At 44.1% G+C, this 142,162-nt stretch overlaps 4 protein-coding genes and 1 long non-coding RNA gene across 24 annotated transcripts in view; 3 read left to right on the top strand and 2 right to left on the bottom strand.

The window, feature by feature from the left end:
- RMND5A (required for meiotic nuclear division 5 homolog A) overlaps positions 1 to 18,220 on the bottom strand; it is a 23,171-nt gene extending 4,951 nt beyond the window's left edge. Inside the window, exons 1-6 of one of the 5 annotated variants that reach the window (XM_021394086.1) lie at positions 17,895 to 18,220; positions 13,591 to 13,733; positions 7,130 to 7,264; positions 6,858 to 6,958; positions 2,840 to 3,006; positions 2,369 to 2,534 (exon numbers count right to left, since the gene is read on the bottom strand). In XM_021394086.1, the coding sequence (XP_021249761.1) occupies positions 2,369 to 2,534; positions 2,840 to 3,006; positions 6,858 to 6,958; positions 7,130 to 7,264; positions 13,591 to 13,733; positions 17,895 to 18,036 (854 nt within the window). In that variant the 5' untranslated portion in view covers positions 18,037 to 18,220. Of the gene's footprint in view, positions 1 to 2,368; positions 2,535 to 2,839; positions 3,007 to 6,857; positions 6,959 to 7,129; positions 7,265 to 7,393; positions 11,612 to 13,590; positions 13,734 to 13,988; positions 14,059 to 14,584; positions 14,849 to 17,482; positions 17,508 to 17,894 lie in introns of those variants that run through there. The other 4 variants (XM_021394089.1, XM_021394088.1, XM_021394087.1 and 1 more) reach the window with 4 other exon arrangements.
- LOC110398702 (charged multivesicular body protein 3) lies at positions 23,697 to 47,228 on the top strand. 12 transcript variants are annotated; one of them, XM_021396591.1, is made up of 7 exons: positions 23,732 to 24,078; positions 26,108 to 26,247; positions 43,385 to 43,445; positions 44,961 to 45,140; positions 45,963 to 46,084; positions 46,216 to 46,330; positions 46,680 to 47,228. In XM_021396591.1, the coding sequence occupies exons 1-7, from the start codon at positions 23,853 to 23,855 to the stop codon at positions 46,811 to 46,813; spliced, it is 978 nt and encodes a 325-aa protein (XP_021252266.1). In that variant the 5' UTR covers positions 23,732 to 23,852; the 3' UTR covers positions 46,814 to 47,228. The 12 variants fall into 12 exon arrangements, 10 of the variants coding, with proteins under 10 accessions (XP_021252265.1, XP_021252256.1, XP_021252266.1 ...); XM_021396588.1 differs by lacking the exons at positions 23,732 to 24,078; positions 26,108 to 26,247 and adding an exon at positions 42,917 to 43,074; XM_021396584.1 differs by lacking the exons at positions 43,385 to 43,445; positions 44,961 to 45,140; positions 45,963 to 46,084; positions 46,216 to 46,330; positions 46,680 to 47,228 and adding exons at positions 25,832 to 25,963; positions 36,609 to 36,724; positions 38,730 to 40,853 and having other exon boundaries at positions 23,948 to 24,078.
- KDM3A (lysine demethylase 3A) lies at positions 49,642 to 78,183 on the bottom strand. 2 transcript variants are annotated; one of them, XM_021396575.1, is made up of 26 exons: positions 78,054 to 78,183; positions 77,494 to 77,686; positions 74,911 to 75,066; positions 72,655 to 72,765; positions 70,922 to 71,024; positions 69,884 to 70,008; positions 69,327 to 69,399; positions 69,154 to 69,242; positions 66,766 to 66,917; positions 65,103 to 65,665; positions 63,784 to 63,985; positions 61,767 to 61,981; positions 59,229 to 59,381; positions 59,010 to 59,105; positions 58,553 to 58,680; positions 56,633 to 56,819; positions 56,198 to 56,367; positions 55,146 to 55,382; positions 54,566 to 54,737; positions 53,706 to 53,796; positions 53,435 to 53,565; positions 52,803 to 52,922; positions 52,547 to 52,686; positions 51,189 to 51,365; positions 50,973 to 51,107; positions 49,642 to 50,471 (listed from the first exon to the last, which is right to left on the bottom strand). In XM_021396575.1, the coding sequence occupies exons 2-26, from the start codon at positions 77,662 to 77,664 to the stop codon at positions 50,394 to 50,396; spliced, it is 3,975 nt and encodes a 1,324-aa protein (XP_021252250.1). In that variant the 5' UTR covers positions 77,665 to 77,686; positions 78,054 to 78,183; the 3' UTR covers positions 49,642 to 50,393. The 2 variants fall into 2 exon arrangements, with proteins under 2 accessions (XP_021252250.1, XP_021252251.1); XM_021396576.1 differs by having other exon boundaries at positions 77,494 to 77,682; positions 78,054 to 78,160.
- Positions 78,345 to 84,917, top strand: LOC110398711. The gene is made up of 3 exons (XR_002438568.1): positions 78,345 to 79,884; positions 83,354 to 83,465; positions 84,144 to 84,917. It is a non-coding gene; the product is annotated as an uncharacterized LOC110398711 (long non-coding RNA).
- REEP1 (receptor accessory protein 1) overlaps positions 94,429 to 142,162 on the top strand; it is a 65,082-nt gene continuing 17,348 nt past the window's right edge. For 2 of the 4 annotated variants that reach the window (XM_021396620.1, XM_021396619.1), the window contains exons 1-6: positions 94,432 to 94,615; positions 119,685 to 119,757; positions 122,903 to 122,979; positions 125,347 to 125,467; positions 127,067 to 127,180; positions 137,284 to 137,452. In XM_021396620.1, coding sequence (XP_021252295.1) covers positions 94,584 to 94,615; positions 119,685 to 119,757; positions 122,903 to 122,979; positions 125,347 to 125,467; positions 127,067 to 127,180; positions 137,284 to 137,452 — 586 coding nt within the window. In that variant the 5' untranslated portion in view covers positions 94,432 to 94,583. Of the gene's footprint in view, positions 94,616 to 119,684; positions 119,758 to 122,902; positions 122,980 to 125,346; positions 125,468 to 127,066; positions 127,181 to 137,283; positions 137,453 to 142,162 lie in introns of all 4 variants that reach the window. The other 2 variants (XM_021396622.1, XM_021396621.1) reach the window with 2 other exon arrangements.

Genomic DNA, 142,162 nt, shown 5'->3' with positions numbered 1-142,162 from the left:
ACACTCTGTACTGAGAGCAACAGCAAATACTAGCTTAGATTACAAGATTCAGAGCTATCTGTTTTGGTTTGAGGAGAAAAACGTGATACTAATTTTTAAAGGTAGCTGCTCTATACCACAACTACGGAACACCACACGTGACCTAGGAGGTTCTGCGTAACCCACACGCACAACCCATAATCCTTTAATAACATGTCATCACCACGTAAGGAAACATGCATTTCCATCTTCATCAAGAAAACAAATGTAGGAAAACACTGGAAGGCAAGAGAAGGAAGGAAAGCACAACATGCAGCAATTGGAAGAAGAGCAGCAGTACACAGCTGGACCACGGCAATGCCTCAACATTCAGCCTGCCCCAGGAGTTGCCCATTTCCAGAACTTCCCACATTATTTTAGGGAAATACTTCAAAGCGTAACACTGTTTTTTTTGACAATTTAACAGACATTTTGATGGACAATAGTTTAAGGACAGTGCTACGGGCCTGGAAATCAGCAGCAACAGAAAATTGTGCAAATTTTATTATCTACAGAAGTCACGACCTTCCTCTCCTCTGCTCCTCCAGATACTTATTTGTAAGGTTTCTACAGCAATACTGTGGCTAATTTCCTTGTGGGGGATGTGCCTGAAGCCTACCAGTCTGCTGCCTGCTATCTTAAAGAAGAATGTAACAAAGAACATCTCCAAATGACTGGCCTTTTCATTCCTCACACTTGGCTTTCCGTTGGCATCAGCACGGACTGTAATTAGTGTTAACTCTTTGGGAAGTTTATACAGGTGGTATCATAAAAGCACCACTGCTTTAACTGTTCTATACATGATGAAGATGAGTCCTATGGGCATCCAACAGTTCAAGTAAATAGAAAGTGTGAATAACAATTTAACAACATGCTGTCCTTCAAGACAATGACTTTTTCAGTGTGCTAAGTTTTCCTATCGACTCCACGCAGTAATTCAGACCTTGAGACCTGAATTAGACACACACTGAAGAAACAATCAGCCTTTAAAAGAAAACTACGACAGGTGACCGCTATCAGTGTTCTGCAAAGCAGCATGTTTGATAACAGGGATTTCACTTTAAGCTAGTTTAATTTTTAAAGGATTTGCAGCACCAAAGGTCACCACAGTTTCAAACAGCCTTGTTTATGACAGGCACCTCGACACCACCTGCGCAGCAGACACGTTTCAGCACAATCAGTTTCATACTGGGCCCAAACCAAGTGATCAACGCATCCAAATATAAGAGAGGTTTTTCCGCGTCACTGAAAAATCTCAGACACTTGCAGTGAAAATTGCAGCATCACAGTGTCTGCACAAGCACAAGGAGAGTGCTAAGGGTGGTTATTCATTTCACTGAAACAGGAACAAGACGAGAACTAATAACCAAAGTTATAGATACCCATCACTTAGGTAACTATAAAATCCTCAGACTGAAAGTGGCATTGTTTACTCCAGGAGGACAGCTCATCTGGAAGCACTCCCTTTGCTGTAGTTTATGACAGAGGTGCGAAACAGGAGAAGCAGAAGCTATCACCATTCTAAACAGAGCTCTAAAGGAGAGCAATAAAATGCAAACAGCAGTTAAAAACAAATCCAGGAAGGGGTAAGGAAGCTAAGAAAGCTTCTGCTAAGTACTGAAACTAGCCCAGAAATATGCATATAATTTATTCTCCATTTAATGTTTGAAATAGAAATCAGAACATCAGGCAATCGGCAGCCAAAGGTTAAACAGCAGCTGATCTGTATTATCTCCTGAAAAGCTAGGAGGAGATTAAACTGCTTTTTCTTGGCGTTTCTGACAGCCTACTATCGATTTGCATTTTGTCAGATTAGCTGCTGGGCTTCAAAGTGCCTTCCTTCTTCGCAAATGAGGGCTAACAAATAGTTTGGAAATTCTAGCAGCTAAAATCACAACCTAATTCAAACACTCTTGTAAGGAGAAGACAGGTGAAATAATGTGTGGATTAAAAAGAGATGATCAAGTGCTGACAGAATCATGGCTGGAGCTTTAGTGCTTTGTGGTTACACAGCAGGAACAGCTTTCACACACTTGTTGTGCAAATAAACGGCCGATGGCCATCCTCATCCTTCTGTCTAAGCTACAGAAGCCAAAATCCATCCATGAATGCTTCCTCTTGAGCTGAAACGGTGCTTCCTCTCCAGCTGAGAAAGCCCAGCACACCTGAATCTCTCATTGTTCAAACCTTTGCAAATCTCGTTGGAGCTATGTGTAACCACACTCTTTACTTCACACAAGCTAGATGAGACTACTTGTCAACATGTATTTATTTATTTTGTCCTCAGTTAGAAACAGAAACCAAAACTCTGCGTTCTTGGTCTTGAAAGCAAAAGCAAAAAGCAGCATACCTAACACTGAGCGGTGATTCAACTGAGAGACCCAGAAGAGCACAGGCATCTCTTGTGAAGATGTCACAGATGTCTGCCCACTGATTTGCATCCAGTAGATGAACGTACGGTGAGTTCTCTATGCCTTGCCTCAGATACACCAGGCTGCCCATCAAAACCTGAATATCTGCGAGGGACCAGGAGCAGTTAGTTGGTTTATGCCATAAATAAAAGCCGGCGTCTTCAGTTTTAGATTGTACGATGGGAATGAGCAGAAGTGGAACATACACCAAAATAACAATGCATATCCTCACCCCTACAACCTACAATTCCAGCCACCGCAGAACAGACACTCTCATCTATGAGAGCTCCAATGTGCTATGAAAATAAATGAAAACGATGACCGAAAACACACTTGGAACACGATTTGTGTTTAACTACCACGTGCCACTTGCAAGTGCTTTGGTCACAAGGAGGGGAACAAAGCCTTACCTTTCTGATGGTTTAGGGCAAACGGCTGGAAGTTTTTCGCGTACTGAAGTGCTTCTCTTTGATTTGCTGTTCCACCCATCAATAAACTAATGAAATATAATCTGTGCAGTTTGAACTCCAGTGAACTATTCTGTGCCATGAGCATTTCTCTGTTGGATACCGCCCACCTGGAAGAAACGAGGAGGTACAAAAGGACATGACACAGGAGTAATTAAATGTCAGCCCACACGATATGAAATTATTACAATTATCAAACATCTATTTCAAGAAGGTGACTGTTCCCTGAACTTCTATTAGCCTACATGGAGCACAGAAAAGAGTAAGATCCTTTACAAGTAAGGGAGTCATGCTGCGTGCACAATGTACTTCTAGTGCTGCATAGGTTAGCCTCTGCCTTCTAACACAGCCACTGAAAGGCACTACTGACATAGGCACAATAGAAGGTGGAAACAGCTGAAATTAACTGCTATATTTGGATTAATATCACTCTGACATTGAATCTTAACAGTTACAGTCTTCTGCTGCATGTTATACGGGTTTGACCAACACTTGCAACAACATGTCTTCCAATTTCCTCATTCCTCAAACGTTTTCTGCTAAGCCACTGTGTTTATGTGAATGTTGCCCTGGAGAGGGGAAATTCATCCGTGGAAGCATCGAAGAACAAGTCCATGCACTGCAGGTGCGAGGGGAAGAGAAAGCAATTCGAGTACGGCACTTCGCTCTGCTAAAAATGTGCTGTGTTATTTTCAATTTGGTGTTTGTTTTTTTTATTTGTGTTGTTGTTTAAATGGTTACTGTCTATGGTTGAAACCTGGTTTACTGACAGTGAAGCTCACTCCCAGTTACAACTAGAGCCTGAGCTATAGGTCAATTAGCAGCTGAAAGACAAGAATCTACTATCAATAAGCAATAAAACCAATATATCAGCGTCAGGGTGAAGTTCCACAGTCCATTAATGAGATATTAATCTGTACTCCATCAACAGGGAGGTGTGGAAGAGCCTCCATCCCTTCCCTGCCAATATTCCCAGCCATGTGAGCACACGGCATGGCGCTTCATGTTGCTGCAATAGAGTCTGTCTTTCCAAACTAGCTTTCAGGCAAGCTTTCTGCTTTTCTGTTCTCTGAGTGGCAGCACTGATTTGGATGAGAAGAAAGCAAACACAGAAGCGAGGCCTGAGGTGTTTGGACTAGTATGTTCCACTCCTATTCAAAGGATTTGTAATAGAAAGAGAAAAAGCAGCAAGTGATGGCTAAAGCATTCAACTCACATACTCCGCATCACAGTTCAAAATCATCAGTAATCACAACATCTGTCTTCCGAACGCCGCTCAAAATGATACCTGCAGAGCATTTTCAATTCTGTGACTCCAATCTACCCCATATTTTTGAAGTATACTATGCAAACCACAGCTCTCCTCTAGCTCCTATGTGGAATTCGGTTAAGTTTAGTTAGGATGAATCTCACAAAGACTGACAAAGATTAAAGCAAGCTTAAACCACGTCCCGGAGGCCACAACGAATACCAAGACCTTACAGCTTTACAGACATACAGGGTGACAATGGCTATTCCCTGGGAGACTACAGGCAGTATTTCTGGCCCTGCCACTTATTCCCACCAAAGCTACACACAGAGACCCACCTGGACTCAGAAAATCCAGAATCCACACACAATCTACGTGGATTTCCCTCCCCCGCTACCAAATTCCAAAGAGAAAGGTCACTGGAAATAAACGAGAGGCACAGAAGTTTCACAGATTTCCCTGCAAGCTCAAGGTTGAGCATCTACAAAAATCAATCTGAAGATCACACAAAAAAGAAAAATGTGATGGCCAGTTGTGCTGTGTTTAATTCTAAGGTATAGTAGTATTAAATTGTTGGAATTTGTACCAGGAAGAAAATCTGGGAAAAATTAACCCTACAAATAGGAGAGTATTCTTTGTTTCTTAGAAAGTGATGAATCTGACAGTTAGATGGCAGTGAGCAAAAGCAGCAAGTTTCTGTTCAACTTCCAGTGCTGAGTTAACCTAGCATCAACTGCAGAGAACTGGCACAGCCAGAGAGACTGGTTTCACCTCAGCCTTCTGCAATTTTGCATGGACAAACCCTGCTCCACTCCCTCTTCCAGGTTCATGATATTGTAATTAATAATCCCCGTAAAACGCCTGCTTTCAGCCTCAACACCACAGCCTAGCCCTATAGCAGCTCCACACGCCATCCTTCCAAGCTACTCTCACACAGGGGCTCTCCCCTTGGAGCTGACCATGTGGTTTCTGTCACTCCTTTGACCAGTTGATCTTAGAGAACTTTTCTCATCTTCGTGGATTCTATCGTTCCTCCTGAACGCTGCTGAGAAATACGGGAACCTAGTTCATCAGCACCAGCAGTCCTGAGGAATAACTGTGCATTTTCAGACAGCGCTCAGTTCTTGAGCTGGATAGAGTTCTGTCACATTTTGATTGCCCTCACTAACAGCCAGGTGTTTTGTTTTTGTTTTTTTTTTTACATAATCATTTGTGCCCAGCACTAGGCAAACACAGAGGCAGACAGTTTTTGCCCTGACAAGTCACACTATAAGCAGAAATGAGGCAGGGTGGGGGAGGGAAACCAGCACACAAACTGTGCTAACAATACACCCCATTCTCTGCCTAATTCAGCTGTCTAGGGAATAAGGCTGCCTTTGAAGAAGGACCATGCTTTCTCCTTTGTTTGAAAAATATTTAACACGTTGCAGGAATGACAAGATGTGGCTAAGTTGCCATGAGTAAGATGCAAGGCCTGGGTAATCTGAGCTAAAACAAACTTAGTGACTTGAGGTAGATGGACATACCAGCAGTCATTTACTGCTCCTCGGGGGAGAGCATCCTTTACAAGAGCTATGTCACTACTTGAAATACAGGAAGTATGAGGTGTAGTGACATTAATTTCTGCTTCAGTTGTATCACAAAGCATTGCAGTGCTGCTTCCCCTCATTTACCTAATGCAATGGCAATAAACCAGCTGAGCTTTCCACCTGTGTAACTATATTCAAAGATTATTTGGGTCAACCTTTGCCTGACTCAGAGCTGTACTCCAGGGTTTGAGTTTAGGTTTGAATATCAGAGCACGCTGCATTTAGTTTAGATGCCAGTGACCCCTGAATCGACATACACCTGAGCTGGATCATGTTGAAAGTGGAAAAATGTACTTGAATACATTTTAGTCAAGCATTCAGTTAAACAATTAATGCAAAAAAGTTATCTTTAAGTGTACAAATTATCTAGAGTGAAATACATTTTCATGTTCTGTTCCATTGTTTCTACTTTTAAAAGGTTGCTAAAAAGCTATTTTATTTTTTTCTTGCTTTTGAGCAAGCTTACCAAAGCCATATTAACAGGCTGAGGGTTGGGTTGGTATTTTGCTGCTTTTAAAATAAAAGCTGTTCTGATACACACAGCACAGATACATATCCACTACTGGAAACTACAAAACAGCAGCCCATAACATATTCCATCACCTTTCCCTTACAGCACCATCCTACACGTCTAGTGGTTGTAAAGTCTATTAAGGTGATGAGAATATCTTAGTCTAAGGCTGACTGATAACATCTCAGATTCTCTCAGACTAAGTTCTGCTCACCACCAGGGCTCGGTGAAGCCAAGAAGACTTGGTGATACCCAACACCTTTGTTAAGTCCTGGTACCCTCAACAGCCAGATCTTGGTGCATAATATTCACCATTGCTTCACTGTAACTACAGTAAAGTACCATCATGGCAGATAACTGGTTCTCTAAGTTAATTCCTCCCAAAACCCTTAAGTTAACCCTTAATCTAAGAAGGAGACCCTTAGTTAAGCATTGGTCACTAGGAGGGACAACAAGGGAACAACTGGAAAAGGCAAAGGTTTGCTCAGTAGTTAGAGGTCACAAAACAAATGAGGACACATCAAAACAAAGACAGTATTTAAAGTGAAAAACTATGGATTTATTAAGAGAATTTTTGAAAATGGAGGGAAAAAAAAAAACGAGCAGACTCACTCTAATGCAGGTCTCAGAACTCTAACTTTTAATGCTTCCAGTATTCGATTTAACTCCACAAATGGTTCTTTCTGACTTTGATCTATTGATAGACCAGATTCCTGAAAAACAAAGTCACGCTTCAGGTTAAAGCCTTAAAAAAGACACAGTTAAAGTGCTGTTCTTCTGACAGTTTAAATATTCACCGGGAAAATTAGCATTCAGATAAGGATGCTATCACAAAGCACAACGTTCCACGTTCCATCCCGTTCAACATCCACACTTATCATTACCTGACACAGTTCCTCGGCTACATCCAACATCCCCTGCCGGAAGAAGTGCTCTACCATCACCTCGTTGAGGATCCGCTGGCTGTCAGCCTGCCAGCACCCATCTATCCCCACGCTGCTGATGTCAGAGTCAAAATTCTGCAACGTACAAATTAACATTTAATAGGTTGGAACAAAGAACCCCAGGTAATTTTCCTCGAATTACGCAGGACACCTATGTCTCCACTCCAGCGCTTTCTGCCTATTACTCAGTTTGCCCTTAATTACCTCCTGTTCCAAGTGAAATGTATCTGTCAGCTGCTTCATTATCTCCTGTGTACAGAAGACATCCTTTGGCTTGCTCATCTCACGTCTGAATGTCATCCACTATAAGGAACTACACTGACAAATTGCAAGTCGGCTAGCAAATCAGAAGTAGAGTTAACTAATAAAGAGACTTGCAGACCACAGTATGTATCCGAAGAAAGTATCTGCAGAAAAGAGTTTTTCCATACATGAAAAATGAAAAGCATAAAGAAGACAAAAAATCGCCCACGTTAAAATCAAAATAGCATTATCAATGCATCACTGTCACTACAGGGCACCAAATTAAGTTTTAACTCAAGAATTTTTGACATAACTTGGGGGGGCAGACAGTGCTGAAAAAGGAAAATGTCACTTCTCCCCAGCCTCCCGATGACAAGGAAATCCAAATCTCTGAAGATCTCAATATACCAGCAACTGAGCTTTGAAGATCCGAGAGTGTTTTTGCAGATCTAACCCTGATGATCCCACTGCAGCGTATTTTTAGGTCAGTGGCCTACGGACATGTTCCAGGAATAAGTAAAAACATTGTCACCGTGATCCTTTAGTAACACTTGGCACTGTGCCTCTTGGCAACGGGAGAGCAACGCTTACTCTAACCCAGGATATAAACCAGGATTTTAACTGCTAACACGTTTAACGCTCTGGGCAAGCAAGATAATTTGAATAAAAATCCACACCCACTGCCCAAAATAAACTTTCTGCAAAAGAACTAGAGCCTAGCAGGCAGCACATCGCCTGACTGCCCGGTAACTACAGCTGCCTTCTAGGAATTAACTTCAGAAACCAGAAGTTTGGTGCAATGTGGAGTGCTGCAGCTTTGGCTCTGTGATGATAACAGCTCTGCACCATACGGGAACACCTCCACAGCACAAACATTTGCCTCTGTCACAGCAGCCAGAGCAAACTCCACTGAGCTTGTATGAGCTATGTGCCAGCCAGACACCAGCGGTTCTCTGTCAGCCAGCTAACACTGGAGCAGCAGGTTAGCCCAAACCCGACCTGAGGTAAGGGCTGCTGGTACAGAGCTGGATAATCAGCTTCAGAACAAACCCGAGTCGGCAACGTGGGTTTGCATTAGATCAGCACTTTGTATTCCAGTGCTGCAACACCTCTGACCTTCAGAAAGAGCCCAACAAGTCAGATGATGTTTTGTGACAACACACACCAGGCAACAGACGTTTGCAGAGTAACGCTGTCAAAAGCACTCAGGAACTTCCTACTAACCTGTTCTAGAAGTGAGATCAAGTTTGAAGGAGATTCTTAAAAAAAAACAAAACACAACAGAGCACATCCTTGCAGCTTTCCCCTCACGAATCCCAGGTTTACTTGAGCTGAAACAACAAGTCCAAGTCCCTCTAAGGTCCACGCAAAGAAACGTGCAGAGGGAAGCAGTGCAGATCAGCATGCTGCTGAGCCCTCCCCACCATCAGGGAATGTGGCCGGGTGACAGCACCCACAGGGTTCTGCATCTGAGCTCCCCCAGGTCTAACCCACCCACCGACCTCCAGACCCAAGGGCTCTCTTTTCCATCACACATCTCCCTCACAATACCCACATGGCTACTCCTCACTGCTTTTTCTTTAACGGGTAGCAAATACCTACCCACCCTTCAGCTGCCAGCCTCCAGGGCTGAAACTGCTTTGATGCCGCTCTGCATCATCGTGAGAAAGGAGCAGCCCCACACAGGCAGCCTCAAAGCCACCACTCCCTTCAATCTCTTTGTAAACCCTCAGTAAAACACACACCTTAGGCTAGCAAATTCTCTTCCATCTTTTGGAGATGGTGGGGCAAGACAAGCATCTAAATCGCTGTCACTGAGACAAGTCTCAGAGCTAACATTTCCACATGGGTGTCTCGACTTCTAAGTTCCTTGCCACACTGCTTATCTTTAAAATTTGTATTGAAAAACGTAAGAATTTTGAAGATTAAATAACAGCGTTCTCATCTGTGCGCACCCTTTGAAGCTTTCACAGTTCGATACCGATGCTGATTCTGGTATTGCTTTCCAAACACCCCTAGCAGGTAACAAATCCATAGAAAAGGCATGATACAAATAACAGAGGCAGCACCAAGAACATATAAGCTCTTTTTTCATTGCTTTGGTTTCTGGGGTGGGGAAAAAAAAAAAAGATTCATTATCAATTAAGTTATTCTCTGTTCATTTTCAACTTTTGTCACACTTACAATATACACGTACACATTTTGTTCTGAAATAAACCTAGGAGCCTTGAAAAACTTCTCAAAACCCCACTGCAAATGAGATTTTTTTTTAATCCTATAAAAGATGGTAACAGTGACTCACACCAACCTAGAAGTGCTGTAGCTTCAAGTCACATCATGCAATCCAGGGACCTCAAGAAATAATTTTTTTCCTCCCCCTCATCTGTTCTCTGATGAACCAATGTTTCATCAATGTTTCATCTCTCATTTCAATTACTTTTTAACGAATGATTTCTGGGGTTTTTATTGTATGTGGGATTCTACAGCTCTGCCTCCAGTGGGTCCTAAGTAGTTTCAAGAGCTCACTATGCAGAATACACCAAGTGACTGTCACATGTCAGAACAAATGACTGCTTGCCTTTCGCTTACTTATTTCATAATTGTCACGCAAGCATTACATGCTCGTGACTGCACATCTCCTAGTTTTGTTTGCTAAATGCTAACAGTGTGCCAACTGATGGCGTGTGGAATTTCACAGCATTTCAGAGGTTTAAATTAATTCCTTACGTTACAGACTCCAAAATGTTTATTTTACACTTTTGATTTTAAGCTTAGAGGTGTGTCACTTCTTATTCCAGAGCAGCAACCACTCTTTAAGGAGCCTAACTAACAAGCCTAAGGCGAAAGTGTAGAGTATTATGAGCTAAGTTTACCAATATTACAAAGAAAAATACACTGCTGATAATTGTTGAAATATGAGGACTCAAGACACTCACATGATGAACCATTTCAGCCAGCACACAACCTTCCCTATTAATAACGTGATATGAAGAAGGATGATGACTAAGGGCAGCTTTATTGGTCAGTTTTCCAGCTTTGGTTACTTGGGGCATTCCTTCCTTCTTCTGAATTCTGGCCCAAACACAACACACTTGTTCCAAGTTCTCTATTCAGTTTGCTGGTTCACGAGATAATGCTCAACTTGCAACGACTACTAAAGCTGACCATTTAGCTTTCCTAAATGAAGGCATTCAACTACTACTCACATGGTTGCTAGCAGGAAACATTTACGTGGGCCATTTAGTTGTTCCATCCATGCTTGGGGATGAACTCATTGCAGACAAATGATTTACATGGAGACTGATGAGTAAGCTACCTGCTATCACCATGCTGAACAACAAGGAGGTAAGGAATTGTGGAAGTGGAGAAGGTGCTGGTACAATACAGATGCAACTGGATGCAAACATTCATTTTCAAAGAAGAAAATGCTCTCCAGAAGAAAGGGGCACATAAGCACGTAATCCATTAGGTCCTATCCAAGTTAGTAAGTAAAGACTAAACCAACTCAAATGCAGATCAGCCTAAAACTGACATACAGATGTACCCCTTCCTCAGCACTGAGAAAAAGACTTAACCCATTTGCCACTAGAAGAAAATACAGCAAATTCTTTCAGAATCCAAGCTTTACAGGGTTGTTGATTCCATGTGTAACAGCTGTCATTTGGATGTGGCACATTAAATTGGTACCAGCATTAGCGTTTCCCAACCTCAAAGCAGGCAATAAAATCCTGAGTTATATTTATCTGTGCCTGAGCAAACACAGCTACAACAACCATAACTGGCGTTCAGAGATGTTAATCCAGCCATAAAATAAAGGAGAAAGGGCTGGATGAGGACTTAAGATACAGCAAACAGAAGTCAAATCTCATGAATTAAAGCAAGAGCTGCTTCTTTAAATTCAGACAAGCATTTTATTTCGGAAGCAGCAATATTTTGTCTAGAATGTGTCAAGAATCAATTTGCGACATCAATTACAGTTAATTACTTCTACTGGTTTCAGCTTAAGTATATTACAGGGAAGCAATGGGGAGAAGGCAATTTCAATAGGTTTTGAGCATGTTTTCCAGCAGCATGGAGAAAATGCACTAAACACCTATGGAAGATTCCCTTCAGGTGCTGCTGCCCAGGGTTTAAACATCACACATTCATTTGACAAACGTGCTGAGACTTCAGGATACACTGTCAAGTAGTGAAGATATTACAACTAGGGAAAAGGGATAAAACCAAACTACTTGCATGCTGAACAGTTCCTGTCTAAGGAGATCATCCTCTCTGGTGCTCTGCACTTCACAGGAACGTGTCCTTCACTCCCAGCAGGACTGGGGACTGGTGCAGTTTCCACTGGAAGCCTTTTGTTGAAAACATTACAGGCACGTAGCAACAGAGGGAAGCCAGGGGAACAAGCAGGCCACACGGTGCAAGTTGAGCTCATTTTGGAACACCCCTCTGAAGCAGCTTTTCTGACACTGTACAGGCACAGAGTAGATCACTGTATCCCTTCCTGCTGTTTTAGAAAACCAAGCATTTGAAATTAAAGAAAAGCTTTCGTTTACGGCTTTTTTTTTTTTAATTAAACCAGTAGATAGAATGCTAAGGCAGCAACAACACTGTAAGAACTATGCAGATGACAAAGAAGCAGTAATGTGAATATCAGACTCGAGTCTCAACTTTATTAAGCTTGTATGCATTGTCTCCTTCAGCCTCTAAGAAATACTGCCACCAATTTCCATGGCAGATTCACACCCTTTATACAGGACCTAGGGCTGCTCTATCTCAGACTATTTAAATGAAAAGGTATACCCAAATCTGAAAGCTTTTTCATACAAAGTCCACTTGGTAAGGCAGAATAGGAAAGTTTCAAAGGCAGGACTAGATTACATAGATTTATTTCAGGCTTCACACCAGTAATAAGGATGGAATTTTACTCTAGTTAATAGGTTTAGAAACAGCAGCAAGGATTAGAGGCAGATGCATCCTTAAGCTTTGGATAACAGTGACACTTGGATTAAAGCTATTAGTACAGAGTTTGAGCTCTCCATGATGGTCAGTCATAAGCAAAACAATCCTAACAGCTGCACAGACATCCTGCCCCCCAATGCAGCATCATGCAACTTCATCAGTTTGCTGTGTTACTGTGAAATTATGCTTTAATAGCTTACCACTGCTAACAAAGTTGAAATGAGATATTCAAATGATGAATCAGTGTTCTGTAATGATACAGGTGTTTTTATCCAGCTGAAAAGATTCATTTACTAAACATCTTCCTCTGTAAGATTATAAACTGCAACCCAAACTGAATGTTCAGGCTCTATCAATATAAGCATGTGCTGATATGAAAGCATCACACAAAAATGTCTAAAAAACAGCAAGCAAAAGAACTCCTGCATACAGAACTCCTCCATAAGAGCAGACAGACAGAAAAACATGACCTCGAAGCATACGCAGAGCATTACTTACCTAAAAAAAAAAAGAAAAAACAACAACCAAAAGAAGACTAGTACCATTTCACTTAATTGTTAAAAGATACACGAGGATTTCAGTTATTCTGGAACCTGAAATTCACGTAAGAATGCCTCATATGGAAAGTTTCAAAGCTGCACTACATTAAATACTTGCTATGGCACAGGAGTAGATATGATGAAAAGTTGTTTTTAATGAAAGCAGAGTAAATTCCATCTAAACCTTGTGAAATGACACTCTAAAAACCAACAACGCACCTGGTATACATAGAATGCCTGTCTCAAATTCTCTCATCTTCTAAGCTGCCTTCTAGAACAGAACGCCACTTCCTGGTCAATTGCTACCAACAATTAACCAGAAATGAAACACACGCCTATAAATAATACTCCTTAATGAGACTGATACTGAAGCAAGCATTTTGCTATGCAGATATAGTACATTCTGTTACCAGCTCTAGTAGTACCTCTATGGCACGTTCTCTTGGAAACTCCAGATTTGAGCTGCCCCAAAAAGGAGCACTCTGTATAGGAGTTCTGCAGTGGTGCTGTACACCACATGGTCTTACGTCCACCCCCAACTCCACATAGCTGCAGTTAACAGGAAGACTTAAGATGAATTGTAGCACAAATCCCAATTTTGTGAAAGAGTACACATGACAGAATACATGCAATAACACAATCAAAGCACGATACACGTACCTTATCAATGGCTTTTCCAACTCGGGATACACTGCTGTGAATGTCTTTGTGATCGGAGGCCAGTTTTTGAACTGTGTCCTTTATTCTTTTACAACACTGCGTCATAACAAGTGAAATTGTCCCTGACAAGTCTCCATCTTGATCTAAACAAAAAAAACGAGAGGAAAATGACCAGCTCTGTTACATGGAAATGAGAACTTAAATCCCTCAATGTGCAACTCCATATGACAACAAGTGGTATTAAGTAAGAAATACAATTAGAAAGTGTTGGTAAAGCAAGTGCAGCTTAAATTAAGTAAAACACACAGGACATGGCTCACCCCATCAGGAAATCACTCTGGTACAAAAATAACATTGAATAAGTGCAGCACTTTGAAAAAGTAATTTAAGTATCTCACGCTTTCTCCTTGAGTTCAGCAGATTGACCAACAGGTCTCCAAGAAACACCCCCATCCACACATCTCCCAGAATGTAACAGGAATCAGTCTCTAACCTATGATAGGACCAGTTTTCTTCTAGACAGCTCCCTGAAGACACATCAGAGCACGATGTTTAAATTCAACAATGTGATAGCAAAGCTTGGATTAATGAGGTCCCAGTTCACTCTCACCCCCAAGCTACCTCCTTACACCACGGGCTGTAAGCTTGCGTTTAAGCTGTGTGAAACTTTTGTTTCCTGAGCAGTGGGAATAGCCCCAAACGGCGCCATCAGTCTCAACCTCTCCTTGAGGGATGAGAAATAGCCCATAAAGGCCCTGACTGTGAACACCAGGGTTACAATAGGAAACAGTGGATGGTCAGGTGAGATTTATTCTCTAGAAGCACGACACTGTTAAGCTATTGCTCAACCAACGAGTGCAGTGCTGTATGACCCACGCTGGGGGTAATACAAATATGCGATGTTTACAAACCCCTCACCACCTCCTCTCTCCTAATTCACACCCTTTCTCCGTTTTTGTCTTCTAAATAGGAGGAGACTATTTGCCAGCCTTACCTCTGCAGGTCTCTCCTTCCTCAAAGTTCATTCTACACGAAGACTGATGCACAGACTGCACACACCAACCAGACTGAAGGCTAATTTAAGCAGTAGACCAGCCCAGAAATGCTTTCCTAACATTCCAGACCAAAACGATTCATGTGAAAAATAAAAACCCGAAACATTTCTCTAAAAGAAAGATTTTAAAAGCAATCACTTTTTCATAAAGTCTGTTCCTTTCTCTTTCTGTACTTTAGCACGCTTCTGCTTTGCGCAGCACGTTAAGAGTTCAGTTCCAATGCTGGCAAGCTGAGAACAATAGAAACAAACAGTAACAATTACAGTGCACACTTAACAATGTGCCTTGGAGAGGCAAGGAAACCCAGCCTCACAAAGAGCAAGGCTGCAGTCGGAAGGGGTAGGGAACCATTCACCAGCCGCTTATTCTTCATTTCTTCCCTTACGCACCCCAACTTTCAACTCCGCTGTTGACGCCAACAGCAAAAACAAGCTTATGTGGTTACACACTACAGCTAGCTCATCCCTGGGAAAGCAAATAGCTGCTGCTCATCTCCACAAGCCCTCGCTATGGAAGATTTGATTGCATCTCTGCAGTAGACATAGCTTTTGAGGAGGGGGAAAAAAAAAAGCGTCAAGTTTCTTCCTCTGGTTCCATGCGGATAATATTAAGCTCCAATGCAAAAGGCTGACAGAGCTCTGTATTTTTTCCTCCTCAGGATGGAAACAGTCTCGTCAGTGGACAGTCACCAATTTGACTCTACACATCCTAAATTAGAAGAAATCTCACGCAACTGCCACCTGACGCCGGCCTCCTGCCATTATTTCAACATGCATGATTGTTTCTGTTACTGTTCACTTCTTGCAATAGACATTTAAAACTTACATAAAGAATTAAGTAGCTTTCTGGTGACTTCTCCCAAGGCAAAATGCTCGGTTAGGTCATACCACAACCGAAACAGAAGCGCTCGTTCCCCATATCTGCACTGCCCAATAAACAGGGAAGATAAAATACATTCATAGCCATCTTTTCCTAGAAAAGCCCTTAAGCTAAAACCCAAACAACTTATACACACACTGGTATTTCTACCCCGAGCAAATAAGTGGATTATTGTCCCCTAACACATACTACAGCAGAGATCAGCCACAGCAGAAAAGCCATCAAATTTATAAGAGAAAAGATTTCTCCCCCTACGCGCATCTCTTTCTGCTTTAATTAAACTCGTGATTACTGGCAATAAATCAGCAGAAGCAAGCCTGTAGACAGACCCCTCTCAGCATTCAGTGCTCACAGAACACCGCGGACTGACAGCTTCACCACACTGGGTATACAGAGCTGCAATTTAAAAGGAAATACTTCAGCAATCAGACACCAGGCACTGAGCAGAGCTCAAAGCCAAGTTCAGTCAGCCAGACACTGACCAGACATTGCTTCCACCATCCGAGAAGAATAAGCAGTCCTGCCTTGGCTGCCCTAGGAGATGAGATGTATTAAAGGAAAAGAAAAGCAAACGTGGTTTTCCAACCCACAGGGCTCAACACGGGGCTGCTTGGTGCTTTGGCTTCAACATGAAAAACAGCTCAAGAAATGTTAAGAGTAGGGAAAAGAGCACAAGATAGAAGCTGCTTCAGCCTCTAAACAGTTTTTTTTCCTCCACCCATTTCCTTTTGATAGCCACTGCCTATTTAAGGCCTTTTCATACATCTTTGCTTTCAAACTTTGTCCTACAACGTGAATTTCTTTTTATTACTTTTGGATCTGTTTTGTGTTTGTTTCTACTTCTTTTCCCTTTTAAATCGCATACAGAGGGATATTTCTGCAGCTCACACCCCTGGATTGCAGAGCTGCTCCACACTAGGATGTCTGGCCGCTTCCATGTCCATCAACTCTCAAAAAAACAAATTCAGGTCACAGCACATAAAAGCTGCAAGTACCTGGTCTTACTAGACAAGTAGATGAAACCTATGAAAGCTGCCTACCCACAGACATCAAAATTTAATAGAGCTGTGAGATATCTGAGTATGCACTGGCAACACATTAGCTTCATTCTAGAGCGCTGACTAAAAGAAAACTCAGTGTGGAATGCACTCTGCTGGGACAGCATTACAGCTGGTTGGTAAGTGCTGAGAACACATCTGGGGTTTTATAACACCATCCCAAAACACTTGCAAGTGGAGCCTGGAGGGAGCACCCTGGGTTTTCATTTTATTACAACGAAAGTAAGAGCTCTGGATGTGGAATAGGATCCTGACAAACCTTTACAGCCCCGCGGGGTCCTACAAGTACCAATGCAAGCCTAAGGGCCGTGCCACAGAGCTTTCCAAGCAAGGTCAGCATCTGCTTGTGAGGACGTGCATTAAAGACAGTCGATAAAATGCACAAGCTCAAACTCTCCTGAAAGCCACTGAGCGCATTTACTGAGACGCGCTTCCAAAACAATACCAAAAAGACAGAACATTATTTCCTCCCAAACAATTGCCTCAGAACCAGATTTCCATTTTTGCTCTCTATGCAAACTGCTCCATTTGCGCAGCAGCTCTAACACACTTCTGTTTGAGTTCCTGGAACTAAACGCACTCCTAAGCGAGATTTGCATCTGTAACAAACCCACAGCAAACGCATTTTACCCTGAACCAAACCAAAGCAAACCCCGGAAAGAAGCGAGATAGCACTCAGCTGTCAAGTTCGGGCAGAGGAGCTGGGAAGGTCCCACTCCTAATCCCTGAGCCACCACTCACTTCCTGCAGGGCGCTGGGTGAAGCCGCTTCAACCGCCTCAGCAGCCCTCCCACACCAGCCATAAACACGGCGATTTTGCAAGCTGAGTGTCCCATGTTTACACTGCGCTTTGGAGACTCAGCCTGCCCACACCAGCTGCAAAACAGAAACTCAACTCACGAGGCCGCATTGGCTTCCAGCTGAAGAGCGGCTTTGCCCTCCACACTGCCACGGCGAAGGTAAACAAGTGACAAAATCATCAAGAAAAAGAGAAAGCAAAGAAGAAGACGAAACAAACAGCGGGCTTGCTGCTTTACTGCAAGCCTGCTCTTTATCTCCTGGCCCTCCCCTGCCCACACAGCGCAGGGACGAGCGGCCGGAGCGGGGTCACACCGTGCTGAGGCGCACAGCCCCGGGCAGGCCGGGGGCAGCCTGCAGGCCTCGCGTTCCACACGGACGGATTTTAAGACCTTTTGAAGCGTTCTGCCCTGACTAATTGGGGGAAGGAGGGTGGCGGGCTGGGAAGGGTCGGGGATAGGGACAGGGAAGCAAAGTAGGGTGTGGGGGAGGGGGAGAGGGGTTCCTCACGTACTCTCCGTCTGGAGGATCTCCCGCCGCAGCCCTCCCGCGTACTGGATGAGCTCCTCCAGGCTCCGCTCGCAGAGCTGCCCGTAGCCCGAGAACTTCTGCAGCACCTTCTCCAGCTCCCGCTCCACCGTCACGCACTGGTCCATAGCGGCCGGCACGGGGCCGCCCTCTTCTTCTTCTTCTCCCCCCACCCCCGGGCTCCGCGGCCTGTCCCGGCCGCCCTCCGCCAGCCCCGGCCCGGCGCCCAACTTCCCGGTCTCCCCCAGCTGTGCGCAGGCAGCGCCGCGGGCAGGCGGGGACCTCGGCGGCGGGGAAGCAGGCAGCGCTGCGGGCAGCCGGGGACCTTCCAGGAGAGAGGGAGGGGCAGCGATTATTGCTCAGGCAGCGCGGCGGGCAGCCCTGCCCCCAGCAGCCTGAGGGAGCAGGCAGCGAGGCGGGCAGCTAAGTGCGGGGTCCTGAGGCTGCGCTGTTGCCATGGGATGGGCGGGTGGGGGTGGAGAGCGGAGGGGAAAGGAGGTGGTGCTGCGTGGTTGGTCCCAGTCTAGACCATAGAACCGTACAGTCAAAATCACAGAATGTCCCGAGTTGGAAGGAGCTCACAAGGACCAGCCTGTTCCAGTGCTCTGACACCCTTACCATAAAGAAGTTCTTCTGCACATTAGTACAGAACTTCTGTGTTCAAGTTTTAGGCCACTACTCTTTGTCCTGTCAGTGTGCACCACTGAGATACCATTGGGCTTCTTGGCCACCAGGACACACTGCTGGCTTATGGCCAAGCTGTTGTCCACCAGGACCCTCAGGTCCTTCTCCACAGAGCTCCTCTCCAGCAGCTCACTCATCCCCTGACCTGTACTGATGCATGCGGTTATTCCTCCTGTAGGAACTCCCAAAACTCAAACCAAGTATCTGAGAACGTGTAATTTCTGGAGCAGTGTTGCTTCATCTGTGCCCATACTGCTGAAATAAGACACGAAAGCAAAGAAAATTGTTTTCATGTGACTTGTGTAGGTGCTTACAAGTCACGGTCGTTCTGTTAGATTCAGGCCCAAGCTGCTGCCTTTGTATTCCTACTCTTTATGTATTCATATATATGATGTTGAAAGACATGGAAACATCTTGGGCTTATGACATCAGTATCTTGGTTTAATTTTTTAGGTTCTTTACCACTATGGTCACCTTTGCCATGTGTTAGCACATGCAAGCAAAATCTCCTAATTTAGACATGCATACATAAATATATATATAGTCAAATATATATGTATGTAGTCAAATATATATGTAGTCAAGTACATATGCAAGAAAGACATTGAAGCCCTGGAGCGTGTTCAGAGGAGGGTGACAAAGCTGGTGAGGGGTCTGGAGCACAGGCCTTATGAGGAGCGGCTGAGGGAGCTGGGATTGTTCAGTCTGGAGAAGAGGAGGCTCAGGGGAGACCTTCTCGCTCTCTCTAACTACCTGAAGGGAGGCTGTAGTGAGCTGGGGGTCGGCCTCTTCCCTCTTGTAACTGGTGACAGGACGAGGGGGAATGGCCTCAAGTTGTGCCAGGGGAGATTTAGACATTAGGAAACACTACTTTTCTGAAAGAGTGGTGAGGCGCTGGAATGGGTTGCCCAGGGAGGTGGTTGAGTCACCGTCCCTGGAGGTGTTCAAGAAACATTTAGATATAGCGTTGAGAGACATGGTTTAGTGGTGTTATTGGTGGTAGGTGGATGGTTGGCCTGGATGATCTTGTAGGTCTTTTCCCACCTGGCTAATTCTATGATTCTATGATTCTGTGATATGTATACACACATATAGTCAGACATATGTATAGTAATTAAACAGAATCTGTGTTCTCCAGGGGCAGTAAAAGATTTCCTACTGTTACAATAAAGAAAATACCAACTTATACCTAGGAAATACCAACTAATACTTAGGAAAAAAAAAAAAAGGCAATCCTTTAATTCAAGATTTAATTAATGTATTCTGCTCTTGTATGCTGCTTTGGCCTTGATTCATGTACTTTTCTGTGCTGTTAACTGCTGTGTGCTTGTAAGCAATTGCCACAGGAGAGGAAAGACTGTCTATCAGATCAAAGAGTAAAACTGCAGCCTGCATAAAGCCTGGAGCAACCTGCAATGTGGCCTGATGTCCCAGCTGTCCCTGCCTCCAGCAGGAGATTGGACTTTGTGACCTCTGGAGATCTGGTCCCACCAGAACTGCCGTGTGATTCACTGCTGGATCACGTCAGGCTTGCCTCACCTCAATAACCAGTGCTTTGACTGAGGTGTCAAATATTGGCCAATGTATTGCAAAATAACACCTGTATATTAAATCTACTTCCTTTTGGCCACTTACAGGAAACATTTTTGAATTTAAAATTCCTCTTGATAAAATAGTGCTGTCTGGCTGCTGCCATTTTGTTTTGACACTCTCATAGAGGCTAGCTGGTTTATTTAATTAACATCAGTTAAGTAATATTTCATAGCACGCATAAAAATTTGTTGAGATGCACCCATGTTGTTTAAAATGTAATTCAAGAAAACAACATGCTACTGAACTCCTGCCAATTATATTTACAGAGTAGGCTGACTTGTGGTAAAACTGGGTTTCTGGTAGCTTAGATGTTAGTTGACTGATCTTGGTATGTGGCAATATTAAGACCATCCAAAAAGAAGGGGGTGATAATATTTTAGCATGGTAAGGACTGGAATTAAGATTTTCAGTCTTCAGATGTATTGACTTCAAAAATGACAATACTTGTCTTAATGTTCCCAGTAGATGGCTGAGTCTAGAAAGTGGATTATTGTCTGTATTCCCAGGGTGCACAGTCAGCAGCTGGTCATAGGAAAGGATGGAGGAGGAGAGGGAATCCTTGCCATTTATCAGTGGGCAGCAGAGTCTTCAGATTTGGCTGCCTGACAAAAAAAGATGTCTGTCCCAGTTCTCAGGATTTGGTCTCATTCTCTCAGAAATCCAAGTAAAATATTCTTGCAGCCAGGATGGTGTAGAAGCAGATCCCTGCTTTGGGTTTTTATTTAAAGGTGGAATTTATATACTTAATTCTCATTACATCTGTAATATTTGCTCAGTGAGCACAGAACTGTCTGTCTGATGACTGTTTAATATTGTTAATTACGTAGAGTTAACCCAGAGGTCTTTAAAATGTCAGCGCGTGTCTTGTTTGTCTTCACCCCAAATGAATTTTTAATTCACTGCTATGGTATTCAAATTTGCCAGCTAATTATAACTCTCTGAAAAGTTGTTTGCAGGTGACATGTCAAAGACATTCTGAGTTACAGCTAGAAATCAACAAATGTCAGCTGTATCTAGAAAATATCACATCAGGTTTGTAAACTAAAGATGTAAAGACAGTATTCGTTTAGGAAGTCTTTCTCAGCATACTGAAACATGAGTCAGAGGGAGAAGAAACAAAATTCTGTGAGTATGTGAATGCTCCTCAGGTTTGTACAAGTGCAGCCCTTAGCATGGCTCAGAATAAACCTTTGCAGAACCAGTACTTGAGCACAGAGGCCCCAAGCCCGCTGCTCGGCTTCCTAGCGTTATCCCTTCTGCCCCCCAGGCCTTTGGCTAACCCATCACCTGTGGTTCTTGGTCATACCCAGCCCTGCCCTGCTCTTCACTTGCATTTTTCCCCCTCCCTCTCATTTCTGTTGTCTTTGTACTGCTGTGCTCACAGTTGCTTTGCTTTGGATTGTTTTGGGTGTGTATGTGTTGGATAGTGGTTTGAAACAATAGTTCTACTTTCTTGAAATTACTCCAGGGTTTTGAGTTTTGGCAGATGATTAGCTTAGTATCTGCAGGGGACTCATCATCAGTTACCACTGGGGAATGTTAAGAATTGATTTAACTCAGCCCATGAGCAGTAGGAAATAACATACTGGTGACAGCCTCCCCAGCAGTTGGTGTTGCAAATAGTTGAGCTGTGAGCGAAGCCTTAATTAATGCTAGGTGCTTTCCAGCTGGAGGAAGCAGGGCATCCCTCAGCTCAGCACGCAGCCAAAAGATATGGGGAGGAAACACGGGGAGAGCAGGGAAACGGGGCAGCTTCTTGTATGTGTGACAAAAGTAAAGGGTCTTTGTGAAACTTCTGAAAAAAGAAATGTGGTCTTGCAGTGTGTTCCCAGTGCTCCAGGAGAGCCTGCCTCTGCTCCTACTGACAGGTGACATTAAATGTGCTTTTCATTGAAAATCCCTCGGCTCTGCCAACTGCAATAACAAAGCCACTCTCCGTTTTGTTTTTGCCAAGGGGGAAAGGATTAATGTTATTGATGCTGTGCCACAGACACTTTCTCATCAGGGAGATGGGCCCTTCAAGAGGGATTTTAAAAAACTGCAGTGACTGTGAAGGAGAGGGCTACAGCCTGTCCTCCCACAAGCTCTGTCACTTGTTCCTCCGGTACCTTCAGTGCAAGCTCACTCCAAATCAGACTGAGCTGCTGAAACCCCTTTATATTCATTCAGTGGAGCAGCAGTAGCAGCGCTGGTGCAGTCCACCCTCCCCTCCTCTAATCTTTACTGTACCACATTAAAATTATGAAGAATAAAGGGTTGTACGGCTCCCGGTACAACACAGAACACTGAGAAGCCCAGAAGGACTCAGTTTGTGAGCAGCTAGTTCTGCAATCTCTCTTCCCCTTTCCAGAAACAAAGTGAGCCCAGTGAGAAAGAAAACAGTCACGACCATTCTCAAAGAGGCCATCATGGCTGTGCACTAAGCTGCAAAACTAAGCAGGACAAAACGGGCTGAACCTGCATCCAGGATGCCCCAGCTGGATAGGACAAGGCAGGGAAAGGTGGAGCAGAAGAGCAGCATTTGTATTTCTTTTCTACAATGCTTGGCATGGTTGGAATGGTTGGTGCTTTCTTTCCCCTTCACATCCTCATGTAGAGAACCCTCTAACTGTTTTTTAACAGCTCTGAAGAGCGGGGCCATTTGGATGCTTTCTACGGGTCAATATTTATGTTAAAATTCAATTTTATGCCTTAGTACAGATTACTTAAGCATGTGCACTCTGAGGGGCTGTCAGTGTTCTTTAAATGAAGCTGTGCTATTTCTGTGTTTGTGTATGAGTTGGCAATTTTAATGCAAATTGTGGTTTCTTAAAATAACTAAACCTACAGAGGCGATGCTGAGTTTCCTTCAGAGGAGAGCCTTCATCGCAAAGACCAAGTGTGATTTCAGTGCGTGTTTTGAAGCAGGCTAAATCGCCTCATTACAGCCTTTCTCACACGTCTTGGATGGAACCCCAGTGAAGCGCTCCCATTAAGTTGCTGTCAAAATACTGTTCGTGGAGGTGTTTGGGAACCTGGAGATGCGGCGCTGAGGGCCATGGTTGGTGGGCATGGGTTGGTGGCTGGACTCGGTGATCTCAGAGGTCTTCTCCAACCTTCATGATTCTACGATTCTGTGAACTGTCCAAGCACTTCAGCTCTGGCTGCGTAAATATCCTTCTCCTAATGAAAAACGTCCATCTGGGTTTTACTTTGCGCATTCTAGGCGTTTTGTTTTTTTTTTTTAATTTATTTTATAGCGACCACAGCAATCGGGTCCAAAGCTGATGCCCTAGGGCAAGCACAACCTCTTTCTTTATGGCGCAGCCCATTTGGTCGGCAGGCCGGAGCCGCTGGGCGCGCAGCCCGCCTTCCCTCACCGCCTCCGGCGCCTTGCTGCAAAAAGGACCGGCGCAGCCCGGGGCCGGAGCTGCAACCAGCGGGCGGAGGGGAGGCCGAGCGCGGCCCCCATCGCTCGCTCCGCCGGTCCCCGCCCGCCCGCTCACGTCACTTGTTATGTCTCCGCCGGCGGCCGCGGCTCCGCCGGGGCGGGGACAGCGGCGGGAGGGAGGCGGGGGGCGCGCAGCCCCGCCGCGCTGACAGCCCCGCGCCGCCTCAGCGCCGCCACCCGCGGGGCAGCGCCGGCCCCCCCGGCTTCTTCAGGCCGTCCGTCAGCCCGCCGGGAAAGATGTGGCTGAAGCTGTGCTTCTTGCTGCTTTATTTCCTGGTGCTCTTCGTCCTGGCCAGGGTGTTCGAGGCCGTGGTGTGGTACGAGACCGGCTTCTTCGCCACGCAGCTGGTGGACCCGGTGGCGCTGAGCTTCAGGAAGCTGCGGACCATCCTGGAGTGCCGCGGGCTGGGGCACTCGGGGCTGCCCGAGAAGAAGGATGTCCGGGAGCTGGTGGAGAAGTCAGGTAGGGCCGCTTCCCTCCTCCCTTCCCTCCCTCCCCTCGGGCCTAAGGCGGCGGCTCCGGCCAAGGGCATCGCGGTGCTGCGGCGGGAGCCCCGGGCAGCGCACGGACGGCGGCGTTAGCGGCGCTCCCCGCTGCGTCAGCGTGCCCGGCACAGGCCCGGCGTGACCCCGCTCGCCCCGAGCTCCCGCAGCCCGAGCTCGGCGCCCGGCCGCTCTTGGGGCGCGGAGAAGGAGCTGTTAGGGAGGCTATGGAGGCAGGCACGGGCCAGCGCCGGGGGGTGACGTTCAACGGAAGGCCTCGGCGAGGCGGCCGAGAAACGGCTTCCCTTCGGGAAAAGGGTTATTTCTATCGGAGTGCCGGGGGTGGTGCGGAGCGCGGCGCTGGGTTCCCTTCGCTCCGCTGAAAGCGAATGTCATCCGCCGTGAAAAACGAGGAGGAAAGAATCCAAATATCCGCAGGCTGGCGGGTTGCTATTTACAGTTGGGGCCGGCTTATTGCCCGCGTCCCTTTCCCTACGGTTGGCTTGTTTGCTGAGAGGCGTCGTCAGGACGGGGACGAGGGAGGCAGCGGCGCTGGAGGTGAGCGGAGCAGTAGGTGCTGTGCGTGGAAAAGGGCAGGGAAGCGGGGCAGGAGTTGGTACGGACAGGTGAAATTGGGGGGCCGGGGGGCTCTGGGCAGCGCTGCGTCACTGAGGGTGGGCAGAGCTGCAGCAGGAGTGCGTGGAAAGTACGGGTGGTGGCCCAAAGGGAAGCGGCCCAAAGGGCTCGAGATGGGGCTGATGTAATCAGCGTGGTGCCAGCCAAGCAGGACGTTGTTGCTTGTAAATCGCTGGGCAAAGGGCTGCTGTTAGAGAGAGAAAAATCCCCGGGCTCAGTATGGGCACTCAGGAGTCCAGACAGAAAAAAAAAGGGGCTTGGATGAATGCAGTGAGGATCGCAGCCATAAAATGCTAACTCGCTTTAATAATTGATGTTAAAGCTGGACATCTAAATCTAATATGCTTGTATTGTTCGTTGTTTATTTATGTTGTTTATTCACTTTGCTGCTTCACCAGTTGACACCAGGAGGCAATTTCAGTTTTGTTTCCAATCACTTTCGCTCCTTGGCTGTCACGTACTTTCATGATGTCATTATGTTTGGGCTGCAAATGCTGCAGGGAAGTGTTTAACGCCAAACAAACTGTATTAACTGACTTCGTCAAATGTCATGGAAACCACTCCAGTGCCAACAGGCTTTGCAGAATTTTTCTCTAATTTTGAAGTTCGAATTCCATGAATACTTTTTGAAAACTCTCAAGTGTTTCCGCTGTAACACGGCACTTCTTTTCCCCCCTCGCTTTGTAGGAAACAGCCTCTTTGGGCAAGACTTCATTTCTTCAAGTTTAATGTATTAGTTGCAAAAATACTGGTCGTCATTAAGAGTGTTTGTAATGACAGTGAAACAAAGCATGGGAAGGAAATGAGATTATGGAGGAAGCATCAGACGATTTCACCACGAGCCCCTTATGTTGTTAGGATGGAGTTGATGGGAACTTAACTTGCAACTTTGCAAAGAGAACCCAACAGCTGAATTGTTCTGTGCTGGATTTTTGCTTCTAGTGGGGACAGTTTGGGGTACAAAATCACTGATTGAAACGCTGTTTGAATTATCAGTGCTAAGAATTTATTTGCTGCAAAATTACCATCGTGTGAAATGCAAGCCAAGATACATGAATTAAAATCGCTCCCCGCCACTGAAATGCTGTTATTTTCAGACAGGGAGGCTTAGGAGATGTTCATTTACTTCGTGTGTGGTACGTCTGTGTGATCAGAAGTGTTGTCACATTGATCAGTCAAGTCACTAGAGATGGAACTAAAATAACTTCAGTTCAGTTGCCTTCCTACTGGTAAGGGTTTTGAGCACCCATTTAAATGTATCTAGTGAAACTGCTACTTTCTGAAATAGAATCACCGTTACTATTAGAATTTGCTGCTCTGAAGTCATCTGTCATGGCATTGTAACTGAATGTCTCTAATTGTCTCTTTTTCAGGTGACCTTATGGAAGGAGAACTTTATTCTGCTCTCAAGGAGGAAGAGGCCTCTGAATCAGTTTCAAGTACGAACTTTAGTGGTGAAATGCATTTCTATGAGCTTGTAGAAGACACAAAAGATGGGATCTGGCTGGTACAGGTATGGATTTTTTATCATGCATTTTTATATATTTATCACATTTTGTGTTAAGTGTTGAAGGAGGAACTTCTGAGGGTGGTTAACTAGTAGGAAAAGTGTGCAACAGGGAGATGGTGGCAGAGGTAAACCACATCAGGGAGATCACAAGGAGCAAATCTGTTCTAAAAACCAAGCAAGAGTGGAAGTGGCGGAGTTCCAGTACAGAGAAGAAGAAAATCTGTTACTGAGTGGATTGCTTTTTGAAAACCAGATACTTTACAGTCAGCAGACAAGCAAAGCAGCACACACTTTAGCACACAGACTGTGCAAGTACTTGGCCCTGATGCTGTGCAAGTTTGTGTATTGTGTGAAGTAGGTGCATTAGGTACATATGCTCCCAGCTGGCACAGGAGCAGTGCCTCTGGTCTTGCTCTTCTTCTATTACATGCTCAGACCTGATTGGTTTAAGTGTCTCTTTATCTAAGGGGCTTAGGGCACTTTAACAGTCTCTCTTACTTCCTCACAAATGGGAGAGGTGCTGCTTCCCAGGCCAGCAGCCTGTTTCCACAATATATGCTGGTAGCTTAAAGTTTGCCTCTCCCCAAACCTTGAGGGCCTCCTGATTTACAGCGTGCTTCCCCAGGGCTGCGTGAGAACGAGAAAACATTCAGGCTTCTGCAAATGAGGCTCTGGAACAATTTATCATCACTCTTGAGAACGTGTGAGAACGTAAGATAAGTAATCTAGATTAAAAATGTGAAAAAATACTTTTCTTCATCAACTTCTCTGTTGACAAGAGACCTTTTTAGGCAAAAGTTCCCTGCTACAAGCCACATCGGGCAGTCAGACTTTTCCACCAGGTAATTCATTGTTTAGCTGACTGCTCTCCTTCCCGCATTAAATGGTTTGTCTGGTCTCCCTTCATGTTTGCTGTTTAACTGGATTATCAGGGCTTAATGACTTTCTGTTACTAGAGCTACACTGTCACCACCTCTAAAACAGGCAGTGAGATGATGGATTGATTACCTTTGTAGTCAAAAGGGCGTTGGTATTTTGGAAATGATCATTGAGTCCAAATTTCAGGCGTAAGTCATACAGAAGGGGATCCTTCAAGCAGGGAGAGGGCTGCTGAGTGAAACTGTGCCTACCATCTCCCAGCTAGCTGACAAATTCATGTATGAAAATGATGTGAAAAATGCCTCTCCATACAGTTTAAGAGAGTAAAATATGGCAGTTCTCTGCTGTCAGTTGGTGGCTGAATTTTAATCGTAATATATTTTCAGCTTGCTTCATAATAGCCAATCAATCAGGCTGCGTTTTGATACCTCAAATGTGATGAATGTTGTCATCGTCTTGGAAATATTTGAACAGCTATTCAGTTGGTCACAATAGCTGTGGAAAGAAACATTATTGGAATTTACTGAATAATTTACTTGCTGAATGCTGCTGGTCTCTTTCTCCGCAATGAAAACCACTCGAGATATCAGATTCCTTTTTTTTCATTTTTGCCTTCCCTCAAGTTTTCATCGCTGCGTTTTCCTTTCTTCCCCTCTCCACAATCACTTCACTCCTGCACTGGATTCTTTGTGTCCTTTCACAGGTTTTGCCATGCTCTTTTCGTGTGCCTCTTCCCTGCGAATCCTTTTGTCATCACCTTCCGGTTCTAACTCCTGATTGCTCTCCGTTACCCATTCTCCTTTACCATTAGGCACACATTAGGACACTTCGTGTAGAGACCACAGAGGAGGAGGGAGCATTCCCTGCTCTGTTGCTGCTGCTGGCTGCGAAGCAGAAAGGGGCTCCAGTTTCTTTCCTGACCCTGAATCTGTTCCACGCAGGCTGGGAAAGCAGCAGAGAGAGGAACGGTTGTGGCTGGGCTAGCGCAGTGCTTGTTGGTTGACTTGGTTTGGAGACTTCGTGGTGATGTGTCAGAAGATGAAGACTTGGATGATGATTTCAATTTTCCAGTGCATGTAAATTGAGATTTCTGGGGTGGCACAAGCTGGTAATGGGATAGCATACAGTGTCTGCAGAGAATGAAAGTAAAAGGAGGAAACTACGATTATTTCTTGACGTGTCTGATAAATTCAGAGGTGAGTTTATCATTTAGAGCCAGCGAGATGAATCTCTTGAAAAAAGTAAGAAGGCCATATGCAAGGAAACCGAGTGTTTTGTGGCTGTGTTTCGTCTTCTGGAAATCTGCATGCAGAGAATTGAGGTGCAGTGGTACAGCAGTGGTTCATGTACCCATGTAGCTGTTAGCAAGTGTCCCATGTTCCTGTATGGAGCTTACATAGAGCCTCAGACAGCAGCGTGTTCTCTCTCTTATTAGCTCATGATCTCATCACCTTTCCTTTTATGCTTTTCTTCTTGCTTGCCAGCTGCCGTTACACACTTCTCTGGCTTGTAGGAAGGATGAGCAGTAGTTTCTGGAGCAGAGTCTGGTGCTGCTTGGCTTGTTGGCAGAGGAGTAAAGCAACGTTCTTGCTTTTCCAGGCTCTGCTATGGCTTAACACTCTCTGGTTGGCCTCTGGAAGCCTATCACAGCCAACAGTGTCATAGCCATTAAGGCTTCTTAAAAACATACAGTAAAGGATCAACAGATTAAAAAAAAATCTCTTTGAAAGAAGTTATAATCTAAATTTATGTGGGGTTTTTTTGTTGTTTAGAAAAGGACTTTTTGTAACATGGTGTTAGAAGGAAGCAAAGGGAACTTTATTCTTGGCTTTGAGGCAGCAGGACGGCCATGTCACCAGCCAGCACATCTGGGAGAGATGCAAAACATGTGACTGTGGGTGCAAAATAATAGCACCATCTCAGCTGGAAAAGATGTTCTACATCACCGAGTCCAGCCCACAACCTGTCCTACCACGTGGCGGCACTAAGCCGTGTCCCTTAGGGCCATGTCCACGTGCCACTTACATACCAGCCTGTTCTGCATCCAGGCTTCGTGTTCAAGTGGTGTAATCACAGAGCGAGGGATGTTAGTGGGTTCTGGTGATCTGTTATTTCTTCTGTTTTGATTTGCTTTTGCTTTCACGCAGAGTAATTTTCGTATTTGCCTTTTCAAATTTGCCGGGTGACTGCTCGTTCTCATCACAAGGAAGTTAGGTGTAAGCACCTCGCTCATTTAAAATACGTTGCTCAGTGTTTGTGCCATTTTTTGCAGTAGCCCTTCAGGATCCTTTACCACAGGATACCCCATTTTAGCTTTCAGTGTCCTTCTGGAGAGTCTTCTTATCCAGCTGAGGGTGTAGAATACCATCGGCTAAAATGGAACCGTTCTTATATTGCCTGCATATCTTTGTTGAATCATTATAGCAGCTCACTCATTTTCAGCTTCTGCGTGTGGAGAGGACTCAGCCGAGCTGTTCAGATTGGCAGATAGAACAGCTTGCCTTCCTCGAAAAACTACGTGTAATTTCCAGGTAGTTAATTGTTGTGTGCTATGATGGATGCAGTCTTCTGTCTTTGCCTATTTTAACCAAATTTCTCATTGTTTCTTTCTCGGAAAAGACAAGTTAAAAAAAAAAAATCAGACATCTTTAATCCATAGGGATGGAACCTGAACTAGTTGTGAGTCCTTGGGACAGAGTGACTACGTGGAAATTCAGTTTCACCAGCACAATGCAGAATAATAAGCTGTGTGAGGTGTTTCAGAACGAATAAAGGTGCAGACATTCTTGTAGAAACAAGTGATGTTATCTTGAGCAGCATAAATGGGCATTTTCCCATGCTTCTAGTAGACAGCACGCCAGATCAGTTGTGAATTGTCCCAGTATCTCTACTGTTTTGTCTATGGAAGGATAGTAGCATAACTGTTAATTACAAAAAAAAAAATTATGTAAAACGCATAGGAAGCTTAATTAATAGGCTGGTGTTTGTCAGCTTTTATATCTTTGTGGGTAAAAAGTCTTCCATGGAGTGCGTGGACTCAGTGCAGTGCTCCGAGGCTGCCTTTGCTCCTTTACCCACTGCAGGCGCCCTGACAGAGTTCCTGGCCCTCCGTGAACCTGGGTATCTCAGGCTGGGAACTGCTGAACCACGCTGACAGCTCTCACACGCGTGTGACCTTACCGGTTCCTTGAATAAGTTAGAAATGGGTTTTGCTTTTGGCAAAATCGTGCAGGTCTTTCCAGCTCGGCTGTCCGTGTTCCTTCGTGCAGAGATTGCCTCGCCGAGCCCGGGTGAGGGCTGCCTGCTCCTGGGAGGATTGCCTGCGTGTGTTTGTGTGCAGCGGGTAATGAGGGCTCTTCAACTCCCAGGTTTTATTCTTCCTTATGATTTAATCTTTGTTACAGCTCCCCAGTGCCCAGTCTTGATGGGTACTTGGAGCTGTCTTTGTGGCCGAGCTGTAAAACCGAGTTTTGACTATTTGCATGCATTCAGAATGTTGTGTGCTTGGTATGAGCAGGTGTGCCTGACACCTGGTACCTTGGCTAAATTCCAGCTTGGGTAATGTTGGAGCTTCCCTTGGTGCTTTCATTTGGATAGTTTTCTCTTCCTTTAATGGCACACGCTCATATCCCATAATGGCTTGGAGATGCTGCCAACGTGAATATTTTTCCATCACAAAAAAAATTAATATAGCAAACACATGTGCATCGCTTAGCTCCGAGCTTCTGTTGTATCATGACAATCTCAATTCTGCCTTTCTATTTTGTTCCCTTTTTTTTTTTTTTTTTCCTTTTAGTGTTCCCATCTCTGGTGCAATGTAACAAATACAAATAGAGTGGCTCTTAATCAAACCAGCAAAGCACACGGGTTGTTGAGTAGCAAAGCAAATAATCCGTCAGGGTGTTTTTCCTCTGTCGTGCTGCTGAGGTTACTTTAGGTTTCTGAGGCCATTAGAATGGGCAATAGCTAGTTTTGAGGAGTGATTTTAAAATGTCCTCTTTACAGAGCTGCCTGCTGAAGGTCTTCAGGTTCTGTATCCTTGCACATACTGTGGTTTGCTACATGTAAGCTCTTTCCTCCATCTTGCAATAGTTCTTTCACATCACATGGTTAGTACATTTCTTTGCTCTGTATGCCTTAACTATGAGAGGAGGAAGAGAAAATAACTAAAAGAGCTAGAAATGGTTGAAGTAATGAGAGCTGAAGCCCCACAAAGCGTTGTTTGTTCTTCATTTTTCAGTGTCTGACTTTCTTTCTCATGCCTTGTGATGCTTGAATAGTCTCCATGGTGGGTGAGCTTCAAAACTTACTGAGACCAGTTCTTGTTAGAATGGCCTGTTTTGAAACCTCTGCATACCGGTGTAAAAGAGATTGAGCAATATCTGATTTGAATGAGCAGAAAATAGGGGAGTGCTCAAATGAAGCTTCTGTCATGTTGTGCTCAAACGCTGCTGGGCTACCAGAACAGGAATCTCTTTGCTTATTGTTAGAGCAAATGTTTCCTTGAGTCTCTTCGGTAGCCATTACAACTTTTACTGGTACTTATCTTAAAGTTTTGTAGAATCATTTGGAAAAATCCTTAATGATAGCTGGGAAATGACAGCGAAGCTGCATCAGTGAGAGCTATGAAGTGGTCGCTGTGGTGTCTGTGCGTCTGCCTGGGGGACTTTCCTTTAGCATTAAGCAAATGTCTCGCTGACATTGTCTTGTTTTTTATTTATGTTTCTTTCTCTGGGGTATTTGTTCTTAAAGTCTGTTTGCTTCTTTAATGTCATAGCTGTATCAAGATGATTCTATTAATTAGGTTCTTGATTGGCCTCGCCTGTTTATGTCCCATGGGACTGTTCTGTCTAATTCACAGTCAGGAGAACTCTTCCAATGCAACAGCTGCCCACACAACTGCCTGCCTGCTGAAGTCATCAGGATTTTAGTACTTCCAAAATGATGTGTCCCTGTCTCCCTAGATTAATATTTTCTATTGGCCTCAAGTTGTGCCAGGGGAGATTCAGGTTGGATGTTAGGAAAAACTGCTTCTCTGAAAGAGTGGTCAGGCACTAGAACAGGCTGCCCAGGGACGTGGAGTCACCGACCAGAGGTGTTCAAGAAACGTTTAGGTGTCGTACTGAGGGACATGGTTTGGTGGGTTAGGGTTACGGTTGGGGTTTTGCATGATGTTCCACTCATGCAAATTGACATCCATATGAAGAAGAAAAACAGTAATTCAGACCATGGGTTAGGTGTTCATTAGGTAGCAGATCTATTGCATGCTGTAGAATTGTCAAATGGCAGGGTAACCTTGATCCTGTTGGGTTCTCTTAGCCCATTAAGATGATTAATGGATTAATTGGATTATCTTCTTTGTATTATTTGTCACTCTGACAGATGATATTTTGCAGAACGTGAACGCAGCTAATAACAAGAAAAGCTTGAAGGGCTTGTATTCCTGTAAATGTCATAGATGTTTCCCAGCAGTGCTAGTTGGTCTCATAAAAGAAACCTGTTTTTTCCCTATGAGCTTTGTCTTGATTTCTCCAGTTTGAGATGGAACATATGGCCAAAAGGGACCTGCTTGATTAGCGAGTTCACCTCTGCTAGGTTGTGGAATATGTGTTTATAAAATACCTTGCTCTCTCTTCAAAATAGGTTGTCTGCGTGTAATACTCCTGTTGACTGTTCCATTCATCATGGAAATGTGTCTTGACTTGAGGCCTAAGGGTATTCATGGCTAATTTGTTCTTATTGTGCTTGAATTGACAATTGCCCTTCAATTCCAGTGACTCCAAATGCCTACCTTGCTACTCCCAGCGCGTGGAATCAATCAAGCAGTTTGTTTTTGCCAGGTGTAATATTTCCTAGCACTTGCTTATCTCACAGCCAGTTGATGCTGATGCCATACGGCCCTGCTGGATCACCCCACAGACCCGTGCTTCGCCTCCCGTTGTGCTTGCTACCTGATGAACTCCCGGTGTCCTGTTTGCTATTGATTTCAATTTCATGGCTGACACTGCTTTATGAGGTTTGTGCAGCTCGTCCTGTATGGCATTACAATCCTCTTCTGTCCGTAGACGTGCTCCCCAGTGGTGTGTCAGCTGTGAATGGCTTCGGGAGACTTCAGCTTTCTGCAGGAAGGACATTAACAGGAACACAACCAACTGATCTCTGAGAGAAATCCATTAAGAACTCTGTTAATACCTTTCTGGCGTTTTGATATTTCCTTGCCTCAGCCAATTTCTGATTTACTTCCTCATTTTTTTTTTAACTCGCTACAGAAATCGATCTCCCTTTCACCTGCAAGTTTCCCGTGCAGAGCAGTACTAATGCTCTGCCAAAGTATGAAAAGATGAATGCTTTTCCTTTGTCTTGAAACCCAGTTAGTTTTCTCCAGGAGAGGGCTGATATTTTAACTCTCAGCTTAAGCAGGAATGATACAACTTCAGTAACTCCAGCCTGAGCAATTCTATGATTCTGTGATTCCATGCTGAAGGGGATGGAAAATTCAATCGTCTCTGTGCCTTTAAAATTTGCTCTGCCATTTGTTGAGATCAAAGTAGTGGGATAATTTTTTCATCTGCTCTTAGAAAGAGTTACTAACTCTCCTGTCAGAGTGCAGATCACCGTGACGGCGGTTTTATAAGAAATGTTTGCAGGTGGATCTGGAATTTTGTGTGCTCGTTGTATTACAGCTCTGAGATGGAGGTTACCTGCTTAGTCTGATATGAAATGCATTATGTTATTTGAGTTTTGTTTCCATCTCCAGGTGCCATAAACGTGCTAGCCCGTCCCCAGCCAGCCATCTCCACTTCATCTGACAACAGGGGCAGAGCACTAAGTTCATTTTTTTTTAGACAACTTTTCCCCTTTGCTAAAAGTACAAAGTTTGGGTAGCTTTGATGCCTTGGAGAACTTGGAGGCCTCTTGTGCATTCATGTTCCTGCTCTCCTCAGCCACAGTTTTATCAGCTAGCTGTCTTAGCTTAGGCAAATTCACACTTCTTAAATAAAATCTGTTGAAAGTGTTTGTAAGTTATCTTTAATTTAGTCTGGATTACATTGTGGTTGCTTACCCTACAGTTGACACCCTCTTCCACAGAGATGATGGAGTACTGTGTTCAGTGTTGGGCCCCTCTCTGCAAGGAAGGCAGGGAGGCCCTGGAGTGTGTCCAGAGCAGGGCAGTGGAGCTGTGAGGGGTCTGGAGCACAAGTCTGATGGGGAGTGGCTGAGGGAGCTGGGGTGGTTCAGTCTGCAGAAGAGGAGGCCCAGGGGAGACCTTATTGCTCTTTGCAACTCCCTGAAAGGAGGTTGTGGCGAGATGGGGGTCGGCTTCTGCTCCCAGGTAACAGTGATAGGATGAGAGGGAACGGCCTCAAGTTGTGCCAGGGGAGGTTCAAGTTGGATATTAGGAAACATTTATTCTCAGAAAGAGTGGTGATGAATTGGCACAGGCTGCCCAGGGAGGTGGCGGAGTCCCTGTCCCTGGAGGCATTCAAGAAATATGCAGATGTGGCACTGAGGTACATGGGTTAGTGGGGATGGGTTGGACTCAATGATCTTAGAGGTTTTTTTCGAAACTTTATGATTCTTTCCAAAGTGCCTCTCCATGGTGAACTCCCAGTGCTGTCAGTGGGTGTTGTCTACAAGGAACAGCTGCAACAGTCATCTTTGGTTGTGTTGTTTTTTAGGTAACGATGACATAAAAAAGCATGAGCCCAAAGCATTTTGCAAAGTGTGCAAAACCATAGTAAAGTTCTCTCGATCAGGTTATAAAACAAAACCTGCCAATTCTATCCTCGTCTTCCAAAGTAACTTTCTCCAGGAGCACAGACTTTTTGCTAGGACGGGAATTAGAATCACACAGTCACAGAATCCTTAAGAGTTGGAAGGGACCTCTGAAGGCCACCTAGTCCAACTCCCCTGCAATGAATGGGGGATTACTATTAATCCAGTATAACAATCAGCCAACAAGCTGCCAGTAAGACAAACACAGTAAGGCATACTGGTGACCATGCCTGCAACACCTTGCCTTCTCTGGACACTGTAAGTGTCAGACAGAAGGATCTCTGAGTAGTTGGCCCAAAGAGAATGCACTTTCCAACTTTTTATTTCAATGCTTATTAATAAAATGTAATGACTCCTTACTACGCCAGGTGCTTTTATTGTGCTGTAGTAGCTTTGGGGATATGTTGATATAAATGTCTTAAGTTGTGTTTAGGAATGTGGTCTCTTTGGCTTGAAGTATACAGAAGGAAGAAATTGAAACTATCCAGTGGGCGATGTGAAGAAGCCTCAATAACACAGCAGTTTCCCCAGCTGGTTGTCTGGGTGCCTGAAGGTTGCACTTAGCTACCCCATGGGGAGGCAGACTACGTGATGCGTGTGTTCTGAGAGCAGCTGGAAGGATTCCCATCTCAACGTTCAACTGTGATTTTATTTAAATGCACTGGGCAGCATGATCTGTAACTTCAGTTTAACTTTATTTCTCTATATAGGACACCCTGCTCAGTGAATCCATTTATTTTCAGTTTCTGAGTGGATGCTACTTAGCACAAAGCAGATACAGTTCTGAGTGTCAAAGGCCAGGCGTGCTTTCCAGCTCAGCGTCTCAGCTTGTATGCAGGGAGCTCTTCGTCATGCTGACAGCCTAACGTAGGGAGGAGAGCTGACATTTCAGGTTACAAAGCCTAGAAATGATGGGGAGAGGTTTAATGGTGGGTAAACAAATACCTAACAAACAGAAGTTTCAAAACTGGATTTAAAAACGTGTTTCAAGTGGTTGCCAGTCAGCTTGTGTAAGCATGCGAGGCATTTCTAAAATAGAAACTGTGACGGCTCATGGAAGAACGCATGATGGGGCATGTCATCCAGCATTACCTGCCAGCAGCAGGCAGCTTCTCCTTTTTTTTTCCCCTTCCCTGTACAGTTGTAACTCAGTCCTTATTCTTCATCAGTCGCATCTGTAGAAGCTTACGTGTAGGTAACCTGAAGTACTTCTTTAATGCAGTAGATTGTGGCAAGTGAGACCTTGGGATCTATCACAGTGAGTTACCATCTTGAAACTGCAGACGGGACATGGGAGTTGGAGGAGCAGTCACGTAACCCCACGGAGTGAGTCACTGGCAGAAGATTTTGGGGCATTATCTGGGAGTTTAATCATTAGTTTCCACTGCTCAGATGGCGGACTAAAGTGATACCAGGTACAGATGCTATACCTGTATGGGTTTTACCTGCTCTGAGACAGTGTTTCTTTGGTGTGCTGTAACTTAACATGACAGTGTGCTTTTTTGCCATTCTGCAGGACTATTTCTGTCTTAGAGTGTCACTCACCAAAGACACTTATATGATTATCTGTTCTGTGTTCCTGTTGTATAGTCTAAAAGAAGGGGAAGACGATATCGAGAGTGACCAGATCTCTATTTTCATGAAATTTGCTCTTTATTTTGGAAAGCAAACTTACTGTGATACTGAATTATTATCTTTTTTGGCAATAGGTCATAGCAAACGACAGAAGTCCACTGGTGGGTAAAGTCCACTGGGAGAAAATGGTGAAGAAAGTATCGAGATTCGGCATACGTACCGGCACTTTTAACTGTTCCAGTGACCCCAGGTATATTCCTACAGGATTATCTAAATCCCCAGAATATCTTAAGGCTGAGCTGTATTCCAGCAGCAGGGCTTCCTGCGTTGTAAAAGCAGCTGTGATAGAAGTGCTTTTATTGGTGTTTCTATCTCTGCTAAAGTCTCTTCAGAATTCTCCGCTGCATTATTTATCAGCATCGTAAACACAGGTCTGCAGCTTCCTAAAGCATTGTGGGGGAAATACATGATGAGACTGTGTAAAGCATCATACAGCAGTGGCAGAGAATGAACAGAAGGGTCTGGCCTTAAGGCATTCGGGGACAGGAACTGTGCTTGCTTAGAATGAAGCAATATAGCCCACAGAAGAGAGCTGCGGGTTGTAGAGTTGCTCTGTTGCCATCTGGAAAGGAAAAACGGGTGAGCACGAACCTTCAAAGCGGTGCCTGCTTCTCAGGGTTACTGCCATCTTGTTCCCTGACAAACGTGTGTATGCTTCCATGTAAACATGAACACACCCTTTGACAGCATCCAGTGTGCTGTGCAGGATTCACTGTTGCTTACATATGATTTCAAATGAGGAAGAAAGGCAGAGTCAGAGAAGCTATTAATAATCCTGTGCTGCTGCAGAAGCAGTCGTTTCATAGCGTTTTGGTGGAAGCACTTGCTTCACATGACAGGAAACCTTGTCTAGAATTTTCATCTGTGGAGTATGCATGCATCTTACGTATCTCAAATCCTAAATGTTTACAGAAATTGCAAAATTAGTTGTGGTGGAAAATTCTTAGATTTTGCAGTGTTTAGAGAAATAATCTTATGTATTAAAAGCATTGGTCTCTGAGCATCTTAACACTTTGGCAAGGTTTCTCTTTGCAAGCTCCTATCTAGTCTCAGTTTGATCGTAGAATCATCGAATCCTTAGAATTGGAAGGGATCTTTAAAGGTCGCCTAGTCCGGCTCCCCTACAGTGAACAGGGACACCACAGCTAGATCAGGCTGCCCAGATCCTGATCCAGCCTGGCCTTGGAAGTCAGAGATGGCATCCACCACATCGCTGGGCAACCTGTGCCTCACCACCTCCACTGTAAAAGACTTATATCCAACATAAATCTACCTTCTTTAAGCTTGAAACCAATAGTTTTCATTAGGTTGCAGCTGGAATTCCAAAGAACTCTATGCACGAAAGTAGTCAGGGTGATTTTATACCACGATATCTTTTGGCTCTTTCTAAAAAATGCCACATTCAGACTTCTGAAATGAGAAGTGGCGTTTGTCTGAAGAGATGCTGACAGACCAAAACCAGAAGGGTAGTAGGCAGGGTGGCTAATGAGTGAGGCCAATGGCTCATTCATTCATGAGTCCATCCCATCTCAGCCTCCGCTGGTTTTATGGTGAGCTCTCACCACACCTGTTGGCCTGCCTGCATCCTACCAAAATGGCCCCGGTAGGAAGGGCACGCCCTTCTCACTTCATTAAAGCAGCTGTGAACGTGCCAGTGTCTTGTTAACTGCACCCCGCTGCTGACTGGCAAAATTAGGTTGGAAGGAAGCACTGGAAAAAGTTAACCTGAAAGCTGCGGGACACTGATTTGTATGGTAATGGTTATTTTCTTGGCCAGAATGCCTATGAAAAATAGCTTCTAATTCCAAAGCTCTATGTTGAAGAGAAAAACATCTACTTGCTTATTTCTCAACGCCAGTTACAAGGCAAGATGACTCTAATGTATGGCCTTGTTTATAATAAACAATGAAAATGGACACTATTCCTCTTTCAACACTTTACAAATACATATCTCCTTACAGCTTTCTTGTAAGATAGATAACAAAGAGACAAAAGATAGAGACAAAAGATAACAGGTGTGTTGTAAGAGTACGTGCTCTCTGGCAGAGATTATTGGACGCCTGTATTTCCTACTGTTATCGGTAAGAACTCCCAGGTGCTCCCCACGTCTAATTTTTGGGCTCATTAAGGAGATGTAAGGACTGCAGCTGCAGGAGCATACAGCTCTGTAATCTAACTTGCCATTTTCTTTGCAGATACTGCAGGAGGAGGGGCTGGCTGAAATCCACCCTCATTATGTCAGTTCCGCAAACCAGCACCTCCAAGGGAAAAGTAATGCTTAAAGAATACAGCGGGCGCAAAATTGAAGTGGAGCACATTTTCAAATGGATCACGGCCCACGCTGCTTCTCGCATCAAAACCATCTACAACTCCCAACATTTAAGAGAAGAGTGGAACAAAAGTGACCAGTACCGTGTGAAAATCTATCTATTTGCCAGCCTCGACCAGCCTCCAGCCTTCTTCTCTGCACTAAGTGTAAAGTTTACCGGGAGAGTAGAGTTTATTTTTGTGAACGTGGAAAACTGGGACAATAAAAGTTACATGGCAGAAATTGGTATCTACAAGACACCATCCTACATACTTAGGACTCCTGAAGGGATTTACAGATATGGAAGTAACGCTGGTGAATTTATATCGCTGCGTGCCATGGATTCCTTTTTGCGCTCGTTACAACCAGAAGTTAATGATTTATTTGTTTTAAGCTTAGTTTTGGTTAATCTGATGGCTTGGATGGACCTGTTCATTACGCAAGGCGCTACTATAAAGCGTTTTGTGGTTCTTATAAGCACTTTAGGGACGTATAATTCACTCCTAATTATTTCCTGGCTACCTGTGTTGGGTTTTTTGCAACTACCTTACTTAGACAGCTTTTACGAGTACAGTTTAAAACTCTTCAGGTACTCTAACACAACTACATTGGCTTCTTGGGTAAGAGCCGACTGGATGTTCTACTCTTCACACCCAGCGCTCTTCCTCAGCACGTACCTTGGTCATGGTTTGCTGATTGATTACTTTGAGAAAAAGAGAAGGCGCAACAACAACAACGATGAAGTAAATGCTAATAACCTGGAGTGGCTCTCAAGCCTGTGGGACTGGTACACCAGCTACTTGTTTCATCCTATTGCTTCCTTTCAACACTTTCCTTTCGACTCGGATTGGGACGAAGACCCAGATCTGTTCTTGGAGCGCCTGGCCTTCCCCGATCTCTGGCTTCACCCTCTGATACCAACGGATTATATCAAAAACTTACCAATGTGGAGGTTTAAATGCCTCGGCGTCCATTCGGATGAGGAAACGCTGGAAACCCTTCAAGACAGCGAAAGTGACTCTGACAGTGAGAGCAAAGAGGTCTTCAGCAGTGAAAAAGACATCTCGGAGGACGATGAGCCAAATACATTTCATAGGCCCAGGGAAGGAGAGCCTCGCTGCCGCGCCGAGACCTGTTCATGTGCCAGTAAATGTTGTCACAAGGAGCCGTGTGAACGGAAAGTGAGGTCGTACGGGTCGTACAGCACCACGGACGAGCCAGATTGGTCAGCTTGGCCCCCTGAGATGTTGCATTGTACGGAATGCGTAGTGTGTCTAGAAAATTTCACAAGGGGCTGCCTGCTCATGGGCTTGCCGTGCGGCCACGTGTTCCACCAGAATTGCATTGTGATGTGGCTGGCTGGCGGGCGGCACTGCTGCCCCGTCTGCAGGTGGGCTTCCTACAAAAAAAAGCAGCCATACACGCATCCACAGCCTTTGTCCGGTGATGCCCCGTCTTAGCCGTGCGTCGGTGTCCTTCGTCAGCTTTCAGGATATTACTGCTTGCCTTTTAAATGTTAGTCACTTAAAAGATTACGTGGTTTGAAGTTTTAGTTTAAATGTTAGTGCAGTGAACTAAAATATACACGATGCTAACGTTAACGACAGAGTTATTTGGTTGCCTTGTATGTTGAACTGAATGCATACTTACCGTACAATAACTTTTATTTTCAACATCCCGAAACTTCAATGCTGTTTTTGTAAGCACAAAATCAAGCCTCCAACAGAAGTGTATTCCAGCAAACGTTTACAAGTTAGGATGCGGGGGAAATCTAAATTCGAATCGGAGATGATTGCTTAATTTAAGTGTTTCTTATTTTAGAGTCTGTTCAGCACATCTTTGTTGAATAACGTACGTTGTAAGACAGTACCATTAAAAAAGAGATACGTGAAATAAATTATTTTAAAAGGAGATTTGTAATGTTAATTGTTTTGATAAATATTTTGTGTGTGTAGTTACAGATGTCTTGCTGGTCTGATTTATCTGTGAAGACAATAAAAAGATAACACAACTTTGGTGACTAATAAATCATCTCCCGGGGATGCCGGCATTCATTTCTCCAGTGCGAGCCACCGGCCGAGCAGAAGGCAGTGGTGCCTCGCTGAGGTTCTCTGCTTGATCATGGGTTTCCTAAGATCACACATTGCTTTATCACACCCTGTCTCTCTGGTGCCTCAGCTGCAGACATCTAGGAAGACTCAGGGTCTGCAGCCTCAAAGCGAACCATCGTGAAGCAGCAGAATGCCGTCCAGTGACACGAGCACCTTGTTAAGGTGAAAGGTTCCAGATTCCAGGTGTTGGTGTTCTGTCGTGATTCCTGAGTTCCTGGAGAAGAGGGACAGCTGCTTGATGCCATGAAAAATAGAGTCTCGTTTCTTCGTATTTTGGTAAGAAACTGTGCCTTTGGTTGCGCCTTTCAGAAATCATCTGACTGCAAATTCAGTGAGGAAATTTTGCTTTATCTCCTCCTTAGCTCTTGTCAATGAGGATAATTAAAGAAGACAGTGGAACGCGTAAATGCAGGTCCCTGCTGCAGTTCTGATCCATCTCTTTACTGTGCCTTTAGAGACATTTGGGATGTCAGTGCTCATGAAGCCATTTGGCATTGTTTTATCCATGCAGGGGACCTGGACGCAGTTCTTGTGTTAACAAATGTTTCGCACCTCCCATCACCAGGTGTCATCGCAGGAGGATACTCCTAAGAATCAGAAGAGCTGTTTCGAGTGGTGAGTGCTGCTTTTCTCATACGCTATTGCAGCGCTGAGATAGGGAGGTAGAAGGGGCATACTATTGCCAGCCCTGTTGTGCTGCAGGAGGTATTTTTATTCCAGTGGAGGGCTGTGAGTGCACGTCCTTCATCCCTCACTACTGAGGCAGGCTGGTGGAAAGCACAATGAGAGCAGAGAGCGTGTCAGCTTCCAGCATGCGAGGCGGCATCGCACTGAGCCGCGTGCTTACCATAAGCAGCCAGGCTCGCAGCATGCCTTAGCTGTGCTTCTGCCTGGCACTTGGGTGGTTTGCTGAGCACTGTGAGGGCAGGTTGGTACGGTGCCGTGTCCTCAGGGCACCCGGTGCTGCTGGAAAGCCAACCCCATCGCACAAAGCCCGTGCCAGGCAGCTCTTGTGTGCTCCGCTTCAGCTGTATTTGCAAACTGTTGTGCGCACCTGTTTCAGCTGAAGACTTTTAATGACCTCAGTTGCTCTCCTGATCCAATTCTTCTGATAATGACACGAAGAGCTGCTTAATTAGCGGAAGAGGCACAGAGGGCACTTCCATGTGCCCAGATAATTATGGCCAGTGGATGGGAATGACTGAAGGTTCTGTCCCCTTGGGCCTGTGAGCCTGCGTTACATCAACTGCTGCCCTCCAGATCCTGCTGGATGCATCTCCAAAACCCACAGCAGCTACCATAGCATACCACTGGTTCCTACAGGAAAGAGGGGGCGGTGTTGTGTATTTATATAAGGAAACACTCGTGCCGTGCCTACAGAGGCATCCAAGTGGGAGTTCTCAGCACAGGACCTCAGCCCCCCCCAAACACTTGACAGTTTTAGAACCAGGGAGCAGAGAGCAGGCTGTGCCTACGGCAAGGCTTGGCCGTGCGCTGTGAGTTTGCATGGCCTTGCAGGTCTGGCTTCAGCTGGGGCTTGTACCGTGTCCTCGGTCACGGAGACGCTGATCACGCCCTCGGCGATGGCTGCTTTCTTACGCTGCTTTTCCTGCTGCCCCACCCCAGAGGAGAGCTCTCTGGATCCAAAGCGTGCTCAGATCTGCTTTCATTCTGCACTGGGCGTTGGAGAAAAGGCAAAGGTGAACTGTACGTTTCTGTAACTGTTATTAAAATGGCTTCCTCTGGGAACTGAAAAACAAGGGTAAGTATAATTGTAGGCCATCACAGCGAGATTAAGTTAATAGTACTTCTATCTTCCTAAGCTTTAAATATCGGCGATTCCTCTGGTGCCATAGGAGAGGCACGTAGAGGGCTGGGGGCGGTGCGGGCTCCATGTGGGGCGTGGCCAACTGGGTTTCTCCCGCCCACACGGCCACGCTCAGGGCGGAGGCGCGCGCATGCGCAACGAGGCCGGGCGGCGGCCGTCGGCGCATGCGCAGAGGGCGCCGCGCCGCTCCGCAAGGCCCCGTCATTGGGCGGGGAGGGGAAGGCGGCGCCGGGCGGGCGGGTTCCGCCATGGGCCTCTTCGGCAAGACCCCCGAGAAGCCGCCCAAGGAGCTGGTGAGGGCCCGGCGGGGTCGCTTGGGACGGCGGGAAGCGGGGTGTGAGGCGGCGGGAGGCGCGGGCCGCGAGTCGTTGCCATGGCAGCGGGGGGTCCGGCGCTGAGCCCCGGGCTGCACCTCGGCTCCTCGGGCCGTGCGCGATCCGAGGCTGCCGCTCTGCACGAGTGAGGAGGGCTGTGGTCACCGGTGATGTCCGTGATGCGGTGCTTTGGTTTGGTGCTGGATGGTCGTGTTGCGTGGAAGCACGGCTGGACGGCGTTCCTTCTACGGCTGAATTCCAGCTGACTCTCGCGCTCTCTCTTTCTGAGGTCAACGAGTGGTCCCTGAAGATAAGGAAGGAAATGAGAGTCATTGACAGACAGATCAGAGGTTTGTGCTTCTCTCTTCTTTTGTGTTCCTCCGTCTTCCTTATGGCGGGGGGGAGGGACTGTGAAATCGAATAACCCAGGGTATGTTATTGCATCTGGAACGAGGGGAGGACGTGGTCCTGGCGCCGGAGTCGGTCTGTCGTACAAAAATGACGTCGCAGTGAAGTTCTCCAAGTGAAACTTCCTAAGTAACCTGAAATTGTTTGCTGCCAGTAAGGCATGATGTACTTGTGTCCCGTTTAGTAGGATGAATTTCACTTGCTCTCCAGAACTCCCCCCGGCCTGAGTTACTGAGTGGTGTTGGTGCAGCGCGGCACTTCGGGTGTAGAAGTTGTGGGGTGGGCGCTGTCCTGAAGAGCACCTACTAAAGTGACTTTGTGTCAGGTTGGAAGAAGGACAAACAGGAGAAAGAAACTCAAGTGTCTTCCCTTTCTCAATTGGTGTTTTGCTCTTATGTTCATGACGCTTTTGGAGATGCCTTGACCAGCAGAGGAGCTGCGTGTTGTTACGCTGCCGCTGCCTTTTTGTTGTTTTGCTCTTTTCAGTTTTCCTTCCCAGAACCCAAACATAGTTCAGGGCCCGGATTCCATTTTCCCCTTTTTGTCTTTCACCCTGCCTTCAGGATTACTCGTAAATATTTTGTCAGCACCTGGTTATGAGGCACGTGGAGCAAATGGGCAGGCTCTGTGTTTTCTCCCACTGGTAGATTTGCATGAGTTGCTGGAGGGAGGTGCTTGTGCAGTCCCACACCAGTCTTTGTTCCCATCCATAAGATGAGGACAGGATTTATGCCTCTTCCAGGAAAACTGACGTACGGGGACGCTCATCCCGCTTGTGAATTGTTCTGCTTTCCCTAGGGCACACTGTGTGGCTGTGTTGGGCACAGACCAGCTGAAACATGTGGCTCATCTTGCAGGCAAAGTATGTTTTGGAGATGACGTGTTCCATTGGAACCAACTGCCCGTGTGTTCACTGTTGGTGGTTTCATGAAATGCTGGTTTTCTCTTAGCTTCACGCATCCAATGTTCAGATGTCTTCAAGGTTGTGATATTTCTGCAGATAACAGTGGGGAAGCAACAAGGAGTGTATTTTTCTGATTGTAGTTCTACAGAGAAACAATCACAGAGGTTTCTGCCAGTCCCGTCGGGTAAAGGCGACATTGAATGATCTTGAGAGAATGACTCCTCTCGAGTACGGGGTTCCTTAACTCCCACGTCGAAGTCTCCAAGTCAGAAAAGTGCCCCAAACTGTGTTTTGATGCTTTTGATCTTTATACTGTTTTTCATTTCTTAGAGACCATCCTTTGATTCTTCCCCATGCATCATTTCTGCAGAAATGAACATGGACGAGGTAATCTTGCAAGCAGCGTAGCAGTACAGTAGCCTAAGAAGTCTTTCAGTAACAGATTGGAACAATTCTTTGCTTTGAAAATACACTCCAGTGAACGACTTTTTTTTTTCTTCCAGATCCATAGCAGCCTGTAACTATTGGCTGTGCTTTTTTTCCTGTACTCCAGATATTCAGAGAGAAGAGGAAAAGGTGAAACGGTCGATAAAGGATGCTGCCAAAAAGGGGCAGAAAGATGTGTGTGTGATCCTGGCCAAGGAACTGATCCGCTCTAGGAAGGCTGTAAGCAAACTCTATGCATCCAAAGCTCACATGAACTCTGTTCTCATGGGGATGAAGAACCAGCTCGGTAAGAACTACTTCTGAGCCCCAGTGCAATGACTTCCCCCAGCTCCAGAGGCGAGGGCTGAGTTTCCATTTTTGGAAGGTCATCTATAGGATGAGTTGAGAGAGGTGGAATTTGGAAGCAGACTCCTCTTGTTAAAGGGAGCTGCTTCTGGGGGGTTTCAGGACCCAGGGAAATTCCTCCTGAGCCTGGCCCAGAAGAATATGGCTGCTGCAGTTCTGAGTCCCCACATCCAGCCTAGCTGGGCACTGACTCCCTGTAGGCTCACTCACAGCAGTGCATTTACCAGCACACCGTAAACACAGCTTTGAACCAACGTCAGCAGCACTGACAGCTCAGTCCTGATTGATCCTCCTCTCTGGTTGATGAGGACTGAGATCCACGAGTAGATTGCATGTATGTGATCTGACATTGCCAGCACTTAGAATGAACTGGCAACAGGGAGGCAAACGCCCAAACTCCAGGTTAATAAGCTACTGAAGGTTCACGTTTCGAAGGTCAAATGTGGCTCCCCCCCCATACCTCATTGAGCAGAGGGGCTGGGGCCATTCTTGCAGATTGAGATTTCCTATAAAAGGAAAAATGCAAAGCAGCCTCTCTGTTCCCTGCTGCCTCCATCTTCGTGGTACTGCGGATGTTTGATGTGCTGAGCATGCAATGAGAAGGAATCTAGAAATTCAGTCTGGAGTTTGTACTGCAAGCTGTACGTGTCTTTTAACATTAAATTGCCTAAATGCAGGTTTTTATCCACGCAGGGAGGATATAATTTCCTTCCTTTGGGTGACACAGGAATTATTCACATTATTCTATGCCTCTCCTTCACAGCCGTCCTCAGAGTAGCAGGTTCGTTGCAGAAGAGCACAGAAGTCATGAAAGCTATGCAGAGCTTAGTGAAAATCCCTGAAATCCAGGCGACCATGAGAGAATTGTCCAAAGAGATGATGAAGGTAAGATCTGCAACACAAATCGGGCGGGGGTGGACAGGAGGTGCTTGTCCAGGGAGCTGAAGCACCGTGCAACTTCTGAACAATTTTACCATTAAACACCAGAACGCTTTGGCCTTCTTGTCTCCTGTTAGGCTGGCATCATAGAGGAGATGCTAGAGGACACCTTCGAAAGCATGGAGGACGAGGAGGAAATGGAGGAGGAAGCAGAGATGGAAATTGACAAAATTCTGTTTGAAATTACAGCTGGTGAGTCTTTGTGGGTTTGCAGAGCGTGGAGCCTTGTTCCTGCTGTGTTAATTAACGAGGTTCTCCAATTTAAACCTTCATCCGTTCTGACTTTAACAACTGCAGTCCCACAGGGGTGTGTTTGCCTTGGCTCAGGCAGTGCCCTGACAAGCAGTGGGCTCGGGGCTGGGAACAGCAGCCACCAGGAGCCTGACGAGTCCGGCTGTCACGAGGGCCTGTAAAGTCAGACAGCTGTTGTTTGTTAACTGACAGCAGCTGGCAGAATTATTGAAGCACCGGTACCTAATAGCTGCTGATTATTAAATTAAGACTTAGTGCTCACTAAGGGCTCTTCTTATGTTGTTCACAGGGGCCTTGGGTAAAGCACCCAGTAAAGTCACAGATGCTCTTCCGGAGCCAGAACCCATGGGAGCGGCTGCTGCTGTTGATGAGGAGGAAGACATTGAAGCAATGCAGTCACGGCTGGCGACCCTGCGGAGCTAAGGAGGAAATGAACGTGTACAGTTTGCCTTTTTTTCCACACTGGGATGTTCTGTCTTCAAAATGCAAAACTTAATATGCGCAAATATTTTATGTAATATATATATATTTTTTTTCTGCCTGAGCCCTGTATTCTCCAAGAAACTACTGTAATATACACTACTTCTTGGGGACTGCAGGTCGTGTTCCCATTTTCATTCAGCCTCTCTCACCTGGGAGATTATGGTGAAAGGGCAAAGGTCGTGTAACGTTATGTATTTTTAGATACCGGGTCTTCAAAGTATATTCTTAGGGAAGGATGCTCCTTGAAGCTAAACAGCACTTTGGCTTAATCAGCTACCAAAAACAGCCCTGGTGTAAGGTCTTTGTTTTTCTGACTCACTCCAGATTTTATTAAAGCTGCTCTTAACCCCCTGTATGGACACAACTGCTCATTTGCACCTCTTCGCCCTTTTCGCAAGCGCTCTTCACCTTTAACAGCTCCCTTTTGGGTGTACAAAGGGAAAGAAAAGCTTTCACTCGAGCAGCTGTTATATAAAAATGATGCCTGGATAGAGCCAGAAGAGAACGTGGGCAGAGGAAGAAGCAACAGCTTGAACAAGTAAGTTTAAACAGCAGGAAAGTGCTGAGAAATGAGGTGGCAAAGGTAACAGGCGAGCCCTGGTGCTCTTAGCGTAGTTGCAGCTCTGCCTGGGGCTGGGTGCAGTTGATCAGAGCAGATCTTATCCAAATACTGAAAAATGTAATTAAAGACCTCTAAAATGGTACCCACACAGCTTGAGAACAGTTGTGACCCATCACTGCTCAGCAGCAGCATCTCTTCCCCGCCCTGCTCATCTGCAAACCCAGTAATGAAATATGGCGGCGCTCCAGGCCAGCAGCCGTGAGACAGATCTTCATCTGCCACTGCCTCACAGTCACTGAAGCTGGAATACAAGCAAGGATGGCTGATTGAATTCCTCTCAGTGTTGTGATGGGGAGTAGATCCATGGTCCCTTAGACCAGCTTGAAAATTCTGCATGGAAGGTGGCTGCGCTGCTGTAACAGTTCTTGCTGCAGGACGCCTGCTCACACAGGACAGTTTTATCCAAACCTATTTTTGCCATTTGTGCCCAGGCTGCCTCGCTTCACTGCTCTCGAGTTTGAAAAAAAGTCACGTTCCATTAAAGCCTGCTCACAGCTCAAGACAAAACCCCTCCATCTTCACTTTATTTCATTGTAAAGAATAGTGCTGATGCGCTCAGAACTCCATTCTGTCCTTGGTATCTTAACCCTGAAAGGTGAGGTCTCTGCAGCTGTCTGAACATCATCTTAATCATACCCGATCCTACTGTGTCACCATTCCAACCGACAGCTGTTGGTGAAAAGTCAGCTGCTGCTTAAGTGGCACATTGCTGGGGTTTGAGTCCACAGCACAAGGAGACGCATCTCCTCCCAAAGGAAAACTCCAGGCAAAACTCGTGTCGATGCAGTAGAGGCAGCGCACACAGCACCGTGCTCCTCTCTTCCCCAACAGGTCAGCACCACGGGAGCCTCACAGGCAAAGTAAAGAGCCTCTAATTTTAAGACAGACTTACTGAAGAAGGTTAAGACTGTAACTGTATTCAGATAAGGCACACAGAGACCTGGGTGCTGTCCAACAGCTTCCAGTCTCAGCTGTCAAAGCAGGGAGGAGCCAAGCACCGTTCACTTTTGTGCTGGAGAGAGGCAAACAGAAGCACAGCCCCCAGCAGCCCTAACATTTCTGGGTTGGGCCCAGCTTTGGAGCAACAAAACTCAAGTGCTCCCTTGCTCTTGCAAAGGTAATGAGCTGACCAACGGGGCAATCTGTTTCTTATCATCTTCGCAACTCAGGAAGGACAGGAAAAAAACACGTGGAAAGTCAATGAGTTGCAGGAGTTGAAAGCTGGGGTAAAACCAGGTCGTGTAATAGCACTGGTAAGGAAGTTCAAAATCCACCTTCAGCAAATGGGTCTCCTCAGATGTACGTGCACGTGTCTGTGTGTAAAATCAGAGTGACTCATTGCACTCCCTGGGTGCTAAGATACTGGGTGCCAGCTCCCCACACATCTCCAACCAGATCCAAGAAAAGCAAGGAAGCTGCTTTATTTCCATTTACTTGAAACTTGCTGTTGCAAGAACGAACATTCAGCTGAAACGCGGCCTTGTCTTGAAGGGTTTCTTCACTGGTTCAGACACAAAGTGCCCAGTGAACATTTTGTTTTTCCTTGCAGAAGCCAGACAGACCGGTTCTTAGGTGGCTGATTGTTTTCTGCCAGCTCAAGACCTCGGCAAGGAAAGGAGGAGCGAAGTTCTTCGCTGAACAGACGCAGTTGTTCAGCAGACTTCAAGCTAGCAGCAGGAGCTAAGCGCACGGGAACATCTCTGTGCACACTGAGCAAACATCACAGCTGCCTCAAGTCCTCACCCAGGGAGGAGTGAACATGAAGTTCAGGAAAACAGTTTCTGGCTCACAGAGCTCCCGTCCTGCCTGGCTCAGCCCAACAGCTGCCCTGCGCCTTTCAGTGCTGAAAGGGCACCGAGGAAGAGAAAAGCTGATTTTATTGGAGCTTGTCTTGTTAGATGACAGATGCATTTCTCCTCTGCTTGTTTTTACAATTCGTGATGTTTTCGGTCTCCCAGCGATTTTAGAGCAGTGTGCTTTTTAAGAGGGAAGCTGCAGAACTCATCCAATATAGACCACAGCAGGAGCTGAGAAGCAATAACCAAGCTAAGCCACGCTGCGGTAACCAAAAAAGGCCATAAGCAGAGCACTGAATTGAACACACTGAGCTTTCAGATACTTGAAAAAAAAACTATGAACAATATGATACACAATTTGCTTTTGCATTTCAAAGCACTGCACCAAATTAATTGCTTTCTTAAAGAGTCAACTGAAGAAGCTGGGCAAGGAACAGTATCTGAAATAGAAGAATTTTATGTAGACCATTCAGTGTTAAAAACCAGAGAATCAAACGTAAGTTCAAATTAAAGATCAGTTTCAAACAGAAGACATTTGATTAAAAGTTTCTTTTAACATTTAGAAATTTAAATACATTTACCTAAAGATGGTTCATCTCCATCTCTATGTTACTATACAATAGCTTAAAGCTACTTTTAAATGCTAGTTCTATGTTAATGTGAAGTTACAGAACCGCATTCTTAGTTTACGTAAGTTGGTTATTAGTTGGGTGACTCCGTACTTCCTCCCACCCTGAAATTAAGTTTTAAAAATTGGAGCTTTACAATGTCTCAGGTAATATTTTTCAAATGAGTAGTTTGGAATAGCTTCCGACAGTTCTAGAGGAGGTATTTTGTACAGGTTGGAGAGCAACTCCATATAAAGTTCTATTGCAACTGAGCATTCACAGTATGCCACAGTCCATACATATTACTACATATACATATCAGGTTTGTAAACATTGGAAGAATACACAGAACATAGTACCACGATCCTCTGGTACTGCTGAAAGGAACATGAGGTAACATTCATATAATCTCAAAGTCCACAGAGGTCCTGACTGAGTAGTTAAAACAGCTGCCAGCGCTTCTGTTTCATAGTGTGTGGTTAAGGCTTTCTACTTTATGATCTAAGGCTGGATTCGTTAGCTCTCAATATCCCAACTGCATCTTTAACAGCGTGGTATATGACATTCTTCACCTAGGAAGGAAAGAAAAGGCGTTCAGTTTTACAGCTAAACAGCATGAGCAGGGCAGCTCGGGAGCCCCTGGCATACAGGAAGCAGCTGCCCAGCTTCCCACCTTCTCTGCACCCCTTCAGCGTAAACACGCTTCTCTGTGTGAGCATCACTTCCATCACTAAGCTGTGAAAACGAGGTGCAGTGCTACCAGGGTATTAGCTCAAGTGTAGCAGCCTGAGATTACTGTGGGTTCAAGCAGAGGGAAAACAGCAGAAATAGGAGGTAACGCTCCAGTGCAATATCACAAGGCCTCCTGGAAAGCACTCAGTGCGTGTAACAGTTAAACAACACACGCAGGATTTCTTTTTCAAGGTCTAAGGCAACCCGATCCAAACGTGAAAGGCTGTATGGATGGCTAAGTCTTGCTGTATGGATGGCTAAGTCTTCAGGGGTTTGGTGAGGGTTTTGGTTTTTTAAAGGGAGAAAGGGGACAGGGCTCTCCTTGAGCACTGGAAACGTACCTGCAGTTTATCTTCGTGGTTTGTATGCGTATGTGACAGATATCTGAATTCCTGAGTGAGCCAGAAGCAATGCTTGACGTGCTCTGGGGATACAAAGTCTTCTGCAACTTTAATACAACTGTACAAATTGTGAACCTGGAGAGAACAAACAAGCATTAGCCACGCGTGCAGAGCCTGCCCAAGCGTCAGGCTGCAAACAGTGTCACTGCTCCTTGCCTGGTGTGGAGCTCCCGCTGGAATGAAAACTACATCTCCTAGAAACTGTACAATAGCCCAGCCTTGAACTCCATACTCCTGGTGAAGGCGTTTTCTTAGAGATCGGTCCAAGTACCAGCTCTGATCATGAATAGGATCGTGATCTACAGGATTTTCTTGGCCTTGTTCTTCAGCAACCTGAAAAGTCAGGGAAAGAGACTTGTTACAACATACCAGTCCTACAGGACAATCAAGATGTGCATGTGGTGTTGCAGATGCACACGTGCCATATGGATCAGCTTGCGCCACGTGATCAGATATAAGAGTTATACACAAGAAAAGGTTTGGATTCTTTGTCCAGTTCTTGCTTGTCAAGGCTGCATCGTTTCTCATTTCCACTTCACAAACATGCTGCAAAGGTGGATATGATACACTGAAATAATTCCAATTTACAGAGGGAAGAAGAAACGGGGTCAAGTGACTCATGTTCACAAAAGGAACCTCTCTTGTATGTGAGATCAGTGCTCTCACACTACTCTAGCATGTAACTGGAGGAAACATAGTGAGTGCCACATGCAGCAGGTGCCTGCCCTGAGGCCTGCACTAGTCAGGGTGCTTGCTGACCTAACGCAGCTCCAGAAGTTACCAGGCAGGGAGGCACGAGGACTTTGTAAGGGAAATCTGAGGGGCAGGAGAATGTGAGGACCAGTTCATTTGGAAGGAGACGAATGTCTTGGTTCTACTCTATAGAGAAGCTGCCGAAGGCAAGTATGCCACAAAAGACTGAGAATCAAATCACCACTGCTTAAAAAATTCACTATCAAGTTTTATCAGATAAAATATTGCCAAAGAACAAATCTTAACCAAATTGGCTGCAGCTTCTCCAAGCTGTTGTCTAAGACAGCAGTCAGGCTGACAAGGCCAACAGTTGTTCATCAGACCATCCCATTTATCCTGTTAAACACTGAAATTTTCACTTTAAGTGCAAAGAAGTTCCAGAATTGAGACTACCAGGAATTCTTGACCACCTGTGGTAAACAGAGAAAGAAGCCCTTTTTGATGCAGCATCACCTCTTTCCTCCATCAGACCTTTTCCCTCCCATGAAAGCCACCTGAAAACCTTCACTTCTTCCCTCAATCCAAACCTGAAAGCTATGGAAAGAAAAACACGGTGTAGGAACATGAAAGAAGGGAGACTTCATAAACCACATGTGCCTGACATTTCCAAAGACCATCTCATGCACGTTTTTAAGGATTCAGTTTGAGATTAAACTGCGTTTTTGTAGAAAATGAGACAGGAAGAAAGTAAAACAAAGCCCAAGGATTTGTATTTAGAAGTCTACACAGACAGGAAGGGTTTTGAAGATGGAATGGCCTACCTTCTTAAGGAACTCCCGGATCTTCTCTGTATCCTTAGCAGCGTAGATGTGCCACAGAGCTCCAGGTTTTTCTCGACTTTCAGTGAAACGCTTAATTGTCAGTTCATCAGAATCACCATCTTGTATGGTTTTAAGTACTTCTGTTAAGAGTAAACACAAGCAGTTACTCTACAAAGACTTTTCCTCCAACCACATTTGGACTGCAGTTTTTTTTTTGGAGGGAACTAGTTCCTCCAGAACAAGAGAAAAACTTCACCTTCTTCTTGATCAGCCTGACCTTTGGGGATCCCCACATACACCATGACATTAGCTGCATCAGACACATCTAAGTGGAGATTTGTTGTGCCGTATTTTCTATCTTCTGGTGTTATTAAGCCTGAAAGAGAAAAAAAAAAAGCACCCACTACATTAGTGAGATAAGTGAGATAAAGACAAATCTGCTACTCTAAGCAGAGCTGTCTGAAAAGCCCAGAGAGCTTTTACTTTCATCAGCAAATTCCTCCAGGCAGCAATTTCCTTCCTTCCTAGGACCCTGCAGCATCTCCTTTCTATCTTCCCAACTGTTAAGTTTACAAGCCAACAAACACAACAGTCTGCACCTACACCCAGCCTGCATGATTCACAAACACCACGTTACTGTTACCAGAGGGTTTCTGCAGCAGTTTTGAATAAAGAATTCTCAGCAACAGTTTCTCCTTCACTCCACAGGAGCTGCTACAGTATTTACAAGTCAGGATCTCTCTACTGGTCATGATCAGGCTTAAAGCTTGAAGTGTCTTTTGAGTGACAACTGATCACAGTAAGAACAGGGAGGATGTATTTTATATTAGAGGAAGCTTTGATTCAAGTGTGTGGGCAGAAAGATCCGTAGTGTGCCTAATTCCTTACCGTAGGCATTGTACATCTTAGGGCCCAAATCTGGTCGCACAAAATAGTTGGGAAGTCGAGAGGCGAGGTTGAGCTTTCCACCTCTCCTGGTGTATTCTGGCAGTGGAATATTCTTCATCAAATCATCAAACCTAAAGAAATACAGCACAATTTAGTGTCAGGTCACGCGAGCAACAGCTTTTGATGGAGCGGGTGTCAGAACGTAACAGTATTTCTACATTTTATTATTTTGTGAGCATAGCACATGAATGGTTTCTTTGTAAATTCATACCGAGAAGGCATCATATCTCTGAAATCTTCTCCTGGAGGCCAATCTTTAAGCTTCAACACCATTGGCTCTCCTTCTTCTGTCCTCAGGCGACCTATTGTCAAATGTTAACAAGTCTTAGTTTGTAAGAGCTTGGACAACTCATAATGCAAATAATCATGAAATCCTGATCTTATTTTATAGCCACGTTATCTCCTGCAACTATTCATGTAGAACCAAAGACAAGCAGTTCAGTTGACACCACAGTCAGGTATTACTGCTGTGGTAAGCGTGCTGTGACAGCATAGAGGTTTTTAGATGAGGTATAGCGTGGACTTCAGTGGCTCCCCTCCCCAAGCACATCCCACAGCTTAACTCGGACAACTGTTCTGCATTTGAGGCCAGCTGATGGTAAAACCAAGTTATTCAAAGCTCAAGTAACACAAATGAGAGGCGTGAGCGAGCCTTCCAGCTCCCACCCTTCTTGCCTCAAGCACCAAACCCCCAAAGTTTGCATCATACAAACAGATGAGGCACTTTCAAACATCAACCCCACACAAGCTCTTTTGTTCCACTTGGCTGGGGTTAAAGCTGACAGGTGAACCTACTCACTAGGAAGATCCCCAGCTTTTTCAGAATGCTTTCCCAAAAGACAAAAAGCAGCCAAACATGCTCCTCAGGGAGAGTCCTCAACACAGCTGACAACATTTCCACTAACTCCACCATCCCTCGAGCACTCATGGTAAGAAGACACTGCCCATAAAGACAAGACCTGCAGCATCTTTTATTCTGCCACAGGCTGCTCAAGGATGTAAAGTTCATGCTAGAGTAAGATTATTGTCGCTTAATATTTTACCCAGTCTAAACTAATTCACACTACTTACTTGAAATATCTTCAAACCCATCCCAGAAATCCCCCACAGTTGCGCCAGTGATGATTTCATTGGTCCTGCAGTTCACCAGGTCTACTTCCTGTTGGCCAAACTCTTTCCTGAAGGACTCTGGTCTCCAGAGGTCTGCATTTAATTTGTGATGTACTCCTGACACCATTACAGGCTGTAAGGAAGAAGATACCCCAAAGAATTATTAAGCATCAAAAATTCTAGTTCCAACCACCCCCAAAACTCAGCATTTAAACACAGGCACTTTGCAAACATCCCATTTTGTAAGATGAATGCTTTGCCTGCCAGACAGGAATTACACCATGCATTTAATTATTCTTTATTTCAAGCTACATAGCAGCCTTTTTTTTTTTTTTAAATAGAGAGCCATAAGCTCAGCACTGTGTTTAGAAACTGATTTTAATAAAACATATATATCCTTTTATCTAAGGATTTCAGTGTTCAGGTGTTATAGTTAATGAAGTCTTAGTGTTGCTTATCGTTGCAGTAAGTATGCACCTGCCTTTCAAAGTAAGAGAGCAAAGCACATGACTTGAAAATGGCAAAAGGAGATGTTCACTACCTGCCCCTGCTTCCAGCACTCTCTGAAGACGTTCCAATTACTTTCATTGTTGGGATCTTGAAGACACAGCAAGCGGTTATCACATAACCAGTAATGAGGCGTATCAAAGCCCATTATTGTAGGCTTTATGGTCAGTCCTTGGGGCTTCTTAGGCATGTCTGTAACAGTTCTATTTTGCACCAGGGAAGCAAAAATGTCATCAAGGATTTTGGGGGTACTCTTGAGTCCATTGTCTGTCTGGTTTATTTAATAAAAAAAAAAAAAGAGAAGAGAAAAAGAGAAAGAACAAAACAGTTGGTGTGTTTTTTTGTCACTGTCCTCTGCAATTCAAAGATGACATATTTAATATTGATGGATTTATATATTTGCCACTTCCAAAATTTTCACTTTCAGCACACAATCATGCAGAGAACCAGAACTCTGAAGAACTGCTGCTGCCTAGAAATTCGTCACCATTAAATGCCAGTGTCATTTCTGATAAAGTCTATAGCGTTCTGGCAGCACAGAGCTCCACTCTGAATTCAGGAATACTGCAGAAAGCCACAAGGTGCTGCATGGAGGACTTCCTTTATATCAAAGAACAGGAAGGGATTTTCATCGAGGAACCCTTAAGGACAATCTTTTACCCCACCAATTCGGGGTTGCATCTTTAAAAGCAAATTAGAGCCTGGGAACATCTGAAATGAACAGGTGTGCAAGCCAGGTCCAAGTCAGTCACCCAGCACTGAAGGAGGTCTCAGATCCACCTCTAAGTTCCTTGATGGTTTGTTTAGAGGTTGCTTAAAGGAGATGCCAGTCCATGCATCTGCCAGACATTACACGGAGCAGGCTGGTCAGCTTCATCACCTGGCTCCCAGCCCCTCATTCAAGCAAGACTCACTGAAAGCACCATTAAGTGACTGTTCTGAAAAGCACTGCAATAGACACTGAATTAAACCCCTTCTCCCCTTTTTGGCTGTTGTGACAAATGCCTGTGGTAGTCAATCACAGCTAGAGAACAGCAGTCCAAGCCTGCTATCAACTCAAGCCAGTGAAACAAGAATGTCACATACCTTTCCTCCAGAAGAATTCAGGAGATTCCTCAAGAAACCTGTGTTGTTGTTGCTCACAGGTGTTAGTATTGCACTGTTGAATGTCTGCAGGGCTGCAGCAGGCTTTGCTAAGCTAGGGAGTGTCTGAAGAGGTTTGCTCTCATTCTTTGAAATGGGTACGAGCAGTTTCTCTGCAGGGAAGAAAAACGTTTGAAGAAACAAAGTGAGGATTAATCTGAACCACAACACACACCCTTAAAATAAAATCCAAAGCATATGAGATACTCATATATATGTACACACATGCAATATGCATATGCTCTGCAATACAGTCACTGAACTCCATTCCAGTAGGCAGACTGTGTCATTCTCAAAGCAAGATATTGCTGGGTCACGGACATGTTTTCCTGACAAACAGCCACAAAAGGGTTTGCTTTTCACCAGTTCTACACATACCTTTGTTTTCTTTATTCACATTTCCACTTGTTAGATTTGACAGCCAACTTAACGAAGGAGGAGTATTTATGGAAGCAGTTTGTTTACTTCCAGCTGTTGGTTTTACAGGAGGATCATGTGTAGGGACTGGTGGGCTCAGGACTAAGTTGTTTTGCTGAAGGCTGGTCCTCTCTCCAGGTACCAAATTCTGGAAAACACAAAGTGAGAACCTGATTAAATATAAACACACTACTCAAGAAGGGGAAACAAGCATGAACAAGCAATGTTTTAGTGGGGCCCTCCTTTAAGTAACCTAATCTCCACAAGAGGTCAGCACTGCATCTCAGTACTGGAGAGAGAGCCAGGAGAAACCAGGATTTCCCAACTTCAAGAGCTTACAGAGTCCATCCATCTTCATGATAACCAAAGAAAGCTGTTTCCCACATGCACTTTCTGGGATTGCTTTGGGAACCAGCTACAATTTTAACAGCTGCTCTCTTGCTATTCTAGTAATAGCTTACATTCAGGACTAAGCTGGAGGTCTAGCTTGCTAGCTTAAAACACGTAGGAAGAGCACCTCAATTTTCATCTCCAAGTTGCAAAAATCTACTAGCTCTAAAATACAACTGCATGTGAATGCAGCTCCAGCCTGGGCAGCAGAACCCAAGCACAGAACCCCGGTACATCTCCTAGACAGCTGAGTTACCTATTTATTCGGAGCTGCTGTTAGCAGGCTAACCAGAACTACTGCTTTGGCCTGGAATTTCTGCACGGCTGGCTATATTACTCCTTCCTGCTCAAAGATTATCCAAACAAGAAGTTACTGTATGTATTTATTATTGCCACATTCTTTATACCACATCTTAATGACTGCTGATGCTTGGTGAGAATTCCGAACATGACATAGTATAAAATGCCTCAAACTTTATTAAAAGTTATCCCCACTGTGCCACAATACAGAACAAAAGTTTCTTATTTTACAGAAATAGAGGAATTTCAATGCAGCTGTTTGTCCAGAGCCACATGGGACATTCTGAGAAACAGAAGACCCAAGCGAGGTCAGTCACATGCTGACTTTTTCACTACATAGCCATCTTCCTTGCTCTTAATACTTGACAATATTCCACACCTCTTCTGTGGACTACCAGGCAAAAATGAAGTTCAGCCTGCTTCTTGGACACAAGATGTATTTATTCTCAAAATAAGTTTATGAATAAGCATATATAAAATACACTGCTTCCTTCTAATGCTGCAAAACTAGGCCATTAACGTGCACGTATTTTGGAAAGTTAGAAAATACTACAACTGTTTACAAATCACCATCCACTACATGAAAGCCTTCTCACTCTTTCCACAGCAATTAAGATTAGTTACTGAGGTAAATCACTAAGCCAACCCAAACTCTATGGTGTTTTTCTGCTTGTTTGTTAATAAAACAAGCAACAAAGTTCCCACCAGGATCCTAGAGAAAGCAGTGCTCCTCCACACTGCTCTAGTCCTTGCAACTTTATCCATATTCAGCTCTTCTATGCATTCAGTACTTTCCTACCCTACTACTTCTTTCAGGTGCTGCACATACTACATCTCCAGGACACAAGGGCTAGCCTGCACCCCCAGACATTACCCCCATCTTTGTCGTTAAGACTCCTTAAAGTCCTCCTAGTTTAATCCCATGTTTTTACTGAGGAAATGGGGAAACAGCCAGAATACTCAGAACCAAACTCACAAACACTTTTCAAGAGTAGGTCACTCATCACGTTACCAGTTGGCAAAAGGGCCAAATAAGACTTCCCCCAAAAGTGAACACCAAACAAAAATCCAGCAGTGGTCAGGACTGGCATGCCTGTGTCAGTTGCCACTGGCTTCAAACACGGGTAGGCTGAGGCAAACCTATGAGTATTTCAGCAGCACAGACAGCAGGGAGAGACAACACAGCAATACCTGTTTTGAATCCTCCTTTAGAGTTGGCTTTGACAGCGCCTTGAACTGTTTATTTGCACAGGGGCAGTTTGCCTTTATTCCCCATTTTGTCCTTACAGAGTGAACAATATCACCAACATCATAGAGTGCTGAAGGAAAAAAAGAGTAATTCTTAATGAGCTTACTTAATTAGGACATTCAGCAAGTTTTAAAGAAGTTGTGTATACTACTCAGTTGAACAATTGTAAAGTTCATCTCTAAACACTGCATTTCACTACTTGTTTGTAAAGGTCAAGATAATGAAACAGTAGCAAACACACAAGCTGTTCCAGTTCATGCATTCAAACCTGTTGACAATAAAATTAAGCTTTGACTAACATTAAAATTAAAAAAAGCTACTTAGCACAATACCAACAGCATAGAAAAGACAGCAAAAGGCTACAACTTTTCTTCCTTCGCCAGTCAATTATTTAAGTACCTCTTCCAGGAATTATTTGTGTAGGCATCAGATTCTCTGGTTCATGCTCCTGCCCCTTCACGCATTTAAACCAGGAGAAAGTATCCGAGTCATCGTCTGTAAAACACAATCGTCGCCTTGTTTTTAATAAGTTGTTCTTACAAGTTGTAAGCTGCATTGTACATTCAAAGCACAGGTTCTTCCCACTCCCCCTTTGTTTGAAGCAATACGCACTCCCACCTTCGTGGATGCCTTTCTTCCTCATCCTGTAGCAATCGACACACACGCCAAAGCCGCACTTGGAGCAGACCCAGTGGAGGTTGAAGATTGTGGTGTCACACACGTCGCACATCTCTCGCACTCCACGAACTGCACGCTTCCAGGCTACCTGTCCTGTGGGAATTGACAGAATAGGCCCAGGGAGGCGGTTGAGTCACCGTCCCTGGAGGTGTTCAAGAAACATTTAGCTATAGTGTTGAGAGACATGGGTTAGTGGGGTTATTGGTGGTAGGTGGATGGTTGGACTGGATGATCTTGTAGGTCTTTTCCCACCTAGCTAATTGTATGATTCTATGAAGTGTTAGTTTAAATTAAGAAACTAAATGCTGAATGCTTTGATACAAGAAAGGCTCGGTCTTGTTCTCTACTGGAACTCCAAACCAAGCCTTTGCAGACAGATTCAGAAGAAGCACATCTAAAATGGTCTGAACTATCAAGATCATTTTGCTTTCTCTTGTGCAGCTCTGACTACACCTATTACTCCTGATACGCATTTGACCACGTTAACATGCACACTGTTGACACTCCCTTAAGTGGAAATTGTACAGCTGCCCTAAAGAATCCTTAAGTTGCTATTAGCAAGCTAGGCTTAATGCTTAACATGCTACAGTCAGCTTGGATTTGTCCCCTACTCTTCTTTTTTAGGAAGTTTTCTACGTTACAGGTGTGCATCAGAAGAGTTCTGATTTGTGCAACTGACCATCGCTGGTTAGGTTCTCACGTACCCATAATATTTCACCTTCTCACTCTCCAAGTCACTCCCTCAAATCATTTTCCCCCTTCCAATTGTCTGTCCTCAGGCTCTACCTAACACAGACTTGCCCAAAGCACTTCCCTGGCACTAGCTCCTCTATTGCTGAGCACCAGCAAACTCTTTCTTCACAGTCACTCTTCCTGCCTCACACCTGGGGGTCCAGAAAGAAGGGGCTCACCAAGATACACTACGGAGTGCAAAAGCATTCAGACGCCGTTCCTCAGTGAGTGCTATCAAACAAACTTACATTTTGGCAGAGATCAGTTTGTCAGAGCCAGAGTTTTTAGGAAAAGGTATAATTTGAACTGAACCCTGCCAAGGAAAGTTTACCACAACTTCAACTCTAGGTGGTAGCTTTTTCCTATGCCAACTAAGTGAGCACTCTTTCACTGAGCTGTTTAAAGGAAAGAGAGTATCTAGACTCTAAAATATTGCCTTCCTACCCAGGGCTTTAAAAACATTTCCATTTTCATGAAATTGAGTTCCCTTACTTTTAACAGCCAGGGTTATAAACAAGCAAAGAGAGAATTCAATAGCTCCTTTGAAACCAACTCCAGAACAGACATGCTGACATGTGGGCTTTATAGGTATGCTACTAGATGCTTTCTCTGCTATTAAAAAAAAAAACAACAAAAAACCACACATTCTTAGTTTCATGAATCCCCCCCCCCCCCTCCGAAATTTCAACCTTCTGAAGTTGTTTTGATATTCTAGCCTGTATCCTTCTCTAGCTCTCAATACTTTGGCTTCACAGGCCGGGATGTGTTCTAGTTGAAATGAAATACAGAGCTTGCAGATTCCAAGTACTTCAGGGCAGGACCTCACAGCAAGCATTTCTGAAATATTTAACAAGTCTTCCTTCCTGCTTCTGAAAGGTGGTCAGTCCAATTAAGCTTTTCTCCTTCTATTCAATACCTTGCAATGACTGGTAAACCAACATGATCCCTATATAAAGTCAATACTACTCAGAATGAACAAGACATCGGGTAGACACTTTTCTAAGCTGTACTGCTTCTGTCATGTAGTTATAATCCAAAACGAAACCATCATTATTTTAAGAGCCATTCTATTTCGAGAAGCAATTACACAAGTTCACAACGCCTCCCATTTAGTTGTTCATGTTCAGTTGTGGCCAAAAACCTACGTCCTATGATGCAAGCTTTGCCTTGTTGGCACTGATGGAGCTCTGCAGCCAGTTACCCCACCAGTAACACCTCTGGGCAAACCCCAGTAGGGCTGTGTGCAGAGCTTCCTGAAGCAGGCCTACTGGAAACTGATCCATTTTGGATGGAGGGAAAAGAAACATTTATTTACTGACTTTACAGGTAGCATTCGGTCTAGTGCACAAATAAAATAACAGCAAAACAATCTACCAGAATCAACAGGAAAGAATAATTTTACTTACATATTAAAAACAGATCGCTGTCAGCTGCCTGTTGTTTTAGCCTTTTCTTAAAGACACTTCATTTCATAACAGAACTACACTTTCCCTTCAACAGGAAATAGAACTCTATAAATTGAGAATTACTCTGACAAACATGAAAGAATTATGTTCCCCTCCATAACCAAAAAGCTGTTAAAACTAGTTCATGCTGGATCTTAATCTTCCTCTGAGCACAGAGGGCAACACTGAAGACTGCGACGACATTTCCAAACGCTTACAACGTATTTTCACACAGGTCAAAAGCTTCAAGTTTCACAAGGAGTTATTAAGGTAGGGGTGATTTAATACAAAGTGATCTTACTGTGTGGTTCAATTGTGGACATAACTTCCTTTTCAGATATTACCAGCTGACAAAAGTGGTCTCCAATGTTGGCTAGGATATACTTCGCTGTGTCGAGATCCAGGCCTACAACGTTTTTTGATAAAGGCAGCCACAGGCTAATAGCCTCAGGGTCATACTTATTGGGAGTTAAGAAGCCTTCCTCACGCAGTATCCCATGCTTATTGAACTGCAACCTATGAAGAGAGCAGGGAAGAAAGAGAAAGACATCACCTCAAATGTTTCATGAGCTCACATTCCCGCCAATGAGTCAATGCCTGTATTGCACACATGTGCACCACACGTCAATAGTTTGACACAGCAGTTGCAAAGGACACTGCTAAATGTACTTGTCCTAAGTGCTAGACATGCTTAATATACTGCTTGTTTAAAAAAAACTTAAAGAAATTGGTGTTTTGGGTCTAGGCAGTAAGGTAGATTTCCTAAAGATCTTTTTATTCATGCAAAAACTATCAGGTTAACATCATTTGAAAACCGTGTATCTACTAAGGATCATATGCAGAGGAAGCGACAATACAAGCTTCACCTAGAACAAACTACAGCTCACAGAAGAAATCAGAACATAAACATTATTTAAACCAATTAATTAATTAATTAAAACCAATCCATTTTCTACAGCAAAGTTTGAATAAGAGATGCTCGGGAGCAATTCCAATAGTCAGGAGGAGATCTGTATTGTTAGTAGCTTCTTAAAGAAAAAAAAATCAGGAGTTACATCCACGTTTTCAGGAACCTTTTTACTAAGCACTCTAGAGAGAAGTTGACATCTGATGACAACGCGTGCTCACGACACCGCTATGAGCGGCAAGAAAACGTTGGCAACCGATGTCACAAAGAGAACAGCAATTTTCAGGCTCTGACAATTTCACATTCAAGAAACGTGGATAGTTCCACTGGCTTTGACTTCTAAACTGAAGGACTCAGGCATTCTGATGCTTCTTTGAACTGATATGAACTGGGTCATACCTACCCCAAGACGCAACAACATCTGAACTCAAGATCAAACAGTTCATGGATGAAGTTAATGCTACTCCAACACAAAAGAAAGGACACATTAAAAGCCATCAAACACCGTGGTTTGACAACATCCACCCTGGGCTTACAGATATGCTTCAAGTAGCATTTCAAAGCCTTTTCTGAAATGGTTATTTATTTGTCTTAAGAAATAAAGAGAAAACATCCAAGAGACCTCGGCTGTTCAGCTAGAGAAGCAGGCTCATAGGGACACAGGGGATCTGAAGGTGCAGATCAGGTTTGGAACGTGGCAGCAGCGCTCAGCAGTCACTGGGTTTTCCCCAAAGTCACCCTGCCCGCCCTCCTTGAAATCCAGTAAGCACACCGACTAAAGAAGTGGTGCAATACTCAAGTGGAAGGCAGAACGAAAAGATGAAGCAATGCAACAAACTGTTTTGCCCCTTGCTGTTTTAGTTCTCTGGACTGAAAGCCTCCGGTCACTTGTTGCAACTCTTCCGTAACTGCAGAATATGTCTAACATTTCACACTTCCAACTGCTAAATGCTGAGAGACATGGAGTCTAACCTCCCAGTACTATCAAGCTGAAGCATTCAAACTACACTCAAGTTATCCCGCTGGCACTCAGCCCAGAATAGCAAAATAAACAGCTCAAAGTCCTGCCAAAATATTTTCTACTCAAATGAAGCAGTTATAAAAATTTTTTAAGTGCTAGAAAAATGCAGGGAACTTCTCATTGGATAGGAATACCAGGCTTATAGCTTGATAGCTACACACTGACATCCAGCAGTTTTAAACCAGAGATCTACACAAAACCGTGCTGAGGAAAAAGCTGGTTTTCATCTGGCCTGGGAAAAGATGATCCATGTTATAGCTAACAGTGAGAATCCAATAGCGCTCCTTCCACAAAAGTAAGAAAAGAGGTCGGACATGAAATTCCAACAAGCGACTTGTTATTCACACTGAAAGAATACCAAGATCTACAGACACTCAGTACTGATCTTACCTTCTAAAGTGAAAGAATCGACAAAAGACAGTGGAATCTTTCTGGTCTTTGTTCTTTCGATAACTGTCCAGGCGGCATTCCCTGCATTTATGCAAGTGCGGTGCGATATTGTTGCAGGACCCATCCTGCACAAAAGCTTCTCCACTCTGCTGCAGCTTCTTCACTTTAGCAGCATCTGCTAAAATTGACTTGCGAACTATTACTGTAGGGAAGAGTAGCGAGGGTTACACAAGCTGTACTAATCAGTTCGTTATAGGAACGTGCAAGCCAATGTCTTCAAGTGACAAACAACCCGTCAACTTTTCTTACACGTTCCACATTACATTAAAAGAAAGTAATTGTAAAATATTTGCAGTCAGCAGGAACTTTCTCAGTGGAGGTATAGTCTGAGGACCCAAATTTAACACCCTTCCACAGCAAACTTTTGAAGGAGTGCCTGCATTCACTGAAAGCACTTCAACTATCAGGGCTTGAGAACCTGCCTGTGGAGTGGACCAGGGCACGAATCAGAAGTCATGAAGACGGAAGTACAACCAGGCTCTTTCTTAGCCTGTTTCTCCCAAAGTGGGATGGATTTCAGCACCTTACTATAACAGATAGCAAGCATCTCTCTTTCTCCCACATCGCACGTGAAAGCTAGCAGGGCTCAGTGACTGCTTGGCTGGCTGCTCATCCATGCTAGCTGCAGAACAGCACATGGTAGTCCAAGACCAAGCAACGTGAGTTTGGAAAGAAAGAGATGGGTGCATAGGGAGAGTGCTAGAACCCAGCTACAGTGTTTGATGCAGTGCACAAGACACACCATCAGCAATCCAGTTCTTTAAATAACCACTGCCTTTCCCATTCTGCCTCATGTAGAAAACTCAAAGCGCTCAGCAAGTGGAACTGGGCCACAGATAACACAGACACAAGGCAGCTTTTTAGTTTTGTTTGAGAACAGTTATTGAATGGAAGCCCTTCTCGATTAAAGCTCCGCTGAGAACAACGCCCATCTCTCATAATGCTTTTTTAGCAGCAGTCCTCAATTTCATAAAGCAGTCTCTTTAGATCATCAGCATCTGCCTTCCAGACAGAACCTTGCTCATGTAACCTGCTTTGTCATGCTGATCTTGCACGCTCTGTAATAATTTTGCTTGTTCTTTCCATCTAGCAGGAAAAATATCTTTCTCAATTTAACCCATAAATGACTTAAATTCCAGATCACTAACTAACAAAATTCAAATTACCATTTTCGTCTATGTTTCAAAGAATATACTTGCATGAAATTATACAGAAACAAAGATACCTTCAAATGACAGGAGGTTTGAAGAAATACTCACCATTATCCTGGATCTTGGTACTCCCACTCCAAAAGCTTTCATTTTCATTTCTCTCATAAAAAGCCTCATTTGAATTTCTCCTAACAAAAAACTCCATGTCTACATGTTCATCCACCTTGTTTCCTTTTTGGCTGTTACAACCACCATGTGATTTAACTCCACACTCAGTAAAAGGGAGAAGGTGAGCATCTGACGTCGAGGGCCTACAATCTAAAGTCCTCTGCAGTTCAACAGTGCTATTGACTCTTGGTATTGCTAGGGAAGAGTTAAGATGTTGCAAGGGTTTTGCAGAAATGCACTCTTTTGGAAAGTTTGTTGTGGGCTTCAGAATAGGTTCATTTACATTTTTCAGGCTGGTTTCTTTTCCATTAGTCGAATCAGTCAAGGATGAGGATCTTGAAGTTGTCAGGGAGGTATATTTACCATTTTGATCGTTAATATTTTGCGTTTGTTCTTTAGCTATATATGTCACTTTAGGAAAGACTGTCAGATTTTCCTTCAATGGTTTTATTCCAGCATTAAGACAAGAGGGATGGACTTCTGGTAAGCTTCGTCTACACGTGCTGAAAGATAACATGAAATAGTCAGACACAGGTGTCAAACAAACCGAGGCATCAGTTTCTCAATACTAGTCGCATTTCAATCTTGGAAGAAATTTAATCATGTATTTCTGATATTCAAAAAGGTAAAATTTTGTGCAAAGTTCAATAGGTTTGTGATTGACTTTTTCCTTTTATTATTATAAGTGCTGTAACCAAATACTCAAGCTCTACATACATGTGGATCCACCCCAGTTTAGCTACACAGTAGCTACTCCACTACCTTTTCCCACAACAAAGTTACTTTCTCATTATCACCATGGAACAGCTCTATAACCAACTGCATTCACTTGCATGTCTGCCTTAGATGACTCTAAGGCTCCAAGAACTTCAGCATGGACAGTGGTTCTGCTTGGCACTACATCTAAAGATGTAGTGAGTACCGAGACAGTAAAACTGTTCCCACACAAAAAGATCAGAAGAAATGTCATGCTTGCTGCAAACCAATATTGCTTCTTGCAAAGCTAATACACAACACTTATTTTTCCTACCACACCGTTTCTACTATATATGTTAATCTTTGTGATAGAACTGTAGGCACAGATACACAATTCTAACCTTTAAAGATTGCTAGATGAGAAAGAACTGTGGTTTACCCTCAGCAAAAACAGTTACACTTTTCACACTTGCTCTAGTTGGAAAATTGAATAAAGCAATTTGTATCTGAGACTTTCCTCTGACTGAAAAATGCCTTGACTATACGATTCCTAGAGCTAGTTTTATCATGGAAACACAGGATCAACTCAAACTTGTTCAAGGAAAGTTTGGAGTGGTAACCTGAGTACTGGAAGATTTTAAGCCCAGAGGGACATCTTCCAGGCTTCTACAAGTAATAAGCAAGTTTAAGACCAACATAAATTGGTGTTGAACAGAAATATAACGGAAGACCCACACTTAATTTGCAAGCAGCTAGCCTACAGGACACCTGTCTGAAGCTGTTCCAGTGCTGCAGAAGATGTGAGTTACTGCACTTCCTTAAAAAACAAACAATGTTCAACCTGCTACAAACTTGAGTTACTTTTGAAGGAAAAAAAAGTCCATGCAAGCGTGAACTGATTTCTTACCCCTGAGGAGTTTCCGCGCCAAGATTGGGAGGAGAGTTAGCTGGCAGGGGCAAGCCTTGATGCCTTTGGTCTTTATTAGCAGGAGTACAACCCAGCAATGCTTCACCAAACACTGTTGGTACTGAGTGCACATGTCCCTGACTCTGAGAAACCTGCAAGGGAGATTTTAATGGTGATGTTCTAAGTGTTCATGACCACCAAAATAAATACCACATTACAAGGTTAAGCTTAAAAAGAGAAGCACATTACTGTTCTCCTCAGCACGCTTAAAAGCTTGAAGGCCATTTCTCATTCAGTCTAAGTTATTTCTACCTAATAGAGCGTCCTTTTAAATCTCAGAGGTTCAGTGAAACATTGCTCCTGCTAATTCATTCCACCACCCTCATCCTTTCGACTACCAACACAGACTTTGAGGGTAGGGAGTGGGTGTAACATTAAGGCAAGAGGATAGAAAGCTCTGCTTTTCTTCGTAACCATCACTGTAATGATCTTCCAAAGTTAGCAGCAGTAACCAGAATTCAGAAATAGCTTTCAGAGCTCACCTGTAAACCTCAGGGAAAATGAAAACTGTGAAGTTAGTCTGATAACATTACCAAAAATCTGTATGTGAACTTCTTTGCAGTGGAAAGAAAATATTTGAAACGGGATTCCAGAAAGCGTTAAGTGAAATAATCCTGTGCAGATTAAGTAACCAGCTTTAGAAATCTACAATTCTTTTAGAAATACGTCAAGCATACCAAATTAACAAGTCTTTAAAAACAGTTGTTTTCCATGGGGCTCCCTCCTCAGCTCTGACATCCATATTCCACTCCCACATACTCGACTTACTGCTGCAAATTGCACTACAGACTCATTACCATCAACTCTAAAGTAGTTCCTTTCTGCTTTGGTATAACACAGCTGTCAGACACATAAACAAGTTCTCAGAAAACCCCCAGAATTTATTAACTCTACATTAGAAATCATATAATAAGTTGTTTGGGTTTTTTTAATAGAAAAAAAGCTATAGATTCAGCTTAACAACCCCATACGATCACACTCCCTCCACTGAAGACCAAGAAACAGTTTTTTTTTCCCCTTATTAGAGAGCACACTCACTTGTCACCATTTTGAGAAAATAGCTGCCAGACATTTCCTAAAGAGTACAAAGGTCATAAAGGATCCACTCCTTGGAAGGAAGACTACAAAACCAGAACTAAATAAATAACTGCACTGCTTTAAGAAAAAAAAAAAACAAGCCATGAATTCAGATCACAGCAACTCTTCTGCAGTACATTTGGAATATGAAATAAAGACTGGCTTTGTGTGTGCCAAGCAAGCTGTTCAGTGGCTGGATATGCAGAAAGCCAAAGAATGGCAAATTGAGAGCCTGAAAACACTAAAGGTACTCAGCCATGAGCTGTGCAGTGGAGTAAGACTGCAGCACGTGAGTTACTTCATGCTGCTTTGCTGCACACTTTCCTCATCAGTAAATACAGGATGGATCACTTGTCATTGAGGAATCCTATCTCGTACTTGTTACCTCCTGCTGCTTCCTTGTGAAGCTGTTGAAGATTTCTATTAGTGATATCCAGGCATCAGCCAAACCCAGATAGTTGGCTCAGCACAGGACCGAGTGCGCAGAAGCTAAGATTCAAAATTTACAAGAATCCAAAAAAAAAAGCCACCCCCTACCATCACCACTTAAGAGATTCCATAAGCTCTTCCATAGCCCTGTCTAAAATATAATTTTGGTCTGAAGCACTCCGACAAAATTACAAGTTAAGTTAGAAGCTCTGTGGCCAAGCCATTATTTTTCATTTACATTTCCATACTTAAGTTACCCAGATCTTCTTTTGGCCTGGAGGAATTTTATTTTATTATTTTTTTCAACTCCCAGCTCACTCACAAAAGAAGTAAATGCAGACATGCAAGTACTAGAAGAGTAGCCACATTCCCCCTTGGTACCAAAGCAACATTCTTCCAGAGTGCTGCTTGTGTACCTTGAATCCTCAGAGCATGCAAACACAGCCACAGGTTTTGGGTTCAAGAATAACATAGTTAAAGAATGAACATGAAAAACAAAACTTATGCACTTGAGAACCACCCTGTGTTTAATCACACTACAGAATACATGACTAGGCAGGCTAACACTAAAGCACAAGGAAGGGGCAAAAAAACAGTTTAAGAAAAAGGAAAACCTGAACTTCAAGGCTTAGTAACTTCTCTGATTACCACAAGGCAAGATATTTCACCCGTGCCTAGACAAGTTTCAATAAACTCAACACATCCTCCAAGGGATTATGTTTATTATTTAACTTTTCTACTTAATCCTTACTTAAGACTGTTCTGAGAAATTACGTGACTGTGTTATGTAACACAGCTGTACATAATGCAGTAAGGCATTACCTCAGGAGAAGACTTTGTGTGTTTGGCATCAACACTTGCACTATTCTCTGATGATTTCCTTTTCACACCCCCAATTCTTTTAGGTTTATCTGGAATAGAAGGTGATCAACATTAGGCTGTTCTAGCACAAGCGTGCTATTTGTCTCTGCAGTACAAACAATAACAGCTCTTACCACATTTTCCATTATTGTCATATATTATTTCCACGTGAATTAACTCTGGATCGAGAGTTTTTAAAGCTGGAATCTTGAAGAGGAACAAAAGATACACAGCCAGTTAGAGATGAAAGTTGTAGTTGGAACGTGTCTATTTTAGATGTTGTGGAAAAAAAGAAGCTTAAATACTTGACTTCTGGATTCTAGGAATGTCAAGCTAAATTTAACAACGTATGATGATGACAGTGCTTCTGCTTGAAAACATGCATGTAAACTGGTGCTTCAGAGCACTGTCTACAAAGTAAGGAAAAAAGGATCAGATGTTTGTAATGCTCTTCATAAAGAATTTGCAGGTCTCCTTTCTATCGTGCAGATAGCCACTTATTTGACAGTCGTGCCAGCAGCATCAAGTAACACAGAAACACTTTGGAGTAATAAAAACCACTGCCCTACAGTGACCTCCACTTTATTTTAGCTAAATGTATTAAGGGCAGAATTTGAAATGGTGTTGATGGCTGTATAAACACACTGCACCCTTTACCCATCTCTGTAAACCCACATCAACTGGTTCTTACCTCCTGACAGTTGACTTCTAGAGTTCTTGTAGCAGGATTACCATTGACAACAACTGCTGTGAACCACTGGGTAGATGGATCCAGGCTATAAATTCTAATTTTTGAACCAATGATATTTTTTCCACCTTAGAAATCAGAGGAAAAAAAAAAAAACAATAAACAAATGAAAACATATGATACACCTAAGAATGAAGGTGCATGAAGACCATCCCATTATACAGGTTCCAACATGAACTAACCAACAGTGCTGTATGCTACATGTAAGTAAAACAAACCAACAACTTAGAGACAACTTCCACATAACTGAGGGGACAAAAAAACAACATGATAAAATTATGTTCCAAATATCTGCTGCCTTTGAATAGGTCAATTAAGCTTTGTGAATCTTCAGACATGCAAATGGAGCTAGGTCTGACCTCCAAATTTCAGATAGTGAGGCAAAGCAGAAGATAAGGAAATTAAAATTCATTTACTGGATGTGGAATTTTCTCCTCTTTACAGCATTGCAAGCGAGGACTCTAAACTGTAATACTTTCCTTGCCGTGGAAGCACATGCAAGAAATGCCTTGCAAGTAGATGACTAAAAAGACACTTGCATGAACCAGTAAGTAAGAATGAGGCCAGCAAAACTAAAACCAACAGTTTAAACTTGACTAGAAGAGTAGTCTCTGTGTAAAGCTTTTGAAATTTAAATGAAAAATAATAAAATCAAGCCACCTAAAAACAACAAGCAATGCCCAGTAATTCATTTCAGCAGGAAATTGCTGTACATTTGATATCTCTTTCACAAGAGTCAGCTCATCTATCCATGCCTAAATCCTACACTTGCTCTTACAATGGAAATACCCAATAGTGAAATTTCCATAATGCTTCATGTTTTACATTCATTGCTCCAATACAAAGTGTAAGCTTTTCAATTTTTTTTAAAAGCTTTCATCCTTGAAACAGATTACTATGGTTTACACCATCAGCACAAAGATTTCCCTTTTGTCTTCAGTATTTATTGAATAATCTTCCTGCTACAGAGCACGCTCGTACCTTGCACCAAGCGTGTTTCATCTAGGTGTTTCTTCACTAAAGCTTGAATTTCTTCATTGACAGTTTGGTCATCCTTAAGAGGAAGCCTGGAACTCTCCACATCCTATTCAGAAGCAAAACATTTCAGTTAGTACTGAGGATAATACTTTTGATTACCAAGAAGTCATGAGTATATAGATGCAATGCACCACTCGTTCATCCAGACCCAACCAGTTTCTCATTATGATATGTTCCTTCAGCTCCCAGCACATCATGCTCCTAGAAGCAGACATCACTTCCTCACCTCTAACCTGGAACCACCATCAGCAAGCCAGTCTAGAGGGAGTTCTCCAGATCCACTTTAACATTGCTCTAAAAACGATCTGGTTTTGTTTTACTGCCTTGCTAATAAGCACTAAGTTTAACTAAACCATTTTTGAAGTTCAGGATTAAGTTCTTTGAAGCAGCAAATACATATTTTCTAAGTAGTCCTGAACAAATGTAAAGGCAAATATTTCAAGTTTTATGTTTCAGTTTGTGTTATGATAATGCCAGGATCCACTGCATCTCAAGACATCATTGTAAAATTTCATCAGAATGAAAATAGAGACAGCTATGCCTGAACTGTTCATAGCTATTTAGCACTACGTATTTATCCTTTTTATGTTGTTTTTTTTTTACTTTTTTTTTTTCCTCCAATCTAAAATAAGCTCTTTGACAACATGATTCTGTGACTTAGAATTGACTCCAAAAACAGAATTGGAAAGCAAGTTTTTAGCCATGGCTCAGAGTGCCAATACAAAAGGATTATATATATATATATTTTTTTTTTGCCCAAAGCACTGTTCTCATGCTTGTAAGAAGCAGAAGTCTCAGGAGCTAGCAGTCAAAGAACTGTTGTTTAAGAGGCCAGAAAAGCAGCTTGTTCCACTGCAGTATTGAGATGAGGCTTCCATGTAAAGAAGTCTTTATTTGCTCTTTGAGCCAACATGGGCAAGATGACAATCTACAAGCTACACTCAGCTTTAAGGGATTCCTATGCTAGCTTCTCAGGATACAGCCTTCTTGCTGACCTTCAGCAGGTCCAAGTAGTTGAACATTAACAACAGCGCTATTAGCAGTCTCAACATGGGACATCTATCACTCATTTCATTCATGCTGTTTACAGGTCTTAAGAGCAGTTTTCTAAAACAGGTTAAATCCTTTATCAGCAGCAGATAGTATTCCTCAAAATGCCTTACCAGCCATTCACGTGGGGCAATTGTTTCAACCTGTGTCTGCCTAATTTCCACTAACAAGTTCTCCTCTGGGTGCTCAATAAAGGTATTATAACACAACCATCCCATTTACATCCTGCCTGCCTCCACAGTTGTTTAGGATTACAAGTCATGTGTTTCCATTAAGCAGGAAGATTTATTCCAGACATGTCTGCAATTCCTTTCACAGCCATAGCACTCGTGTTCACAAGACAAAAGGAAATATTCCACATTAACCCTCTATCATCAACATGATGCAAGCGCTGTCACCTGAGCTGAATGACTGCCCTAATACACTCCCTCACACAGCTGCCTTAAATGCCTGTGTCCTGGACATGCACATTACATTCAGAACTGGTATTTAAGAGTTATGGCAATAGATACCTACCCCAAGTTCTCACCTGTCTAAAGTCTGCATCTAGGATATATTAACTTCAGATATCTTAAATACCAAAAAAAAGATTTATATTCTACTTCTATAATGCCACACAAAGTTACCTGAATGGGCGTCAGAAGGTCTTTAGAAAGAAAAACACATTTCTCTTCACCAAGATAGCGTATTGAAACCATTGGTCCCAGACCAGCTTTGTCCACTAAGGATTTGTAAGTCTAGAAAAGTGACAAGCATTTTCTTAGAAGCACAGAAAGGTCTCATTTCGCATATTCATTTTTACAGAAATAAATTCAGTTTTGCATCCATTCCCCTGTTAAGGTCTCGCATCGACATGCAACTGTCGAAACAAAGCAAGCTCCTAATAATATTTCTCATATCAATCTAATAAAGAAGTGACCAGATTATACTTGAAATTCATTGCATTTATTAGAAAGAGTAAAGGATTCAGTCCAGGTAGCTGCCACTGGTCATCATTAACCACTCATCTTAGCATGAAGATTTTACTAGTACGAAGAGTTCCAACAGGGGACATGCTGATGTAAACCCTCCAGAGTGCATGTGGTAGAGTGGGGAAAAAACTAGCAAATCACTGACAGCTTGCTGCAGAGCTCACATTTAAGTTCTCAAAACTCACACAACATTGACAGTATGCTGAAGCCTTAATTGAGGCGTGTGTGACAGCTTAGATAGCCTCATAGTTATCATACTGCTCCTGTCCAATGATGTCCTCAGGTACACCAAGGGCTTTGAAAGCAGCCATGAAACAAAAATCTCCTTGAAAAGCTTCTGAAATGTCTTAACATGTGCAAGGTTAAACTCTGTCTAACCTCCAGTTAACAGCTCTGAGTGGGTACACATCAGGAACGCCACAGGCAGTAAGAGCAACTCCTCCCTGTGTGGAAGGTACATGTATGCATCATTTACAAGGGAAAAAAAAGGAAAATAGTTCTGATAAAGTACATGTGGGGTTTCTAAACTGATCAAGCAAAGATTTTCTTTGCTGGTGTTGCTTTCAATTCAGTTAAGACAGCACTGCCAAAGGGGCAATATCATCATAAGTGGAAGAGGAGCTGTTCCAAGAGCAATGGACAGTACAACAGTTCTACCCTACACTTGATTCAATTGTTGTAATCAAGATTTGTTTAATTAAATTCCCTTTTTATGACTTGCACTTCTTGTGACTCTTCCTTTCCTTCCTTGTTTAGTGAGAAATGGAGGAAAAATCTTCTTTGCCAAGGTAAGCTCCAATATTGTGCTTTACTTTAAGCTACATGGCTCCTACAATGAGCTTCTAACACGTACATGGCGTGAACTGACCCTTTATACACATCAGTGAAGGAAATCTCACACATAAAACAAAGGTGAGTATCCATTCAGAACAGTTTAGACACACAGAAACAAGCAGGTCTTCAGAACGTCGCATCAGCAAATCTATTAGTAGAAATACTAATGCTGCAAAGCTAAGAAAAGAATATCAAGGAGTCATTTCTCCACTTCCTCTCCCACTCTGTTTAGCTCTACTTCCAACTAATGTCTGCTCAGATTAGTTCTGCTTAAGACAAACCTCAGCTAAAACAGCAACACAAATTATGCTACATACCTCACGCCTAGCAAACTTAAGAGCATTAAATATGAACTACAACTTCAGCATAACTGAAGTTGAGCAGATCTCCATCTTTGTTTAGTTCACAACTGCTTTTATGAGCAGCAATATCCAAAGTAGTCCAGTAAAACTATACTGATGGAATACATTAACCAAGAAAAATTCTTCTCACCTCTACTGGCTGATCTGCACAACCAGCCATGCATGGCAGTTGCTGGAAGCTTAGATTTCTGGCTTGGACAGTGTTGCTCTAGTTTTCATGCATATAAAAACCTGACCTCAGAAGTGATCCGTGGCAGTCAGCCAATATTTAAGAGTTATTCAAATTACTTTTGTCTCAGATCAGAAATCACTGAAGAATTAACAGTACTTGATGCAAAGTAAAGCAATGGTTTAAGGTAAAAATATAGGCTTCTGTAGAAATCTGTTCTGTGTCCTTTTTCTCTCTGTTCTTAACCACAATTTCATGAAACGTGAAGCTAGAGGGAGAAGGAATTCACTCTCTACAGAACAGTAGTCTGGGAGAGAAGCAAAATCTTGAAAATTTGTCCCTATATCCCCAGACAAAACAAAACAACTTAAAAATGCTTACGAGCTCTGCCTCACTCTGTACAAAGAGCTACAGATTCCCTGCATTTTATACATAAGGCTACACAAGTGACACCGTACTTGAGAAATTCACACTTGTAACAAGCAAAACTATCCTTAGAAGACAGAAGAGCAGAACCAAAGTGAGTAAGGCCAGCTGTATACTTGCCATTGCAGGCCACTGGACAGGCGACATAGAACCGCCGTGAGATCTTCTTTCTGCTAACACCAGCTTTTGCTCCACGAGGAATACCTTCATTTTTGGGCTGTAAACTTCTATCCATCTTCTTTTTTCCCATGACTCATCATCAAATTCTACACAAATCTACAGAAAGGGAGTAAAGCGAAAGAGTGAGTAACCTCCTTAATATTCAAGCACGTGCAAGATAGAAATGATAAAGAATTTCTTCTGAAAAATCATTTAAATGAAAGCATGAATGTTGCCTTTCTGTCATACAATTAAGCAATCACTAAAGCATCCTACACTGACTTAGTATTTTATAAGTGTAGTTAACGTTAACTGGTTTGTCATCATTACTGTCACATAAAGCATTAATATTCCCATTAACCTCCCCATCTCAAACAATCCTCTGCTGATCAAGGACAGTTAACTGTGTTAGCTCTAAAACCTGCGTTTACAGACAGGGGAAAAGAAGCAAACAAACAAACAAGGACCATATCCTACAGCAGCACATGCCTCTTCCACAAACTTTAATTCAGAGCACTTGCAGACAACCTGTTTTTCCAGAAATGTTTTACGAGCAAGTCCCAAAGAATAACTTCAGCGATTTTATTGAAAGCACAAGTACCAGCATGCCAGTGAAGGACATCAAATAATACAGTGTGAAGAAGGTCATTTCCTGCCTGCTTTCAACTGGTGTTTACCCTTGCAAATCTCTGAAGCATACATACCAACTGCTGAAGAGGAAAGCAGCTGTCACTACATGGCAAAAACATGGTGAGTTCGACCAATTTCAAGAGTGGCATTACTATCCTCCCATAACAACATGCCAAGATGATCCAAAGATTGAGGGGGAAAAGCCCACACAGATAAACCCTTGCCTGACTAAAGGAATTTAGAGAACAATACCTTCAGAAGTATGCCTCCCTGTTTCCATCAACTATCCCTATCTTAAATATAGCATTTAACTGGTTCACTCTTAAAGAGTAACCGAGCAACTCCTGGAGACTTCCCCTTTGCCTCTTCCCTTGCAGGGAAGCTAAACAAGTAGAAGCACGCACACAAAATGGCATTATCACACCCAGGAGTTGTAGGACTAATGGGCACAGAAATGAATTTACTCATTTTCGAGTTCATAGAAACAGTGAAAGAGATAAGCAAACAACACAACTCCCAGAACCAGAAGGACTTGTTTTGTGTGCAGAATGAATGCTGCACAAACAGGAAAATACAGTTGAGAAAATGTTTTCAGAAGTAATTAACCACCCTCCATTTCTGTAGCTAGCGCTTCCTAATGCTATACGAAAAGCAAGATTTGAAATATTATCTTCTACTGCTCCTTTTGATACTTTTCTTCAATCCATCACTACTTCGAGTCTTCCCATACAGTCCTCTAACACAGAGCTGCAATACAAGAAAGGAGGTAGCACGTGTTTTTGGTGCCAAAAGTTCTTCGTGGCTCCACCAGCTACTTCACAACTTCTTTAACACTTTTACCAGAGAACGCACAAAGTTAATCACTGCTTGCAGAACCACCACCAACTCCACAGCACACAGGAAAGCATTAAAGTCCCCAGCAGCATCTGCCCCTCCTCCAAGTCTCAGAGAGGGTCCTTAAGAGCTTTCTGCAGCAAATCCTCCTCACCCCAATAAGGGGAAGGCCATCTATAGGGAAAGCCCCACTGCAGCCACAAGAAGGAAGCTCAACTACCAACAACGCGGAGATCTCCACAGCACATCCCAAAGTTTGGGCGCTCAAGAGCAAGAAACACAACGGTTGTTCCCTTGAGCAGGTGTTTCCTGACTAAGTCCCTTATAGAAACAAATTAACAGAAGATTCTCTTGCTGTAATGGAGTATTGTCCCTAGCAAACAGTTTGTATCCCACAGCAATTGTTCAGATGCGGGTTGGATAGTTTTCCTGGCTACAGTTGACAAAGAGCCCCTTGAGAGCTTCAAGTTGTCAGAGCCTCCCGGTTCCCACCCTGACCATACAGTTAATGAGTTACGCCAAGCCTGCAATAATTGATGGCGCATACCAAAATCCCATCAGCAACGATTAATAAGAAGCAGCCACCATGAAAGAAGAGCGTGGGGAGCCTCCAAGGCCACGCATGGATTTCATATGTCTACAGCGCTGCTTGGAGAAAAGTGGCCCATCAAAAAAAAAAAAAAAAAAAAAAGAAGAAGTGTTCGGGTTCCATAAGTAACTCCAGCCTCGAGGGAAACAAAATCGTTTACAGCTGACGAGGTCTTAAATCACGGATGGGAAACGGACAGAAATAAAGGCCGAGCAAACCAGGCGCACTCAAGAAGTTGTCACCACGCCGGTGGAAGGCGACTACCACGAGTTGCGGGCAACTTCCGGCAACAGCGCGAGCACGGCGGGGCCCTCGGCCAGCAGGACACACGTTTCCAAGCAGGTCAGGTAGGGAAGCTCATCGGGAAGAGCTCACCAAAGCGCGCGGTTTATATATATATATATATATATGTATATATATACACACGGGGTACGGAGCGCATGCACGCACCGACACTTGAAGTCCCCAGGCCCCTCGGAGAGCCCCGTTACCTTCAGGTCCGGTTTGGAGATGTCAGTGTGAGAGACCGCCCGGATCCTGCCCGCCTGCCAGGGCCATTCCGCCACGCGCTCCGTGTCCCAGGGCCCGTCGTCGTCCCCGGCCAGACTGAGGAAACGCTTCCCGACCAGCAGCGACCAGCTCCCCTCGAGCCTCAGCACCATTTTACCTCATCGGGAGGCCTCCCTCGGGGCGGGAGGGAGAAGAAGGCGGCCGTAAGGCCCTGCGCGGGGCTCGCCGCCCGCCCGCCCGCCTTCTCCTCAAGGAGCCCTCGGCGCCCCCCGGAACGCCGCTCTGCCCACGGGGCCGTTAATTATTGCCCCAGCGGGAGGAGGGAGGGAATCCCAGCGGCCAGCCCCGCCGCGGCCTGCCCCGCCGCCCCTTTGTTCCCGGCAGCCGGAGCGGGGGGCGGCAGCTGAAGGAGGCGGCCGGGCCGAGCGCCTTCCGGGTGCCTCTCCCCTACACCCCCCCCCCCCTCCTCCCCCCACAACGCGCACACAAACAACACCGACCTCCTCCTTCCCCTCCTCCAGCTTTACCCTCCCCCTCTCACCTGCTGCCCCCCGCCCTCAGCCCGGCCCCCCACCGCCTCCACACGGCGCCCGGGTCCCGAGAACGCGCCGCTTCCCCTCCGCCCCCGGCAACAGCCGCTGCGCCCAGCGCCGCTCCACCGCCCCGCGCTGCCGCACACACCCCTCAGCCAGCCCCCGCCGCTCCCTCGCTCGCTCCCATTGGGTCTTCCTCCGCGGGGGGGCGGAGCTAACGGCAAGCCTCCCGCTGTGATTGGCCCGAAGAGGCGGTATCCGCGCTGTTGGCCCCGCCTCGAAATGTTACTTCAGCTTACCGCGGTTAAATAAAGAAATATCCTTCCGCCAAGCTTCGACTGAAAGAGTCCTTCGGGCCACCCACGTTCACTAATAGCCTGAAGATGAGGCTAAACGGGAAAACAAACATTATAGAGGTCGTGACGAGCCATGACGTTTCTACTGCTGCCTCAGGTGGGCTGAGCCATAAGCACTAAGTGCCGTCTGCGGTATCGGCGGAAGGATCCGCGGGAGTCTGAAGGAGTGAAGCGACCGCTTATACGTGCAATCCGCAGCGTACTCAGATATAGCACGGGGAGGGGGCACCTGTAGGGGGCTTCTGCGCGTGCGCGCAGCGACAAGGTGCACCTGCGGGGGCGCTGCAGACTGCCTTCTGCGCAGGCGCAGTCGGCACGGCATCTGCCACCTGCTCGGGGGCCGCCTCTGCGCCTGCGCACGGAGGTCGGCCATGCTGAGGAGAGCAGGAGGCTGCCATGGCCACCATCTTGTTTGTCAGCTTGGGGGCTGGGGGAGCGAGAAAGAGCTGGCTCCTGTGCGACAAGGACACGCACGTTTGGGGACATAAAGTGGTATAGAGGTTCGTTGAAGGTTTGGAAAGATTTTGAGGTTTTCTAGTTGTAGTTGAGGTGGTTCATGTATGTATATCCAGAGGCAAATGGTTTCTGTCTCCTCAGATCCCTCATTCCTGTCATGGCAGACCGGCATGCTCTTGTGAAAGGCTGTGGCCAAGGTCATAAAACCTAGTAGTTTAACTGAAAAGATGGTGAAGAGCAAGCAGGCTATCTCATGCCATGATCCAGGAAGACACACCGCTCATCTTTCACCGCAGGACCTTCCTACTCAATGATATGGGAGGAAATGGCCAAAAATGATGGAAGACCCAAGGAAAAGGAACTACTGACTCATCAAGTTTACTGGAAATGGAGATCGTTGGGCTTATCTCTTCTCCTGGTTCCTCCCATCACAAGAGACTCCTCAGGCCCCAAGTCCTCACCCAACAGCAGTTCTGCCACTGTCACATCTATTCCACCATTTTCTGAAGATGGTGCTGCTTGTGCTGAGTCGTGTTGTTGTTTGTTTTCTAAAAGGTTTTCCCACCAGTTTGCTGTGGGACTCTTCACTAACTTATTCTCTGCTGCTACATTCAAACACATTCATCTGCAAAACCTGAAGGGATAAGAACTCCTTGCTCACCATGATGAGGGAGTTCCCATCCTTGACACAGCAGAAATCAGGCAGCACAAATACATGAGTAGCTTTAAGACCTCTTCAGTGGCTCCTAGCAAGGAATGATTGAATTGTTAAGGTTGGAAAAGACCACAACGATCACCTAGTTCAACCATCACGGAGATGAACCTAGTGTTATGTAGCATTTCCAGCAGGGAAAACAAAAGTGGATAATATAAATTGAGTCTAACTGATAAACAACTACATGCAGCCTGGAGGAATGCTCATTAGCAGTCACTGAAATGAAGAACAAGCAAGTTTGCTTTTCAGATTTAAAAGCAGCTTTAGATATTTGCATGTGGACCAGCCCTACAAAATACAACTTGTGATACGGTATGAAGCAAGCTATATTTTAATCTACCAAGTTACTTGTTTTTTTATTGTAACACTGGCTGTGCAATGCATTATATGTCATACCATCTGTGTTTTGTACTCTCCCTATTTAAAACCATTAGTTTTTATGCATGGAAAACACTTTGCCTCAGGGGTTGACTGATTAATACGTACAGGAAGAGCAGTGGTAGGCAGTAAAGATACAATAATATTGGTACAATAGATCTAACTGTTGGTAGCATATCAGATGACCAGTTGTAAAATTTTATGCGGACACCATAACAACAAGAAACTTTAAGGAGGGATTTGAAAGACAGCGGTGTGGGTTTTGTGAATGGCCAACTTCCACATGCAAAGAGTTATGTGGATGTTTCTCAAAGGTAGTTGTTCAAACAAGGAAACGTAATTGCTTTAGTAGGATACCAGCCTAGGGGACCAAGGGCAAAAGAACTGGGTATCAACTATGGTGAGTTAGTCCGTGAAAGACCTTTGAAGTGACAGATGAGCCAATAGCAGGATGCTGCAAGAAGAATCATGTGATCAAAATGCAGCATTCTGAAACACGTATGAAGTGAAACAAATCAGCAAGGACCAGCAGAGAAGATGGTAAAAGCAGACAGAGTGCAAATATGTAAATAAAAATCAAATATTCAGGATGCAAACAATAATAGTGATATTTGAAAAACAGGCTAGAAGCTAAACTCAGTTAAACTAAATATATATGTATATAAGAGTTAAGTAAATCATTAGCTACATACATCACTTACCTAGGATTCTTTATCCCTTGTAGAAGTTAGATCAGGGCAAAATGGATTTTTAAAGTTAACCAGCTCCTTTATCCCAAATTCACAGCTTCTAATCTGTGAAATCCTACATCAAGAATCCAAAGATGTAGAATGTTAAGTTGTGGCTACAAACATCTACGAATTTGTTGCATAGTTCTAGAATATACTTCTTAATCTACGTGGCCAGAATTTTAACTATACAATACAGAAAAATAAATACTGCAGTTTTTTAACCTCATTTTATCACCACAATATTCTCCACAGAAACTTAACGTTTACTGGAAAAGTTTTGTTTCTATACATACCCTCACTCACACATTATTCCAATAGAAATATCAGAATATCCAGACATCATTTATACAAACTATCACTGTGATGATGGCACGGATGCGGTTATCTCACTAGATTACGTGCATCTCAAGAACAAAATGCTATTTGAAGTAGCTGCAAAGCAAACTATTGCTGTAAATATACAGAACTGATTAAACTGCAAAGCAGCAAATTTAAACCTGTTCTGCTGTCTGCAAGGAGCACTGAACATATTTTTTCTTTTACAGCCAGCTCTACCTACAGCGTTGAGATGCTAATAAGTAAGCCTTTAGCTCCTATTTGAGGAAGGAACAATCTGTGCAAACAGGTGCTCTTTAAACAGTAACTGCAGAGCACACTTGAATAAATTCTTCCCTTCAGCTGCCATTTAGTAACCAACAGCAGGTTTCTCTTGTACCCAGTTTCACTAGAAAAAAAGTAAGAGGCTTCAGGTGAAGAGAAATTCCTCGATTTTGTAATTATCAATGCAAAAAAAAAAAAATCCACATTCGGGAATTTAAGCTTACTTCTCCACATATGAAATCTGGATGTGCTATTCAAATATTTGTCCTTGAAAATCAGGCTCCCACCATCTAAAAGCATTTGATGTCATTAATCACAGATACTTTGCAAGAATTTTTTTATTCAGAGTAGAGCGGGTAGCTAATATTAACTACCAAGGCACATTTGTGCGATCTGTGATAAATGGGGACAGGTGGTTTTTCAGGGCAGTCCTCCTGCATTTCCAAGATAAGCCTACTAGTTTTAATGCAGTTAATGGCTGCTGCAAAGTTTTATGGGTATTGTTTTTTCTTAAACCTCTACAAGATCAACATTTGGAGGTCCAAGTTCTCAACCAAATGCCCTTTTGATAAGGGAAGGTACAAGCACAGAAGAATAGAAGTACTTCACCTTCTCACGTAGATAATGTTGAAGGAGTAATGGCATGCAATAAAATATGAAAGCACATACGGTCAGAATACAACAGTTCCAGCTGGGCCAACTAGAAACATGGATTTGGGAGATGCTTGACAGTTTCCTCAGTATGTCTTGAGATAGAGTGCTGCTGAATGAGTAACAGTGAACTTCTGGAAGCTTTGGTTTATATTAGCACCCAAACTGATGTAGTTTCATTACTCCTCAAAACACTAAGGTAGATTGGTTATTACTCCTGTTCAATCTAGCTCTAACTGAAGCATGAAAAGATAAAAGCCTGTGTGACCTCATTCCTTAGGTACAGTCATTACCTCAGTACACCTCACATGGTTTAGCTTTGCAGACTAGAAGAACTTGTTTCTTCTTTCTTTTCCCCCTTTCCTTTTTCTTTACTGTAAGTTAAATAATATAAGCCTTACATTAGTTAATATCCTCTCCCCATTTAAGGAAGCATATTCTGTAACAAAGTATCTTTTAGTGCTCTGCAAATAAGTTTACTTGCTGATTGAAAAATCCCATAAAGAATGATGACTTTAGTATTTACCATTACTGTGCGTACTCTGCAATAGAGGTTAATTTGCTTTTCTTTTGTAAATAATGAGTTAGTAGGATTTAGATTTGCTGTCACAACTGTAGAAGCAGGATATTGTGAGAGGGTTTTGAGGATAATAAATCAGAACCAGCTATTGAGTTTTGGTTGACCATTAATTTAACACTTAGTTATTTAATTATTAAATTGGATGTTAAATATTTGGGACGGGATGATATTTTTTTTCAGATTAATTCTAAAGGTAAACGGGTACTTATGGTTGGAGTGATGCAATAGTGACCTTTATTAAATAGCCATGAAGAAACATTGGACATTCAAAGTGTGGTTAGTAATTACATATCAATTTTATTTTTCTTCAGCTGTTGCTAATAGAGAAGACCTGTTTGGGGGGCAAAAAAAAAAAAGCTCATTTCTCACAGATGTTACCGCCTTGCCAGTCAGTAGAAAGGGTTCTAGAGATCAGTCTTTAATTAAAGAATAGAAATCTCTATTAGATTGACACTTATAGTCAGATCAGGTCTTCGAGACCACCAGCGCAGCAGGAATGTCTTGGTGATGTCGTTAACCACGAACAGAAAGAACCGCTGAAAGCTGAGTTGAATTATGCACTGAACTAGGAGCAACGCTATTAGCTGAGGAAAACTGTGCTTTGTTAGTTAGCTTCGCTCCACAAAAGCCTCACAACGAACTGAAAGCGTGTCACATAGGTCATATTCTCCTACTTAATAATTTGGGCAAGAGTTTTATTTGGATTTGAATGTATATTCTCTAAAAAGAGACTGATCTTTTAGACTCGGACGTGAAGAAGGCACTTGGGAGTCATTGTCATGAGTAGGTTGTTTATGTTTGAATCTTTCCCGATGTACTTTAATTCCTTCTGTTCCCACAGAGCATTCTGGTTTCCTTGACTGCTTCTTTCATCCTGCCACTTACCAGCAGTCACTTAAACAGGAGCCATGAGTATTTAGAAGAGAGAATTGGCTGTTTTATGGACTGATGTAGTAAGTCTCACTCCAATAGGAAAATACGGGATCTTTTAATGCCAGGGGTTAGTTGAGAAATACATTTTGGGGGAATTTCTCCATGTGGTACTGATATAATGTTACCAAATATAAGGTTATTAGCTATTAGCTTCAGTATTGATTTAAAAAAAAAAATCTCATATATTGGTGAGTATAGAAAAACAGGGAATATTTTAAAATTGCATGTTTCTGTGACCTAGTTGGTATAACACAGATCTGACATCTAACACTAAGTGTGTCATTAGTCAGATAATGTAATTCACCTCATTTCTCTGTAAGATGGGGATAACAATAATCATTCTTGAATATGATTCTTATGAATTGCTTTGCGTTGTGCACCTGAAAGATGATGGGCTGCTAATTAAACATTATTTTAATCCTCAAATTTCCTTTTAAACTTTTATAAGTCTTTGCACTCCCTAATGCCAGGGAGAAAAAAAAAAAAAAAAAGCATAAATGTGAAGCAGCTGCTAAGAATTTTTCCGAGAAGATGATTAATATTAAATTGGGATTGAGTCATCTGCTTCAGATAAAGGGACAATGCAAGAGAGAGTACATAAGCAAGAGTAGGGATTTTGAGTCAAATACATTCAAGGCAATGAAGTAGCTGACACTCGTGTCGCTTTGATCTCTCTTGCACTTTTGCTGTTCTCTCAGTCCAGGCATGGAAACAGGCACTGCAGTTGCTCAGAAGCTGAGGTGCAGCTGCGGGCTTGGAAGTGATGCTCTTCCAGGCTCACCTCTCCTCCTACATGTGCTGCGGCCACTTTCTCAACAGCAGCCATCTGGGCCAACAGGAGCACTGGCCACTTCTGAGGGACACCAACTGGATTCCAGTCTGAAGCCTGTCGCTGATACTGGGGCTCCTAATTCTGATATACTTTGTGGTATTTATCACCGTAAAACACTCAGCAATTTCCTACTCCTCGCTGTAAAACTCCCTACATCAATTACATGTCAGTAAAATAAATGATCTTTTCCCTAACCATCACTTTTCACAGTTGCAGAAGACTAATGCCTATTCTCCTAACACAAGATTTTGGAAGTAGAAATTCATGCCTAAAGTTACAACAATAGATTTAAGCCAAAATCTTGTCTCTAGTGAAATCAGACGTTTCATCCTTTAATTTTTTAGGAAACTGCATGTCAATCCTGTCTTCTCCTTAAAGGAAGACTGTAAGCTGTCTTGTGTCTTACCTCTTCTCAACAGTATAGAAAGTCAAAACTGAACTTCTCTTGCTTCTGAACATGTAATGCCCTTTACAGCACAACTACCAAACTGCAGTTCTTAATGAAAAGAAAAAAAGAGGAAGCTACATTTCCCCATTTCCTTTACAGAAGAACTTGTGTTGTAGCATAGGCTTCTGGTGCTGCTTCCAACTCTTATTTCTTACACATAAATCATCACAGAACCGAATTTACAATTTTAGTTTTGTGATGAGCATACAAGCATACTCCAGGCTCCTGTCCAGCAAACTTGGACACCTAAACCTTAGGTGTGGCATAAAACCTATATTTCTACCTTGCGACGGCTGGAGATGGATTTGTCTCAGAAACGATTAGGAAAATATTTTAAGTGATTGGGGATATTTGATAAAGCTGAAAGAGATTTTATAAATGCAATGTTGGAAAAATTAAATTCACGTTTGTGGGAGGACTTCGGATTTTAGAGGGCTGCATGTCAGGTGTTAGTTTCTCTGCCTCGCACCAGAGGTACAATTAGCAGTTATGCCTCTGGTTGCAGCAGACATAGGCTGTGTCTCGCTTTGTGCCGCATATAGGTCACAAGCTGCCAATACAGAAGAAGAAAATGCATTTAACAAACTTCATCTGCTTGCAGGCATCTAGTTGTCTAGGCTTACTCTGCAGGGAGCGAAAAGAAGCATCTCCAGAAGGAGATTCATGCTGAAATAGGTGTCTAGGATAACTGGGACAAAATACTCCCTAGAGATGTCTTGACTTCCTCATCTTCTCTAGGGGCCTCTCATTATTGACTCCCCTCTTTCATTTAGAGTAAATGTTGAACTACATACTAACATTGGGTGGGATGAAGTCTGTGCTACTCTTTGCTTTGGAGGTTGTTAGGTAGGCACTGAATTAGTTTTCTTCTTTATTGAAAGTTACTGTGAGTTAGTGTTGTTATGAGACACTCAGGAGATAGGAGGCAATACAGTGTATTTTCAGGGTTCCAGTAGTACTAATGACCTTACTGATATTAGAAGAATAATATCTAAAGCTGGGAGTCACAGGAATTGGCTGTGGCCCTAAAAGATCTTGGAAAGGAGAAAGAGAAAGAATTGTATTCATTCAATTATTTTATCAGAATATTTTAAACGTATGTATTGTTTTTACACAAAGAACGTAAAATAGTCATTTATGACCATAGGCTCTAAAAGACAATAACTATTATAAATCAGAATCTTTACATGTGACTGTTCTCTAACACAGTGTGTTAGACATGCTACAGTCTGAAGGAAACCGATCCCTTCTCGGGATTACCATCTTAACCCAGAGTTTTGCACTCTAGGTATATTTTGTGTAGACTTTCAAAGTTAACAAAAAGGTAGTCATGAAAATGGAAGCTTAACTAGCAATAGAAATATTGCTTTATAAGCACACTGTTGGCGTAAGAAACCAAGGACACTGTAATTTTTAGGACTTTGTGAGCAGATCGTATGGTTTTAACATGTAACTAGGGATATTGTTATTAGTTCACTGTGCGTAGCTGGCTTTATTATTGGACTTCTCTGTGCTTTTTTTTCCCCTTTCTGGGATTAAGAGATATTTACTCACCTTTAAAAAGTACCTTCTGTTCTTTAAAGAAGTACTAAATAAAACCAGCATAGTATTATCAGCAGCAGCAGGTAATCCTATTAATCTAACATACACCCTACGGGTATATGGAATATGTTTGGTATTACTTGATCATTGTAGTTAGATTAAAGAAGTCTATTACAGTGATTAATTCTTAAGTAATGTCTGCAGCTGCCCACTGTGCATGTTTACTATGGCCCAAACCCAAGGGTTGAAATCCTCTTCCTTGTAGTTCGTAGAAGGAATGCACTTGGCTTCTGCAGAACCAGTTTTCCTTTCAAAAGACCAGTGTCTTGGCCAGGAAGAGTTTTGTCACACACACTGATGTAGAGTGCTCTGATATGCTGCTGGAAGACAACTTGAGTGCTAAGGCAGCTTCTGGTATCTGCCTGTCAACCCAGTTCTGCAGAGCTGTAAGGTTAAAGTTCTCTCATATTCCACTATACTGCGATAGCTGCAGCTCACAAAGTCATGTCTAGACTACTCTATAAAATAGTATCTGGAGACAAGCTCTCCCCAGTGTGGTGTAACCTCAGAGCTGGCCCTGCTTTCAGCTAGAGGCTGGAGCAGATGACCTCCAGAGGCAGCTTTCAGCCTAAATTATTCAGTTATTCTGCAAAGTCAGATGTAGCCTCAGCAGCATGGAGCTCAGCATGAATTGAAATCACCCCCTGGATGCTGAGGATATGCTCATGTAGCTGTCTCATGGAAAGCTCTGTGTTGCTACAGCAACACTTTTATCAGCGCCCTAACTGGTTTCAGGGTAATTCTGGGAAGACTGTGTGATCTATTGTCACGTTTCTTATGGAATTTAGATATACTTTTGCAATCCTGCTGTTGGTAGTGAGATTCAGTGGCTTTGTTTTGTCCATTTCATTCCAGTGGTACCTGGGAGAACCTCTGGGCTGTCATAGATGATGGAAATATTTTCAACACAGGATGGCTGAAACGGGGTCTGAGGGAAAAGAGAGTGGAGAAAACACTCTATCACCTGCATACATTGCAATTTAGAGTCTCTTGCTGGAGCTGGGAGGGACAGTACCTGCTTTCAGATGCTTCTCGTAGAAGCTCAGGATGTTAGATCTTCCTGATTTCCAGCTGGAGCATGGCTGGAAACTGATATGAAAACTGGTCTCATTAATAGTGGCACTAAAGTGAGTTGCTGCAAGTCGTGAAAAGGGAGGTGGGGTCCTCTATAAATACTCTATAGGAGACAAATTAGACACTCTTATCACAGTAGAGGTAATTTTCCTTTGTTTTCGGAAGCCTTTAAGTTGTTTGTTTGGATCCTATTTTTGTTCCATTTCACTTTTGGCGCTCAGCCTTTTTAATCCCTGGGAAGGCTGTTAATTCTTGTTTGTACTGCCACGTAATGTGCAAGAGAAGCAGGATGATACTGCAAGTTTTTCTTATACCCTGACTGCGGAGAAAAAATAGTTATATAATATGCCCATATAAAGAAACTTATTTTCCCTGTCATCTTTTTTTCCTTTTTTCTAGAATTAAATAGAACAAGAGCTAGCTGCTTTTTGTGTGTTGGAATTGCCTGACCATATTTATGAGACAAGAGTCAACGTATTTCATTTGCCCTGTGCTTTGACACTCAACATTCCTCTTTGCTTTTATAATTGAGGAGAAAGCAGGTAGAAAGCAGGGGGTCATTTGCACACCTTGAGAGGAACGGAATGGGACGCGCATGGAAGAGGCAGTGGCATACAGGAAAAGAAGGCAAACTGAAGTGGAAGTGTGGGAAAATCCCTGGAGAAATTAGTGCTCTCACTGTGAGGTTGCTGCTCACCTGCAAGTACTTCTGAGGGGCTCCTATGGGAAGGCATCTTTGCCAGGTGTGCCAGTGCAGCTCTCTTCCTTCTGCCTCTCTCGGGACTCTTTACACTAAATTGAAATCTGTAGTTGCCATGACCTGGTTTGTGGTGGGATTTAAACTCTTCCTGAGGATTAACAGCAGCTCTTTATTAAAACCTACAGTGAGGTGGCATTGATAAGGTTATGAACGTTTGATTTTACAGAACACCAGTAGTCTCGAAATGGCTAAGCAATTTCACCTATACACAAGATACAGCTAAGCAGAGCAGTGCCTGCAGTACTCCATTGGTTGGTTAAAGGCCATTCAGCAAAGGATGGACTCCACATTGCTTTCTGCTCCTATAGCCTTCAATATTTTTAATGCATCAATCTGTGAAGACAGCCTGTCTCTAGAAACTGTGAAGACCAGCCTGCAGCAGTGCTTTAGCTTCCCCCTAGGATAACCAGGGCTGTCCATAGCCTGCCTCACATTCCTCTCTGTCTCCTCGAAGGAAACCTTGTCTCTTCTACCCATGAGAGGGGCCCCTTTCCCTCATTATTTACAGCTTTTGGTTATCTTCAACATTCCCATCTGCATGGCGCCTCAGTGAAAACTCAAGGCCATGCACTGACCATATTTCTCTCAGAATTCCCCTTTAACAAGTGTCATGTGCACACTAGTACTTACTTTCCTTCTTCCTATCTCTCTGTGTCTGCTTCCCAGGCAGGAACATGGTCACATCAACCTAAAGTATATTCACTCTTCTATTTAGTCATTGTTAAACAGTATATAGTGTCCAAACTCACAAAAGCCCATCCTTCCTGTGCAAGAATGTAAGAACAGATATACTAGATCAGTCTAAAGCTCTGAATGTCTTTATATCTTCTCTCTAGCAGTAGCTTGTAATTCACGCTCAGGAAGGCACACACCAGCAGATTTAAAGAGTAATCTTCCCTGGGTCTTAATTCAGTGTCCATCAGTCATAACAATTTGTACAGGAGGTGATCCTTTCCCTTTCTGTATCAGAATGATCAAATGTTCTTTTTTAAAACCAAAAAGGCTTGGTCTTATTTCTGGTTTCCAGTCCAGTATGTCTTATTGTTATAAGTTGTTCTTGCAGTTCTCCTTTTAGAATTTTCCTAGCAGGGGGAACATCTCCATCACACATCTCGCTCCAGCAAACACGCAGAAATTTTGTGTTTGTGGAGTATAAAAGTCTCAGTAGGAAGATGGTGAAGTCTGAACCTCCAAGCATCTATCTGAGGTATCTGAGCAGCATGTCTTCCTCTGTTTTTGTCTTTGTCAAATATATAAGTATGTCCTCTTCTAGTAGGGACATGGCATTTTTTCATAACAAAAAGGGAGTTGTATGTGCCAAAGAGGACACTTTGATCCAGATCTCCCTTCCAATGATCAGTTTTCAGATCATTTTCTTTGCTCATGCATCATACATAATATTTTGTCAATCTGTTACCTTTCTTTTTACATTTCTGTTGTAAGCTGTCCACAGCAGTGCATTAAGGATTGTCAGGAAGATGATTCAGATATATGGAGTAGACCTGATGGTTGCACATGACTGGGTTGAGGTGGGAAGATGGCAGTAGGTAGCAATGGACAAATAGGCTAATTTGATTGTCAGAAATACCGTAATAATAGCGGTAACGTAATAATGTCCTTCTTGGAATTCAAGGCGGAAAGAGTGAGTTCCAATTTAAGGTACAGTCCTTTTCCATCTATTTATAAAATGCTGTAATCCAAGCATTTTCTTCATCCTGAATTGGTAGAATGGAAAACATGCTAAATGGGATTGTTTCCCATGGAGCTGCTGGGCCTGCCGATGCTTCAGTCACTGGTGAATGAATCCAAGACACGTGGATACATTGCAAGGGAGAGAAAACTTGTAGCACGTAAGTTACCAGAGATGATGGGGAGAAACAAAGAACAGACTTTTCAGCAGACTCTTTTGATGCCTGACTTGTGGCATTCAGAGCTTAGGGTTTGGAGATACTGAGTATCACTCACTGATCTTTGTGCTGTAGAGTTTCATACTGGAGTATATGTGGCCGATTTTGGTTACCCGAAGCTGAATGATACATTCAAATGTGCTGGTCTCCTTATTTTTCCCAAGCTCTCCTAGCGAGTCATTGAGAATGAAGAATGGTTCCTAGCAGCCGCAGATCCCAGCTCAAATGCCAGACCACATAACTTTTCAGTCACATAGGCATTTCTTAATCTCTCTTTGCTAATGGCTGTAGCTCTAAAGCAAGTAATTCAATCATGAGGCTGGAAATGGCAGCCAGGAAATGCTGACTGTCTCTTCATGTTTGAACAATACTCTCCATAGAGTATTATTAACCTTTTCATTCCTAGTCTATATCTGTTAGTGTGAAGTGGTTTTAGAAATGGGCGTTTTTCACTGTATGGAGGAGCTGCATTCCTCTTGGAATTTTGCTCTACGTGTCCATATTGTCTTGTAAATCTACGAGAACACGGAGGAGAAAATATCTCTTGTCCAAAAGGCTAGGCGCATGCATCTATAGGTGTATATATGCACATGATCCTTGATGTCTTGCAGAACATCTATTTTCTGATCAAGCTGTTTTTCCTCTCCTGAGACTCCCTGGGTACTGTAGTCCAACTATACAGTATACATATGCTAGTGGATGTTCCACTAGTGGAACATTTATATTTATATATTTTAAATTTATGTTTGTGTTTATATTTATATTCATTTTGTTTATTATTTTTTTCACATGCACTTCAGAACCTAAAGATCACCACAGGTTTTGTTTCTGATATTTTTCTCCATACCTGGGGATACTTCCTACCTTAGATTGTCTGTTCTTCTCAAGCTGTTCTGAAATATCTCCAGGATTGTCTAATCTTGTGTAGGTTCAACCTGTTGGAGTGTTCATAGAATCATAGAATGGTTTGGGTTGGAAGGGACCTTAAAGATCAGCTATTTCCAACCCCCCTGCTGTAGACAGGGATACCTCCCTCTAGACCAGGTTGCTCAAAGCTCCATCCAGCCTGGCAGTTGTAGTTCAGCTCTGAGGCTGCCATCCCCTCTCCCTGGGGCCAGAGGAATGAGTCTGATTCTGATTTTTCTATTGGGGGGGATCTGACTTTTCCATGACAGTGGACTCCTTGGGACAAGTAGTTGCTAGGAGAATGCAGCATAGTGTTTAGGGCAGGGATGGTGGCTCTCCCCAAACAAAGCTGTTTTACTTTGTTATTTTATTTGGCTAACAGAGATGAAACCATCCAATGTGCAATCTGCCTAGGAGTTTTTACTGCTTGTCCTTCTACTGCTAAAGCTGTTCCAAAGTGTTCCATTAGCATCAAGTGGCATCTCTGCTCAGCTGGCTGAGTAAATTAATTCATATCTGCCCCTACAGCTTTAAGTCTTTTTGTGTTCTTTATAGACTATGTCAGGCTGTTTAATAGCGGAGGAAAGTCTTTCATTAAGCAAATGCAAGTTGCTTGGGATATACACAGCTTACAGCCGTGGGGTGATGGCTGATATCCTGACAGAGCCCATAAAGAGAAGATAGGGGGCATTGTCACCCTTCTACTGATGACTCAGTAGAGTTGAGTTGCTCCCCTTCACCCTCTGTTTACCAATAACTATTTAAACAAAGTTCCCTGCATTCCCACAGGCAGACAGGCTCATTAGTTTCTCCATCACCAAACATTTTTTACCCATCTCTGTGCATTTGTTTGAAGCCTGTTGTCAGTCAACAGCCATCAGGTACTGATTGTGTCAGTTGTGTCCATATGGGCAGCACAAGAGGAGTCTGTGCCCTGTTTACCGCTACCAGAGAAAGCTGCTGAATGGAGGAAAATATCTTCAAGCCTTTCTGTCCATTGCTGGCCACAAAAGAGAATGGAAGGTCAGCAGTGATGGTGATGAGCAGGATTTATAGGGAATGTGGCGAGCTGGAAGAGGTTGGAAGGACCCAAGAGAACATGAGGTTGAGAGTTATGTTCTGGGCACTAAAACATTTGACTGCAGCTTGTGTTGTCCTCTGTGTTCTCTCTCTTTATGATCCTGTATGATCTCATTGGTTTATTTTTCTATGCTTGAAATATATGGCAGGCACTGAGTGACAAGTTCTCTGCACTGTGATGACTCCACAAATATTTGTGCACAGAGATCTGTGCCATAGACTTGATATTATCACAACATTATTACAGATAACGTTGCAGAGTGTCTGCCAACATCCAGTCTAAAATCTCATGCTAAATAATCCTAATACTTAAAAAATCTCAGGGTTCTGAGAATCCGCTTGGCTAAAATATGCAAGCAACACAGCTACAGAATGATTCACTGCCTTAGAGTTTGGGCTTGATGGCCTAATGGCTTCTTCTGGAGAGAAGGGATTTCTTCCAGAGAGCAATCTTATTTGGAGAAGATGAGTAATTTACACTCACTTATAGCAGCAGCCCATCCAGTCCTGTCTTTGTGATGCCTGAACAGCAGTAAAAATGCTGTCTGGAGCAATACTACTGCTGTATGCCATTGCAGTCCCAGAGGCAAGAGTGTTTGTTGTTGGTCCCGAACCCCCAGCTGTGGTTCACAGCTTGTGTGTAACCAGTGTTGTACTGGAAATGATGCCCTTACCCAGTGATGAGGACAAGGAGGTACCAGCCTGGGCCAGGTCCCAGAGTGAGGTGGAAGTTCCCTCTGGTGGAGGAACAGACCCACTACAGAGAGAAGAGCCACACAGGAGGTGGGTGCTGGACACACTTTGAAGCTCCACCTAGAAGATCATTTTTGGAGATGCTGAACGTTATGTGTGTCTATAGCTGCAGCTTTACCTTTTAAAGGTGTTCTAGATCTTCTGAGAATCAGGTTGAGAGAGCCTACGTGATACAAGGTGAGACACCTGTTTTGGATGGCCCTGAGCTGAGCAGAGAGAATATGTTAGGTAAGGGCTGAAAGTTGCGTGATGAATTTCCCCCTGTGGAGGTGGACAGAGGTGTGAAGGTGTCTGTGGCACCTGGGACTGATGAAGTCTCTGATCAGCTCCCAGCTCTGCGACCTCCAGTTTGAAACATTCAGTCTCTCCCTAGACAGTTCCTTGCAGTTTACTCATGATGCACTAGGGAGTTTCAGTCACTTCCAGCTATGCTGTCTCAGAATGATGGGGAGTTGATTGCTGCAGGTGCACTGTCCTAGGAAAGAGCAACGTGTTGGGCTTGGAGGCAGGAATCCTGCAGTGCAGCTGTGGGAGCTGGATCCCCAGCCCAAATGCCCAACCCCAGGCCAACTGCTCCATGGAGCATCCTCCAGAGGAAGCTTGGGGCTGGTCTCATGGTGTCAAGATCTAAGGATTGCCACGAGGCTGTAAAATGCACCAGGAATTCCTGTGGGGATGTGTCCTTCTGAGAGAAGAAAAAAAATCAAAGCAGTGGAAGGTGCTTTCTGACAAACCAGTTGTAATTGAAACGGAATGTGCCAGCGTAGCAAAGGAAAAGCAGAACCAGAAGGAAACAGTTCAGCACAACTGCTCAGGTCAAGCTAACATCTTTTGATCTGTGTGTGGGCAGACATTCCTGGTGGAAATCAGACTTCACAGCTGTGTGAGATGCCCCAATAAAAAGTAACGTACAGGCAAGATTGCTGACTGTCACCTGGCAGTTATGGGTAGTCAGCTGGGCTAATGCCCCCCAGCTGTGCCTGTTAACTTTGAGGTGTGGAGGGAGATCTGTCTCTTGCTGTCTATCCAAGGAGCCCATCAGCACCGTGCTTTAGCTGGATAGAAGCGTTCAATGGGGTTTTCTTTGCGCTGTGTACTTTGTCTAGTTCTGCGTCCCCGGTACAAGGGAGACCTGAACATCCTGAAGAGTGGAGGCCACTGAGATGGCCAAGCACCTGGAGTAGCTCTGCTGTAAGGAAAGGCTGAGAGAACTGGGGCTGCTCAGCCTGAAGCAGAGGGGACTTAGGGGGGATCTCACCCACGGCCATAAACTGCTGCAGGAAGGTGCAAGTGGATGGGGTCAGGCTCAGACTCAGAGGCGCGGGCACAATCCGGAGCCCCCCCGTCCATCACGCCGCACCGCTGTGCCGGCACAGGAACCGGAGAGGCTGGGGTGGGGTCTCCTCCTCGGGGACGTCCAAAAGCCGCCCGGGCACCCCGCCCTGCCTGTCCCCTCGCCGCCCTCACACCGGGGCTCCCCGTCTCCGGCAGCGCGGCGGGGGCAGCCCGGCGGGACGGACGCGGCGGGGGCTCGGGCTCCTCCTCCTCCCGCAGCCCCGAGTCCCGCGGGGGGCGGCGGCGGCGGGGCCCCGGGCCCTGCCCAATCTCCGCGGCCGGGGCCGGCTGCGCGTTGGCTGCCGGCGGTGCCGCCAGTGAGGCTGCGCTGAGGCTGCGGGGCCGGATGGCCGAGCCGCCCGCCCCGCTCACTCGGGCGGCGGCCGGCGGCGGGCGAGGAGACGGGGGCGAGCCCTCCGTGCCGGGAGAGCCAGCGGAGCCATGGTGTCATGGATCATCTCCAGGCTAGTGGTGTGAGTTAGCCGCCGGCGATTCGCAGCGCGGGTGTATTACGGGTGGGTCGGAAAACGCTGCCGCGCTGTCACGGCGCAAGGTGACGGGGGTGAGCAGCTCGGAGCGGCTGCAGAAGAGCGGGCGGCACGGCCCCGCCGGTCGCCGCTTCGCCGAGGGAACCGGGGCTTTGTTAGCGGGGTCGGGCGGCCGGGTCGGGCACCCCCAAGGGCCCCCCAGCCCGGGAAGGAGAAGCGTGTGGCTCTGTGCGCCTGTCCTCCGGCTCGTCCGTGTCTAGGTGCGAGCAGAAATTCCTCGGAAACGCTGCTCGGGCAACGGGGAGACGTCTTCCCCCACCTGCCGAGATCTCTCGCCCCAGCTGCCCCGCCTGGCAAGGGATTCGGGAGGAAAAGGCGTTTTGGATGCCGCTCGGAAAATGCGTGAGAAGGGAGGTGATGCCGAAGGTGGGGCAGCGGGATGGCCGCTGTGGCACACGCTCCCGTCTGGGAAATGTGGCTGCTGGAGGCTGTAATACCGAACCACACGAATTGTTTGGGGTTTTCTCTGTCCAGTACGTAGAGCTAGGAGCTCAGGAGAGCATCTCCCATGCTCTGAAGGCGTTGAGGAGGATCTGTGAGGGCCTGTCACTTTCTTTGTCTGCGAGAAACGTGCCATGAGGTTGCACCATCAGCGTGATTCCATTAAGGCGTTTTCAGGGTCTCATTTTTTTTTTGCATTTTGGGATGAGACAAAAAGAAAAACTCGACTGGATCTTAGCTATCTCTGTATATCACAAAGGTGTTGGGGGGCTGTTGAATATACAGGATTTTGAGGGTTCTAAGTTGAATTTAGCCCCCAGAGGCTTATGAGCTGGATTCAGCTGCAGCTGTTGCTAGCGTTGTTGGGCTCACACTTCATTCAGAGAAAGCACATTAGTATTGAAATGATTTAATTTGAATGGTATAACTGCAGATATCTCTGAGAGCAGTGCAAGCTGTACCATGTATTGTCCAAGGCTGCTTTTCTTTCCTCCCTTCTGGACTAATTTCTGCTTTAAAAACGATAATCATCTTGTAATCTAAGTAATCCTCAAGAACAAGGAATGTCAAACAAGAGATGGTAATTCTGCTTGCATTAGCACACACGCAGGTATGTGATTTCACCTAAGGCACGTGGACTGGGGTAGGAAAGGAGCAGCACACAGTGCAGTTGACATTGCATTCAGGTAATTAGCTGAGCGTACAGACCTTCCTGTTCCCTTAGCTTTGTCTGAGCAGCATGTCAGAATGGAGTTATGTGTAGTGGGTGGTACCAATTATTCCTTACACTAGAATGTCAATGGCAAACGATAATTTGAACGTGCTATTTAAATATTAGTCATAGTAATAATAATAAAAAAAATAACATAAGGAAATCTTGTACCTGCCAGCCTTGATCACCACTATCTTTGCACCACCACTTCATATATATCCATCCTTTAAGAATGTTCTGCACCAGGAAGGTGTGGGTTTGTTATGATCCCAGCAAGATCCATGCCAGAGTATTGCTTAAAATGCAGTTTACTGGGGTTAGCACTGTAAAGAAAGAGAGGAGAACAGAAGTAATCTTATGTCCCTGCAGATGCTGGGCGCGGTGTGATGTGGACCAGCCCTTCTGGCTTGGTGCAGCGCACCATGCAGAGCTGTCAGGGAGAGGCTACCTGATGTTTTGGTCTTCTGAGCACTTACAGTAATTGATTTAAAAAAAAAAAAAAAGGGAATTCTTTTGTGATTTCTACTGACAAACAAAAGGGATGTTCGCAGGAGAACTTGTTGCTGTACTTCTTATGACAACAAGGACAGGCAGGTGGTGTAACTACTGCTGACCATTGTGAGCTTCCTCCAGGCTTCTGTATTACAGCTAGCCAGCAAAGTTCATCCTGCAGCCAGAGGATTAGTGCAGCACAACGTGGGCCAGAAGGCCAAGCTATACCTGCAGCATAGCACAGCACACCCTGTACCTGCTCAGCTTAACTGGTGTGTGGCCGCTGACTCCTCGACGTACAGCGGTCTTCACATTAGCATCATGACAAAGATCTAATCTGTGTAATCTGATTTCCTCACCTGATTATGAATTGCCAACTCATCCATCAGTACAGATAGCTGTGCTCTAAGTACGATGGCCACCTGGTTTAGGCTTTCTTTTTTTTCATGCCCATGCCTTTTCAGCTTCCCCCCCCCTCAAATCTTGTTAGCTGATAAGGATTATGAGGGAGTGTGTCATGGTGTGATTTAATCATTCTGAGAATCTTGCTTTCTACTCTTAGGACTTCTGCTGGTCTATGTGGGATTTACTGATATGACTCAGCTAATACAGAGGGCTCTAAAACCAAAAGCAAACCTTTGAGTGCTTTGTCACTTGCATTACCCCTGTTGTTTATCTGTGCTCTATCTAATTTAATTAGTGGCTATGTGTTTCAGCGCATTTTTACATTTGGGGCTTGGACGTGGATTCCCTCAGCAAACTGCTGTGGCAATTTCAAACATCAGCGTCGCCTGTGATTTGATTGTTACTGTTTCATTCCTGGCAATTTCCATTTCCAAAATGATGCTGAAGGAGAGGAGCGATCAACCTCAGCCCTTCCACATGAAGTCAGGCAGCTGACTGCAAACCATCCCCTCGGTCATTCCAACTTCAGTGCTTGGCCTTTGCTAATGCTGGTTGGGCGTGCTTGCTTGTTCTGTTCTGCATGCATGGCTGTGCTCTGTGGGCTCCAGCAGAGAAATGACAGTCATGGTACAGTAACGTCTTACGCTGCCATAACTGCGTGCTATAGTTGAAGACTTCATTATTGCCAGGATCTGCAGTGAGTACTGTACAAACACAAAACAAAAAGATAATCCTCTGCCTGGATAACTTTTTCCTTTAAGACCTCCATTCTCAGACTAGCTGTTGCCGGATGTTATCTTTTTTCTCTACTCATTTCAATGCCTATACAATCAGAACGTTCTTTTTCTTCTCTCAGGAGATTTTAGGTGACTTTTTCACAAAGAGATGTCTGGAATCACTGTAATTGTGACTGTTGTATCTTGGAGTCTTTGTTGCTTTGTCTCTGACAGTAACTGGAATGGGACAGCATCATTGTCCTGGGTTAATTACCAACCCTTGTTTGTTCATCATCTGTGAGTACATCGCGAAGGACATCCTGGCACATCTGTATTTCAGTTTCCTCATCTGTGAAATGTAGTGAATTGTGCTGAATTTGTCTTCCTTGAGACAGACCACAGGGAGCAGTGGCATGTCCTCCCACCTCCAGCTTACTGCTATTAGTTGCAAAGGAGAGTCTTCTTTGCTTCAGGTGGTAGAGAACAGTCTAGCAGAAGGACTTGGGATCTGTTTTCATTATTTCAGTCCAATCTGGCTACAGCAATCCGAGGTGGTTAGGGACCTCCTTTACTTTTGGCTGTTGTCTAAAAGTATTTTAAAATTAGAAGTGGAATATATAGATTAAGCACATTGTATTAATGTGGAAATGTTTTTCTTTTCCAATAAAGACGGGGAATGATACAGAAGTGCAGGTTTCTGGAAGTTTAGCATGTCCCATTGCCTGTTGAAAGCCTTTCAGTGTGGAACACATGGCAGAAGAAGGAGATGTCAGTAGAAATGAGGTTGGATCAGACAGGTCATCAATAGCGGAGATGATAGCGTGTGGCTTACGGATTTGAACTCCTGCCATTAAGAGCGTCTTGCAAATGCTTATGAAATTGTTTGAATAGACCATTTTATATGGATAGTAGATAAACACAGCCTTAATTATAGTTTTCCTGCATTTGATTTCTTTTAAATCAAAAGTATTAGCGATGGCCTTTCTTGTCTCTTATGGTTTGGTGCAAAACAGGATGGCAGCCTCAGATGTGTTCCCTGGGAATTCCCAGCTCTATGAGGAAGTAACAGGGATTTGGGAATCCATGAGAAACATCCTTTCATCTGGCTGCTGGCTGGAGGTAGGTAGGTCTGAACAAAGCAGCATACAGCAGTAGGCCTGGTGTGCTCCCAGCTGAGGCTGTGGGATGAGCCTGTCGTTGTCTCCTTTATGTATTGGGAAGTGGGAAGGGTGGACAACCTGCAATGCAAGTGGAATTTGCTAAGGATGGTTGCCCATACCATAAGGTGGTGTGATCCCTTGGAAACACGTCTTGCAGCCTTGCACTGCTGCTCTCTCGCACAAAGAGCTCCCAGCCTGATGTGCCACTGTGGCTTTGCTGAGGGGATAGAACTTGTTGGTGACAGTAAGTGACAGAGAAGCATCCAGCGCAGGTGCGACATTTGCTTTGCCCTTCATGTGAAATGTGAGCGCAAGGATCACCCTGCAGGGGATAACGCTGCCTGCTGCTTTGTCAACTGTGACCCAGATATTCCTGCACGAGCACAGATGTGCTGGAAATGCTCTTAGCCCCAGTGGAGAAGGCTTTCTTGAATGCACATGCATACAACGCAGATGTTACCAGTCCTGGTTTGGTAAGGGAGGGTGTTTAACCAGACTAGAAGTTGTGGAAAATGACCGAGGGGCTTGACCTTTGCAGCTGCCTTAATGCAGCACTTTGCTTTTATGGTATCCATTCATTGTCACTGTATTAATGTACTTCCAAACATTAATTTACTCTTGTGTCATCTGATTGGTTTTTGCTATTGTTTTATTTGTATGGGCACTGAGGTACAGAGAGATCAAGAGATGTGCCCAGTATTCCACAAAAATCTGTAGTAACAGGTCACATCTTTTCTCCAGGCTCCTTGAGCAATATATTATTGAAAGAGAGTTGGCCATTGGGTATGTGCTATGTATTAAGAGTTCATGATGGATGTGGGATGATAGAACAAAAACACAGACTTAGATGCTACCTGAAGCAGTTAAACAACCAAGAGCTTAAATATTCTGAATAATGGTGCCTTCCAGATCCTCAGTGCTGCTATCAGCAGAATGCAACAGCCAAGCTCAGATCCCAGTTACTCAGTCTGTGGTCTACAGGTGGATATCAGTCCATAAAAAGACTGCAGCTCTACCACAGAACCCCTCCTGCAGACAGTTATCAGTTACATGTATTTAATGTTTTTAATTTTAATAATTTAATCAGATGATAGATTTTTTTGTGCTATATTTCTTAATTATAAGTTTTGTAATAATTACCACTGACTTACAGTTTTGTAAAATATTTGTATTTGAACATTTAACCAATTCCATGCGTTGTCTATCCTTAAGCAGCAGTGGGATATAAAATGAGCGGAATGTTTCTTTCGAAGGATCAGCTGGTCCAGTGATTAGATAAGGTTGAAGAAGAGCTCCTCCATGCTCTTACTGCAGTTAATGGAGGGAGACAGCCATCTCATAGAAGCTTCCATTAAAGATAATGTGTTGAATAAAGAGCTGTTAGGTCAAGAGGAAACGCTCAGTATGGAGAAGACAAAGAAGAGTGTGTAATCACACCTCCTACTTCTAAGTAGTAAGAGTGCATTTGCCTTTCTGCTTCCATGCTTTCAGCAGGCAGAGGTGGAATTTTGGGAACTTTCAGGCTGATCATAAAGTTAGGTGAAGAGTTGAGAGCAATGCACAAGGATTAGCCAGTTTGGATTGCTGTAGACCCATCATATGTCACAATTTCTTCCATGTCCTCACTGGATAACTGGGGTCTGAGTCTGCACTTGACTGTAACAAAAAGTGACGGCTACTCAGCAGGTTTCAGGTAGTCCTTGTTGAGATGGACTGGCTCAGTGGAGGGAAGGGTCTGAGTAAACGAACCCTTCACAAGCAAAACACATAACTGGCAAAATGTCACTTAATTCACATCCTTTTCCTGTCACTCGTGCTATTTAGATTGTAAACTCTTTGGGATAGGAACTTTAATTTAGTATTTTTGATTGTACAGCACCCTGTGCAAGGAGATTTAGTCTCTACCTGATTCTCTTAAGTTCTGTAGCATTGTAAAGATAAATAACATATGAATAAATGCAACTCTGCCTTCCTGATGAATCATTTAAGATCCTTTGCTCCTCTTTGTGACACTGGTATAGTGTTCGTGGTCTATTTTTGCATTTCACAGACAAGATTTTTGCTCCGTGGAGCTCTTAATGTAAATCAGTGAAATACAGGCAAAGCAGATGGCGAGATAAAGTGAATTAGAAGAAGCAACAAAATGAGAGCTGTGTCTTTTCTGTCCGTGGTTTGTGTGCTCCCTAGGAAAAGGACTGAGATAAGAGGATGCTCTGCTTATTCTGCAGGCAGGTCCTAGGGAGGCACTCAACCTGGAGCAGCATGCCAGATCCAGAGAAATTAGTGGTACTTTCCCAAGCTTTGCACACAAAAGAACTCTGTCATACTGATAGGTGTCACAGAACAGGCATTTCTCTTTAGCGGTTTGCTTCTTGTAAACACATTTTGTAGCATATAGCAGCGAGAGACAAAGGATTTAAATTTGATATAGGTGATAAAGCGGGGATCTGTAGACTGGCAAAAGCTGATATATAGCCAGAAGAAAGGCAGTGATGGTAATGAAGGAAAGATGGTAGAGTAAAAAGAAGAGCAAGGATTACTTTTCAGAAGAGACACATTTATACGGAGGCAGAAGGTTTGATGTCAAGTTGGAGACTGACTTTTAGGAGTGACAGAAAGACAGCTGACAACACTGGCCTCATCATGCTTCTCCAATGTTTCTCCAGTTGCTGCCTACTTGCTTGCTGCAGCCCTTCCTGTTAATGTGCTAATTGCTAATAAACAGCCAATTCCAAAGAAGGAATCAATCAACCAGTCAATAAGGCTGCATTCTGCCTTTCCTCCTTCTCTCCAATGGAGCCAGTGGTAAACTTTCACTTTGCAAAGCAGCAGATTCTGTGGGACAACAAAACCAGCATTGAAGAACCTATTTGAGCTAGGAAGAATGCTCCTCATGTCTGGAATTTTGTGCTTTTTGGACTGGTCCCAGGGATGCCAAGGCAACGTGTGTAGCCTGCCTTCAAATCTACCAAGCAATTCAATGCTATCAGCGTCAACAAACAGTTGCAGCTCCTGCCCAAGAAGCACTTCTATTCTGTTGAGTTCATTCTGTTGCTTCCTTTCACGGAGCTCAGTTGAGCTCATTCACAGTATTCCTTGTTTCCAGGCTCTAAATAAGTATCTTTAGAGACAGCCAGAAAATGAAAGAAACTTCTTGCCTCGTGTTCCAAAGGGAAGTTATTGTGAGCGATGTAAATATGAATTTTGAGTGAAACTTTTCCAAGTCAAATAATGAGAAGTTCAGAGGTGCTCTGGGATGTTTTGTGTAGACTGGCCTATCGTGTAGCAAATCTCAAGCTATGACAGAGGAGAAGAGCCCAGAGGGTAACAAGGGAAACCCAAGAGCTGGACTGTGTCTGTGCATATCTAAACTTAGACTTGTGAGCCAGCACCTATTATGTGACCCACAAGAATCAGTTTGTCTGATCCTCAGTGTTAGGTCATCATGAATAACACCATCTGGCTCCTAAAATCTATCTGCAGAATTCATGGTGACACTTGCAGGAGGAAGATGGATGCTGGAGCTGCACTGAGGCTGAAAGGCTTTGAATTTGGTGATACGTTCTGTGGGAAAAGATTGAATGGGTTTACTGGGCATGCATGGCTGGAGAACAAGCACGAGAGGTGGCTGTATGGAAATGAATTGATGGTCAGCTGTTAGATACCTCTGAACACATGCTTTTGCAAAAACAAACAAAATCCACTATCCCAGCTGGTATTTTTAATGCAAAAAGAGGAGGGAAAAAAAAAAAAGAGGGGCCGGGGACATAATAGACACAGACACTGAAATGAGTCTTTCTCCCTTCGAGTGATCCATTTAGTTCTGAGCTGAAGCACATTGGCAGGGCAGGCTGGGGGCTGTTTGCATCTTCCCTGGCTTAACTGTACCTGTTTTGCAGCTGAACAAAGGATTCCACTTTCCAGATTTATTGTTTTCAGTCTGCTTGTAAAGAAAGATTTTGGTCAAAACAGAAAGATGTTGCTTTTTAGAAAGAACATTAATAATTAAATTGAGGTACTCAGGAGGATATATCCCATAAGGCTGGATTTGTTGAATTTAAGTAGATCATAATAATTTCCATGGTAACACACTCTACTGTCCTATATACGGAAAGAGTCTTTCTTGTAGGATCAAACACAGAGAGGAAGCTGTTATTTAAACCAGATACCTTAAAAACACAGACAATGAAATAAGAGTAAATAATTTGTTGCATAAACATTGTTGAATTTTTCTCGTGTTTGTAATATTATGGTAACCTCTTTTTATAGCAGTCAAACCAATCCCCTGCTGACTCTAACGGCTTAGGGAGAAACCATGATCTGATGATGCTCTCTTAATATATCATCCCTTTCTCTCTCCATACCTGTAGATGTATACAGCTGTAACTGTTCTGTATCTGTAACAATGACTACCACGGTGTAATCTTGAACAGGTCTACTAGAATCTCAATGCCTTACTGGCTATAATTGTCTATGCTAGTAATCTCCCATCTCACAGCATTAGATAAAGCTTCTTGCATCAGTATTTGGGTAGAATTTTTATATGGTATGCTGTATTTTGGATGACTATTAGATGGTAATTTGTAATAAGTCTAGTACCTGAAGACCTAGAAGTTGCATGTTCATGTGGGAGATTTGCATAGAATTTGATAGAAAAGTTCTTGAAACAAAAATAACTCAGTAAACGAGGGGCAAAATCAGTTCATATCTGAAATAATTGCATTTTGTCTGTTTTGTCAGTGGAATTAGACTAAGTGGTGCATTGCCAAATCTTAACAAGAACTGCCACAAAAATTTCCAATCTTAGCTTGTGGTAAACCTGAAGGATCGAGGTGGATGTTCTGCAGATAGAAGGAATAAATAGTTGGAAAATGCTCATTCGATGCAAACCTCAGTCACTTTCTTATTCCTAAGGCAACAGGAGGGCTTCAGTGTGCAAAAACAGGTGCAACTCCGCTGAAGTCTAGGAAACACTACTTTTCTGACAGAGTGGTCAGGCACTGGAATGGGCTGCCCAGGGAGGTGGTTGAGTCACCATCCCTGGAGGTGTTCAAGAAACGTTTAGATATAGCGTTGAGAGACTTGGTTTAGTGGGGTTATTGGTGGTAGGTGGATGGTTGGACTGGATGATCTTGTAGGTCTTTTCCAACCTAGCTAACTGTATGATTCTATGAAGTCAGTGAGCAATGTAAATCTGCCCTGATGAGAATCCCAAGGTTGTATCTGTAGCCTAAAATGGGGAGAGCCTTGGAGAGGGTGCCAGCTAGATCCTAAGAAATTGCACTTTATGTGATGGAAATTGGCCAGTTCAAGACAGCAAAAGGCTTTTGTTTCTCATGAGTCCCAAGTTGAATTTTGTCTTTGTGGGCTGGTAGAGGGTTCCCAAAGACATATTTCTGCCAGGACAGCTATCCTATCTTTTCTTTCATTTTAGTGTTGGGGATTTTATCACTAAATTGTCATATGCAGTTGCCTGTGCTTCAGCAACAGAAGCCCAGCAGATGGGCCAACCAAAATCCTGTCATCAGGTTATCTGTGACCTCAGTGCTCTGTGGAACTTCACGACTGAGCTCTCTAATAAGCATTAGTACCCACGGAAAGCTGAGGATGAGGAGTGTGACCACCTTCTCTTCAAATTGCTTGGAAGAATCTTAATGCCTTGTTGTAGGCTGCCCAAGCATATACAAACTACTTTGTGCCCGACAGGAAGAAACTCTGTCATCTCTTGTACTTCATCCCTACAGCATTATGTGAAGACCTTCAGAGGTGTTTCAGAGGGTCCCTCACGTGGTTAGCTCTTAGCCTGTGTGATTTAAGATCCCGGCTGCCTCAGATCTGTTTCAGCGCTGTTTTGCAGAACCGGGAATCGCGAGGGTCTGCTGTCAGCCATTGCCAAGGGCCCAAGAGGAGGTGACGTGTGACTGATGATACAGATCCCATGCATATTTCTGCAGATTATTCCTGGATCGGTTCAGAATGAGCAGAGCTGGCTAACAGACTACACACAACCAGACTGAAAGATCTTTGCTGCTGTCCATGAGGCAGGGCCTGCATTCTAAGTGCATAAATACTATGCCAGATTTTGCATGGTACTGAAATCTGAACCAGTTGTCTTTTTCCTGTGGTTTGTGTACAATTCATAGTTAATCCCATGTAAATGTACTTTGTACAGCATCTCTCTTTCTTCTTTTTTTTCCCCTCTAGTATTTACTTATAGATTAGATAGTTTAACTCTCTTTGCTGTAGCGTGCCCTGAGGTTTTTGTACTCAGATGTGCTCTACAGCCACAGGAATGGCTCTGTATTCTTTCTCAATTATTATTCTGCTGAGGTTTGCAGATACTTGGCTGTAACAAATCAGATCCCTATTCAAAACACTATTGTGCTTTAGATATATCCTTGAAATCAAGAAACCTCAGTGCGGGCAGTCAGTCCATAAATGGCTGCAGTTTGTAAAGAGGCAGTTCTCGGGGCACATTCAGCTTCATGGTGTGGTTGAAACAATTAACTGTTTCACTTCAAATAGCAATGCTTTGTTTCTGGAGAATGGCACTTGCAATGCTGTCATCCTGTGTGAATCTTCTTGTCTGGGCAGGAGAACAAACATTGGACTGTGGCATTTAAACCAGCATATGACAATGAATAAGAAGTGATGGAAAAACATACAGAAGATAGCAGGCGGTGTGGGTGTTCCCACAAAAAGTACAAGCTGCCTTCTCAAGCAGCTGCCTGCTTAGAAATCTCTGTAATGGACGTAGAGGCATTGGCTGCCTTTCCCTTTGCTTTCCTCTGAAGTTATTTCTGTGAAGTCTCCATCTGGATCCTGAGCCTCAGTTTATATTTCATGTTATATTTTGAGTAGCTGCCAGCTGCAAGTTATGTATGTGTAAGAGAAGGTGAGAAGGGAAAGAAGGTGAAGTCACTAAGCCAAAAGAAAGAAAATTCAAAACCTTTACCATTCTGAAATGTGCAATACGCTGTTTTTGTTAATTCAAGCCCTCAACAAAGAGATACTCCACACAGTGTAAGAATATGTTTGTGTCACAGGCCTTGAACTGAGTGCGTTTGTGTTTGGGGGAAATGCAGCACGGAACAGTGGCATGGCTCATAGCTCTTATGTCTAGTGGTCTCAGCCAAAGTCTAGGATTCAGAGAGATACAAGAAGCCTGGGAGAGATCAAAACTGAATGCAAATGGGAACGTCTTCTTTCAGAACAAAGATTGAATAGCTGGGTAGCAATCCTGCTGCCTGCAGCATTTAAAAAAAGCTTTATTTAAAACCCTTCACCAAATCATGAGATTGTATTTAAAGTCATGACTTTATAATACATACTTTATATGTATCTGTGCACCAGATCCTCTGATTTGTCCTCCATCCCTGCAAGACTGTTTGCCTGCTCTTTTCTGAGAAACCATTAAGTCTGAGAATTTATTTGGAACAGAGATGTTCCTGTAATCGCTTCCAAGAAATCACCTGATGAGATTAAATGAAGAAATGTTAAGTGTTGGTGGTTCTGAAGTACTGAGCACTGCTCACAGGGTGAGGTTATCCAAGTGTGATGATGGAGGTGATAAAAGCTAGCACAGAAATGTAGCCTGGAAACTGCGACTTCTGTTTCCAGGTTTGACTCTGTGACCAAGTTGCTAATTTCCAGTGGAGAAAAGCATTTAATTTCCAGCAAGATCAATGCAACCTGTAGATATTCATCATCCCTGAAAGCCGCTTGTTGTCTCAGGCTGCTCTAAAGATTTTTACCCTGAGAATCTCTCTGTCCAAAATCTATGAATTCCATTTGATGTAGTGAAGTTCTCAGTATGAAGCGCTGTACCCTGGGATGCTTCAGTAGACACCGGTCCTCGCTCAGAAGTCTTTCCTGCACTCTATGTAATAAGTTGTTGTTAAATTTATAAATCATAATGCAGATAAATAGTAGGAGTGCTAGGAATATGAGTGGAAGCTGAAAGAATCTCCTTCCTCTGTCTTACTGTGAGAAACCTGAAGCTGACTTATTGAACAGCTTATTGGCTCTGGGCAGCCTGGTCTGGTGGTTGGGGACCTTGCATACAGCAGGGGGGTTGCAACTCGATGATCTTTGAGGTCCTTTTCAATGGAGGCCATTCTATGATTCTATGAACACTACAGAAATTGAAATCTAGAGTCCTTGGTGTAATAGAAGAGTGTTTGAACTGTTTAAATTTTAGGGAGAAGCTATGGTAAGATAGGTAAATACTAGGAATTAAAGAAAGAAATTAGATGTTTACCAAGACGTACCAAATCTGGAGATATTTAATGAGATAAAATGATTTGGGAGAAACTGATACCTTTGTCTTTTTGTAGCAGAAAAATTAAGTTGTGGGATGAATGATGTGGATGATGTAGGAAAGTTAATTAGAAGCGATTAGCAATTCCAAAGTTCAGAAGAGAAGCCTCACATCTTGTGAAACATCCCAGAGTGCTGAATCAGCGTGTCTAAATTCTAATATTTCTTACACATTTGTACCCTTTGAACAAAGAACAAAGGTATTTTAGATTCCTATGCAAACTGCATGAGTTATATCTGTCACATGCACCTGCAAAGGGAATTGTAAATCAGGAATTTTTAACCTTTGCTGTGATTCTGGGCAACATGCAAGCGTTACTAAGGAATCAATGTGAATTTTAAAGGCTATGCAATTGTATCTCTTCCTAAGAGGGGTATGAAGGCACGAGATGTTCACCCATGCAGTGTGCTGTATGTTCCAAGCTTGAACGAGTGACTGTGTCCTGCTCAATGGCAGATGGAAGTTCTGCATGTCAGGACTGCATGATCAATGTCCTACTAGGGGAATACTCAGCTGAACCTCTGAGAAACCAGTCTGTAAAATGGGCAACAGGAACTTCCCTATTTCTTAAAGGCTTTGTGAGAATTACTTGAGGATGCTAAGACTTTTAAATACATTGATATTTCTGTGTGTAGGGTCCTGCTATGCACCCAGCTGTGGTGCTGTAAAAGCCTCTTTCCATTAATAGGGAAAATCAAAGCTTCTTGAATCCCAGGGTGTGTATTCTCCTACAAACATAGGTGAACCCTTTGAAAATGCTGAGTATGTCTTAGTCTCAGTTTCATTAAACTTTTCTGCATTTAACCTGGAAAATACAATTCTCCAACTTTTAAAGTTAGAATTTAGACATTGCATTGGAGATTGTAATTTCAGGAAACCCTTTACTCAGACAAGGCTTTGTTGGACATGGCAGTCTCCGATCCTTTTAAAAATGACCGTAGCATGGCCATTAGGCATGTGTATGGATAATTTACTTTCTCCATGAGGTTCCCAGCTCCAGCAAAAGAAAGGAAGTGTCGTTTTATCTCCAAATACATGCCGTGGGCTACAGAGTTTGACATAGAAGTAAATAAGCTGATAATGACTTCCCTTCTAGTGGCTTTATGCAAGAGTAGATCATGCATTACCATAAAGCCATTATGTTTTTGTTGTGATGCTGCACAGTAAATGACACGAGGGCTTACACTGTAAATATGTGGCTGTAGAGATAAGGGGAAATCTAGCTGTTCTTCTTCTAGCTCGCAAAAGGTGGTTAAGCAAGAGAAAGTAGGAAGTGATCATAAATATTCATTGTAACTCCCTCACAACCTTTTTTAATGTTGGTGACTGGCCCATGTTAAATCCCAATTTAAGACAATGTGGTACTATTCCTTACATATCTTCATTGGCAGTCAGGTTTTGTTTTACAGGTAGCTAAGAAAGGAGCATTTTGAGAGTCCTGCTGTAGTGAGACATGTAGTAATGCCATAGCAGGACTCCTGGCTAGCTCCTTGGGGAGAGCTCTGCTTGCAAAGTAAAGGATGTGGTGAGACTGAGCAAAACAGTTCTCCAAACAGCAAGGAAAAATCTGTCATTGAGAGAGAGAGCTCTTCTGCATCTCTGATGGAGGGAAGGGTATTGTGCAGTTCAATCTGGATATGTGGTTGGTTTAGTGAGAGGGTTAGCCTGCAGGTTCAGTGATTTTCCCCTCTATTTGGCAATTGAGAGGCAGTGTCTGGCTGGAGTATGTGTCCAGTTTAGGTGTTCCTAATACAAGGACACAAATAACACACTAACTGACATCTATTTTAAGGATTTTGCTTGTCTCAGACAGGAGAGTGTGGGGAAGGAAAGCGTTTACAATGATTTGGTGTTGATGTCTTTAATATCTAAGCTGCTGTTTGTTGATGCTGAAGAAAATAGACTGAATATATACACCTGGCAGAGGGTCTCTGCTGCTTCTTAGGTGCTGGATGAGCCTGGTTCCTCTGGAGTCAGCCCTGGAGGACATTCTCCCACTCTCCTGTGAGGCCTAACAATGAAGCTCCTTGGTTGCAAGTGTTGGCTGTTCCCTATATTCAGGAGGAATTTGACTCTGTGGATGGGTGTCAGTCCTGGGGCTGGGTCGGGGTGCCTCCATGCTCCTTTGTGTGTGCAGAGTCCAGCTTTTTATCATTTATCCTAACACTGTGATTTAGGATTATCCATTCAAAGGTCATTTTTCTTCTGATTTGTTTTAATTAGAGACAAATAATTTTGCTGGTAGTTGAAGCTGAATTCAGAGGTGTAGCCAGGAGCTCTGCCTGATTGTTTGTTAATGACCCATGGCTTCAGTACAGAGGCTTGTTTGCCTCTGATTTCCTTTCCTTTGTGCCTAGGCTAGACTGGAGGCTGCTCTGTATCAGTGTAGCTCCAGCTGGGGATCCCTCCCTCCTTGTTTATCTCAGTTGCACCATGCATTTCATTAAGATATTGTTATTATCCATATAAAATGGAAGGATTAAGAAGGATGAATGAAATGAGAAATGACCCTAGAGGAAGAAACTCTATTAAATCCACACTAGAAATTCTTGTAAAATGCATATGAGAAAAGGCTGGGAGCCTGCCTTTTTTAAGCCGTGCGGCAGTGTCTCATTTTCCTTTCTTTATTGTTGTTTTAAATTGTGCAGGTTCTGGTAAAACTGCAGGTGCCCAACCTCTCCCTAGAATGTTGCTATAGTGGCCAGTAGAAATCGCAGTCTGTGTCTGTGGGCCATAAAGAGAGGTGTGTTTTGCGCTGCCCATGAACTCCCTGCAATGTTGCAGCTGTTAAATATAGCATGTGACATTCTGATGCCACTACTAACGAAAGGATCGAGGTGGTCTGAAGATTGTGGTATTACCTGTGGAGCCATCTTGCCTCACTTCTCCTACACTGCTGCTTTAAAACTAGAGTTTAAAACCGGGCATTGTCTACATCCTGTATATTTTCAAGTGGGTGTCACCGTCCCTATCATTTGAGATAGAGATAAAACACCAATGAAATAGAAATAGTCAGAAATCAATGAAAGTGCAATCTGCTTTGCTTCTTAGGTCACTGATATTTATAAAGCTCTTTGAAATCTTTGTTTGAAATCTGTTATCGAAATCAGGTATTTTATTTTTATTTTAAACTTAACTAGAGGTAAGACCCAAGTTTGGAACACTGGGATTAGGACCAAGATGGGACCCACACGTTTTCTGTATGGCTGGTCCATCCAAACATTTGGTCGCCTAGTTTTTTGGGTTAATGTTGTAGAATCATGAGAGATGTAAGAAGTTAAGGTCGTACTGATGGAAGGAGTTTATTGTTCATTTACTACCATATTTATAGAAATGTTGAGACAGCAGAAAGATTTTCTCCTTAGGCTGTTTTATGGTCAGCTTATCATGACCATACCTGATACGTATTCCCACACTGAACTGCTCTTCTGGGATAGAGTAGAGATCCAAACAAGGTTTTCCATGCTCTTTCTAGAACTTGTGGAGGTCCGTTAGTCCTGCCACTCAAAGTAGCCTCAGGACTGCTTGATTTTATTGGAACAGGCTGCTCATGGAGGTGGTGGGGTCACCATCCCTGGAAGTGTTCAAGAACTGTGGAGATGTGGCGCTTAGGGACATGGTTAATGGGCATGGTGGGGATGGGTCAGCGGTTGGACTAGATGATCTTAGTGGTCTTTTCCAATCTTAATGATTCTGTGATTCACTGGTGATTTGTACCAGTGGATGGAACCGTTGGTATCCCAGAACTGATTGTGTTTCCATGAGAGATCAATATTTTTTTCATGGTTGTAGCTGAATATTTGAGTCAAAGAGGGCTGTTCATCTGATTTTTTTTTTTTTAATTATGTTGGTCAGCTAAAGTATTCCTTTCACTTGGTTATGCACTTCTATCAAAATTCTGTCTATGAAAAGTCAAAGCAACTTCACTCTAAGGAAGTCACGTTGCAGCTGATTTGGGTGAGCTATAGTTGGATGTAATTTTTCATTCCTTTTTTCTGTCCCATGAGTCCACAACTAGAAGTCCGAAGCTGCCTTTCAGGGAGGAACAGACAAACAGGAGCTTTTGCATTTCTCTCCATCTCCTCAGCCCATGGAAGCAGTTAAGGCTGGATGGTGAAAGCCTTCCATGACCTGAACGGTTTTAGGATACAGGGTGTACAGTTATGCTCTAAACTGGGATTCCTGCATGTGATTAAGTTTGCTAAGAGTTGAAGCATCAGTTAAAATAACTCCAAAGTAATACTTGCAGCACAACTGTTGTGGTTTTAAATGAAGGTAATGCAGAGCTTTTTTGTTGCTGTGTGTCCATACTGTATACTCCTTTTAGCCTAAAAATGAGTTTGCTTAAGTTATGTATCTTTTTCTTTTCCATTTTGTCCAATGAGCCTACCATAAATCTGTAAGCTAACTCACAATGCGAATTTTAAACCATCTGTCATCTCTGGAATATAATGTCAGTGCTTCTAAAAAAGCTTTTTCCACATAAACATCCCCCTCTCCGGAGTCAGAAAAAACAGCCCTTCCCATTTAGGTTTCAAATTGCCATTTGTTTGGCTTGGAAAAAGGCAAGGGTCTCGGAGCAGGAAACATAGGGACAGTACTGGGTAGGGAAAACATCACCAGCACACAGATGCTGAGCACAGCTTTGGTGGAGCTGTGAGGATCAGACCCGCTCACAAAGCAGAGAATATTTCATCTCTAATAGGTGCAGATTTTACTTCCCTCAGTATTGTGTTCTAATGAATTATTTCTCCTCCAGAAAGGTCTGAATGAAGCAGCGGGCTGTGCAAGGGCTGGGACAGAGCTTAGTACTTTCTCCTCTGGTCCCACTGAGCCAAAGCACTGAAAAAGGAGGAGTTGTGATGAGGTGAATGCCGGCGAGGCCCACAAAACACTATCTCTTTCAGGCAGCTGCTCAGAGACTGATGGCACAGTGCTCTTATCGACCCACAGCTTCCCACCAGCGGGTCAGGGCCCTGTACCACCCTTGCACACTCTCTTGACAGATCCTTCCTTAAAGTGTTGCTTTGGCAAACAACTCCCCATTGCCCATCTCCACTGGGCCAGGAGCCGCACTGAAGGAAGCCCAAAGCAGAACAGAGCAGCTTGGTTACACATCTACCTGCAATAAATTTTGCTTCCTAAAATAGCTGCAGAGGCATGAGATATTTTTATGGCAGTCCTGCAGGCCTTCTCTATCCTGAAGGACTGTAAAGAAAGCCTGGAAGTGTTAATGTGTACGTAAATGGATGCAATTCCACCTGAGTTTGAAGACAGCCTGGAACAACAACTGGGAAAAGCACCTGCATAATCTTGGTTGGCTCTAAATATGTCTCTTGAGGTTGTCAATGTAAATATCAGCACTGTGTGACACTTCACTGCTCATGGTTTTAGTAGGACCAGATGTTAAGTGCATTATCTTAATGATCCTAGTATTTTACAAGGTCTGTCCATCCATAGTGTTATTTTTGCATTTCTGTCTTCTGCCTTTAACAAGAGGTAGAGGAGCAGGGAAAAGGAAACCACATTTGCTTTCTTTTGACATGTCTTGATGTGGGGTCTCAAAGGGAGTAAGTGCAATGCCAAGGCTGCTTCCTCCTCCTGTGCCCTCGCTCCCAGCTCGTAGCCTGTGTGTGCCTGGCCCTCTCCTAGCTCCTGTCTGAGGAGTGCCCTGGTCAAGGGGGTAAAAATATGGAGAGGAGCATGCTCTGTCTGGGGAGGATCACGACTGCTTAAATTAGAAGCACTGAGGACAGCCCTTGCTCCTACTATTTCTGCTGTAAGGACAGTTGGCGTCCCTTTACCCTGCAGTTTCACCAAATGGAGTGATTATGTTTCACCAGCCCTGCTGAAGCGAGCGGATGGCTTCTGTAGTAACTTGGCAGAGATGTCAGCCATGGATCTGGATGGGAAGCAGGGTATCATTGGCTGAGACATTGAATTCTCCTGCCTTCTGTTCCCTCGGTGCCTCAGGACAAGCCCTGGGACAGGGGAACTGGACAATTTGTGGCTTTCCTGGAGTCTGTGAAGGACATTCTGCTGCAAAGTGACTGTGACGAGCTTGCTGATGCCGTCTCCCAGGGAATACCAGCCTGGAACCTCCCCTGTGCAGCTGGTGCTTCCTCTGCCCCAGTCTCTTCTTGGATGTCAGGGTTGGCATGGCAAGTGACCCACGTTAACCCCATCCCTGCCCTTGTGCATGGCTTATTTTCACATCCACAGCTATTGGATTTATACTGGGACCCTTTGGTGCAAAGGCAGTGCTGTTTATTTTTAATCTGTGTCACTGTGTGAGCATTAATTAGGACTGATAATAAGGGACTCTAACCTATTGGCACCCTTCTCTGCAGTTTCAGCTAGAAATGTTGGCCTGGCAGCAGCTCAGCTGCTGCTTCGTGTGTAAGAAGCATGCATTATCCAGCAAACATGTCAAGAAAATAGGAAATATTTCAACAATTCCTACGTGTGTCCATCCCTGTGTTTGAACAGAAGTTTGTTGTCTTGGCTGCTGTGTGCTGATGATGTGGAAACATTAGTTATTTTGGGGAAAACAAGGGCTGTTCTATTTGTGTTGTAGTACTCTGATGTTCTAAATGTTTGGGCGGCCCAACCACGGGTGGCATGGTAACAGGATGAACAAAACTTGGATGGCTTGGGATACGGGTGGTGCATTGCTGGTGTATTTGTAAGAGCAGGTTGCCATTCAGAAAACATGGATTTGCAGGCGTTTCTGGAGGTTACCTCTGAGTCGTGGTCAGTTCTCATGGGATTCTCTGAATTTTTCCATTTATTTCGGTGAGAGCTGTTGTGACATGTGACTGTATGTGAGAGTTAATGTTACATGCGGATGACCGCAGGATCAGGGCCCTCATGAGGAAAGCAGCATCTTCAGAGCGCAAGATGTTGAGTGAAGCCCTCCAAGGTCTTCATCCCAGCTCTGATGCTGATCCCCGAGCAATGAGGCATATGTTTTTAAGATTATTGTCCCATTCTGGTTAACCTGTGCTCTGTGAAGGTCAGGTCACAGCACTAGCAGATCCAGAGAAGGAATACAAAGGACATAACAGCAAGGGTTGACTGTGGCTGTGCTGGTAAGGGGAGACAGAAGGAGGTTTGGTGATGGTGGGGCTGCTCCCCTGTTGTATGACAGAGATTGCTAAAGAGGAGGCAACAGCTCCATTGCTTCACTACTCCCCTGATAGTCAGGAAACACTACAGCATGGGAAGCTTCGTCCTTTCCTGTGTCGTTCAGTGGTGAACTTAAACAATGAAAACAAAAACCAAGCCCCAATCCTAAGTAATGTAATTGAAGAAATACATACAAATTCACTGATATAAATAAATAAATACAAGTTTTGCAGATTAACTCATGGTAATAGGGAGGGTTTATCCTCTTCTTTTTTTGACTTGGTTCTCTTGGCTTAGTTGAGCATCCACTCGAGCTGCATCAGGAGGAGGAGAGCACTTGCCTTGCATTTTCCATGCTCTTTGGCTATGTTGGTACTTCACTGTTCTAACCTTGGTATCTTTGTTGTCAGAGAAACAATGGCAGCATTTACAGTTGCTCTTATGGATCTTCCCCAGTGCACTTTCACATGTGTTCTCTGTCCTTTTCCTTTCTCCTTCATCTACTATGTCTCTTTCCATGAAGAATGGCCAGAAATGCATGTAGCCGTCCAGACTGGGGACTGCTTCTGATGTACCTAATAGGATTATAAGCTTTTCAGCATTAATCTTTATCCTCCTCCTCTGGCAGACTAACCTTTTACTTAGATTTTTGCCTCCTGTTGCACAATTAGCTGACTCTTCAGTGATTTCTTTACAGCTGCTTCTTTGTCATTTTTCAAGGCCATTGTAACCGATGGAGACCTCCAGCATGGAGCAGCATAAGTTGTTAGGCTGTTGTGGTTATTTGTTTAGTGTAGCAAGGGAAATTTTCCTTTTTCACTGATGAATGTCACTATTTCCTCACTTTTTCTTATACCCTGAAGGTTTGTGTCTGTTTTATCCCAGACTTCAGAGACACATCTCTGTACCTTATGTGTAGCAACTACTGTGTGAAGCTCTGGGATGGATGATCAGGATGTCTGCATCTGCTTTTTGCATAGATGGTAAAAGAGCTAAGGCTTCCTATGGTGTGCAACTAATTCAAGAGAGGCATGAAAGATGGAAATGGGTGGAGAAGAGAGGCTGACTCTGTATTTGTAGCCTGGTTTCCTAAGGAAATGAGGCTTAAGCAGTCTATTTTTCATCTGCTTCTAACTTGGATCCGTAAAGCAGTTTCAGCCAAACTAGAGGTCAGAGAGGTCTCGCGTACTGAGTTTTTCACATTATATATAAAAATCACCTCATAGAATCATAAAACTCCCCAGCTTGGGAGGGACCCACAAAGATCACAGAGTCCAACTGCTGGCTCCGCATAGGGCCACCCAAAATCAAAACCCTGTGGCTGAGAGTGTTGTCCAAATGCTTCTTAAACTCTGGCAACTCGGGGCCATGACCACTACCCTGGGCAGCCTGTTCCATACTCACCACACTCTGGTGCAGACCCTTTCCCTAACCCCCACCTGAGCCTCCCCTGACACATCTCCATACTGTCCCCTCAGGCCCTGTCACTGTCACCAGAGAGCAGAGCTCCCTGTGAGGAGCTGTAGCTGCCATGAGGCCTCCCTTCAGCCTCCTCTTCTTTAGGCCAAACACACCAAGTGCTGGACAGGAGAGTGGCTCACAGCAGCATCTGCCAGGAGGTAAAAGCTGCTGTGCTAACTCCACAGGTAGGCCACAGATTTGCCTTGCCACCTGGTGTGCAGCAGCCAAGCAGTCAGCCTATGTGCCCCAGGAGGAGACGCAGCACTTGTGGCTCCCAGTTCAGCTTGCAATTGCTGGGGGAACTGAGATTTTGGGAATGTGTGGAGGAAAGTTGAACGTCCTCTGGAGTGTTTCCATGTCTGGATGGAGATAAGTGACAAGTGGTGTCTCCCAGGGGTCATTGCTGGAATAGATACTCTTTAATATCTTCATCAGTGACATTGGCAGTGGTGTCGAGTGCACCCTCAGCAAGTTTGCAGATAACACCAAGCTGTGGGGTGTGTTTGACATGCCCGGGGGATGGGGTTCCATTCAGAGGGACCTGTAGAGGCTTGAGCAGTGGGCCCAGGGGAACCTTATGAGGTTCAATAAATCCAAGTGCAAGGTCTTGCATCTGGGTCAAGGCAACCTCCATTACCAATACAAGCTGGGGGATGAAAGGATTGAGGACAGCCCTGCCGAAAAGGACCTGGGGATACTGCTAGGTGGTAAACTGGACATGAGCCATCAGTGTGCCCAGAAAACCAGTAGTACCCTGGGCTACATCAAAAGATGCTTGACCAGCAGGTCGAGGGAAGTGATCCTACCCCTCTGCTCTGTGCTGGTGAGACCTCACCTGGAGTACTGCATCCAGGTGTGGAGTCCTCAGTACAAGAGAGACATGGACCTGTTGGAGTGCGTCCAGAGGAGGACCACAAAAATTATCCAAGGGATGCAACACCTCTCCTACGTAGACAGGCTGAGAGAGCTGGGGTTGTTCAGCCTGAAGAAGAGAAGGCTCCGAGGTGACCTGAGAGCGGTCTTTCAGTATCTAATTGGGGGCTATAGGAAAGGAGTCAGACTGTTTAGCAGGGTCTGCGGTGATAGGACAAGGGGAAATGGTTTCAAGCTTAAAGAGGGTAGATTTAGGTTGGATATAAGGAAAAAGTCTTTTACAGTGCCGATGGTGATGCACTGGCACAGGTTGCCCAGCAATGTGTGGATGCCCTGTCCCTAGAGACTTTCAAGACCAGGCTGGACGGGGCTCTGAGCAGCCTGATCTAGCTGTGCATGTCCCTGTTCATTGCAGGGGAGTTGGACTAGATGGCCCTTAAAGGTTCCTTCCAGCTCTAAGAATTCTGTGAATCTACGCAATGGAGAAGGAAGGAGCACAGGAGTTCCTGGGATGTGGGAGAAGAAGTACAAGGAAGAGCAGAGTAAGAAGCTGGTGGCTCTCCAGTCACTACAGGAGAGGAAGGACTGAGTTGGGACATGTTAAAAGACATGTTGGTAGAAGCAACGTTTTTTAGGCACTGGAAGGGGAAGGCGAGAATATTACTTCGGTTTGATCAGTAAGGGTAACCTGTGTGCTTGAGGCAAGGAAGAGTTTTTAGTACTGGTGCATCCAGGTGGGGTGAAGATCAACGAAGTGCACAAGGAAGACTTAGACGAGGAATGACTTCGTGGCTTGGGCAGAGAGATAAACAGTCAGACTTGTTTTTGTGTTTACTGTAGAGAAGGAACAATTTGGCAGTGGTTTGGGTGTGAGGATGGAGGAAAATAACTACATTGCACTGGAAACTTGGATGAGGGGGAAAGAGAGAAGTATTGTCTTCAGCAGGGAGAGGAACTGGGGGACTGACCTGTGTGTACAAATCAGTTGTACTTCAGCCTGATCCAAAGCCCAGTGAAGGCAGTAACCTTAAGAGATGCTGGAAGAAGCCCATGGGCAGGTGTTTGTCTCCATAACCCCGAGTGCAGTTTACAGAAATACCCAAATGCCTTTTATCTTCAGTTTGTACGACATACACAGAGAGGCTCCAAGCTGCACAGTAAGCTACAGCAATGGCAGGCTGGGATCCAACATTCCTTAAAATAGCTTTCAGTCTGGTAAACCATAGCAGTTATAAATGTCCATATATGCACACAGCACACTACAAAGCAAATCAGTGAAACTCTCGGTCTCCAATTTAGGCAGAGCGCATCATCTCATTAGCAGTCCTTTGCATATGCAAAAGTATTGCACGGTTTCCTTCCCCTGCAGGAGCTGTTTCCAGTGCTTATTGTCTGCAACTGGTCCTAGTGGTCGTGTAAACTGTTTGCGTCTTCACCATCCAGTTACTTTCTGTTACCAGCACAAACTGAGGAAATGAATATCAATCATTCGGTGATTATTTGCAGGAAATAAAAGCATGAGAGTGGAGCCCGCCTGGGCCAAGAAGGAAGGATAGAAATGTGGTACTTTTTATAAGTAGAACCAAAAATGCGATTCGTGTGTTTGGCTGTTTTATGAAATATTGTGGAACTTTTTTCCTTTTCTGAGCCCTAATTCTTTGGCTTAGCTCCTGCTGCCATTGAACTCGGAGGGAGTATTTGTTACTAGCTTTGGTGAGATGAGGATCGAGCCATTGTCTGTGTGTTTTTCCTTCCCTTAACCGGTGTTGCTGTTTGTTAAGATATTTCAAGGGTGAACAATGTGTTTGATTTTCCAGAATCTTTCTGAGCACTTTTAAGCTAATCCCTGCGTACAGCACAGCCCCGTGGCTGTGAAATAGGTTCTGAGCTGACTGTTTCCAGCAGAGCTTTGTGAAGCCTCTGTAAGATACTGACTCTCCTCATTTACTAGCTGCTTTTCTGAAGTCTGCATTGTGCTTTGGGTTTTGCTAAGCTATGCTACACTAAGCATGATGAATAGTGGGCAAATTGTCTTCGGTCACTGCTCTGGAAATCAAGACATGTGCTGGCTCTCTTCGTTTTTTCACAAATACCTTCTTGAGCTATGGGAAGTACAGTGGTGCACCATATCCCGGAGTGTTAATTTTTAATGTCTTATGCACGTAATGGACTCGACTGTAATTATGAGTCCCACGGCACAAGGAACGGTGCTGACAGAGTGGAAAAGACCACTGCAGCTCCATGTGGCTCCACAATTAGGAATGGAAGCATTGATCATTTCCACTCCCAAGAGCACCAGAATGGGCTGGTATGAATTTAAAACGAAAGCTCCAATGGAAAGAGGGGTATCTGCAAGGCAATAAGCATTCCCCTGCAGTCTATTAAATTCAGACTTTGCAGCATCATCCTGCTGCATTAAATAAAACTGAAACCTGGGCAGGGCAAAGTGGTTTTGACAAGCCTATGCCTATGTCCAGAATAATCAAAGTGAATAAGCAGCCAGGCAGTGATGCAGACAGGAGTTAGTATAGAAATTTCTCAGTGTTTTTTTTTTTTTTTTCTTTTCTCTGTGGTGCTATTTTTAACTCAAGGATCCTTATTTCTTTCTTACGTGAAGTCTTGAAGCTGACAACACCCTTTTCAGACTTGGAACTGGAAGGAAGCTGTATGAACAAGCAGGAGGTCTGGGATTTTTAGGGCAGATCCCACTGGCGTATCTGGTTGGGCAAATTCCTTCTTTGTATGATGAGCCCAAGCGGGTTTTACAGAGCAGCACAGGACTCTTCCTTTAGCAGATTTAATATAGGATAAGGCTGCAGCATTCAAACCCTCAGGTTGCTGTAACTTGGATGCTGCTTTGCCTTCTATCAGCTTTCTGGAGTTTTGAATGGAGGTGGAAGGGATTTCAGATAAATGATTCTCATTTTGTCCTGCCTCTGAAAGCCACGCTCCTGTATCCCCAGTGTTACACTAGATTACTTTGAAATCAGGTTTTTCCTTTCCTTTTTTAAGGCGTAGTCATCTTTTTTTGTGTGTGTGTAGCTCATAATGTACAGCTATGGAAACCATTCTGAGAGGAAAGACCAAACTGAATGCCTGAATTACACGGATGGCAATGATTTCTCTGAATGCAGCGGTACAAAATCAGTCCTGTACTGTACTTGGTGCACTCAAGCTTAAATCAGATCCTAACATTTTCACTTGTGCAAGAAACACATATAACAAGTCAAAAATATTAATATTTCTCTGTGACAGGAATTTAACTTAATTTTTTTTTTTCCCCTAGGCTTATATTTGGCACTCTTTACCCAGCATATTATTCTTACAAAGCCGTGAAATCAAAGGACATCAAAGAATATGTGAGTAATGAGATTTATGGCTGTGCTGCAGGATTTGTTTTCTAAAATTGTTCCTCACCAGGTTATATAGGTGTCACCTGTATTCTCACACAGCAGGGCAAGGGGATGTCTGCCCTGAAGGTGGACTGGCTGATTGCAAGGCACAAGTCTCGAATAAGACAACTTAGGTTCCTGCTTCTGGCTCCCCTGCAGAATCAGTGTGCTCTTTGACAAATGCATGCTATTCCTCTGGTTCTGCGAGCTATATACAGCAGACTTGAAAGGTGTTTGACACCCAGAGCTTTGCATGCTTTCCTTTGTTTCTGAAGAGCAGCCTAAATCAAAGCCTTTTCAAAAGGCCTTGAAGCTTTAGCTGCTCATTCTAAACAAGGATCAGAAGAGGCAACTTGAAGTGCCTGAGACTGAATCCGCAGAGACGGAGATAGAAACATCATTCCTTGAGGAGCGACCTATTTACAGACAGGTCTGACAACCAGCTGTGCTATTTTGTCCTTTTACCGACAAATATTTTCATGGACCCAGTTTCTAAATGGAGATGGGCCCATTAGGGAAAGTGAAATGTGGGAGAATTGAAACCACTTGGACGATGCTGGGGTCCAATAGGATTTATAGTGCCCCACACAGCCTAAGCTTTGTTGAGTTTGCTGAACCCAGCTCAGCCTCCTGATCTTGACTCTTCAATCCTCTCAATGTCTCAAGGATAACAAGGCTGTTTTCTCCTCTGGGTTGCAGCCTTGATGGCTATCCTCTTAAGTCCTTAGAGCAAGCTCGAACTGGGGGCTCACAGTGGCTGCTTGGATTTTTTCCTTTCTATCATCTCCATCAGATAATGGTTTGGGATATTTTGAGAATTAGAAGGGTTATGGAACACCTCAGGTCCTTAAGGCAGAACATCCTTGCAGCCGTTGCACTGCTGTGCTGGCTCTCAAGGTTCGTGCATCCCTTGCTTGGAAGTGCTGAGATGGGTGGTGTCTTCCCCATCAGCGTCTGCCACTGACAAGTTGCACTTCCATCATTTTTTTAAATGGATTTTTTTTGTTGTTGATTCTTCAATTCCTATTAGAAATTCAGTTGCAACAGAGGGACTCGCATCAGATATGGGGTCATGACCCAAATGTGGGAACAGCTGGTGGAAGACCTGCTTTGCACTTAGCATTGTTTTTCGATGTAACACACCAGTTGTAGAGATACAGTAGTTAGGGGTTTGATTACAAAAAAAAAAAAAAAAAAAAAAAAGAATAAAGTTGTTTACACCAACACAGCACAAACCTTCACATACTGGTCTAAAATTATATCACCACAGTTTATTTTTGTTCTTCTTGGTAATAGTCATTTTGATAAATGTTGTTTTCAGCTGATCGAGGCCCATCCCCACCAGATCTTGGTTTGTGTTTAAAGGTTTTGCTGGCAGTAATGTCTCACTGACAGAACTGTGCTAGCAGTGAGGCTCTGAGGGAGCTGCAGTTATGTAAAAGCCCTGGCAGAAGCTGCCTCGGGAAGGCAATCCTCCCATGCCTTTAGCAGTGGCACTTCATGCTAAATATAAAGCCAAATCGAAGTGCTGGGGGAGCACAGCTGGGTGCCTGGTGCTCAGGGGATCACTTTGGTGCTTGTGGGCAGATGGAGGAGCACTACGGGCTCTGTCCCTGCTGCATCAGGGCAGAGGATGGAGCAAGCCACTTCAGACTTGACTCAGCCTTATTGCCACCTCAGCCATCCTTCCCCACCACAGCGCCAGGTTTGGTTGTCCCTCTTGTGCTGCCTTCTTTGTGGCCTTCCCTCATTCTATTGCAGCCCTAAGTAACGTGCTCCAGCTCTCTGATTCATGGTTTGTCATAGATTTTTCTTCCTTAAGCTTTCTAGCATCCCTGCAAAGCCACTTGGGAATACTGGCTGCATTTCTCTCACTAAACAGTTATTTTTTCCAAACAAGAATGGTGGCTTCTTTTTATTTTTTTATTTTTTAATCAAAGTAGGAATTTCCATGGGAACATCAATTTTCAAATACAGTCGAATAGACAACAATTTTCAGTTAAATGAACGCTTGTCTAAACTCTCCTACCATGTTTTTTTCTTTGGAGTCACAGATTCTTAAAGCTTTTCGAGCTTTCAGTTTTACAGTTTGTTTTTGAAAAAAAAAAACCAAAAAACATTGAGAGAGAGCAACAAGTTTCTTTCTCATCTCCAGTGCTTGGGAATGATTCCTCATTGCCTGATAAACATTAGTGGAAGTGCTGGTGGCAGGTGATGTTATTTCCCTTCAGCCTAAGAGGAACCAATACCACATACATCAGAATGGCTTAGCTGTGCCTTTAAATTACATTTACTGATCAGTGACAAAACCCCACAGATTCTTGAGTTACTTGAGATGCTACAGTTTCCCTGACCAAGTCACAGCTCCCCATGAGACTTCTCCCATGTCAGTCACTATCACCTCACAGGAGATAGCCCATACCTCACCCACCAGTCCATAAGTCCACCCCACAATGGAGCTACCACAGATGAACACGTGCTTTTGCCACCAGTGTGAAGTAAAATGCTCTCACTTAAGCCCTCAGCAGGGAACTTAAGCTAGTGCACGTGCCCTCATCGCTGCACTGGGCTCGGGGGGTGTAATGTGGGCAGGCACTGTTGCTCACCTGATGCATGCTAATTCAGCTCAGTTCCTGAGCCCTAGGTCACTGCACATTGCACATTTCCTATCGGTCTCTTCCTGGGTAGTTTCCCCTGCCTGCATATATTATGTAAGTACATTTTGTCTTAATTGCAATTCCGTCCGCACCCTAATATTAACCTTGGTTATTAAGATGAGCCAAGTGAGATTTTTAGTACCCTGTGACAAGGCTGTGGTCCTTTCCTGGCCAGTAGAACTTCCTCTATGGGAATGGCAAGTCAAGCTGTCCTCCTTGTCCTGACACCAATTCTAAATCTTTCCTTCCTGGGGGTTTGTGTGGAAATCTGCTATGTGCTGTGTACTGAGGTAAAGGGGAGCCCTGGCATCTTCAGGTCCTTGTTGTTTGTTAAATATGTAAGTGGGGAAAGCCTTTTTTTTCTATGAGAGCTTCTGCACACGTGCCTGTATAAGATGATTTGAGCTCTTGGGGGGAAATGGCTGTTACTGAAAGCTGCTGCTTTCTTTTACCAGGTCAAATGGATGATGTACTGGATAATATTTGCGCTCTTCACGACAGCAGAGACGTTCACGGATATCTTTCTTTGTTGGTGAGCACCAGTTGGGAACAGATCTTTGAATTGAAATGGGAATCAAATCAAAATGTTTGTAAGGGAAAAAACAGGGCTCAAGTGTTCACTGTCTCTTGAATGTAGGATTAGCACCTTCAGGTGCATAGAGATGTTTAGTCTGGAGGAGCCACGCTTCCTTTCTCTGTGCTGCCACAGGAAAAGGAAGGAAGGGAGTAGAACTGCTCAATGATATCTCATTAGTAAGAAATCACTAGAGGAGTCTCTGTCCCCTGCCTGTAAGAAATAAGGCTCTGTCAGATGCATATCTATTAGATGAACATCTGATAGCTGATTTATATGCTTGCAGAGGTTGTCACATAAAAATAGTATCTTTAGCTACAGGCACAGTTCTAGGCTTTAGATAGTTGTGTCCTGCTCTAACTACACTGACTCTGTGGATCAGGCAGAAACAGCACTGCAGCACAGGACTTGGTTTCTAGGTTGCTGCCTGGGTCGTGTTTCTTCAGGCATCTTGCCTGTTCCTTCCTGGGTGGGCTGGAGTTGCAATCTGATGGAGGACAGTGACAGTCCAAACTGTCAAGGGCTCGCTGGTGCCAATGGAAGGATTCCTGGCAAGCTGTCAGGGCTTGAACACATGAATGCCCAATCACCAGATTCAATTCTTTAAATTCGGATGCTCAAGTTTGGAAATATTTGATTTGTTGCCCGTTTTATTACGGCTTCTTCTAAAGTAGTGAAAACCAGTGAGATCAGTAGACTTCACACTGAAGATTTAACCATAGAGCATGGCCCTCACCTTATTACATTGCATGCCTCTAGTGAGTCTTCCAGAGGAAGGGAGTTTGGGGTATTTGGCAGTAGATCAGATCTGCTGAAGGGGAGATAAAAGACATTATTGTCTCTTTATCTAATTTGCATGCAAATCTATCTCCGCTGTCCTCATCTGGAGGGCTTTTCTTGTTTTCTTTTGGAGGATGTGCTATTTGGGTCTCTCTGTAGAAATGGCAGGGGGCTTGTCATCTCACAGAGCCTATGAAATCAAGTATGCTGTAGAGAGCCTCAGTGAGGTGGAAGATCAATTTGCCAGGTCCATGGTCACAGTAGAGCATCTCAGGGGCCCATTGGGTCAGACCTAAATGCTGTACAGCCCAGCTGGCTTGGTGACAGTGCTGTGCTAGCACAGCAGGACTCCATCTGGGTCCAGCATAGCTGGTGCATGGCCATCGCAGAGTCTCTGTGCTGCTGTCACTTACCCCTGCATGCATAGGGTAGCACTGGTTCTGCTGGCAGCAACATGCCTGTCTGCAAAAGGATGCTGCCAGCAGGCCAGCCTCGTGCTCTAGGCTTTGTCCCTGAGAAAGGAAGCTAGATAATCAAATCTCAAGGAGTTCCTGGCTTATTGTTACAGCTAAAGCATGTCCTGTTGTTAGAGTCCTGTATATTTTACAGTGCTACCTGAAAGTCACTGTGTGCATCTACACCTTTGAGTTGCATGTTGATTGGACAACAAAAGTCCTTGTATTTCAGTCAAATAAGTGTTATCTTGAACACGTGTTGTGGTTTAACCTGGAAGGCAGGTAAGCACCATGCAGCTGTTTGCTCACTCTCCCCCTGCAGTGCAGTGGGGGAAGGAATCAGAAAGGGTAAAAGTGCAGGAACTTGTGGGTTGACACAAGGGCTATTTAATAAGAAAGAAAGAAAGAGGAGAAAAGATTAAAAGAATAAAAATGTCCAAGTGATGCACAGTGTGGCTGCTCACCACCAGCTCATTGAGTCCCCAGGTAAGCCCCCACAGTTTAATTGCTGAGCATTGTGTCATATGGCATGAAATATTTCTTTGGTCAGTTTGGGTCAGCAGAAAAGAGAAGCAGAAGAGTACTTGACTCAGTGTAAGAGCTGCTCAGTAATGACTAAAATGTTACTATGTTAATATTCTCACCATGTATCCAAAATGGCACCATACCAGCTATTTTGGAGAAAATTAACTCTATTCCAGCTGAAACCAGGGCAGAAAGGCAAAGAGATGGAAGATGCATAAATAAATAGATGAAATATTGATTCTCTGGTTTGCTGTCTGCTCATAAGGACAATGGATGCAATTAAGGCAGCATTTGTGCTCACTGTGTGCAGGCAGCTCCTCTTATCACACAACAGATTCTCCTCCAGACCATTAAATAACAGCTCTGATACCTGAGTAAAGATACACACACATCACAACAACGTACCTAGTTGTGATGTGTGTGAAGGTAAGTGAATGTCATTTGGTCTTTGGGTTCTTTGGTAAACAGAAGCTGCCTTAAATTAAACTGGCCAGTGTGCTGAGCATCTCTAATCAAGACCAGTCACCGAACTGGGAGCAGACATTAACAGCTCTTTTTCTTCTAGGTTTCCATTCTACTATGAACTCAAAATAGCTTTTGTAGCTTGGCTGCTGTCTCCATACACAAAAGGCTCCAGCCTCCTGTACAGGAAGTTCGTTCACCCAACACTGTCTTCAAAAGAAAAGGTAATCACAGGTGCCTGGGTGGAACAGACCAGGTGTGTTTGCTCTGGTCTTCATATCACCCATTTTCATTGAAGGACTGGGATTTGCTTATTTTCTTCCTCTGTCAGTTGATCATCTCTTTTTGCTTGATGTGTTTTTGGTGTTTTTTTTTTTTTTTTGTGGTGGTTGTTTTTCTAGATACTGGCATCTGTTCAGCTCAGTCATGTATTAGCTCATCTTTGTGCACTTGAGAAGCTGGGAGGGAGGGGGATAATAATACCTCCAGAGCTGTTTTGCACGTACCAGCTGAATATAGCTGGAGTGCTGTGTTATGGCTGGGTGTAATGATTAGAGAAACATGGTCTGGCCGCCAGGGCTCCTTAACTTCGTACCCAGCTCTGTGCAGTGATGAGACAAACAGTCCAACCTGTCTGAAAGGGACGGAGTAAGCGCTTGCCTGACTGCAAGAGGTGCAGAATGTTGAAGGCATGTAACATGTTGAGGTCCTAGGCTGAGAAATGTCCTGCTGAAATTCATGATGTTAATTTCAGAGGAGACATTACAGCTTGAATCATTTGCCTGCCTGGGAAGACTACTGTGGCTGTGAATGGGACATTGTCAGGCAGATCCATCTGGCTCGTGTGAATACATGGGCTAAGAATAGCTATCAGTCACATATCAACATACAAGCTACTAAGAAGTGAATAACTGTTTCCCACGTTGCCAGCCATGGCAGTGAAAGATCTCTGTTTAAGCCACAGGCAGGGCACAAACAATTGTGTCTCAGTCCTGTCCGAGAGGAACAGTGGGGATCAGTTCCCTTTTTGTTTCCTGGGAAATTCTGCTTACGCCTCTCACAAGCAGTGCTCATGCATTTTGGGTTACCACCTCTTATCTACTAGGAATGAGGGAAGGAATCACTGAAACCAACAGCTTCTTATGGTCTCCAGTTCCTACTGACCCAGCATATCCAGTAGCTAATCACTGAAAGTTGTCATCCATTATCATCTAGGCCCCTGTGTTTTGGGGGAGGGGAGCACAAGGACAGGAACTTTCCCTGCATGTTGGGCAACATTAAAATCCAGACCCTCTGGGCCTACCATTTCCATGGGCATGCTGGAGTCGAATGCTGCAGTGATGTGCAAAGATACTTCAGGTACTTCTAAGAGGACCAGTACTGGACCCAGCGCAGCAGAGCTGCAGCTGGCCAGCATCATACAACCATTTCTTCTTCGCTATGTGACAATCCAGTTTCTCTGTGGAGTCCATAGATTGCTAATGACTTCTGACACACCCTTTCCAGGTAGATGTGTCTGTCTTTCTTCCTATGATGAGAACCTATGATGGTGGTTGCTCTGTGCAAGTATATTCCAAGTTTGTATTCCAGTCTTCCGTTCATGGAATAAAGAGATCTCGAAGGCTGAAATGGAAGTTACTGCTCCTCTGCAAATCTTTCCTATTTGCAGTTGTTGACTGTGAGCTTCTCTGTAGCGAGGGTGGGGGAAAAGGAGCACAACTGCTTCCACAAAGATGACCTAATTCTGCCTAGAGTTTGAGGCTCTGAGTGCTCTGAACTTGTCGCTCTTGTTCTTTTTTTTGTTCTGTTGTCTGCTGTGACAGGAGATCGATGACTGCCTCGTCCAGGCAAAAGACCGGAGCTACGATGCCCTTGTGCACTTCGGGAAGCGGGGCCTGAACGTCGCAGCCACGGCAGCTGTCATGGCAGCTTCCAAGGTAAAGGTGGGGGTCAGGATGGTGATATTAGCGTCTCATCTGCAACCATTGCCAGCAGCAGCCACGTTGCAGAGGGGGAGACATAGTAGGGGTAGGGATTCTCTCACTGGTTTCATCATGACTCCCATTCACCAGCCACAGATGTGCCTGTTGGCAGGATGGAAACTAGAGTCTGCTTCAGGCCCCGTTTAATTTATTTTATTTTACCTGGCAGATGACAACATTAGCGATGCTGTTCATCACAACCTGTGCTCTTTGTTTTCCCCGTCAAAGTGAGGGCACAAATGATGCTAACACGAACACAGCACCCTATCTGGGAAGTAGTTATTTGTCAGTACCTTGCTGGTGAAGTGAAAGGCCCAGCTTGTCATTTGTTATGCTGTATTCTTGAGAAGCCTAGTGACCTCTAGTTCAGATATTAACAGAAAGTAGCTGTGACTTGAAGTTCAGGAAGGCTGAAGATTTGTCTGACAGGTTTACGCATAACATACCTGATGTGCAATTCTCTGGGGACATGCTTATGTAAGAGTGAATGGGAAGTGACATTAGTTGCTTTTGGAGAGTGAGTAGATGTTGGAGGAGTGGTCTCATCTGAGGAGGTGTGTCCTATACTCTGTTCCTGGCTTAGAGCCAGGACCAGGAAATAGCTGTTATCTCTTTCTTTGCCTGAAAGCTGCAAGGACTTGATAACTGGATATTGTGGTTCTGCTCTCTGGCAATGGATTACCACGGCTTAGGAGAGATGTGCATAGCAACTCTAACTCTTGTGTTTTGTGGAGCAAGACTTGTATAAAAAAATGCAGCTTTCGTGCAGCCAAATACAGTGCTTCTTGCAGAAGGGTAACAAACATATGAGCAAGATGGATGCTGGCATTAGAAAAATGTGTGAATGAGAGTTGGAGGAAATTATTTTCCTCTGCCAAATGCTTTTCATATGACCCTGAGCACATCATTTAGCATATCCTGGCCTTATCTCCTGTAAAAATGAATAATTCATCCTTGGGAGGCCAAATATGGTATAGGCTATTAAGCATGTGGAATTGAAGAAGATATTATGTAAGTGTGAGCCCCTGAGATGTGTCACAGACACACAGAATGACAAGGATATGCAAAAGCTGTTCCAAAAAAAGGCCAAAAATTGCCTCCCGTTCCCCTGCCAAGCATTGGGCAGACGATGGCTGTCAGCCTGGCTCAGTCCTTCTCCTGATACATTGCTCTTAAGATTCTCACTGCCTTGAAACACAGCTCCAGTGGCAGCTGGAAGCCAGGCAGAATGGAGAAGAACCTCCAGGGTACAAGGACAGTACTGCTTTGTTTCAGATAATGAAGCTTCACTTTCATTGCTGGAAGAAACCAACATATGCTGTGACTTCTGTATTGCACATCTGCCAGTCTAACTTGAGAGTAAAGAGTTAAAATATTGCTCCCTGTGCTGGACCAAGAGAGTCTTTCCTGCATGCTTCTTTGAGGATAGGGAAATGTTGTGTTAATAGGATTGAGAGGTAGTCATTGGATTGATTGATTTATACGATAATGCAGGGAGCATTCATTCCTTTGCTTCAACCTTGAGATTTAAGTTACAGAATACCTGATGAAAAATGTGATTGCTGACTTCCTTCACCACTTCAGCATGTAGCCCCCAGCAAGCTGCTTGCTCCTGTGCTCCTCAGGGGGCAGTTCCAGGAGGCAGTGAGGTGATCTAACAGCTCTCCTTTTCCAAACTGGGGGTGATGCTCCTGCTCCCATTGCGTTTCTGCACCAGCTGTTTGGGTCTCTACACGTTAGCTCGAATCCATCTTAATGCTAACTCATAAACAAGGAAAGGGAGTACCATTTTTCTTATCAAGTGGAAGAGTCCACAAGCGTGTCTCATGAGTGCCAGAGCCAGCACAAGGGGAGGGACGGAACTGCATCATGAGAAGTATGGCTGGAGGAGATAAAAACAAGCTCTTCCCTTCCTGGTTGTGGGCAGGAGATAGTTTAACTCTGCTGCTCGTGGGACCGCACCCTTAATACCTTTACACTCTTCATGGTACAGTACTTAGGAGTGGTTGAGGCAGTTTCTTTCCCTGCCCTTCTCAGCTTGAAATTTTGGACGGGGGAGGGTTGAGTGGTTGTGACTGTGATTTTCAGCCTGATGCTTTCCGGTGCAGAAGTGCTGAGCTGCGGTGCCTCCCGTGTTCAGGATGCGAGGTGCAGTGGATGGCTCAGGTGTGGCCGTGTTCCCACTTAGCTCTCCCTGCTGCGGAGGGAATGGTTTCCAAGAGATGAACGATGGTGACAGCTTCTGTTGCCCTGGTTTTCAGCCACTGTTAAATGTGTGTCAGCACCCTCACTGGCACACTTGAGAAGGAGGTGTAACAGAGGTAGATTATCCCGTGTGAGTGAAGTTTAAGTGATTATTTATCTAGAAAACACTTTGAGCTGACAGGTGCCAAACAAAACTGCAGCGCTGTCCTCGGAGGAAAGTTTCCAGGGAGGAAAAAAGAGAATACTAGTTCTAAGCCTTATCCTGACTTTCCCTATGCCAACGTTTAAGGGTATCCATCTTGCCTGAGCTAAGTGTTGAGTGTAGACTGGAAAGTGAGCTCTGAAGAGGCTCACTGGGCTTCAGCCTTTAACAGGTCATGTTAAAATTGCAAGCTACAGAGGTGACTGTGTATTCAGAGCTATTGAGCACCTGCAGTTCCCATGGAAAATGGGGCTTTTAGCAGCAAATGAATGGGAGGATCTCTCTTATTTCCTTCTTCACTTGGCTTAAGGGTGAGGAAAAGATGCTTTCCTATTAAGAAATGGACCCTCAGACTTTGCAGTGGGAACCTTCTGCTGGCAAATACAGTCAGATGCTGGGTTAAAAGTGTGCTCCATACAGACTTGTTTTCAGTAAATGAGCTTCAGTCTAAAGGCTCCTGTACTTGGAGAGATATCTTCCACTGTGCACAACCCTGTCCACTCCTGTCTTTGTCCTATGGTAACTGATCTGGTGCTCCCAGTGGTCCTGATCCATTACTATCTCTTCTCTTTGGTGATAAGATCTCTGTGCAAGGCCCATAGTTTTTTTGTTTTTTTTTTTTTAATCCACAACACAGCACAGTGTTGGTGGCTCTCTGATTATGCTTTATGTCTGACAGGCTGCTACTTGTACGTTTCTCACAGGCTAAGAAGCTGCAAGCTGAGCACAGCCACGCACCTTCCTTATCTCTGATCCCCTGACCCTTTTCCCCTTTCTGTCTTAAATTACAGTTTCAGCCAAGTGCAAGCTTCTCTTTCTCCCCCTTCCTCCTGCTCCCCTCCACTGCTCTGTTTTGTTTTGAAGCCGCAGTTGTGCTAATGTTGGCACAAACCTGTGCCAGTTCATTTTACAGGCCAAGGAGCTGTCAGTGTCCCAAGCACCCTGAGCCTGCCCAGCTGGCTCACTTGGGTGTTTTCTCTCTCTGAGTAGAGTCTATTTTTGATGCTCTCTAAGCAGACAGAGCATTAGATAGCTGGGTTTATTACCCCTGCTAGGTGCTCAGCACAGATCTTTTCCCTACCCCCAGCAGCCTGCGTCCCCTCTAAAGAGCATAATCTCATTTGGGGCTCTGTAATCCTGTCCTCGTTGGTTGGTCATCTGTCACACACTGTGACTTCAAGTGGGTCAGTGCTAAGTGGTGGGATTAGATGACCAAGCAGTAAATCCTGCTGCTCTTTGCATGTTTTTTGTTCTGGCTAGTTCAGCCATTCCCACTCCCGAGGAGCCCTGGGTTCTGATCACCTCCTTTTTGGCTCAGCTTGCAGCAGCAGAGGAGAAGCAGAAAAGGAGCCTGATTTTTGGGTCTGAGTGGCTTTCCTCCCCTCTGCTGTCACTGCAGAAACAGGGCAGCAGCAGGGCTGTTATGGGACACAGGCAGTGGGGCAGGTGCAAGACTTTGGCTGGGCAGCAAAGCCATCAGATGGAGGCCTGGGCACAAACAGGCTTTTCATTGGCAGTGCTCAGGTTTCTGATGTGAGCAGCTGAGACACGTGTGAGTGCAGTGAGGAGTGGTACCGATGGCTTGGAGGCAGCACCAGCCTCCTCTGGTACACCCATAGGAGCACTTGCTCATCTTCCACCTGTCACCCTGAGCTTCCCACCACCTGCTGCCTTGCCCTGTCTCTGGTTGCCAACTCTCCTCTCCTTCCTTCCCTTCTGAGGAGCCTGCCGTGCTCTGCCACTGCCTCTTCTGTCTCCACAGCCCTTCCATCACCAGTTTTACACTCTCTCCAGCTTTTAACCTCTTCCGTTCTCCTTCAAGCTTCCTCATTTCCCAGGTCCTGTTCCCTTATTCCTCACCCTGGATAAACTAATTCAGCCAAACAGGTCAGTGTCATTTTACCCCACAACAAATCCTGCTCCCAACTACTTAACCACCCCAAAGTGCAGTCTCAACTCTGTTCTTCAAAGCAGAGCTGCAGAAAACGTCCTGCAGCCATCAGACCATTGCAAGCCCAAGATTTCTAATAACACACCTTCCTTGGCCCTTCTGTTTGCACAGCAGCTGGTGCTGTGCCTGTTGTGTGTCCCTTAGTGCAGCCTGCCTTCAGGAAGGGGAGTGGGGGGCACTGCATATTGCTGGCAGTGGGCACAGAGCCTTGGCAGGAGATGATAAACGAGGTGGAGGGTGCAGGCACGCATGACTGGTGTTGATGAAAAGCCATTTGTGCCTAATAAGTCTGAGAAACAGTCCAGGAGCCTTTCATGCGTGGGGAAATATGGCTTGCAGTGTTGCCAGAGCTAGCAATCGTTCTGGATATCTGTTAAAAAGGCCAGACATGCAGATGAAGGTGGAAAGCATTCAGTACTTAGCATCCACCTCTTTAACACTCAGGACTGCTGCATCAGCAGTTCCCAAACTGCTTCAGCTCAAAACCACCTGACAGGTCTGGCAGCATCACTTCCATTCCCTCTGGGCTCATTACCCCGTAGGGGCTGCAGCACTGCTGGTTTAGGTTCCCTGAGCCCAGTAAATTTATTGGAAAGTCTCCCACTTTTTGCTGGGTTTTAAGCCAGGAGGAGAAACACTGAAGATCACTTAGATTTTATCCTTGCTAGTCAAACAGCTTCTTTTCCTTCATTTCTAGTACTTGGCTGGGTGTAGCCAGTGCAGCTGCCCAAAAGTCAGAGGTATTTAGCTTTCTGATTTCCCATGATGACTGATAGCTATTAACATTTGGAGCCCAGACTTTTGTGGAGGAGATGGTGCCTTTTGTGGCTTGCCAGTGGAGACCTGCACTTTTACTTGAACTGGGAAAGAGGGAGGCAGGGAGCATCCTTTCCTAAAAGAGGAAGGATGAAGCATCTTTGAAATGATGACATTGCAGAGAGAGCGTTTGCTTCCCAAACGCATCATAGGACAGTCCTGTCTAGTCTGCTTAGTACTGTATCTGTAAGAGCCATACTGTGTTCCCTGTTCTTTTATACAGCCAAGAGCTGCAGAAGCCAGGAGTGGACCTGTCATTATCTCAGAAGGGCTGAGCACACTCCTTTTGAACGTAGCAACCTTTAAAGGATCTCCTCTTGGCGTCCAAAGCCAGTGATCTCTTGGTTGAACTTTATTATCCCAACAAAGAGGAACAATACAGGGCTTCTTTGAAACATACGGTGCCACTGATCACTACTTCATTAATCGTATCTGTTGTGGTGTAATGCATTTTTCACTCTTAAAACTCAAAAAACTGATTTTTTTTTTTTCCCCCAAATCAATAAAACATCATCACTGCTACAGAAGAACGATCCAAGCAGCTGGTTCCGGTTTTTTCATCTCGTTGGCTCTTGCATTGATGCCTCAAGGAGCAGATAATAGCCAGTGAATGCATAGGACAGCAGAACCAAACAATAAATTTACCCTGAGAGGCCAGGCTGGGAGAGACAATTTCAAACAGTTCCCAGGAGAGGAAATGGACTGCACAAACAAAAAGGGTGGATGAAATTAAGTTTCCACCATCGACGTTAACGTCAGCTGATTTCCCTTTCAGTCTTTAGTACTCTCTGACCTCTCCAAACTGTGTAGTTCTTCTCAGACAGGCATGGCACGCAAGCCATAAAGATATTGTTTGTAGGATAGCTGCATTCATGTGGTTTGACAATGGCAGAAGCAAATGCTCCCTTCACTCAGGCCTCTGCTTAGCCCACAGAGCCAATGGTTTTGCTCTTATCAGCTCCTTCTGCAGGCAGGCCCTGTTAGCTTCTTCATGCAAACACACTTGTTGGTGTAATTCCCCAGCGTTACTCTGCTTCTCAGAAGAGCTCGTAATCACTAGGACTAAAATGACTCCTGAGCATCCCTGACCTAATCCCATGCCTAAACTAGTCATAAGTTACTCGTATTATGTGCTCAGTTGTTAATGACTGTCAGTCTGTATTACAGAGGTGGCCAGACACTGGGGGTCTCTCCGGTGGGAAGCACCTATGAAGTGCAAAGAGTGACAGCCTGTTGTGTTTATAATTTGCTTAACTCTTTAAACACACTTGCTAGGTAACACCCTGTCAGCTGGGGTTATGGAGTGTTTTCTCCATCTCTCTGGGAGAGCTGAGGAAGGGAGAATCTACATTCAAAGTTGTAGTTCACAGGTGGGTGCCCCTGCTTTTTATGTGTGTGTGAGTCCCTGTACATCAGTGCCCGGTGTCATGCTCATGTCTCACCTTGATTACTTATGCTTCAAACCGACCTTATTCTCAAAGCTTCTATGTTTGTTGCCACATTGGCTCTTTTTTTCCCTTGCTAGGTCTCTCAGCTACTTCATTTACACTTGTATTTGGACCAGAAAAAAGGGCAGGTAATCTGCTGAATGCTTCTGCTAACACCTAACTAATGTCGGCCTCCACATAACACTAGTTTGAACTGTTTTCAGCTGAGATTGGTCTCAGGCCAGATGATGTCTGCCCTGCTTCCAATACGTAGGCCCTACGTGCTGAGCTTTAAAAGCCTCTCCTTCCAAGTCCTCTGCTGGCAGTCGGAGACTCCAGCAGCCAGGCAGGGAGCTCTGAATGCAGAAAAACCACCTAACTCAGGTTGTTGCTACTGTGTTGGCCAAGCTGCCGTGTTTGCTTTTGTTTTTTCACTAATGGATGAAGAGAGCCTCGCTCCCACTGCTGTGATCCCATTAGAATGGCTGGGCTTGCAGTGGAGCTAGAGAGACCAGGACTTGGCTCAGAGGTGAGGATGGATTTCTGCAGGCCTTTTCTGACAAGTGTGGCTGGGAAAGTCCTGCTGACACCATAGCAATAACTGATGCCCTAGCAGTATGCACTGCCCCTCGTAGTGAATATCTGCAGGATGGCAGCTGCAATATGCATGCAGACACGTCTGCTACTGCATAACAGAAGTTACAGCAAAGAGAGAGGAGAAAATTAACAGATTTAGTATTGTGCTGGCAGTGTGGTGAGTGTGACTTAGTGTTCCCTTGCCTGTCCATTAACTACTGATCCTAAAACGCAGAAGGCCAGAAGGTGCCATCCTGCATTAACACAAAGCTTCTCTTACGTGACTTGACAGTTTTTGGTTCCTGATTTGTGTCATGTCACCGTGCTGTTACGGATTCAGCTGCAAAATGGAGTTTCTAGTTATTAAAGATGTTTTACAGCCTAAATGTCTACAGAATTCTTTCAGATTGTCTGACTGAAGGTATGATGAAATCCAGACCCTGTTATTTGTTTGTATTTAGATTATACTTAATGAGGCTTTGTTATATAAAATGCAGATTTTAAGATGATGTGCATAAATTTATTCTCCTAGAGACTTTGTAAAGCCGCCTTCGTATGTGGAAGAATTTTTATGAATGATTCCATTGTATGTAAACTCCTTTTCCGAACTCCTAAGTCCACCTCCCTCTAAAAAGTTTTATTTCAAGTGTGAATGCAGAGAGTAACTATAGAGAGGCAAAGGGATTCTGTTGCAGTGCCTTAAAAGGGGTATCTGTCATGACATTGACTTCAGATTTTGGAAAGGATCAAGATTTCTGATCCTTCCAGGCTGTATTAGTTGGGTCAATGTTTGTGGCTTGGGCTGTTAACACTGAGTTGATGTTCATTAGTAGGAGGTGATGTTACCACACGCTTTTTAGTATTTGTCTTCTGTCCTGTCAATACCACTGAGCTCTGTTCCTGTTCTCTGCTCCTTCCCTGAGAAGACAAATGATGAGAGGCATACATCAGGTCCTTGTTTTAAAGCTTTTAGATCATTCTGTGCCACTATATCACAGGTTGCAATGCAATGCAATGCAATGCAAAAAAAAAAAAAAAAAGCATATCTTCTTAATTTTCAATGCAAAAGAGTGCATTAGCGTCATCTTTCCTGCCAGGTTGGTTGGACACATGAATTTGGTCTCTAATCTGACTCACGTCCACATACAGAAATCACTCTGTGGAATGAAATGGTATTTGGGCTAGCTGGCTGAGCAAAGCAGCTGGGGGGAGGTTAAAAGCTTGAGTTCTGCTGACATTTGAGCTGGTGGTGCAAGAGGAATACAGCACTCATGTTACAGCAGCTTATCAATTGCTAAGCCCACAGCTTTGCTTGTCCAGTCATTCTGCAACAGCAAGATATTAGTGATCTGATTGCTCATAACTAGCTCTTGCCAGGGAACTGTCTGTTGTAGTCAGACCACAGGGTAGAATGTCTTGTGTTCCCTTTAATCAGCACTGAGGATTGGGTGGTAGTGCTGGAATCTGAAGAGCCATGGAATGGCTTGGGTTGGAAAGGACCTCAAGGATCATCAGGTTCCAACCCCCATCACCAGCTCATGTCCAAATTTTCTGCCACCTATGCCCCCAAGTCCCTTTCTGTAGGACTGCTCTCAGTCCATTCAACCCCCCCCCCATCTGTGCTGAAGTTTGAGATTGCCTGGATCAAGGCGCAAAAAGAGCGTGCAGAGAGAGATGTTAAGACCCCAAATGTTCTGTAAACTGAGGAGAGAAATCCTACTGTGGCTTCCTGGCTGGTTCCGCCAGGTGACTCTACCCTACAAAGGACAACTCAGTTTTATTTTACTTAATGATGCATGTTTCTACTGCTGATGCTTTGGAGCAGCACTGAAGGAGTTATTGCCACGTGCGCTTTGGTTCTTGCTGATGCAGAAAAGTGCTGTAGTCCAGGATGAGCAGCCTGTCAGTGGCTGAACTGATGTGCTTTGGAAGTCTGAATCCTGAGAGGATTTTTCGGCTTAAAGCTTTTTATACAAGAAAAGTTGGGAGATTACTGATCTAGCAATTTCCTTGAATGTACAGACTGAAAGTTGCCACAGTAGCTTTGGTTATAAGCACCTTGTGCTGTGTCTAATTACAGTGCCTAAAAGTAAGTTGCTAAGGAATTTATACGGGGTAGGATTACAGAATTCAAGATGATGTATGCTTATAGTCAACCTTTTGATGGGATGTAGATGTAATGAAGGGTGTCCTTTAACTCATTTAGAAGAAACGGCTGTATTCCCTTCACCAAGGAATGTGTTTGTCTCTTGATGGAGAGCTAGTCTAAAAAGAAATACAAATGGCGAGGAGTTTATTTCTTCCTTAAGCTGCATGAAAAAAAAAAAAACAACTCTGGAATAACTATTTGCATTTAAGAATAACTTTTTATTACCTTGAAATTTCAAATGTTCCGTGCTGTGAAAAATTCTCTGTGTGACTGAGAACTGCTGGATGAATATCATCGTAGAGGATTAACTTTAAAAGGAACTTGCTTTGATGTAGACCGTTTAATTGCATTTCTGAAACAAGAACATGTCTGACTAAGATATTAGTGAAGAAAGGTACCTACCAGACAGTTCCTACATCCTCCTCATCCTTCAGATGTGGTCAAGGCTGCTCCAAGTTCAAATGACTGCACTGAAGAATCAGAGATGCTCTCCATCACAGTTCCGAATGATCATATGTTGTGCACAGAACCATTCCAAAGGGAAGAGCAAAGACAGTAAAATGATGCTTTTAACACTCGTTTACATCCTCTCTAGGTTACTTGGGCAGGCAATTTTTTTTTTTTTTCTCCCTATTGTCCTAATGGACTTCAATGAGCCAGGGAGAAGGAACGTTCGAAATGCACTGTCTAATCTAACTTCTGTGTATGTTATTTGCTTGCTTGCTTAACTAGGGACAGGGGGCCCTGTCTGAGAGACTAAGGAGCTTTAGCATGCAGGATCTCTCAACAATTCGTGGTGACAGCAGCAGCACTGTTCCTCCTTCGGTCACTGTACGAACAAGTAGCAAACAGAGCCAGCCAAAAACATCCAGAAGTGCATCGGAAGGCACCGGCAGCTCAGGTAAGTGCCAGCGTTATTTTCAGTGTTGCGTTGTCTGGAATATCACACAGCTGAATGAAGTCATGCAGTTGGCAGGAATATATAGAAACAGACATCGCAGGCAGCACATACCAGAGCTCACAGGACACAGACACACTGTTGAGTCTCTTGGCACTTAAAGAGAGAGAACAGTATTGTTGTTTGATGGTTACTATTCCTGAGTGGTACCACAGACTGGACTTGAGCATGCAAGGAGCCAGTATCAGTCCTCACAAGCTGAAAAATTGGGTTCTAGGGCTGAAATCAGCGGTAGGTTTTCAATGAGAGGCACGAATGGAAGTGCCAAAATCAGGGATAAGGATGCACAGTAGTGGGCAAGGGTCATTGTTATTATCAAAGCCTCCATTTGGTGATGCAGCTTCTCTCTCTTATGTGCAAATGTGAGTTCTAACGTATATCTGGTTTGCATTAATCCAACTCATGCTTCCTCTGAACTATACAATAGCTGATACTTGACAGCTGTAGTTCAAAAACTGCATCACTGCTGAAACCTACTGGGAAATAAAACCTGTAAAGAGCATGCCTAGAAGCAGAGAGCAAGGTCTGATAGCTATTTGTGAAGGATGTCTGGCTAAGCACTGTTATGAAAAGCAAGTGTCTCTGAAAAGCAAAGGTTTGTATTTAAGAATATGAAAGAACAAAGGGAAAAAACAACATGGTGGGAATAAAATCCATTCCTGTATACACCGTGAACAAATTTTGCTTTCCCTTGTAGAAAGCAATCTGAAGATGGTGTTCACACACAGAATAGAAAGCTCTTACTCAAACATAAATAAATAATCACATGTAATCTGGGTAAAAATAACAAATGACACAAAAAAGCATAATTTAGTTATCTTAATTCCCTATTGTGTAGAGCACCCTTTGTAGTTTTGTTCTCAAAGCAGCAAACTCAGCTCCAAACACATACAATTTTCTGATTTTCATCTTGTTTCAGTACTGTGTAAGGATACCTCAAAACAGATCTCTGAAAAGTTCTGCTCATAAACTTTTCAAACTGATTCTAGTGGTTATCAGAAATTCTTAGCTCTAAGTAATTTGAGATTTTGGTTTTAATTCTTCTTTTAATGAACTTGACACAAATTTGCAAAACCTTCCAAACCCTCCATCCATCCCATCTCTCTTACTGATTTCATGGAGGTTCCTCATCCAGGAACCTGCTTGTTGCAAGGCCCCTTCTCCACCCACGGCCAATACAGACAGGCATCACTAAACGGCTTTTGCACTCACTTTTCATCAAATTAAGTAAAAGAAATGGTCCTGATCTCTCCTATCCTTGTGCTGCTTTGTAGGGGCACAATTGTGTACGTGGTCAGAACGACTAGAGGGGCAAACTGATCAGTCATAATTTGTGTGTGTATGTGTGTATGCACATAGAAGAGTGGGATCTATCAGACTGATGAGGTCCTGAGAGCTGCACACTGAGCCTAGGCATAGTCTCATTGCTTCACCTTCTGTGCTTGTTTAGTTGGAATTTTCCACGTAAGCAAGGGGGAGAAAGAATTTGCTGCCTGTTAGTATGCTGTATGTACATGTAATATATTATAAATGGGCATGTGCATAGACAGTCACTACCAAACAGCTGACATACAGCTCTTTTTCCTGTCCCAAAGCCCTGAGATAACACAAATGTCCATGTCAGCAGTCCCCACTGTCTCACAGAAACATTAGACTTTTCTTTACGATCCTGTTTTAGAGATAATAGGACTAAGTTGGTCTGACATCAGAGAGAGTGAGAAAAAATACCCCTGCCCGTTAGATGTGAGGATGACTCAGATGAAGATCGCTGCTTTCTTGAAAAGATCTTGGAAGCCAGCAGCCATTAGAAAGCCTGACAGCAGTAGCTGGGATGCATGGAACAGCTTTGAGAAAGATAACAGAGAGCTTGGCTAGGACTGCAGACACTTTCTGCAGTAGAAATTCTGCTTTATAGAGGCTTTTAGGGAAGGCTTGAAGGAACAGGTCCTGTGTATGCAAGAGAGGCAATGTGGTGCTCAGGAGGAATCAAGACACCTGAATTCAGACCCTGCTTTATTGCAAGATGCTGGTGTGACCTGAAGCATACATTGGCTCCTCAGTGTGTCTGTAAACCAGAACAAATTGTACTTTGCGTGGCCAAGTCCTGGAAGCCACGTGTGATGGAAGATTCTCATGTATTTTAAGGTCAGTACCTTAGAAGACTTCTTATGTACGCCTTATGTCAGTGATTAGAAGATGTAAAATACCTGATCAGTGCCACAGTCCTGTCTGTGGATCCATCCCAGTTTTTCAAGGTTTCTCAGCTGGCAGTTGTTAGATACTTCTCTGTCTTGTCACTACCTCTGAGAAGTTCCTGGGCAACAAAAATGCCCTTTTTTTATTTTTTATTTTTTATTTTTTTCTGTTCTTCTGTTTCTTCTTTCTGTTCTGTCCTTTCTTTCCCAATCCAGGCTCCTGAGGAACTGCATGTGGGTGTGCTGGGGTTCAGATGACTTGATGATTTGGGTGTTATTCTCATGGCCCTTTTTCTGCCATTTGTTCATCCTGCTGTTTCCATGCTCACTTGCTTACCTGCGTCCTCCATTCATTCCAACCTATTACAGCTCTTTGCAAGTGCAGCTTTCAGTGTCAGTGCCCAAATTTTCAAACATCAGTAACTGCAGCAGAGACAAGAACATGAAGAGTTATTTTGCCTGGATGTGTTGGGATGTGCTTAAGTGCTAGTGGGGTTTGCTTGAGGAAGGAGGCACTGCTAGGCCGTAGCCAGCCTTGCAGATGGGGAAGCCAAGCACTGCTGGAGCTGTTGTAACTCTTTTTACTTTGACGCTGACATCCCCATGCCTTGGAGCATGTGTGAGCATCAGTCAGTTCTAAGGGGCCTCCACAGCCATTGTTGAAAGAATACATACACTCCCAGATTGCCGATGGGAGTGCTCTTTATAGTGCTCCTGAAAGCTCCCTGTATTTCTCTCATATGGCCATCAGGGATGCACAAAAGCTGAAAGATTTGCTTTCCATCTAGCGCAGGCTCTAAATTTTCTCCGTATGACAAGCAGTGGTGTCAAGGAGAGAACAGGAGCCTTGTGATAAGGTGATGTGAAGTGCTGCCCCTCAGGACATGGAACAGGCTCGCTGAAGCCACTCGAGATGTCCAGGAGTAAAGAGCAGCGGATGGGAAGAAATCCTGAGGTTGGTGTAGCTGTGCTCCAAAGGCAGCCAAGCCACCCAGAAAAAATCAGAAGTAATTGTCTCCTGCTGTCCATGATCCATCTGGTTTTCACAACAGAACCTGCTGGCGTGTGGGGAGCTGCCCTGCTGCTCCTGATCTCAGGTTGTGGCAGCCCCTGAGCTGTGAGGTCGTGGATGCTGGGTCAGTGTCCTGGGAAATTACTGCTGTTGCTTGCCCTCTTATTATACACTGCCCTCCACTGCTGCCAGCTATTTGCAGTGACAAATCTGAGCTAGCATTGTTGTTCTTATTTCTTGAGTATTCACTTTCATATTTACGTCTATATTTTCTTCTAGTTGGTTGATTCAGATGAAAAATGCTTACTCTTATTGTTTTGCTGGGATTACTTTTAACTCAGAACAATTTGCTGCTTAAACCTTACAGGGGCCTCCAAAATCATAGAATTTGAATTTTCATGAACAGATTCTATGATTCTATGAAATAACTGTTAAGACACTTTGGAGAGATACAGTAGGAAACCAAGGGGTGAGGAACTGGAAACTCCTCGGGCCAGCTTTGCTGCTGAACAAACAGTAGATGGAAGAACAGCCTCATGTAGAACAATGTGGCAAAGACAAGAGCTGGCTCTTTAGTTCTAGATTACAACTGGGGTGAATCCCATTCCTTGAGCATTGCAAACACAGCCAGATCTGGTGTGGAACTAGGTGTTACTCGGTTCCCATCCTGTTGTATGGCTGCGTTTAAGAGCAGATGGGGTATTTAAATGAAAGCGATTTCTAAAGACAGGGATGGAGAGAAGTCTGCTGCCTTCCTCTCGCAGAGACAGCTGAAACTCAGGTCTGTTGGTATGAAAACCCCCACTCCCCCAGCGAGCACCAGGAGCGCTTTGGGTTCTGGTTTCACATCCCTGGGCGTGCTTCCAAGCCCACCGAGACAGCTTTCCTAACACCAGTGGGCTCTGGCCCTGGCCAAAAGCTGGCTGCAGCATTGTGCTGTGCTCCGACTACATTAAATAACCACTCAGCTACTTTCATTTCCATTGCTGTTATTTTTTAAGATGTGACTGGTGCTGGTTAGATTGATTTGTGACTCCCTGAGTTTCCTTTGACAGCAAGCTCTGTGTGAAGAGCTTGGCATTTCGTTAGCAGTACCACATGCAGACACAGCAAAGGTTTATTTTTGTCTGCAGAAGAGTGTCTTACGAGGCCATGACATAGGATATGCCGGAGTTGCCTTTGAGATGAGGCGAACGAGCCCTACCTTTTGCTGTTTTTCCCATAGTTGCAACCACCGCCCTTTGGCCAAACGGCCAAGACAGCTGTGCTGTTGCTTGAGCAATAGCTGAGATGCTCAGCGAGCCTTTGGTGCGGACAGCTGAGCCGTGGGGCAGGCACCTGAGGTATTCACACCCATCCCACAGAAAGACTGTGCTCCTCCTCCTCCCCACACCCAGCCTAAAGCCACGTGTGGGCAAAGGCGGCTTTGCTATGACTTGTGTCCGC

Source organism: Numida meleagris, chromosome 4, assembly GCF_002078875.1.
Source record: "Numida meleagris isolate 19003 breed g44 Domestic line chromosome 4, NumMel1.0, whole genome shotgun sequence".
NCBI classification, from domain to species: Eukaryota; Metazoa; Chordata; class Aves; order Galliformes; family Numididae; genus Numida; species Numida meleagris.
This window is presented reverse-complemented; position numbering and strand designations above follow the sequence as displayed.

What these genes read in the sequence shown, in the direction of transcription:
- LOC110398702 (XM_021396581.1), top strand. Translation starts at nt 23,853, where the DNA reads ATGTGGCTGAAGCTGTGCTTCTTGCTGCTTTATTTCCTGGTGCTCTTC. An exon ending in GGAGCTGGTGGAGAAGTCAG is followed by an intron (nt 24,079 to 26,107) that starts GTAGGGCCGCTT and finishes TCTCTTTTTCAG; the next exon opens with GTGACCTTATGGAAGGAGAA. An exon ending in AACTGTTCCAGTGACCCCAG is followed by an intron (nt 36,725 to 38,729) that starts GTATATTCCTAC and finishes TTTTCTTTGCAG; the next exon opens with ATACTGCAGGAGGAGGGGCT.
- KDM3A (XM_021396575.1), bottom strand. Translation starts at nt 77,664, where the DNA reads ATGGTGCTGAGGCTCGAGGGGAGCTGGTCGCTGCTGGTCGGGAAGCGT. An exon ending in TGTGAATAAAGAAAACAAAG is followed by an intron (nt 56,368 to 56,632) that starts GTATGTGTAGAA and finishes TCTTCCCTGCAG; the next exon opens with AGAAACTGCTCGTACCCATT. An exon ending in AGAGATATGATGCCTTCTCG is followed by an intron (nt 53,566 to 53,705) that starts GTATGAATTTAC and finishes GTATTTCTTTAG; the next exon opens with GTTTGATGATTTGATGAAGA.